Consider the following 144179-nt stretch of genomic DNA (forward strand, 5'->3'; position numbering starts at 1 on the left):
GTTCAAACTTCTACCCTCAGGCCGGACAAATAGAGGGGAAATGCCAGACTTCAAGACTAAACAACTGTTTCTTTCCCACTACCACCAGACTCCTGAACAGATGACAGGAGTTTATAATCATGCATAATTACACAGAGCATGCACGTCTCTACTGTCCTTCGCTGGTTTTTAAGTACATGTTTTATTATTTTGTATTATTTAGAATCTATTTTATATTCTGCATGCCTTCATGCAAGTAGGTGGAGTACAGGACAATTAACAGAGACTTTGCAAACCAGGTAATCCTGCATGTGGCCAAGACCAAGGAGCTGGTTGTTGACTTCAGGAGGAAGAGGACACCAGTGGACCATCACCACCATCCAGGGCCTGGAGGTGGAAGTAGTGGTCCATTACATTTACCTCAACAAAAGACTCATGTCTTTTAATGTATGCAGAAGACTTTCCACAAGTCTGTATTTTGCTGTGGTTAGTTGTCCACGAATTAATCCAGAAGGCTGGACACGTGATCGGCAGTGAGTTTGAGACATTTGTCTCAGTGACTGATCCAGCTACAGGACTTTATTCATACGAAACTCTATCTAGAAGTACAGCAACTCACCTTTCTGTGACACATTAATCCATGTTATTCATATTAATACACATTATAGGACCTTACAATCCTTCCTATGGATAGAATATATATTTACTTCTCTATTTCTTGTACATTTTTACCTAAATTAGACGTAGACTTCCATGATGGAAGTTGCTTTGTCACAGTAACTCTGTTATAGGTAAAAGTAAACACTCATAAAAAACACAAGAAAGATAAAATAAAATGAGATTAAAATAGCACAAAAATAAGTATTATCTAGTAAAATACAATAAACAGTGTAATCAAAAAAATTACAGAATTAGCATTATGAACAAATATACAAAAAGTAGTTGGTGAAACAGTGTCCAAGGTGATGTGGTTGTTTGGCCGGTTGCGTAGCAACAGTGACATGGATCGTGTCGCTGAGGGACGGATGTATTTGTCACAACGTGGTGAAGTTTTGTCTTATCCTCATTCTCGTCTTGTGACTTCCTGTTTGATTTAGAAATGCAGCTCTCCTCTCGTTTCAGGGCCCTTCCCTCGTGTGTCACCGCTCAGTTTTGCCTGATTTCCACTTGTTTCCACCTGTTCTCCATTGCCAGTGTGTGTGTGTTTATAGTCGGCGTGTCCCCTTGTCCTCTGCCAGCTCTCCTTCATTGTCCTCATAACTGCCACAGCTGAGTTTTCATTGGTTCTTAGCCTGTTTGTGCTTTTACACCTTGTAGTGAGGGGTTTACCCTCCGTTGCAGTGGTTTTGATTTGGGTCGTTTGTCAGGCTCCTTTGTTTGTTTTTTTCTTTGTTGGGCAGACAGCGAAGTAAGAACTTGTAAAGAGGAAACATGTGTCCTCACTGTGCATAATGTCAACAAACCGTCTTATCTCAGTTTTACCTGGAAAGATCGTCACGGCCTCCCACGTCCACAGTTTGCAGTGGGAGTGCAAATTTGAGAGAGAGTGAGGGTGTAAAGTTGGCTCATCCACAGATTAGTGCCAACACTTTTACACTTTTACACAACTTGGTTCATTTAGTCAAGGTCTTCTGAAGCCATCTGACTTTGTAACTCTGACGTTGGTTTCCACTTAAATTGTATTATTAATTGTATTTCCGTGCCAGTATGATTGAAGGCTTTTTATAAAGAAAAGCCGTAAACCAGGTGACACTATAAACAGTCATTATTTTATTTAGAGCTGTGGTTTTTATTGTAGCTTTTAATTTGCCAATTTGTTTGTGACCTGATCTTTTTTTTCAGTCTTCTTCTTCTTCTAAAGGGTGACACCAGGTGACACCGACTTCCCTCTGTGGCTTCTCTTGTTTTGGTTTATCAAACATACCCATTAGCTTTTGGTTCACTGTTTTGGTTTCCTTGAGTTTCTGTTTGTGTTGGATCCTCTCTGTTAAGAACCAGCTGAAAGCATTTTTATTTCCACGTTAATACTTGTTGAAGCAGTCTTACACATATGTTACTAGTCTTCTTTTTCCTTTTGCACTGTTGATTTCCTTGGTGTTTTACGTTGATGTCTGTGAATGTTTGTGTACAAGCTACTGGACAATCGAATTTCCCACAGGGGATGAATAAAGTATTTTTCTGTCCTATTTTATCACAGTCTTTGTTTCCCACCTTCTCTACCCCAGAAGTACAGCTACCCGTCACGACAAGCAGAGGAAAACCTTTCTGGCACCAACTTCTAAAGTGAAGAAATCACCTCTAAACACCTTTTTAAAGTGACACAATGATCATATTATCTCTAGACTGTGATGTTTTGGCTCCAGGTCCCTCAGACGCACTGCAGACAGTATGAGCCTGAACATTAAACAAAGAAAAGCAATAAAACAATCAAAGGGAACAGGGATTATGAAATATTGTAAAAGGTTCCTGGTTACCTGGAACATTACAGCACCACCCAGCAGAGCTCTTGTTTAAACTCATGTTCCCTTGGATGCCTGCCAGAGATTATGGGTTTTCATGATCGGTAAACCATAATTATCAAAATTACAAGAATAATAATGAAATATTTCACTTCGTGTGTAATGAATCTAGATAATATATGAGTTTTACTTTCTGAAGTGATGATTATGAAGCAGATTGTTACAGGAAATCATTCCTCCCTTCTGCAATTAAGTTATGCAAGTCGTCCCTCTTTTGTGGACATGTGTGATGTTTCTCTTGTCACGTTCAGTTAGAATTCAGGGATATTACTTGTTGATGCCCTGGTTGTGCTCTGGTTTTGGCTTTTTAACAATGTGAGCAACAATCTGATGATGCTCTTTCTTATCGTTTTCTTAATTATGTCTGGTGTTTCTTGCAACAGGACTGACCACATTGCTCCTTTCCACGCTTCAATTGCTGCGTTTCTGTTGTTCCTAGGAATCCGCAAAAACCTAAATATTCCAAGAAAAGCCTGGTAATGGAAATGGAAAAATTTCTAAGAGCCTCTCAAATATCCTGTTTGATTTAGAAATGCAGCTCTCCTCTCGTTTCAGGGCCCTTCCCTCGTGTGTCACCGCTCAGTTTTGCCTGATTTCCACTTGTTTCCACCTGTTCTCCATTGCCAGTGTGTGTGTGTTTATAGTCGGCGTGTCCCCTTGTCCTCTGCCAGCTCTCCTTCACTGTCCTCATAACTGCCACAGCTGAGTTTTCATTGCGTCTTAGCCTGTTCCTCCTTTTGCACCTCGTAGTGATTTGGGTCGTTGGTCAGGCTCCTTTGTTGGGTTGACAGCAAAGTAAGAACTTGCGGAAACATGTGTCCTCGCTTTGCATAATGTCGATAAATCGTCTTATCTCAGTTTTACCTGTAAAAGTCGTCACTGCCTCCCACATCCACAGTTTGCAGTGAGAGTGTAAAGTTGGCTAATCCATGGATTAGTACCAACACTTTTACAAGTCACAACTTGGTTTATTTAGTCAAGGTCTTTGAGTGCAATGATCTAAACCATATTTCGGCTTTTTAACGTCTGATTTTTAACCCTCTGATTTTGTAACTCTGACGTAGGTCTCTAAGTTTAAGTTGTGGCATCAAACCGACTAACGGAAGAGGGAAGTTTCTTGGATTTGTTTTTCTTTTAAAAATGTCTGTGCCAGTATGATTGAAGGCTGGTGACAGTATAAACAGGGCACATATTTCATAGGTTAGTCTGCAGGGTGTTTCGCTGCAGGGCTCTATTAAAAGCCTTCCAGCTTAATGGATGAACACGTTGGATGTCATGTGATAGCAGTTTGAGGCTGTTTCTTTAAGTCCTGCAACATGAGCTGAACCACAGGCAGTGAAGGTCTCAAACTGGACAGGAAGGTCAGCGCCATCGTTTCACTGGTTGAAATCATGGTCAAATAATGGACTTTTCCTTTTGCACATTTGAAAAAATGTACGTCTCTGTCGCTGTATTTTCATCTTGTTAATTGGACTGAAATGTTTTTATTCATGTGTGCCACGTTTGCTACATCAGAGGTTAGATTCTACAGTGTAACCCTATGGGGCGGATGTGCTATGTGGAAATAAATGTCCTATTTTCACCATTAACAGGTCTATAAATGTTATCACCAACGTCTGTCATATGTAAAAGGCCCTCACTTAAATATCCCAGCGTCTACTTCCTTTAAATATTGTAAATGAGGCTGTAAAATGCTTCGTAGCCTAATCACCTCATCAGTCATGGAGCTGTGTTTACCTTCTCCTCAGTCTCTGTGTTCATCCATCACCGTTAAAAGGTTGAAATTACTCAGAAAAATTAGAAATACACAGAAATAGTGAAAGTTTGAGATCAAGGTTCAAGGATCAAGTTTGAGATCTATATAAAATCTTAACAAACGTCAAAGAGAGACATTGACATTTACCTCATCACATAATAGAGAGAAACCAGCTGACATCCAGTTCTTCCTTTTAATCTTCTGCTCCATAACTTTCTCTGTTTTTGTTCACTGGGGAAACGGTGGAGTTTCCTCCGTGTTTTCCTTGTCACACCGTGGTGAGGGCGTCTTGTCTTGGGTTTGTTTTGTCCTGTCATTTCCTGTTTTATTTTGAAAAGTAATTCTCCTCTTGTTTCAGGTCACTTGCCCTTCCTCATGTGTCTCAGTCTGATTGTCCTAAGTGTTTCCACCTGTCCCCTATTTCCCTCCATGTGTTTAAGTAGTCTGTGTTCCCCTTGTCTTGTGCCAGAGTGTCATCGTCCTTGTCCTGCACCAGAGCCTTGTTCCATGTCCACAGCCATAGTAATTGCCTAAGTAAGCCGTTTATACCTCTCGAAGAGTGATTTTTTTGTTTGTTAATTCTTTCCATAGTTTAGATTCTTAGTCCTTCGGTTTTCCTCCATTCGGAGCGTTTTATGTTTCTCGATTTGTTTCTTTTGATTAGAGTTTTTTCCTCCTTCAACAGAGTGAAACAGGCTTCGGAGTCTCCGTATCAAACGTCCCATCTCTAGTGTCTAGGTTTTTATAGCCATTTGTTTGTCACTCTGTCTGAGATCTCCGGTGAATTCAATAAAAACCTTTTTGTTATTCAATATCTCTGCATCTGAGTCCTGCTTCGAGTCTCGGCCTGACATTCCTGATCCTGTGCTGGAGCCGTAGGCTGAGCACTGTGGCATATTTTAACTTTTAATCCAACTTTATTCTCTGTTATTGCCACTTCTCTATGGGTGAATATTTGTTAGATGGATCCAACATGGCGCCCATGAAACAGGTGACCAGCTCAGAACCAATCAGCATAGAGGGACAGATCAGACGGTCCATTCTCTAGTTGGACAGACTCTCTCTAATAAACGGCTCCGGTGTCTGTGGGACAACACTGCCACCATGAGGACATTTTGGGAACATTGCCCTCTGCCAAGCAGCATTCTGTTTTTAGAAACCTTCTGGATGAAGGAAAATAAAAGCATGTATTATCTAAAGCAAATTAGATAACTTAAGAGTGTATCTAAAGTAAAAAAAAATAAATTAAATATGAGCGAGGTCTTTTCTCTTACATGTGCGTCTTGTGTCTTGTGTATGTTTTGGCTGAGGCGTGATGTCTGGGTTCTTGTGTTTTCTTTCTTCGGGGTTAATCTGAGCGTCAGATGCCTCAGTCTCCGCTGACTCACATACCAGCTCTGAGTTCAGCCGGGTCGAGAGGAGGGATCTCGGTACAGCAGGTCAGAGGGGTCAGATCCGCAGACGAGATATGAGCAGGAATCCAGCTCCAGATCCAAGAGAATAACAACTGTAATTTTATGTCTGTGAATCTCTGTGCTGATCAGAATGAAGAGGCCTCACAGCTTAAAAGAAGAATCTTAAAATTTCAGTTGACGGTCATGTAAATTTATTTGGTCCATGTTCATGATCTCAGTTTCCAATGCACATACACCGATCAGCCACAACATTATGACCACCTCCCTGATAATCTGTAGGTCACCTTTGTGGCGACTCATCAGAGGATGGACATGAATGTTGTTAGTGGAGTTTATGTCCCTGCAGAACGTTGAGTTGTTGTTTACTTCCTGTCCGTGGTCATAATGTTATGACTGATCAGGGTATTTGTGCATCTCAGTAAGTGTTCAGCGTCTCTTTATAACTGTTTTCTGTGCAGCAGGACTGTGTGTGTGTGTGTGTAATTGTGTTAAGATAAAGCACTTAGCACGTGTGTTTGTCGCTGATGTGTTTTTTGCAGGTTTGACATTGAAGATATTTCAGCGTCTCCTCCTCAGCTCAGGTTGAAGCAGACTGGCTGTTATGTAACAGAGGAGAAAACAGCATCTGGATGCAGGGAAATAAGCTGCAGTCACAGCGCTGAGGTCTGTGAGGACGTGTAAAGTTCAGCCTGTCCGTCACTAATCTAACTCACAGGCGTCAAACATAAGGTCCGCGGGCCGAGAGCGGCCCGGCAGAGGGATGCATCAATTTGCAAAGTGCAAAAATGACATAGAAGACGCTAATTTGTCAATGAAAATAACTTCTGTTCAAGCTTGGAGAGTAATGGGTTACATAACAAAAAAAAAAAAAAAAAGGGAACTGTAATCTTTTACAGTACATGGGGAAGAATGTAATCAGATTACCAGTATATGTTCTACAAATGGGGGTTACTGATCAGAATTACATTCCATGTAACAGCAGTGCAGAATTAGGCAAGAATATACACAAAAAAACAATATCAAATTCAAAAGAATATACAAAATATAGAAACAAATAACCGCGCTGTGACATCCTGTATGTACAGTGTGGACTGGGAATTAAAAAATACTAAAAACTGGACATAAAAAACACTGTCTTCATGAAGAGACTTGACTTTTTGATCATTTGGAATCAGTGGATTCACTGCTTGAATTTGCTTTCTGGTTTTAAAATTCTTTTTCCCCGCACTTTTGTATTGAAAAATTTAACTAATTTGTCAAAAATTAATACAGGTTCTTCCAGTGTCAGCTAAAATAGCGTCTCCTGCAGAGTAAAATCAGATTTTCTAAGTTTCTCTAATAAATACACTGAGCTGGGCATCGATCTTCTGCACGTTCATCTTTATTTGCATGTTTGGGATCGAGGTGACTAAATGTAACCAGGTACATTACTTACGTTACTGATTACATTTTTTAGCAGGTAACTTGTACATTTTTAAGCAATGAACCCACATTGGATTTAATTTTCTTGAGAAATTTCATTTTTAGATTAGTGCGGAAGCCCTTAGCGGCCGCGCGTATATTAGTATTTTCCATTTTCCTTTGATAACAAGTTAATTTCCTCTGTTTTGTTGAGATCTCAATATATTTAATTTGAGAAAGTCCCGTCGTGCTGAATGATGGATGCTCTTAACACTGTAATCCAGTAACATAATGTAATAGATCTACTCTAAGGTGAGCCGTTTGTTTTGTGCTTTAATATTTGATAGATAATAATTAAGTTTCTGGAGACCTTGAGAAAACAAAGCTTTGTTATGCAGAGATAACTGGAGGAAATAATATGTATTAATGTGTGGCCGCTTAGGGCTTCCATAGATTAGACTATTTGAGATTAGATCATATTTACTTTCATACATACTTTTGTCACTGGTTTTGTCCCCCTAATGAAGCCTGGAGGACAGTGTCTCCGTCGTCCTCCTGTAAATGAATCTGAGCTGGTGACGTCTCTGTGATGAAACTGAAGCGTCTCAGAATAACAGCGTGTGAGTGAGTCATCGTCGGACTAAGAGCTCAGTTCAATTATTCAGAGCTCCTCTGTACGTATGAATTATTGAGTCTGGAGACAGTGTCCTGAGCTGTGAATGTTTTCTTGTCTCATCGGGGGCCGGTTTGCTCCAGTGTTTGGTTTTTAAACTGAACTTCAGTCGGTTGTGAATTATAAAAAACACAGCGGGAGGAGACGGACTCACTGAGCTGAACACGGAGCGAGGATCAGATAAAGAAAAAACACACAATTTATTTTATTTTATTCATGGGAGCCGTCAAGTCCTGTACATGCTAACGCCAGCGTGCTAACATGCTCACAGCGGCCATGCTAACATGCTCACTGTGCTAACATTAGCTTAGCAACAGAGACGAAGTTTGTTGAGTTATTGGTGGAATTTTTGATGTTGTTAAAGATGGTTACTGTGGTTTTTGTGAGTTTAGTTTCTTTGTGTTAATTTCTGTTTTTTTTGTTTTTTTTTGGTTAGACATCTGTTTGCACTTGTATTGTGTCTTTTTTTGTTGTTTTGTCCCTTTTTGTTGAGTTATTTGTGGTTGTTTTGACCATTTGCTGATCTGATTGGTGTGTCATTGTAGTTGCTTTGTGTTTGCTTTGTGGTTCTGTGGTAGTTTTATGTTACTTCTTGGTTGTTTGTCAGTTTATTTTCTTTACTTTTAGTTGTTTTGTGTTCATTTGTGATTTATTTTTGTCTTTTTGGGTTTGTTCAGCATCTTTTTGTAATTGTTATGTGTCTTTTTGTTGTTGTTTTGTCTCACTTATGCCATAATGCTGCGCAACTCAGTGACTGTTTTGTAATTTTTTTGAGCTACTTCTGTCTCTGCGCTTGTGGTAGTTTTGAATTTATTTGTAGCCATTTTGTGTCTCTTTGTAATTGTGTTTGATTCTTTTTGCTGCTGTTTTGTGCCTCTATTTATTATGTGTCTCATTATGTTATTTCTCTCAGTAGTTTTGTGTCTTTTTGCAGCATTTTTCTGCCTCTTTGTGGTCGTTTCATGTTTATGCGCAGTAGCTCAACAGTCAAATGTTTTTTTTTATCATTTTATTTAAATTTCATTTAGTTGAACTTAATCTAACTATATTTTTTGTTATAGAGACAAAAGTGTTTTTACTGTTTTTAATCAGCTGTAATGTTTAAGTTTTTGAAGCCGTTCCATTTAACCGGACTGATTAAGACACTGCATCCTGTGAATCTGACTCCGGTGTTTGAAACATGATCAATAAATCCTGCTGGAACTTAAAGGTAATTGTTGGTCTCTTTTTGTCGTATTGTTGAGTTACAGCGGGACAGCGCTGCTCTTAGAATCCGATAAAACGTTCCTGTAATAAAATGTGCTTCCAGATTTCCTCTCATCTTCACATGAATCACTAATAAAGTGTCACGATCGTTTCATCACACGGAGCCGTGATGAAACCGACTACAAAGGAGAAGCTTTTAAATTATAATGACGCTTTACAGCTGAATAGTTTCTTTCTTTTTAATAAGATGCATAAATTAACTTTCTGTAAAACTGTAGCGGCTCTGTTGGTTCTGAGAAGACGCTGAGGACGGAGGAGTCCTTCACTCTCATGTCTCATGTGTCCACTGTGTTCTTACATGTTGATACATACAGAAAATACTCACAAAGCTCCAGAGTTGATGTCGTTAACAACTGCTCAGTAACTGTAAACATGTAGGTGTTGTTTCATCTTTTTTGTGGTTGTTTTAACACCCATGTGTCTGTTTTGTGTTACTTTGCCATTGTTTGTGTCTCTGTGGCAGGTTTGTAAATTGTGGTTGTTTTTGTTTATAGTTATTTTGTGTCTTTGTGTTGTTGCATCTCTAATTTTGGTTGTTTCGTGTTTATACTTTATGTGGTGTTTGTTTTGTCTCTCTGTAGTTGTCTTTTTGTGGTTGTTTTTTGTCTTTTTGTGGTTGTTTTGCAGCTTTGTGTCTGTTTTGTGGTACTTTGTAGTTGTTTTGTGTCTCTGTGGCAGGTTTGTGTCATATTGTAGATGTTTCCTGTTAATTTGTGGTTGTTTTGTGTCTTTTTATGACTATTTTGTCTTTGTTTCTGGTTGTTTTTTGTCTTTGTATGATTGTTTTAGCAGCTATGTGTGTGTTTTGTAGTAGGTTTGTGTCACTTTATAGATATTTTATGTTAAGTTGTGGTTGTTTTGACTTTATGTCTGGAGGTTTATGTTTATGATTGTTTTGTGTCTCCATGTCATGTTGTGTGTGTATTTGCGGTTGTTCTTGTGGTTGGTTTGTGTTAATCTGTTTCTTTTTTGCAGCCTTGTTGTTGTTTTGTGTCCCTTTGTGACAGTGTTTTATTTTTTTGGCTGTTTGTGGCTGTTTTGTGTCTTTTTGTGGCTATTTTGTATTTGTCGTATTGTGGTTGTTTTTGTTTATGGTTGTCTGGTGTCTCTGTGTTGTTTTTACGTCTGCACTTGTGGTTGTTTAGTATTTATTGTGCATGTGGCAGGTTTGTGTCTTTCTGTGGCTGCTTTGCAGCTTTGTGTTTCTGTGGCAGGTTTGTAAATTGTGGTTGTTTTTGTTTACGTTTGTTTTGTGTTCCTATGTCGTTGTTATGTCTTGCATTTTGGGGGCTGTTTTGTGTCTTTTAGTGGATGTTTTAGCAGTTCGGTGCCTGTTTTGTGGTACTTTGTGATTGTTTTGTGCAGTATTTATACTGTATGCAGCAGTTTTTTGTGTCTTTCTGTGGCTGTTGTGCAGTTTTGTGATTGTTTTGTGTCCCTTTGTGACTTTCTTGCCTTTATTTGCTATGGTTTCTTGTCTTGCTGTAGTTGTTTAGTGTTAATTTGTGGTCGTTTCGTGTTTGTGTTGTGTCTCTGTGGCAAGTTGTATGCTGCAGAAACCTTTTTCAGAAACCTTACACATGTCGGTTTGGGGTTGTCTTGTGTGTCTTCTTTCTTCTTCTTTTCACGTTAATGATCGTATGAACTGTGATGGTTCTTCAAGCAGCCACGTGACAGGACGGCATTCATCACAACACTGTGTGTTGCTCTGTAAAGTTGTCGTCCTTTGCTTCGTTGTGACTCCTGAGGTCGTTCACAACAAGGACGAGTCGTCCGCTTCTGCCTCAAATCGCTGTCGAGATAAATCACGGCTGCTCTCTGGCCAACGGATTGATTGATGAGGTGACGGCCGAGGCGTCATGTAGCTCCACCTTCACTCAGACACACCTCGACAAAAGAGACGCACAACAACCAGTGTCACTGAGTCCACACTGAAACCAAACCTTGTTCATTCAGCTGCTCCACCTGTTGGTCAATGCTCACAATTCATCTTTCACTCTGGATTTTTACCTTTCATCTGATATTTATATTACATCTGTACATTCTAATCTGATATATATATAGTTTCCAAAATGCACTAATTTGATTAATAAACTGCTTAAAACAAATAATTTAACACTAAACTAACTATTTAATTAATGAAATTTGTGCTTGCTTTGTGTCTTTTGTGGGTTCTTTTGATAGTTCTGTTTTTGTGTGTTTAGCTGTGGCTGTTTGTATGTCTTTGTGGTATTTTTCCATGTTTTTGGGGATTGTTTTGTGTGTGTGTGTGTGTTTTACTAGTTTTGAGTGTTTTTTTTTTAGATGGTTTGTTTATTTTTGTGATTAAGTGTGTTTAGCTGTTGTTTTGTGTGTATTTGTGGTAGTTTTGCATCTTATTGTGTGTTTATTTGTAGTTGCGTTGCAGTTTTGTGTTTTATTTGTGTCTTTTTATGCTTGTTTTTAACAGGTATGTCTAACTTTTAAATAAATGTAATAAAATACACGACTGACTCGACAAATATTGCACAACTGTACAGTTTTTAATGTAGTTCATAATATTTGCACCACAGGAATCTGTGAGAATATGAACTCTTTGTTGTTGAGCAAAAATAATGCTCACTCTACAAATATGTTAATAAACATGTTCACTCTGGTTGAATCTACACAGTTGTATCTATCAGTAGCTGAGTACTTTCACTGGCTCGTTAAAAGTTTAGATCCATGTTTTAATGAAGATATTATGCAAATATTTAGTTTATTTTGTGGAGTTTTAAGGTATGGACAGAACAAGCCAACTTCAAAGGACTACTCACAATGAAGGTAGACTGTAACTCCTGTGACTGGACAAACATGTTGCACTTGAACGCACTTCAAACGCTACAGCCAATGAATAGCTGGAATTTATTGGAATAAGTGTTTGTACCAGCAGGTGGCAGTAGTCTGCATTCATCATTCATATGGAGAAACAGGAAGAAGTACACTGGGAGATGGGAGGCTAGGAAGAGCGACGTTTAGCCGGGAGACTAGAAAGCTAGGAAGAACTACTATTACCTGGGAGGCTAGGAGGAGCTAGGATGTTTAACTAGCAGACTAAAATGCTAGGAAGAGCTACGTTTAGCTGGGACATCAAAAAGCTAGGAAGAGCTACGTTTATCTGAGAGGATAGGAAGCTAGGAAGAGCTACTATTAGCTGGGAGACTAGAAATCTAGAAAGAACTACTATTAGCTGGGAGGCTAGGAAGCTAAGAAGGGCTACTATTAGCTGGGAGGATAAGAAGCTAAGAAGAGCTACTATTCGCTGGGAGGATGGTAAGCCAGGAAGAGCTACTATTAGCTGGGAGGATGGTAAGCTAGGAAGGACTACATTTAGCTGCTAGGAAGAGCGGCTAGGAAGAGCTACAGACCGCCGTACGGAGCTGGTCTCTCCTGAATCATTCTAGATGATCATGTTGTTGAAATATTTGAGGATTTGAATGCTCAGAAGAGATGAAGACGAAAAAGGAGAAGAGCTCAGTGTGACTTTTCACCTTCATCACTTCCTGTTTCTCTTCTCGTGCGCTAGTTCTTTGTGCCCATTCAACATGCTAAACCATCACGCTATTTGTCATTTTATGTGGCCACGACTGAAAGTGTGCAGCTGCTACCTGAATGTTTTCAGCTTTAAATTTGCATCAGCAGGTTGTAGGAGCCCAAAGATAAATCCTTTGTTGCCTTAAAGTGTTGAATCTCGTATTAAAGTCCACTGTTTTTGTCGACCCATTCATCCACCCTGACCTCAGGTCCATGTTGACGCTGCAGCTTTTACACGACTTGATTTCGAGGCTGCTGTAAAAACCTGATCTGATGAAACATGAAAGCTGCTGAACATCCCGGGCCGTCCACAAAATACGGGCTTTAACGGCCGCTGCAGCTCACGACACCTTCGAGATCCGAGTGCTCGACAATGTCATGTCTAAGGTTTAAAAGAGCGAGAGGGAGACGGGCGAAACGTGGGAGCGCTCCCGAGGCTTTTCACTGCAGGCTAAAGGAGACCGCCAGTCCTCTAAATAATCGTAATATTCAGCTCTTTTTATTTCATCCCGACTAATTAAAATGATGAAATCTGGAGCAATATCCTCCTTTTAAACACGGTCCAGGCATTATGAGGGGAATCAGTGATGGAAGGAGCTGATGATGATGTTGATGATGATGATGATGATGATGATGAAAAGGTAGACAGGGAGGCGGTAAGATAGCTGGCAGCGTTCACAGGCTGCAGGAGAGTCCACAATCATACGGCATGAAGCTACTATTACTGTACGACAATAATGTAAATAAAAATACAACCTTTCAGTTAGTAAAGATAGATTCAGCAATGAATAAATGAATGAATAAATGTTTCATTTTGGACAAAAAACAGTACAAAGATGTTCAAAAAGGACTAGGAAGAAGCTTTAGGTTTATTTAATCCTACCCCTTCTCCATTTAACATTTACTTCCTGTTTGTGTTTTTTTTTTCTTTTCCCTTTTTCAAAGGCTCATATACACGTATATTTAGACATATTCAGAGCCCCTACTTTACTTCCCTATGCCTGGTTTTTGTACGACTGCTTGAATTTGCTCATGTTTGGACACTGCTTTAGTTCCCCCGTCAATCTGTTCCATAATTTCCCTCTTAGATCTGAAAAACATTTCATGTGAAGGAAGTTTTTATGATGAAAAAGTCATCTTTGTGTCTCTCTGTTGAGCTGCAGTTGAAGGACAGCAACACACGTTCACCTCAAGTGTTCCAAAATAGTCATTTTGGTCATGTTTTATGCAGATTCGTTTTCTGTCCTTTAAGTTTTACTAATCAGAAACAATGGGTAAAGTGCAAACGCTGCACCTAAACATGTGTTTGAGGGACTTTTTTTGCACAGATGCATCAGCAAAATAGAATCAGACATTAGTCAGAAGAGTGCTTTTAATTGTCAAATTAAATTTGAACCTTCTCAAATGTTTCTATATCATCATCATTTGATAGAAATGTGGTCGACTGGCCACGGATCAGAACGGAAATCTCCAAACTATGATAATTAGTTGAGAAGAAGTTGGTTTTAAAAAGTGTAATTTATGCTTCACAAACTGTCAGTTGCAGGACAGAAGTTGCACGGTTGACGGAAACATGAGTAGGGTGTGAAATTCAGAACTTGTGTTTTCCTGCAGTGGTTCCTTCTATGTTGTTTCTCTGCATTTAACTTCTTCCAGCTGAGCTCCACAAACACCTAATGACAGGACTAATAAACTTTCACTATGTGCACATGACAGTGAGCAGGAGCCATGAGGTGTCTCCCAGGTTGCTTTGCAGTTCCAGGTGTTGTGCAGCAGCAGCAGCAGCAGCAGCAGAGGAAGTAGACTCTGCAGGAGAAATACCGCAGAACTTCTGACTCGCTTCAGATCTCACTTCCAGACTCGTGTGGATCCTGTCCGGGTCTGAGCCTCCAGGGAGGGCAGCCGAGCTCTCCACAGCGCCGCCCTTCCTCCTCTCTCCGCCCGGGCTCCCTCTCCTCCAAACGGCGTTCAGCGCAGCGACCTGACGGCCGCTCAGCAGCCACGTTTCTCCCGCTGCAGAAGAACCCCCTCAACGCTGCCTTCCTTGAGTTTTTGCAAAGAAAAGCTGAGGATTTTTGTTCGTTTTTGGGAGTTTTTCCTTTCCGGTTCATGGATGGAGTCGTCCCCGCAGGATTCTGCGAGCGAGCCGAGCAGGAGCGGCTCTGATCCCGCTACACCAGCCGAGGAGACGCCGGTGCCGAGCCTGGAGACTCCGCAGCGCACAGCGGCCAGAGCGCACAGTTCCTCCGGCTCCGGTAAAGGTAGGATTTTTAAAAAAAAAAATAATTTTGATCAGGTCTGTTTGTGCTGCCAGTCTGCAGCATTAACTTCAAACGATCCGAGTTGGAGCGCAGAAATTCACTGATTTTCTGCACCTCCACACACACACACACACACACACACACACACACACACACACAGACACACACACACACACGGCACCGAGTGACACCTGAATCAGCCTGCGAAGCCGCGGGCAGCCACTCAAAGCCGGCTGCAGAGAGAGCTGAGAGCCGCCTGATGTTCAGCTGGAGGCGGAGGGACAAAATGTGAAAAGCGCCTCATTTAACTTTATTAACCAGGTGAAAGGAACCATTGACTCAGAGAAAGAAGCTGCTTGAATCTGACAGTTAAAGCCTTTTTTTCTTAGTGGCCCTTTAGTTCCAGTGAAAGTGAATCCTCTCTGTGATGCTTCACCCTGCAGACCTGTGTTATTTTAACTTTGACAGTTTGTGTTTGCTGCAAAAACCAGTTTTTCCAGGTTAGCGTGGGAAAGAACCGCAGGAGAAATTATGGGTGCATACTGAGAATTTAGAAATTTGTGTGTTTTCACCATGAAACACTTTGGATGAATCTGCTCATGACTCTGAGTCTCATGAGTCTGTGCAAGGTGTAAAGACGACTAAGAGACAGAAAATATGGCACAAAACGACCATAGATACACAAAGGTGTGTTAGAGAGACCTGAAATCACTACAGATCACACAGATGTGTTGTTTGTGATTGTCCACACGCTCGCAGCCATGTATCAGCTGGTGCTGGTTTCCTTTCCTGGCAGTCTGATGCAGGGTGTATGTTTCTTGGTTTTGAAGCTCAGTGCAGCGTCTCAGTCGGTTTAAAGAAATCAAGTTTACTGATTCATATCAACCTTGATTTGAAAGACTGGATATCGATTCATAAAACCCTGGAATCATTTTACTAATTTCACGCCATTTCCTGCAGCCTCTTGTTAGAAATCGGTCTGCAGGCTCCCCAGACTGGACAGATCTTATCGGACTGGGCAACACAACCAGACTAAAGCATGACAGAAGCTCCGACTGTGAGAGCACTGACAGTCCTGAAAGATGATTCGATTTAAATAGTATGAGCTGCACAAAAGGAAAGACACGCGAAAAATGAGAAACTAGGGGGAGAATATTGCGAAGCCAACCACAAATCTCTGGAACCAATCTGACAAATCTCCTTTAAAACTAAGTAAAATTGTTTGAAAACTGGCGTATTGCTAAATTTATTGATATTTAATCGCATGGACCTTAGGAATTGGAACCGTTTCAGGAAGTAACGATACGTAGCCCTGGCTAATTCCCAGCTAACACAAAATTGAATCAAGGAGTTTGAGCATGGTTGACTAAAGACAACAAGTAAACCTGTGAGGACACACACCTGTCAATCAAAGATGCCACGTCCATTAATTCTGCAGAAAGCCTCTAGCCTCTAGTGGACATTAGAGGAACTGCAGTTTGTTTGTGTTTTGTGCTAGTTTCACAGCTCAGATTTTACTGCTTGTAAAAAAAAAAAAGAGTGATTTCAGGAGGTGTTTTGAAACTCTTTGTGGTGCTAAAATCAAACACTGTGGTTATTTGTACGTTGATTCAAATACATCCACAGAGATGTTGAATGTTTGAGGGGAAACGGACACAGAAACCCTCTCGCTCGTGAGTAAAAGCAGTGAATGAAGTCATGCTGCACGTCCCCAGTGGGCAGCTCTCGGGCCTGACGGCAGATTTTCCTGCTGCTCATTATTGGTATGCAGACTGGAGGGAGAGAGAGAGTGGGGGGGGGGTCAGATGGAGATTCATTGAGTTTCCCAGAGCAGAGTCAGTTATGTAACAGCTGTTCAAGGAGAAGCAAGAAAGAAAAAAATAACAGTGAGCGAGTGGAAATGGAGCTGAGCAGATAGTTTGGGACCAAAGTAAATAATTAAAGATTAAAAAAAATAAAAAGAACGACCAGGGGGAGATCAGCGGGTCAGGTGTTGCGTTCAAGAACACATAGTAAACCTGAAAAGGCTGTGAGCGCTTCGTTTTTTTTCCCAAAAGTTAAAGAGTGAAACGGATGCACAATAGATGCAATAAAGAGCTCAAAGCTTCATTCTCATTATTTGGTTTAATTATTTCACTGCCCACGCTTCATTAGATCCAATCAAACTTTATTTATATAGAACTTTTCATACAAAATGCACTGCAAAGTGCTTCACACAAAATAAAAACATTAACATAAAACATTACAACAAATAATAGAAACCAACCCCACATATAGACCCACGCACTCACACACACACAGAATGTGCACACACACATATTCACAGCATGTTAGTCCAGTAACATGCACTGAGGGCCCAGGGGAGGAAAAACCACCTATGTGCAGAACTTGAGGGAGGGATCTCCAAGATGACGTCTTTGCAGAAAGACCAGACCAGACACACCCCCCAGTGCAAAGGGCCCCCGTGAGGAAACACTGGAGCTAAAAACTAAAAGATTAAAAGACAGTAGGAAAGGATAAAAACAAGCAATAAATACAGTAATGATAAAATATATAAAAGAAATGTAAAAGTTTAAGATTTAAAGATAATAAATGTTAAAATGCACATGGACTTAAAATAAATTAATAATTGAATAAATGAACAAGTATAAGTAAAAACTCGAACATTTCTCACAAGCAGGTTTTTGACCTTTGACCCCAGACCTCAGGCTAAACTGTTGAACTGCCTGGGAGCCAACATGGCCGCCGTCATGGTCGCCGCCGTCATGGCCGCCTTGAGCTCCTCCTCTAGTTTATTTCAAACATGTAAAAAGCAAAAAACAAGATAAGCACACAGAAAAAAATAAATAAAAGTACAGTAAACTTAAACTGAATACTCCATATTCTACATCCCTTCTTCTTCTTCTTCTTCTTCTTCTTCTTCTTCTTCTTTTCCTTCTCTTTTCCCCCTCCTCATTCTTTTGTCCTCCTCCTCTTCTGTCTTCTTTTTCTCTACCCTCTACTTCCTCCCCCTCTTCTCAGCTGCCAGTTGTTATTTCTCTGACTGCACTTGAAGGCATCATTCCTGTTATGTAAGAGGTGACTGTTGAGAATCCTTTAAAAACTGAACCTGTGAAAACTAACCTGCTGACCCACATTCCTCCCTGAGACCAGAAGTTCCAGACCTGTACGTCTGAGATAACAAACACTCAGACCCTCCAGGTTTTTGGTTTGAGGACCAGCTTGAGTTCCTTTAACTTTCCTCTTTGTCCTCTTAACTAAACTCACTTTTCTGACACGTCACTGCATTTATATTAAATAAAAATCCGCCGTATCCAGTTTGTAAAAGCAGCTTTCATATTTTGGAACAAGCTGTGAAGTCTTTCCCAGTGAAATAGTCACTGCTGAGAAAGAAACCTCTCTGATAATAAAGGGGAATGAAGGGAAAGCATAACTTACTGTAACTCCACACTGTTTCTTATATATCCTTATATATCTTATATAATATGATCTCATCAATAATTCAAAACAACTTAGCTTATTTATAACTTATAACGTTAATTATCTTCACCTACCAATTTATTTATTTTTTCACCTCATCGTTCTTGAGGGATGATGAAAAATAAATAAACAACTGACCACTGGCTGATACCACAGACTGTATATAAATATGGACAACACATCCTCACTCATTTGCATTGGCCAAACTGATGCTGTTTTCCTTGGAATACGTGCGCCGCCATCTTGCAACTTTTGAGCCGGAGTCTGATCAGTTTGGTCTGAGGGCGGAGCCACAATATCGATGCCCCGCCCACACTTCCTCCAGACTCACTCTTCCTTTCATTTAAATCATACTTTGCTCTGCTCTGACAACTTGTAGTGATCATGACGTCACATCCTGTTTCTGTAGCGTCAAATAAACAAAACAAAAATTCTAAAAAACTATTGACACTTGAACGTGCATCAACAGTATATTAACTACCTTAAATGATGCTGCTGCTCAGTTTTAGACAACACATGAAATATACATGTGTGTGTGTGTGTGTGTGTGTGTGTGTGTGTGTGTGTTTGTATTGTTCATTGTGTGTTTTAGTCTGGTTGTTGTTTCCAGTGGTTTCATATGTGGTTGAATTAAACTCTTGTGACAAGCGCCACTAACAGGATTTAAAGATCTGTTTCTGGATGAGACCAGACTGAGATTTTTCTCTTATTTCTACAAAGACAATCCAGGGATTTTCTATTCTCTGAAGACTCGTCGGCTCCGGGAGGCATTTATAGTGTCCAGGATGCAGGATTGATGCATTAAAGAACAGGTACAACTAAACTGTTTCCATGGACGCCAAATAAAAGGATCTGATCAGATATCTGTGTGTGTTTAAATCAAAACGTCAATCAACTTTATTGACAACGTGTACATGCTGCTGAGGAGCATCTAATCTGCTAGAAATAGAACAGACGAAGAAGAAGTAGAAGAAGATGAAGAAGCACGAGAGAGGAGGAGGAGCAGGAGAAGAAAAAAGAAGAAAGAATGAGAAGTGGAAGAAGGGAGGGGAGGAAGGAAACTGGGAGGAGGAGGAAAAGTTTTTTCCCCAACTCTATCTCCATTCCTGAACGTTTAGAGGAGAAGAAGAAACAGTTAAGACAAACAAGAAGGAGGAGAAGTGGAGGAAGGAATGGGAGGAGGTCCATCTTTCTCTCCTGTCCTGAATGTCTAGAGTCTTAGAAGATGAACCAAGACATCTCCACGTCTCCATCGTCTCTGTCCACGTGGATTCTATCTTGGTTCATCTTGTTTCTCTACCTCCACATGGAGCAAACGTGCTCAGAGAGAACAGATTTATTCCAACAACCAGAGAGAAACATCAGGACTTTACATGGTTACATGGAGATAAAGTTTGTGATGGTTGTATAGGTTTATAAGAGAGAGAAGGAACCAGCAGATCAAGTGTATAATATGTTTGAAGGGATTTACCTTCTCATCTTCCATCAACATTATGAACTGAGAGTGAGGAACAACGTCTTTATCAGTTTTTGATCCTACAAGGGCGACAGGGATCATTAACCTGAAGCTGTGTGACCATCGTTCACGGCGTCAGATAACGTCAAACTTTTAACGATAAAATAATGAGGATGATCCGTCTGAGTGACGACGCCTGATAAACTCTGCACTTCAGAAACACTTCAGACACACTTCAAACCCCGACTGCTGCACGTATTCGTTAGAGTCCACTTCAAATGGTAAGTGAATTAATTAAAACGTCAGACTGGCTAATAAATGTGTCAGATTGGTTTGGAGTCTACTTTTAATGTCACAGAATATTTCAGGAGCTTTCTCCTCAAAGCAGACATCAATATCTCCACAATCTCATTAATGACATTTTTTATATAATTATTTGTAGAAGCCATAAAAAGGTTAAGAGAGATTTTTTTTTCTACTCTCATATGTTGCAACTTTTGGCTCCTTTTATCTTTTCTGCAGCCAAATATTTCCCACCAGAGTCTAATCACAATGAAAGGTGAGGTAGAGAAAGAAAACACAGTTTATGTGTCTTCTAGGAAGATTTGAATTATTTTGAGTCTTCATCAGCTGAAATAAAAGTTCCTCAGGGATCAAATCTGGATCCTCGTTTCTTTTTTCTTTTACTGTTTGTGCGAGTTATTCTTCCGACCGGGATTTCTTTAGTTACGTAAGTTAAAGTCAAAGTGATGTTACAATTCTTTGTGACAAGTTGGAGCAGTTAATATAATAATAATAATAGAAATTAATATTTGCCATTTGACATTAATTACGTATCATATAGATGGTTCTCACGCTGCCGTCAAGTTCCCATGTTTGTATATTTCAGTGCTGCCTTCAGGTTCCCCTGTTTCTCTGTATATTTCGGTGCCGCTTTCAGGTACCTGTGCTTCATTGTGTATTTAGGTACTGCCTTCAGGTTCTTGTGTTTCTCTGTATATTTGGGTGCTGCCTTCATGTTTTCATGATTCTCTGTATATTTTGGCGCTGCCTTCAGGTTCCCATATTTCTCTGTATATCATAGCACTGCCCTCAGGTTTCTCTGTATGTTTTGGCGCTGCGTTCAGGTTCCTGTGCTTCATTTTATGGTTCGGTGCTGCCTCCAAGTTCCCGTGTTTCTCTGTATATTATAGCACTGCTCTCAGATTCCTCTGTATATCCTTGTGCTGCCTTCATGTTCTCTGCATATTTTCCCACCAAACATCAGCATGTTAGCCTCTCGATGTTAGCATGTAGCTCCAGGTGCTAACTCTTGTTTCTTTGGAGGCCTCTGCCTCTGCAGCTGTGGCGTTAACATTCCTCTTGTGTGTCGATGTTCAGGTGAAGTTTCCCTGCAGGATTAGAGCGAACCATCGTTTAACTGATCAGCCTTTTTTATGCACACCGGAGGCATGTCAGCCGCTGCCTTTGAAGTCGGCGCGTTATTTCCAGCGTCGGTGGAGGTGGAGGTGGGGGTGGAGTGGGTCGATTTGCATACAAAGCTATTCTCGCCTCCTCTTTGTTCTTGCATGGAGCGTGCAGGGAGTAATTGTCTTCATCAGTCAGAAGTGTTTATCTCGGCGGTTCGGTGCAGATTTGGCGTGACGTCGGGCGTCGGCAGAGGAATGCAGAATGGAAATAATACTCGTGCGGGATTAGCACCGAAGACGGTCGTATTGTTCTGTCAGATCAGTGGCGAATGCCTCAGTGACGGGAAGGAGATAGTGGACTCTGAATGGAGAGAAATCAGTTCCAGTCTCTTTACCAAACTGTGAAAATATTCATGCATCTCCACGCAATGTTCTTTTAGGCAAGCATAACAGGAACTACCGCTCATTCGACAACAGATGAATCTTTCACAGCGCAGCAGTTATAATTGAACCTCTGCAGCGTTGAGTTGGACCAGAGCTGTAGTTCTGTGTCCTATGTCCCGCTGTCAGATCTCAGTTGTGCATATTTGTGTGTGTATGTGTGTTTGGATGTGTTGCTGAGACCCTGAAGACTCAAAAACTAAAAATGAAAGAGCTGTTCATCTGTGTCTCTATGTAAGAATCCACCAGGGAACCACGTATGATGCAAAGATGTTTGTTCTTCCAGTTCAGAAAAATGTGTATGAGTGTGTGGGTGAACGCTTCACATTGTAGTAATAGTGGTTAGGGTTCAGGTCGTACTCTATTGTGATGTTGTCCGTGTGTGGCCATATTTATTTGCTTGGTTCTTCCTATGTTATGAACCTAACTTTAACAAACTTTAACTCTTGATGTACTGGTTTCTCTTTGGTTATTGGAGTAAATCCATTTTCTCTGAGCTGTTTGAGGAGTTTCAACATGGAGGTAGAAAAACAAGATTAACCTAAGTGGGAATCCATCCATCCATCCATCCATCCATCCATCCATCCATCCATCCATCCATCCAACATTGGAGACATCTTGGTCCATCTTTCTCCAACTCTCAACTGATTTGTTGTACTGAATCAGTTGAGAGTTGGAGATTATTCCTACACCTCTTTCTCCTTTTCATTTACCCAAAGATTCAAGATTCTGCTCTGTAACAATGCAGCATCATTACCAGATCTTAAAGTCTTCGTACATGTAGCCCACTTGTATGGAAGCCCTAAGCAGCCATGCGTTCACATTTTTTTTTTTCATTTTCTCGGTCTTGGTAATAGGTCCACTGTAAGGTGAGCCATTTGTTTTGTGCTTTATTGTTTGTTCGATAACAATTAAGTTTCTGGAGATCTCGAGATAAATAACTCGAGATCTTTAGAAAACAGAGGAAATTAACTTGTTATCTTGGGAAAACAGAGGAAGTGATATGTATGATTTCATGGTCACTTAGGGCTAATTTATTAGCAATTAAAATAAGATAAATATAGAGAATAGAATGAAGCAGTTGGTTAACCATTTCATAGCCTAAATAGTTTCCTTAATCAAAGACTCTTTGGGTCTTGGTCTGTTCCGATACTGTCGGTCTGTGTCTGGTTCTGTAATTGTCTGTTGTATGATTGTTGCTTTAAAGTCTTCTCTGTCTGTGTTGTGTAGCTTGGGACTACACCTGAAAATCAGCATTTATGCTGATGACTAACACATCAATGTTGATTAATGTGCATTGTCCCAATTCAATAAACTAATAACAATAATTTAAAAAAAAATGTATAACTGTGTATAAAAAGATGTATGACGCTAGAATCTATGCAGACGAAAACGATGGAGCCGTGGAGACATTTAGATCATCTTCTTCTTGTACTACTGGTCGTATTACTGCTCTGACTGAAGCATAAAAGTATGACTGATGTTAAACATCTGTCAAGCATCTTAGTAAAAACAAGCCAAAAAAAAAAAAAAAAACGTAACTCACCAATGGACAAAATTCAAAGTGTGGCTGAGCACCATTACGGTAATGATGGTGCTGCAGGTTGGGGAGTGAAGCAAGACGGGTGAGCCCCAGAAGGAGATAGTTGTTTGGAGGACTTTGTTGGTAAAAACGAGTAGTTATACCCTTGAAATCTCACAAAGTTCTTCCAGACAAAAGCACAACTTCCCAGTGTTGAGCCACACTTTGAATTTGTCAATGGCGCAAACTACTGTGAGTTACGCTAATTCAAAAACCGCAAGCTTTGACTTCATCGCGATGATATGTTTGGTTCTGAAGGGTTAAAGAATTTCCTTTCAACGTTTGGTTAAGGGTTTCTTTTAGTAAACATCACGACACATCGTCGTATTCTATGCAAATTGAACCTTTGTTGACGAGTCGCTGCAGCCCAAGTCACTTCCTTCACACTTTATTTTACATTTACATGAAAGAACTTTTCAGCTCCTGAATCTCCCATGAATTCTATCACCTCCTCCTCAGTTGAAACATTACTTGACAGATGTGCGCTGAAAGGTTCGCATTTTGTTCCTTCTGACGTTCCGATTTCCTCAGAAACCCCACAGAGAAGGGGGAGGTGGAAGTGGGTGGGTGGAGTCCTTCAGTCTAAAGCTGCAATAGGAGAACTGACAGATGTGAATCTGTGCAGAGGTTACTCTTTGCCTTGTTTTTTCCCAGAGTGTTGGTACTCCCGCTGTGAGCCTGATGTGGGGAACATTACTCAATCTAACTCTCAGTGTGATCTCTTGCCTGCTCTTGGAGCTTCGGGCCAAAACAGCACTGATCACTTTGATCTGGGTCCACTGTTAGTCGGCCAATCAGGAGTCTGACTGCCACTGACTTCAGCCAATCATCGTCTCCTGCTGGGAGACAGTGGACTGAGAGAGGGTTTAGGTAAAAGAGTAGATATTGCTATAAGCAGATGGGCGCCGCTGTGCACTCTGAGCTGACTCTGGCCATTTTTCAAACTGCTGGTGAAAAGTTAAAGAACTTCTCAAGTAGGTTGTTTAGCATCTCTGACAACTTGACTATAGACTCTTTCTATGTCCTACGTCATGGAGGTTAGCTTGGGGAAAATGCGAATCACTGCAGAGCAGAATAGGAGGCAGACGTTCACTTATAGTTATCAGAATATCCATGTGCTGTGTTGTCGGGCGCGAGAATCGGATAACAGCTCTGAACTGCAGTTTTATAGCATATCAGCTGCCACCCTGAATCAGAAAAATCAGAGGAAGTTGTGGATAAACGCAAAAGGCAAAAAGAAAAGAAGATTTGACCTATGCAGGTTACAGTCTTGCCGCTATCTAGGAACACAGAAATCCTCTGCAATCAGAGAGGATCAAGGAACCATTCAGTCTAATGTGGTCTGCTAGGTTTAGTACGTAAGGACAAGGAATCTTGTGGTAACTTCATCGACCTTGATTTTCTACATGAAAATTATACATTTTGAAAAATGTTGTTAAAGTAAAAAAGTATTTTTACTGTATGCCTTACACTGACAGTACTTCAATGAGTGCCCTATAAAGGGTTAAACCAGAAAAAGAGACACTTGTAGGGCTTTCACACCAGCAGGTTCCGGTTCCAGACCGAAAAAATAATAGGTTCAGAACCTGAAAAGTTGGCTCTCATGGGAACCAAGAAATACCTAGTTCTTCCCTGCGAACCGTGACATCATCAGTGGGCATGGGCACTCTAGGTTTAATAAAAATAAAGAAGAAGCAGTGACTGACAGCGAACATATGCACAGTGGTCTGCAGATTGCATGTTACGTTAAAAGTTGCATTAAATATCTGTTGTCATGCTGTGTTGTGTTAGCTCCAGTAGCCAATCTGCCTTGGCTATAGTTATGTCTGTAAGATGTATAGGACGCATCGGCCCTACATATACAGTACTTCTTACATACAATTCGCATTCTACGTCTTCTCGCCATCAACAGCTGATTCATGCTGGATGGAAACACATGTCTGTAGCAACAGGACGAAAGCCCCCAGATGCTCCATGTGACCTAGGCCCACGTTGTTTCCACTTTTACTTGGTGTGAACGTGGGCTGGTTCCCCAGAAAGCACCAAGGTTCTCAGACTCCAGAACAGAACTGGAGCCAGAACCGTGTCCGTCTGAAAGCACTAAAAGATTTATAATGCTTGAATGGTTGAACACCACCTTTCTTTTTGACCTCACCTGCTAATCATTTATGTCTGAATTCTGTTGGCAATTCATCTCGCATTAAGGAGGAAACCAGTTGTTGCTTGCTTTGCTTCTGCAAAGATTTCCAGAGTCAGAGATGGTTTTTTGGGACAGGGCTTCATGTGGTGATGGACCGAAGAGAAACAGTAGTCATTCACATCATCTGAGCACAAAGGAGTTGAATTCATTTCAAACTAAATGGCTCTGACTGGTTGGAGGACTTTCCAGAGGCTTTACTCGAGTCCTCTGCGGTGACTTTGCTCACCACTCGGCTCGGAGGATCTCCAGGAAGGAGGACGGCGTCTTATAAGTGGGACAACGTAGGAGCAGCTGGTGATCGATGAGGACGCATGTCCCATGTTTTCCAACAGCAGGTCTGAGCCGGTATTCTTAGACTGACCTGACACACACACACACACAGCTCTGTCTGTGGATAATAATTTTCCTGAAGGAGGTCGGTGTGTCTTTCTCGTGATGGATCAACCTTTTGATGCCTTATTTGTCTCCGGTAACTTTGAGCAAAGTTAACCGAAGTCTGAAGTGAAGGTAGTGATGTTTCACTTGGCTGGTTTTCATCTCTATGGTTCACCTTCAGGAGCTCTGCAGCTCCTCGTAATGATTCCGTTTCCCAGATGAGATTTCTTAGGGAGAAAAGCCGACGTTCAGCCTCAGGAATGATTGACAGCACAAAGTAGAAACAGGGCTGCTGTCTTTTTGTCTTTTTATTTTTTCTCAAAGGGCCAGTGAGAAGTGTTTGTCCTCAGGTGATGGAGCTTCGCAGGATCTTATGAGAGACAATATGAAACTTTAGTACTCAGTATTTTGTCATGTCAGTGTCTTAAATGATGCCTTTTATGTTAATTTCCTTTTATAAAGAGTCATAACTTTAATAGCGTTCTGCCTGTTTCTCTGTGTTCTGGTTGTCCCTCAGGATGAAGATGCTTTAATCTACATTTACTAAATGGAACCAAGTCTCCATCCTAAAATATAATCATAGACATTTAAAGATCTTTATTGTTGTAGAGGCCAAAACATTTATTAATACTCTTCTAATAATCACAATTTAAAAAACGCGTCAGAACTGACTGTTCAAGTGACATATCCACGAGGGACACAGTCCTTCATCTTCCAAACTCATCCCTAGACCTACTTCTTCTCCTTCTCCACACCCTCCTCCTCGTATGAATCTATTCAGTGTTGACAATAAAATTACAAAAACTTCTTCTTCTGTTCTGTTTCCAGTGGCTTCGATGCTCCACTGCAGCAGAAACATATTGTCACTAAAAGTTCTTCATTAGTTAATTAATGTCTTGATGTAAACACATCAGATGGATTGATCAGGCTAAATATTTATATTAGTGCTGTCGAATGATTAAAAATTTTAATCAGATTAATCACAGGGTTGCTGTGGATTAATTTCGATTAATCGCGATTAAATATCATTAATTTTTAATATTTATTAATCGTACTTCATTGTGCATGAGCAAACAGACTCAAGAAAGAATATATCTGAATTTCACATGTTTAGAAAACACCTTCAACAGTGTCAACAAAACAACTTGAAACAACTTTCTCTCTCTTTTTTTTTTCTAAGCCAACATTTGTGCACATATTTGCAGCCAGCATTGCCAGATTGTCTTTGTCTCATCTCCAGCTGTTAGCCGCGTTAGCCCAAGTGCTAGCAAAATCCCCGACTAACGTATGCTTGGCTTGGTTAATGTGCTATTTGAAGCGGGAAAGAAAATTCCTTCCTGCAGAGTGTGATAATACTTTATGTGGCTCCACTGGTCCCTCTTGTTTATTTTTTTTGTCCTCAAATGTCCCATGGAGAGGACCAACGGGCTGTTTAGCATCTTCCATCTTTATGGGTTGGTTCTGCTGCCTGTCACTACTGGATCAACTGGTGCTAACGCTAACGCTACTTGGACAAACTGAGAGACGTTCAGAGTCACTCTGCTGCAGATGCTTCACTGGGTTCAAATTATTAATCACATTAATCATGATGATGGATTAATCGGCACTAACGTGTTAATTTTGACATTTATATCATCCATGAACACATCCATGTGCTCATGAGTAAAACCTACAGGGTCCGGTTATCTCTGAGCCACATGTGATGCGTAGGAAGCCGGCGTTTCCAAATCCATTTAAATTCTAGTATCAGGCGTCACAGCTCATCATTCACACGGTGGTCTGTTCTCAACGCGCTGTTTATTCATGGCAACTGTAATTAGACCAAATAGTTTTCGTTCATGAACGAGTGTATGTGTGTGTGCTGTGACGAATGCACGGACAGTTAACAAAATAAAAGCTCCTTTCATGCTTCTTCTTCCTCCATTTTCTTCTCTTTTTTCTCATCTTCTTTCGTTCATCTTGTTCTTTTCCTCCATCTTCTTTTCTTCATGTTCCTTGTTTCCCTCTTTGTCTTCTTTTGCCTCTTCATTTTGCTCTTGTTCTTTTCCTTCTCCATCTTCTGCCTCTTCTTCCATTTCCTTCTCCTTGTTCTTCCTCCTGTTGTTCTTCTTTCACATTTCTGTGCTTGGAACAAACTTTATGTTTAGTTTAAAATCAGGTTGAGTTTAGGAAGTGAAACTTATTCTTGTCTTGACGTGCGATTGTTTGATCACTTCCTGTCTTCCTCCTTCTCTGTTCCCTGGTAAAAATGCTCTGCTACTTCCTTGCTTCCTAATTAAAACTCACATTTTCAGTACATCCCTCATTTGGAAACTCCTTTCTCAATGAACTTTTTATTGTTTCCTTGCTATGAAGCTTCCTGATATAGAAGTGCCTCGATACAGGAACGTCCTCTTTGATCCGTAACCAAGAGGCCTCCGTCTTCCTCCTCGTATCCTTCTTCTTTCTCTTCTTTGTCCCAAACAGAAGATCTTCCTCCCACCGCGTGTCCTCACTTATTTGAGTCCTCGGTACAAATTGGAAAACTTTCCTCCTCCCGCCCCTCAGAATAGAACAGATGTGACTTTATTTCTAGAGCAAATTACATGAACTTCTTCACAGTGGAAGATAAAAGGAAAGACAAAAATAAAAATAATGAGTTACAGGCCAAAAACAAGACTTTTTAATTTAAAATGGGAGAAAGTTGTGAAGTTAAACCTGCGTTAACGTCAGCATTAGTTTGTGGCCGGTTCCTGGACAACAGTGATCACATGAATACTGAACTGAGGTCTAACTTTCATCTCTGAGTGGCTAAAACTGATCTAATTAAAATGGATGAGGCTGTGTTTCCTTCCTGTTGCGTCAGATATGGGAGAATTATTAAACCAATGACATGCGAGTTAGTGGTCTCGTCTGCACGGGGAATGATTTCAATCAGGTTGAAGGAATATTCTGACTTGAATAAAATGTTCTGATCAGATTTATGAGTTTACATCAAAGCATCAGTCGCTGTAGAACTTTATGGACGGAGCGGTTCTGCTGCTGTGGAGAATCAGATCTGCTGGAAAGTAGTTTTAAAAAAAAAGTCTCTTAATTGGAAAAGTCTGATATCGATATACATCCTTTCCTGCATCTTCTCATTAGAAATCTTGCTGAGGCCTCAACTGGTTTCGCCTGATAAATCTCGCAAGGGAGATTCAAAAGATGACAGAAGCTCCATCTCTGAGAGCAGCGTCAGGACGGAAAGATGACTGGATTCAAAAAATATGACGAGAAAAGCAAAGACACATGAAAGATCAGAAAGTAGTAGTGGGAGAAGATGGAGCAGACATCACAAATCTCTCAAACCAATGTCAACACTAGTTTTGTTTCTTTAATTTCTTTGGTGTCAGATCTACTAAAGGTTTGCGTGTGTAAAAATGTGCAAACTCAAAAAAACAAAAAACAAACAAACTGATTTACTTTCAAAGGTGCAAAATGGCGTCTGCATCCAGTTAGCATGTTTGCCTTAATGACTATGCAATATGGGGACAATACAGAGAAAATGCAAATACATTAATTTAGCATACTGTTACGCACAGTCTAGGGGTTTAGGACGTAACACAACAAGGTGTGTCAGATGTTAACAAAGAGGGTTTATTTGCAAGGTAAAGAAATATATAAATCACAATTCAAATAAGAAGCACAACGATTCTGACTAAAAAACATAACTGAACTAACTCTTCCCGGATAATTATCCGACAGGAAGTAAAAGAAACACCAACCAATCCCGCGTCGGGTTCGCCGCACACTTATTTGCATATAAAGATAGGAAAACAAACAGGGAGCGCACACTCCAACCAAGAAAAAACCGTAGGTCTAATAAAGTTGTTCAGTCACAAGATTTTATGACATAATTTCAAATCTTTGATTTTTTTTTTAACCTGTTTTATGCCCTGTTTTACTTTCTTCTCGATTTTTAGGAATTTTTCTCATTTAATTTAAACACGTTTTCTCTTCAAGTCTCTCACAGATGAAACACACACTGAGTGTTGCTATTGAGCAACAGCAAACAGACTAAAAAAGACTAATTTATGTGGAAAACAAACGCACACCCATGCACCCAGGTGGTGCTTGCAGCTCGCGTTTCACTCTGAATTTAGAGCATGTTGCATCACAACCATCATGGTTATATCACACCTCCTCCTCTTTTAACCAGAGGATTAATTTTCTTCATTAGTCTGTGACATTTGCATTAAATTCACGTCCTTAAAGAGTTCAGAAATGCTTTACTTTTTGTTTTACGCTCTGCCTCCACCAGCTACAAGGAAATGTTGGATTATACACTAAACTTGTTGGATGAAATCTTTTTTTTTTTTACATCTCTCACGGCCTCATGGGATGCTCTATGGGGTGGTTGACATGACAACTGGCTGTCATCCCATTTCTATAAATAACAAACTAAAACAAAACTTAAAAAATTGACACTTGAACATTCATCAATGTTATATTAATTACCTAAAGTGACAGAAACTATCCTTAAAAAAAATGTATTTGACGTATATTTTAGTGTTTTAGTTCGGTTTGTAAGCCCCGCCTACTTACATGGAGGGGGTGGAGCTTATACTGCAGTCAGACACCACCAGGGGGCGCTCAGTTTTAAAATCCTCTAGAGCAAAGGCATACAACTTCATTTTTGTTTAATTTTATAGACAGTGGACAGTCCCGATGATCAAGTAGTAAAAACTGAATTTATCTACTCAATAAACAGGGAACTGGAAAATCGTCGGATAGATTCCTTTTATGTGGAGAAAAGAACCGTGATTGTAGTAACCACAAGAAATAACCAGAATCTTTAAAATGCATCAATACCTAGTGGTGAAATTGGAGAAAAGATGCAAATAATTTTTTATCACGCGTGCAGAACGTGATTTCCTCTCGTGTTCATGGAAACCTCACATCCCCAAAAACGTGTGCCGCCTCACGTTTGATTCGTCATCCTGGCGCTCGTCTCCTGACAGCGAGGTGGGTGGATCGTCACCTCCTCACCTCCTCAGTCTGCTGGGAGCAGATGGAGGAGGAGACGCTCCGTCAGCCTCCTGCTGCTCCTACGAAACATGTTGATCCACCTGAAGCGTCGTTCCAGACGCCGAACACGAGCGTTGCTGTGATTTCTGTGATTCAGACACGCGCCAGGATCCTGTGATAGAAATATTTGTTGAAGGGGGAGAGTTGTCTTGTTGAAGTTGTAATTAATAACCAACATAAGACACGAAACGTTCTCTTTTCCCTCCAATGAAACGTATCATTATTAGCTGCTGGATTTTCTTCACATCTCATTGAAAATCAGACCATACATTAACATCCGATCACTAGAGTCCACTTTAAAGTCCAGGTGTGAACACAGATCTGGTCTCAGTCCAGATGTGGAGGTGGTCTGGAACACATGTGACCTCATTCTTTTGGTTAGTGTGAACACACACAGAGATAGTATGTTTACAAAAAAAAACGAATTATTGCCTTAATCCGACTTTACCTGGACAACATAATCGCATGTAAACGCATTAATAAAATCAGAGTTCTCCTTATCTGACTAAGACACCTAGATAATGTGACTGGAATGTATACGCCTTAATTGTGTAGCGAGCATCTTATCTGCACCAGAAGAAGCACAAACATTACGTACGAGATTAGACATCTGAACTATTGTCCATCTGGTTGTTGCTTAAATGCTGCTCTGACGCATGAACAGTTGTTTATTATGTGACATAACAGGTCAACGAGAAAAGGGACTGTATTAACCTGCTGAAAAGACACATATCACCACCTCGTGTGGAGGAGGAGGAGGACATGTTTCCGTCAGTGATCCCATTTTCTCCGTTGCATGTGAACTGGGACAAGGACCTCATTCAGAAAATTGAATTTTGAGCACAGCTACATTAAGCTTTGCATGTAAACGCACATAAGTGTGCAAAGATGGACTATTCTCTCCAAAAAGTTTAAAGCTCCTGGGCTGGAGGAGAGGAAAATATCCTCCTTCAACACAACACAACAAATTTATTCCACCACCTGAAGAACAACCACAAGCTGGAATACGACAAGAGCCAGAAAATGAGTCAGGAGAAAGAAAGCAGCTACATCCTCCGGTAAATTACAAGGACCAGACATCCCCGATTTCTGGGGACAGTCCCTGTTCTGGATGACCTGTCCCCCAATATGTCCCCGATTTCAGCGTTATATGAATAAGACAAAAAATGTTGCTCGCAAACTACAGGTTATTACCATAGCCGTAACATAACAGTTTAAATATGAAAAAATTATGTAAAACTTTCTTCACTTCATCTTGATAACATTTTTTTTTTATCTTCTGCTGTACATGTCTCCTTAGAAAAAAACAAAAAGATGAAAATTGACAACGTGTTCAGTCAGTCCATTACATATAATAAGCAAAGCAAGGGATGGAAAGATAGAACCACAACATAATTTCTCCACAAATTCCTCCTTAAACCTGTAGTTAGTTACAGACTGAGTGAAAAACGTGGGTTGGAATCAGATCATTTTTATCGTGATTTTTATTCATTATCGTGATAAATATTTTAGCCTGTCCCTAGACAACTGGTCCCGAGCTGTTCGTGCATCAGTCTCTGCAACAGAAGAGAGAGAAGACATCAGAGCAGAGGAATCTGTGGGACATGTCGTTGTGTAGTCACGTTTGTGTGGAGGTAGATGTTGTGCTACAGTGAAGATCTGAAGCTCAGTTGTTCTAACAAAGCGACATCTTCTCTCCAGCCTCTTGTTAGAGGGCACACAGAGAGACGGTTTCATATCACATCAATAATTTCATGTGATCAGAATCCTGATCAGAAAATAAAAATAACTCTCTTGTTGCAGCTCTTTAGTTTCTCCTCATTGGTTCTGGATCTCCAGCCTTTGATGCCGTCTTCTCGGCTCAGACACGGACAGATTCTGATTCCTCTAATGGGATTCGTCTTGATTCGTCTGACTGGGCCTTTTTTATTTATCTATTTATTTGTTGCTTAATGTTTGGGCCGTTTGATTTCTCCCTGACAGTCGGAGGCAGCGCTGTGTTCGGGCTCCTGAAGGAGCTTTGTACTGATGGTGTGTGATGTCAGGCTGATGAAACCTTGATGTAACAGGAACCCTCAGAGCTGTTTGTAAAGTACACAACGCACAGTATGAGAACATGCAGCGTGGTCCATCACGCTTCTTTCTTCTTTTGAGTCCGGTACAAAAGTTTGAATTCTAAATGATAATATCAGTTTAACGGAGAGAGAAGCTGAATAATGTCCAGGACTGTCAGATTATCTGTGTTTCATTATGAAGGTGTTAGCTCAGAGCTGCTTGATGTCTTTTTCGTTTTGGTCTTTAAGTCTCCGTCAGGGATCAGCTGACTGATCGGTCTTCTCTGGCCTCCAGGCTCTTCTTCTGTGAGGTGCATTTGGGCTCATTATCTCCACAGAGATGAGACCTGATCACGTCTCTAAGGAGGGAGGTGGAGACGTTCAGACCTTGTATTAACATGTGTCTGATTTTCATTCACAATGAAATAAAACACCACTATGTGATATACGCAGATCAGGCATAACATTATGACCACCTAATAGGGATGCAACGATACAGGACAGTTAATAAATGTGTGACAATTTAAACTGGCTGAGATGGAAAATGAACCACGATGCCCTTTTTAAACAACAGAGGGTGTGATCTAGGTTTGAGTTCACGTGTTTGACGTCATACGTCACTGTTAAGTTTTCAGACGGGATGAGATCTTCTGATGTATTATACATATATATGCATATGGATGGTGTGATGGATTGATGGATGGATGGATGGATGGATGGATGGATGGATGGATGGATAAAGCTTTATGCCCCAGATGGTGGAGGAACCTCCTCCTCTAACATAATAATATCCCTCTGATTCTCTAATATTAACTTTCTCTCTTTTTTGTTTTTGACTATAGAAAGAAACATTTCATTATTCATTTGTTTTTATTTGTGGATTTAATGAAATCAAATATTTAATGTAAAATAATCAGAGCAAGTATTTGATATTTTAAAACAGATGTTTTTATTTTTTTATTTTTTCCAGTTTCTAGTTTAAAAGTTAACTTGAAATACCAAAAGAAATTCACTTTGATGGTTCCAGATTTCTTACTCACTTTGTCTGTGGCCTCCTGAGAGTTGCGTAACCTCAATGGTTGATGTCCTCACATGCCGTGGGACTTTATACAGACTGTACACAGATGTGTGACCAAAGAGACCTTCCAGGTTTCTTAGTTTTGTTGCATTTATCATCACTAGTTATCAAGTGTAGACCGATGATAAAAAATAGACTTTTATTTATTTTTAAATCAGATCTACAACAAAGAGACAAAAAAGCAAAGAGGTGGACAAAAATATCTAATATTAAAACTGACGGCTTAAAAAACTGAATTCAGCTGAAAAACAAGAAGGAAAGAGGAGGAATACATTAACACAGAGACAGATTCTGTTAATGAACACTGACTCTCATTAATGCAGGGGGGAGATTTCAAGCCATGTGTTGGAATTAATTTGGTTTGTTCTCATGTTCAGCCTCATCGTGTGGTCTAGACTCCGGTTACACCTTCGTAGAAAAACACGAGGCGTCGTCGCCCGTGGTTCTCAGAGACGCTGAGGCTAATGAACGTCCCGGTGTTCGTCTTCTCCTGCACAGAAACTGTACGTTTGCAGCTTCTGGCCTCGTTTCTTGTTGTGTAGCTGTGATCTCGTCTCCAGCTCTTCCTCCTTCTGCGTTGTGTTTAGTTTGTGCATTACACAACAAAACTCCTGGACTGACTGACTGAGCGACTCCTCCTTCATTAGCCGACTGTCGCTCCGCTCCCCTTCGTCCTGAGCTTCGTCTTGAGCCGAGGATGAGCAGCGGAGCTGGAAACGTCACCTGACTCAGCAGCAGGAACTCACATGTTTAACAATCCAGGAATGTGAACTGTCACATAAACAGAAGCTGAAAGCAGAGAAAAAAAATACAACGTCTGACACATTTCTAACTATCAAGAAGCACCCGAACATCCACCTGCTGGGTCGGATTAAGTTTCAGTTCAACAAGATCATGTTTTCTGTAAAGACTTAATATTCTTAAAGAGAGAAATATGCTTCTTTGCTTCCATATGGAAGATATTATGCACATTACTGCAGTTAATGTCTGTTTGTGTAGCTCTTAAATCTATTTTCTTTGATTCTTCATGTAGATTATTTTAAATTATAATTATTTTTTATTATTTAAGTAATTTACTGACTTACAAATCCCAGTGAGAGATAGAGTTATGATGTGTGAGGACAGACAAGAGTTCTAGAAGCAAACTGATGAACTGACAGAGGGAAAAGCAGGACTATATATATATATATATATATATATATATATATATATATATATATATATATATACACCATTAGGACCACCTTCCTAATGTTGTGGTCATAATGTTGTGGCTGATTAGTTCTAAGAATTCAGAGGATTGAATAAACTGATCTTTGTGTAAATAAGCTGCACGTTTAAGGATTGAAATGTGGTTTCACAACCCGTCACATACGTTAACAAGGACGTCGCTGCAGTAATACAACCTTAGATGAGACCTGTGTGAAAAGGCAACAAAGATGGAACACGCCGCTGTGTGTGTGTGTGTGTGTGTGTGATGGATGCAGTGTGGAGCCTCAGGTAATAATAGCCATGATGGATTCTCACCTGGCCCGCAGAGCTGCGGCTCGGTCAAGGAAGATAAAGATGTGTTGGAGCCCCGGAGCTCCTGCTGCTGCACCGCTCCAGGTTCGGCTCGAGCCGGGGGAGATATTAATGATAACCCCAAACACCCCGGCTCCCTCCCACCACCCCTCCCCACATCCCTCCTGACCACCGGTCATTGGCTAACAATACTTTTGTCGGGGCAAGAGCATCAATCTTGTGTCGACTGTGCATCAGATCAACAGGAAACACCTGCAGAGATGTGTTTGTGAGTAATTAATGTGAAATGTTGGCTCCGGCAGCTTCAAGCTCCTTAAATGAAACGTCTTTCTCTGTGTTGTGGGTGGAGATTTTTGATTCTGATCTTTTATAGAATAATTTATAGAGTGTAAAGGGGCAGTGATGTAGAACGTTGACTACTGGCCCTGGATTGTCTTTTCCTATTGGTCTTTGGTTTTACAAATAAACTCAGAACATTGTTGGATGAATGGAAGTTTAAATTAAAAATGTCTGCTGGAAAATAACAGTAGTCCTGCCCAGTGTCTATTCTATGTCATTTGCCTGATAAGTGAACAGCTTAGGTTGGATGCAATGGAAACAAGCAGATGGAGCAAGGCTTTGAGCAAATTTTAACTTATCTTGGGCAGACGACTGATTCCGAAAAGCCAAAGCCTGTGGCATCAAAATCTGTAGTTCCTCTAATGTCCACCAGAGGCTGGAGTCAACCTGTGTGTTAAAATGTTGAAGACTCTTGAGTTTGCCAGAAGCTTGGTTGAGTCACACATTGAGCTTGAAAACAGTTCTTCAGGAAACATATAGTGATGATGTCATGGAGGACTTGAAGAATCAGCTCTTTACATCGTGGGGTTGGATCGCAAGAGTCCGGCTTAATCCTGGTATTTTAGACTTTAACTTGTTTTGGAACATTTACACATTGTCCCCGTGAACAGACAGACACAGTATTATAGTTTGTAAACATACGCCTACTGTTGTGAGCTTCAATATTTATTTACTGACGAAACGATAAAGCTCTGGTTCCACTGGGGATTGAACCCAGGACCTTCTGCGTGTAAAGCAGACGTGATGACCACTACACTATGGAACCTCTTGTGCTTGATGACGATTGTATTTCACAACCGAGACAGGACTTTGATGACAGTTGTTCAGTTGAATTCGATTTTCCCAGGACAGATGTTGATGAAGTGTCCACCTTAAAATACTGGTGTGAACACATTAAGGTTAAGTTTGATTAATCCAAACCCATGGAGGTTTGCTTTGGTCGAATGTTAAATCCCGGTTGGTTATGTATGTGTTCTAGACTTCATATAATAATATGTTACTATGGTTCCACTGGGGATTGAACCCAGGACCTTCTGCGTGTAAAGCAGATGTGATGACCACTACACTATGGAACCTCATGTTTGTCTTGATTGACCAAAGCTTGACGTAGACGCATTTAATGTGAACACGGGAACTAAAAGCTGTCCACTTGTGTTTGATTTGATGTGAGGTCTTCTTCATCTTGGATGTAGTGTGAGCATCCTTCCAGGCGAGCTCTATCTTAAGGGTCCATCTTAAAGTAAAAAGAACCCTTAAAAGATTGTGAGACATGAACATTTAGAAGATAACACCATAAATGTGGTTCTACTGGGGATTGAACCCAGGACCTTCTGTGTGTAAAGCAGACGTGATGACCACTACACTATGGAACCCCTTAGAGGAGCTTTGGGCTAACAACACAGACAGGACTTAGCTGTGATGAGATGACACACATGTTTCTTATTCTGATATAATTTAACGATCCATTAGAGGCAGCTGGTGTAATAATGTTCTGCTGCATCAGATACGTCTGTGTTTGTTTGATGACACAAAGCGAAACTGAGATCAGATCTCAAGCGCTGGATTGTAGTTTCCTGTTGGCCTTTGGTTTTTGGTCTTTCATACAGCGACACATTTTAACACAGGAACTAAAAGCTGCCCACTTGCATTGGATTTTCATGAGCGTCCTTCCAGGGGAGATCGATTGTAAGTATCCATCTTAAATTACTGAACGCATTAAGGCCGAGTTTGACTAATCCAACCTCACATTTTAGACTTTAACTGGTCTTGGAATATTTACATACTCATGGTTAAATGTGTATAAAGCAGATGTGATGACCACGGCTCTATAGAACCTCTTGGATCGACTAGGAATCATGTATATTAAATCATAGCTGCCCACTTGCATTCGATTTGCCACAGATGGATGTTGATTTGAGGTTTGAAAAGTGCCAGATAAAACCTGACACCTCTAAGAGAAACCTCAGTGGGTCGGAGCTGTTTTGATAATAGTTAATAAGGCGGTGGAGGTCCTAATATTTTGGCTTAGTGTAAAGCTAAAAGGAGTTTTGCTGTGGGATCTAGCTCTGAGTCATTTGTTGGAAGCAGCAGTGAAAACTTTGGATCCATTTTTCTCGGTGTAGCTGGGAGCTCTGCAGCCCGCGGCCTTTGCGGGGCAGCGGAGATAATTCAGACGTTGCAGGACTCTCCTCGGGGACGAGGGAGACGGCCTCGCTCTATCTCCGCTGTCCTGTTTTTAGCTGCTGAATGTCTGGAGACGCCGCTGTGATTTATTCAGCCTCTCCGCTGCTGCCGCCGCTGCTCAGGTGAGAGTCGACTGAACCAACAGGATGAATGAGCGGCTGTCACACTCACTCCTCCAGGCTTATTTTAGTCTGCAGGCAGAACAGACAGGGCCGTCTGTTTTTATTTACTGGGTGAAGCCAGAGACGACTGAGGGCTGTGTGCTGCTTTACATCCATTTAAAAACCGAAAGGAATTGATGTGTCAGCTGTAAAACTGAAGGATGCTTTCACTGGTATCATTGGACGTTAAAGCAGTCATGAGCACATGACATTAACACAGCTTATGAACTTCAACAACATGTTGAAGCTGAAGCCCTAAAAGCAACTGAAGTGTCAGTTTAACCTGTACAGAGCTATACGGCTCTTATTTTGTGGGTTAAAAAGTAAATAAAGTTGAAGCGTAAATGTTGGTTTGGTCTGTGAAATCTGAATGAGCTGTAATTCAAATACCCTGAAGCTGAGATGAGGAAGATGCTGAGAGAAAATGTGATTTAAAGTAGAAAAAGTCAAAGAAGTTGAAGCGTGAGCACTGAAAGCAGCTGATGTTTCCTAAGATCTAAAAAATCCGAACGTGTCACTGAAACATGAAGGATGATGTCAAATCCTCCACAGAAGCAAAGGAAACGAAGATGCCAAATTTTAAGTATATAAAGTAAAAGTAGTTGAAGTGTGAACACCGAAAGGATCCCGCATGAAGCTAAAAAACATGCTGAAAGAAAACGAAGCGTCAACTTGACTAACAAGTACAATAAATTGACATGTAAGCACTGAAAGTAGCCGAAGTGTCAGTTTAAACTGAATTACTAAAAGAGCTGTGTGACTGAAATGTGAAACAATTGAGACTGAGGCTACAAAATAATTTTAATTTTAAGTTTAAAGAGTAAAAGACGTTGAAGTGTAAGAACTGAAAGCAGTGGAGGGGTAAACTGTAAATCTAAAAAGAGCTGAAACTGTCAGTGAAAGGTACACGATTTAAAAAAAAATGTAGTCTCAGATAAACTAATCACTTTAGTTAAAGAAACTGAAGTGTCATTTGAAATACAAATAGTAAAAGTAGTTGAAGTGTAAGCAATGAACACAGCTGGATAGGGGTTCAGATGGTTAAACTGTAAAATTAAAAAAATCTTAAATGTAATCACTTAAATGTTGAGGCATCAAATCACAAGATGAAAGGAAATGAAGTCTCAGTTAAGATGTAAATATATGAAAGATAATAATATGTTCTATACGTATTAACCGGAATTGTCTGTAATTCTTGTTCTCATGTGGGTTGAACCGGGCTGAGGAGAAACCGAGTTTCAGAGTCGTAAACATCTGACACTTTAACACAATTTATTTTATTCGATAAAAGCTTGTACCCAGTGTTCACTTTCTCAGACTGAATTCAACCCCCACCCTCAGCTGCTCGGCCCTTTAATCCACACCAGGGAGTTCAGTTCCAAGAACCGAGGAAGTCACGGAGAAGTCGCCCGAATTAAACTCACATTTATTCACTTTTTCCCCTCAAAGTCAAATAAAAACACACTTCACATCTCTTGCATCTTTATTAATTCCCTCTGATTTCCCTCCTTCTGTGCTGTGTCTTCCTCCTCGCCTCCTCTCGCAGTCACGTCTCTGTCACCGTCTTCTTTCACCAGATTCCTCTCAGCTCCCATTTCAGCGTTTATTTCGGTCGCCCTGCGGCAAGGATTCGGATAAAAGGATTAACTTATCGTCTACCAGTTTAGAGCTCCTAAACTCAGCCTGACGGCCCCCCTGAAAATTGAAAAGATGGATGCCAGAGAGGCTCCATTCAATACATGTTAAATTCATTTCCCCTGTTTATTACACAGAGGGATGTTGATGTTTAAAGCCTGAAGAGATGCTGGGAAAAAAAACAAAAAAAACAAAACAAGAGGGACCGCTCATATGCTGTAGTAAGAGTAGGAAAGGAAAAGCTCCACCATTCAAATATTCATTAAAAATGAATAATGGATCTAATTGTGAGAAGAGTATTTATGTGGATCAGTTTTTGATGACTGGTGGAGACCAAACCTGAGCCTAAAATCACTTGAATATAGTCAAGTAGGCAGTTAGTTATCAGACCATACTTTTTCATTGTTGTTTGTCTCTTTGGGGAGTTTGTCTTCTCCCTAGTGCCTAAAATTTAAACAACACCCCTTTAAATATCTAATGTTCCGATCAAGAAGCCTAAAATCAATGCCCCCTGGTGATTTTTGACATTTTAAATTGACATGACATGACATTTTTGACATGTGTTGGTCCTTGTATTGTGAGCTACATCTGAAATAATGACTTTTCTACAGTTAAATATGAAAAAGTTGCTCAAATCAAAGATTTAAGAAGTTTATTTTTCGGCATTTCCCCCTGGCTTGACTATCACCATTTTGAAGTGGTTGGATATGTCAGAGGGTTGTTTGGATCCTTCTCAACACTGTAGGAAATGGATGAGGATGAATTGGAAAGGGATCTTGAGCCCGGTATAAATCTTGTTGGATATGCTTTAGAACCGATACGGTGTGGAAACCGAGCAGTGGAACCACTGAGAGTGGAAAACCAGTAGTTTGTAGAGAAGAGTGTGTTGGCAACACCACTTGGTGTCAGTGTGACTATTGTACAACAGACATTAGCCACACCAGGAGGACCAGGGCACATAGGGCTGCACGATTAATCAAATTTTAATAGCAATCACGATTTTGCCTAAATTTCTGGAAACTTTCCATGGAAACTTTAGTCAGGGAATTTTGCAAAATTGTCTGGCCTAATGGAATTTATGGACATTAACGTGAATTAACTGGAGATCTGGAACAATTTAAAGAAACATGTATGAGTCATATACCAGCATAAATATAAACATTTTATGTATAGTATATTTTTGTACCAGCCATATTTATGTCCCTAACCTTCAGCTTTGACAATTCCCAGTTTATTCCCATTCATTTCCATAAATTACCATGGAAAATTCCAAACTTTGAAAAGTCGCAGAATTTAAATGAATGAGATCGTCGGGGATATTTACATTTAAAATGCAGGTTCTGCTGTAGTCAGCCAACCACCAGGGGGCAAACGCATGGTTCAGGCCTCATTAAACTGCCTAAATAACAAGTGAGTGCACCTTGGAGCAGCAGCCTCAAGTTACCCGGTGTACTAACGAGAGCAAGTCGTCATGGACTTGTTTTGGATTTAAGGCGAGTGACGTGAAACAAGAACAAGTTATATGCAAAGAATGCAGCAGAGTTGTGTCGCCCCACAGGGAAACACAACTAATCTGTTCAGTCATCTAAAAGAAACATCACACTACAAAGTACGAAGAATGCATGTAGACCAATTTAATTTAAAGTTTCATTTGGACTGAAAACTATAGTAGTGCAATAAAAGTACAGATGTTTTCCCTGACATGATAAATAATCGTGATCATCATTTTGGCCATAATTGTGCAGCTGTACTTCCACTGAGAGACGTCTGAGAGGAAACACTGCAACGCCCCGTTAGTAGCAAGTTTAGCTAAGCTAAATGGAACCACACGTTAAAATGCATCAGACTACAATGATCCATCTTCCGCTGTTTATCTTTAACTGTCTACCGCTATGAGAAGCACCAACCCCATAATGTCTCAGGCCACAGTATGGAAAGATTGCGGCGGCCATTCTAAAAAACATATAATGGCCGCCATATTGTCTCTTTATATGCTAACATTTGTCAATATATGGCGGAGCAGAAATCTCTCTATAAAATGAGGTTTACTTGATTGAGTGCTTCATTAAAGATTGACCCTGTAGACACTGGTTAGATGTTCGTTGACCAACCAAATCAAATTAACTTCAACAAATAATCTACAAATTTCTAAGTTGTAATACAGCTGTGGCCTCATGTCTTGTATCATGAATGAATTCTTTGTGTTGTGTTTTGTGCCTTTGCATCATGACGTGTGTTCTTTGTTCCTGCTGGCTGTGATGTCATTTTGTTAAAAGCTGTTTGAAGAAGAAATAGATCCGTCTGTTTTTATGATATTCTGGAGTTACGCTGTGGACTCAAGCTGCTAAAATCGCGTGGACACGAGTCTCTTTTTCTGCTCCTAGTGGCTGATGTAGATACAGTGCAAACAACCCGACAACCAAACAGCCAGGCACGTTTAAACAGACAAACACACACATGGAAGCAGCAGCAGCAGCAGCAGCAGTGAAGCTGCAGCCCGTCACCAACACCCACTCTGTTCCCAGCAGATGTCAGTGTTACATAATGGCTCTCTGATGTAACACACTCACACTCGCAGCATGTGTTCGCCGGCACAAACAGATGAGGAAACACTGAACAAATGCAGCCACAACACCTGGAAACATCTGGCAGTCCATACACAGTCTGCACAGCTTTTAACTCTCTGGGACAAACTGTAGTGTATTAATAAGAGGTTTTACCTAAAATATATCAGTGTTTCAGGGCAGCGTCGTAGTTGAAATCATACAACAGCACATTTATTCTGATATTGTTGATATATGCTGATATATATCATGAGTAGGTAATGCTACAATAATTTTTTTCTACAAAATTCTCGGTCAAACAAACCTTTACAGAAATATCTGCATGAATAAATATTTTAACATGAAATATGTGGATGAAGAAAACATTTCAAACTTTTCCCCAATGAAGCCAAAAACCAAAAGGTCAGATTTATTTGGTGTAATTTGGAAACGTGTTTTCAATCATTTGCACGTCCAGTGTTGAGGATGATTTAACGTCATTTGCTTGTGACAATAGTAATTGGAAAAGCAGCTGTATTTATCAGCTGAAGGTTGCTCCTACTCGCTTAGAGCGTAACGTTAATGGAAATCTTCCTCGTTTAAAGGTTGATATGTGCAGAAACAAACTGCCGTTTGCACCTGCTCTTGTGAGTCTTTGTTGGGTTCTTTTCCGAAACACAACAGATTAGGAAACAATGATGACTCCCAGGCTCTGACCACCGACCAACTAAACTCATTGGAATAGTCCAAACGCTGACACTGCTTTCTCGTTGCTTTGAGCTTGGACACTTGGTGCATCCTCATCCATATAGAGACTGTGCTACCTTGGTGGGCCGTTTCATTTTTGCAAGGTGTTCAAAATCCCTGAGTGACTAATGTGTTTCCACATTTTCAACATTCATGTTTAAGCTTTTTTGGCCTTTTTCGGTCAAGCCAGATTCCCTTTCAACACATATGGTTACTTGGGATATCCTAATATCAGCCCGGTTGGTTCTATTATTACTAAAACCTTTGTACAGTTTGTGAGCTTTGTGGTATTTCAATAAAGTAAAGTTCTTAGGGTTAGGGTCAAGGGTTTGCTGAATGAGCTCAGTAGCATCTCGTTGCCATCAGGGTGTTTTTTTTTTTTTACTATCTAATCTAGAAGAGTTCAAGAAAGATAGAAAGGATGGAGGTAGAATAACAACCAGTTGTTCAAACAAATGTATGAAAAGATGAACAAAGCTAGAATCCATGTAGACAGCAGTCTTCATCATATTCCTGTTCTTCCTCCTACACTTAAAAATGAAGGTGCTTCTACACAGGTGCAACTTTTGGCATAGTTTAGCAATTAGCATCCATCCAATTTGGGGATGGGTACCAATACTGGGTACCATAGTGGCTCTTGTGCTGACTCTAACGGTAGTAACCAGACTGATTTGGATGCTTCATTTGGTGCCAGTGAGTTTTTAATTAACTCAGCCCCCTTGGCTCTATTGCTGTGCTGATGCTACATGTGACGTCACGTGAGTTTTTCACCTGCACGGATGGAAGTGAACCTTCAAAATGTCTAAGACCAAAGGTTTGTCAAAAGTTTGTTTGGACTTTACCTCAAAAGATGCAGACTGGTCAACCTGCAACAAGGGAGGTAACACCTAGAATTAGATTCAACATCTGACCACACATAGCATTTTATTGAAAGACCAGATATGTAACATCTTTGATGGACCCCTTGCACTGGTTTTATTAGGATGGTGGCCCAGTGTTCTTCATTCTTTGGGTCTCCCAGCCAGGCCCCATTGAAGAAAATCTGGCCACCAGACACTCACTGATGATGATTTCTACTCCCTCTACTGGAGTTTTGACCCTACCAGGGGCCTTTTCTCAAACACTTCCACCACGTTAATGTGGCAACTCATCTTCTTGAACCCCCCGTCCAATGAGTAAAGCTGCTGCTTCATTTGCATTGACAGGGGCCAGGTGAGGTGGTTTGGGCATCTGGTGAGGATGTCTCCTGGCTGTTGCTGTTGGTGGTTAACCGGGAGGTGGGTAGAGTAGATCCAGGACTTGCTGAAGGGATTATGTATCTATAACACCAAGGAATACCCCAACAAGAACTGGATTGGCATCTGGAATTCCCTGTTTGGCCTGTTGTCACTCCGACCTAAACTCAGATAAATGTGAATATGGAGCAGATTCAGTTCATTCAGTTTTTTTTTTATTATAAATATCTAATTGATTTCAGAGAGGGTTCATTGCTGGGACATGGATGGCAGTTTCCAGTAGAAAAAAAATTTGAAATGCCTCCATGCACACGCTGAGCAGCAAAGACAAACAGAGATGAGTTGAATGCAAATTTTGAGCAAGTGAATCTACAGGGAAACAAAGACAGAGACTGAATAACACACTCATGTACACAGCTGCACTTCTTCATCTATACTACACACTGTCACAGCGCTGTTTACCCCCGAGGCCTCCACACACACACTCACGCTCACATAGCTACAGTACCTCCAACATGTCACTTATCAGGCAAATTTATTTCCACCACAGTGTTTTCTGGAGTTCATCTTAAGTCATATCTGATTTTAAAGACACGTTGTGTTTTTGCCTTGTGTCCAGTCAAATTTGTTGCAAACCTTGACATATAACCATACATTTTCAAAGACACAATGACTCTAGAAAAACTCTATGTTATGGTTCGTTAAGGTCAGCTTTGTTCACTGGACTTGAAAGTTGGGTTTAATTTGCAAAAATAGCTATGACACCTCCGCTCTGATTGAATCCAGAATCAGTCTCGTGATCTTGGGTCATTTAATCATCATATCCGACTACCCAGACAGGATCCCAGTTCCTGTTCCTTTGGTAGGTTTTTGGCATGATTCGGGATATTTTGCTATGGTTGGTTTTAGGATTTAGGTTATTGGTTGGTTGGACTGGAAGTGGAACATGAATGTATCTGGCTGACCCAAGTCACCTCCCTGTCCTTTATAAAGCAAAAACTCATCCATCACAGTGTATTTGCTGACAATATGACAATGAACTGGTTCCACTGGGGATTGAACCCAGAACCTTCTGCGTGTAAAGCAGATGTGATAACTACTACACCATGGAACCACTATGTCAGCCTCCAAGTCTGTAAACGGAGATGCTTCAACTTAAGTGCACTACTCTCTGAGTTGCTTTTAATAGCACAGTCAGGACAAGTTTATTGGCATCATTATATTTTCGTTATGGTCGATTCAGGTCAAAGTTTTAGGTACATTCAGTTTGTAAATCATTGTGGTAGTTTCATGTAGCTGAGCTTATTTGTTTTGAATACGGTAGAAAACACCCTGATGACATCATGCACAGAGATGCCACTGAACCCTTTCAGGAATCCCCTGAGAAGAACTGTACCAAGAGTATTGAAATATCTCAAAGCACATGTCACATGTCACCTTCTGTAGACAGTTGTATTGTACCAGGTTCCCTTGTGTGGGAGGGGTGAAGTGGGAATGTCTTAACCGTGTAAACAAAGCTAGATGTAATATTGAATCCATCGACTCTTAGGTGGGTTTGAAGAATAATATTCATGCTGTTGCTTCTTTTTCTAACCATGTTGATTGGCAATGTTCTTATTTATTGAAAAATGAAGGTTCCACTGGGGATTGAACCCAGGACCTTCTGCGTGTAAAGCAGATGTGATAACTACTACACCATGGAACCCTGTGGAGAAATGTAAAGCCATTCGTAAAGCGACTGATAGATGAGCTAATTTTCACATCTTCACTGGGAAGAAACTTAACAAAAGCAAAAGACTGAATCATTTTTCTATTTGGGGTTTCACCCAGTCTTCTTCCAGAAAGAGCCCGTGAGTTCACGGATCTTTGCATGTCTTTCCATCCAATTGGAGTTTGGCCCCTTCATGGTCGACATCACTGTGACATCATGACGTTAACTGGAGGCAAAACTGAGGGAAACTTAAGGCGAAAACACTGTCACTTTCAACTATGGAAATGTCGTCTTGCTGTATTTCCGGTGCCAAAACCCAAAAATCAAAAACAGTAACTTGGAGTTTTATCCAGCCACCTCCAGTCGTAGACAACTTTGGTTGAACGTGATTAAAAGAAAAGGATTGTGAGTGAGACAATCGACAACGGTAATGAATCATGATTTTCAGCCTGGGTAACGTTATGGGTTCGGATGAATTGTGACTGAAATAACGTCAAATTAATCATTATTTAGGGGATTCTTGTTACACGTTAATGCTAATGCTAACCATTAACTAACACATCGTTAGTTGCGTGTTTCAGTGGTGTCCAAGCAGAAGTTGCATTTACTACGTTCCCCTCCACAGTGGTTCCACTTACTTCTTGTAATATCTTTGTTGGAGAGGCTTCATTTGATAAAGACAGACCAGACTTCGTCCCCTCTGTGTCCTTTGGTCAAATCGTCCATCCAGTGAGTGAGAGTGTAGGGGTTGATGAATATAGTCCCATCAGACAGAGTCAACTTTTTAAGATAACACTCACAGTCTCAGTGAGTGTATTAGTATATTCTACAAAATATATACGTTTTTCTCATCTATTCTTGACAAAACACTGAAATATGCTAACTGGCGTTTACAGTCCATAGTGTTTGAGATGTTTCGCCTCCAGCTAAGCCCCGCCCCTCAAAATACATCACACTGTTTACAAGCTGTGGAGAAGTCTGTAGACAATAGATCATTTTTGCTGTACTTTTTGTGATTTTAATTGCCTCCTTTTACAATTCTACCCTTTAAATAATCAGTAATAATTGTGTAATTCAAAGCATTCACTTCATGCCTGATTTAAGTGGCTGGAGTTGGACTGATTGTGAGAAATGTAAGCGGAGCAGCACCGTGATTTTTTAACAGCATATGTTATCTCCACCTGTTTGTTTATTTAGAGGCTGCGAGCTGGAGGCGTCGTTCATCCGTCGCCGTCGGACAAATGTACTCAAACAGAATAAATGCATATAAATATAAATATAAATGAGTCATTTTTCATCATAGATCAGAGGAGATTTAAATTCAGTCTTATATAAGATGACACAACCAACTTTATTGTTTCTCTGTGCTGCGCTGGTTGACATGTGCGTTGCTTTCTGCTGATATCTATCTGAACAGCTTTCAAATGGCTCATCCATCGGGTCCATATGGGGGGCCCCCCCAGAGGCGGGAAGGGGCAATGAGTGTACATGTGTGTGGTTGTGGTGGGGGCACAGAAGGCTGAACGGCATGTTTCTCTCCCTGTATAGAGACCAAGGGAAGCGCTGAGAGGCTAAATACATCTTAAAGATATATTTAAAGTGAGTGAGAAGAGGCTGTTCTGGTCCAGTGTTAACGAGGTTGGGTTCAGTCCTGGGTTGTGTCATTCATTGTTCATTTTTTATTTAGTCTTCACAATGTTATAGAAATACTACATAATCTGGAGAGGTTTTAGTACAAATATTCCAACACCACACACTGTGTAAATTGTTATGGAACAAATAGATTTCCCAAATATATTTAAGAAAGCTTCAAAAATATGAGAATAATAATTGAGTCTAATATAAAGACCAAACAAATCTAGAAAAAATAATGAGATCAACTAAGCAAAAAGGAAACTAAGGCTTCAACATAATGAGACACACAAGGGTTATATAGACTTAGGACTAGTCCAAAAGAAAAACAAAATAATAATAAAAACATGGGAGGGGAGGAAACTCGATTAACTATTAACATTAAACAACTGTCTACAAAAAAAAAAAAATTATTTTAACCCAACAAAAACCTAAAAGGTCTTCTCAGCCTGATTAGCTGAAACAAAGAAAAAGGGAAGTAACTTAACGACCATGAACAGAAAAAGACAAATCAGTTAACAAACAAACAAAGACGTAGTGTGGGGTTAGTACCTGTAGATGTGTACAAGTGTAAAACTGACAATGACAACTGCTGGTTTTACCTCTTGAGTGGGAGTTTGACTATAGATTACTACTGATTTCCACTAGAGGAGGCAATGTGCACACAGTCACACTTTTTATTTATTTATCCTGTACGTCTTCAAATTCTACAGTTGTGCACATTATAAAATCCATAAAGACATTGATATTTTCTCCATATCGCTGGTGTGCACACACAACTAAGGACATTAGATATCAGTGCAAAGCTTTAGTGTCTGTGTTAGTGTGAAGGAAAGATACAGAAGGTCTTTCCTTCCTGCTGCTGTTTGGCTCCAAAGTGAACACTCGTAACATGCGTGCAATATTATTACACCTCGAGTTTCAATACGTTTACCATTTAATATGTGCAACGTCCAACAATCATTATCTGTGCAATTCAATATATATATATATATTGTATTTTTTCTTCTATTTTGTCTTACTTTACTGGTGTTAGTTTTCTGCCCCATGTGTGCTGTTGCAGTGTTTTCTAATTCTATTATTATTATTATTAGTTTATTGGGACGTTACACATTAATCAACATTAATGCGTCATCAGCGTAAATGCACCAGACTTGGCACAAATACTAATTTTCAGCCGTAGTCCCAAGACAGGTACACAACACAGACACAGAAGATTTTAAGACAAAAATCATCGACAGACAATATCAAACCAGACAATATTATGACAAAAAATATTATTAAAAAAAAAAAAAAACATTAATGGACAAAGAACTGACTATGCATCAGATTAAGAAAACTATTTAGGCTATGGGAGCACATGTCTGGTTTATTTTTAATCACAGCTTCTGATGTGTGGCGGTAACTTGTTCCAGGAATGTGTTCGTCTTAGGGAGAATTTAGTCCTACGCCTCGGTACATTACAGTCGCCTCTAGTTAGAGCTCTCCTTCTTTGTCCTTCTTTGTCATTCAGAGGTGGTGGGGGGGCAAGAGCATTTAAAAGTTTAAAAGTGAGACAGACATTCATAAAAAATTGATAGCTGTCTAGATCAAGGATATTATACTTTTTTAGGACAAAATAATGAAAGTGAAGAGGTTTCCTTAAAGAGACTTTATCCGTGTGTGTCCAGGCTGTAATTTATGTGCAGAAATATCATGACATTCATAGACTTTTTGGAGGTAAGAAATGGTCGTATATGATAGAAGTTTGATAAATTGAATTTAATGGTGGATGTGGTTTTTTTTAACACGTGCTTTAAATGACAGGTTTGTGCTCCAGATGATACTGGCACCAGGTTCCTCCATGTTTCTGCCTCCTCACTCTGATGTTTCACCCACGTGGAGCAAACGTGACTTTAAACTGGCCTCACATGAATGAAAAGCCCCACATCTCTGCAGGTTTTTAACTCCTGCTTGCACACATTAAGTAGAACACCTAATCTGGATTAATGCTCTGAAAGTAGTCCAGCGTTTCCTCCTGTCATGATGAAACATCCAGCCTCTGTGTCTGCAGCCTGACAGAGTTAGTGTAGATGTTATGAGACAGAAATCAGACGTGGACAGGCCCGTTTAACCTGCACGCCCCCCCCCCCCCCCCCCCCCCCCCCCCTCCTCCCGGCTCGTTGTACCTGCAGAGCTGGAGCGGCTTCAGTTGCAGCAGCAGAGTGTCGGTTGTGTTTGGCTGCTGGTGATAAGCTGCTGCTCTTTCATGTGTCGCCTGTCTGAGGTGGTAGCAGACGTTACTGCGGTTTTAACAGGAAACAACTACCAGGAGTGTGTGTGTGTGTGTGTGTGTGTGTGAGTGTGCGTGTGCATGTACCCCCACAGTGTGGATGCATGTATTTCAGCTCCAGTTTGATCAGAAAGGGTGAATTTTGAATTACCAACTGAATGAGTTAAAAGTTTCTTTCTGAGAGTTTAGATGAGAAGATGGACATCACTGTCTTGGCTTTACACTCAGCTAAATATCAGTCTACAGGTGGAAAATGTTTAGCTTTTCCAAAGGTGCAAACGTCCACCTTCAGATCCAAAAAAAAAAAAGTAAAAGAACAAAAGACATTTGGACATCTAGGATGTTTGATAAGATGTTTCACCGCTCATCCAAGTAGCTTCTTCAGTCCTATGGTCTGAGTTGAGGTTTAAATTGTAATTTTGGACATTTGTGTGTATTTACTGACAATAAGACAAAGAACTGGTTCCACTGGGGATTGAACCCAGGACCTTCTGCGTGTAAAGCAGATGTGATAACTACTACACCATGGAACCTCTGTGTTAGACTGTAAATCATATTTAACCAGACAAACAGCTGGATCTCAACTTATTTTTTTCTTTCCTGGCAGCAGTGAACATTGCAAAGTGTTGGCAACTTCAGTGTAAAGTATTTATTAATTCACTGACAACTGTGAGACTAATGAACAACACAAAAAGTGAAGATGCTTCCACACAAGAGTTGAGGTTTAATGAACCACTGACGTTAAAAAAATAAAAATAAAAATCATGGCACTATATATTCTAAACTTTGGACTCATCTCAGTAACCATCGTTGTCTGATTTAACATGTGAACACACTTGTGGAAATCAAATATACATTGATTGTGTGTCTCTTGTAGGGAGCTTTGCTTTCACTCTTCTGTCCAGTTCATCATGAACCAGCTCCATGGGGTTAAAGTCCAGAGACTGGGTCATGGTCCACTCCATGTTTTCAAGCTTTCCATCTAGTTTTTATCCTGAGGTAGTTCTGGTAGAGCTTGGACTAATGTTTTGGGTCATTATCTTGCTGTAGGATGAAGCTCTGACCAACTATACCAGAGGAAACTGAAGCTGGTCTGAAACTTTTCACCAGTAGCATATAAACTTATTTTAGCCATTCAGTGTTTTCCTTCCATCAACATGTTTATTTTATTCATCTTCCCTGCGTTTCATTTCTGCAGCAGCTGTGTTCCTCACTTCCTCCCGTCATTTTTAAACAAGTCACAGAAAGTTCACGTCTCTCCGTCTAATCCTTAAATCTGATACTATCGCCACCATCTTAAATCCTCGCTTCACTTGATGCTGCGGACAGCTCCAGGCAGCGAGAGGAGGGGAGGCTGCTTTCCTCCCTGTTTTTGTTGTGAGCTCCCTGATGAGCGCCGGTGAAATGACTTTGGCGTCCGCTGCTAATGCGCTATAATTGGTACGAGGAGCCGCTCGCTCCAAACAATTATGAGACGCAGGAGCAGCGACGTCTGCTGAGAGACGGAGGCAGACTTCCTTCATCTTTGTTGTGTCAGCCTGTCGTGTTCTACGTCTTCCAGAGCTTTAAAACAGAAATCAGACACGGTGAAGCAGCGCTGACTGCAGCTTTGACTTCATAAGTTACACCTGCTGCAGTCTGGAGGGCTAAACCTGACTTTTCTTTAACTCCTGTCAGACAGCCTGTCAGCCGGCAGCCTCCGCTCCGGTTCACAGACTACCTGTAGGTTTCTGAGAAGCTCTTAAAGTGTCTCAAATTAAATCTGATGAAGTTCGGGCCTTAAAGATGCCCTGTGGAGTCGCCTTGTTATTTTTAGATTTATTATTATTTCTCATAAAAACAGGTTGTGTGTCAGGATGATTTCTTTTCATCATCTTCCTCACCTCCTCATGCTCTGTGGCGCCCCTAGTGGGCATAAATGCCAAAAGGCACCTATAACGTCTGGAGACCTGAGCTGTTGTTTGCTATTTATTTTTAATTTCCCAACTTCTCTTTATTTGGGACCACTAGGACCTAAGAACTGTAAAAACTAAGCATCGTCCTTGAACAGGAAGTTGTTGTTGGAAAGAAATGATGTCCTCATGTGTGGACACAGGGATTATTTCACTCGATATTATAATAAAGTCACCAAAACTGTTCTTTTTCATGTCTGAACATGGCTGTGCAAAAGCAGAATTGCAAATAACAAATTCCCAATTTCCATAATGGAGTAATTGTTAATTCATGAAGTTGTAGCTCGTTATTATTCACAGAATTTGCCTCTAATATTAAACTAGATCATAAATAAATTGGTTTAATCTGTAAAATTTGATAAAGTTTTGTACCTTGTCCACTTTTGTTACGTGATCGGCTGCAGAATGAATCCACTGAAATGATGCTATCATGTTTTTACACCAACTAGTGTCTAGTTAAGAAGATAAAAATTTAAATGAAGCAGAATAAGCTGCTACAAATCTAAAATTTAATGTCCCCATATGAGGACGCAGGGTCTCAGGAGGTTAAATGTTGTTTCTCAGGTTAAATTTGCGTTTTTGATGCCTTTAAATTAAGCAAAGGAATCATTTTCATTTACAAATATATAATTTAACATGTTTTCATTTCTTCAGTAGCACCGCTAATGTTTTAATGTGCAGAAATCTGATTACAAGACCTGTTCAGAATTATTTCAAAACTATCTGCAACTCAGTTTAGTTTAAGTGCAGCTGAGGCTGATAGGAATCTTAATAGCAGGTCGTCACAAAGCAAAGTGATGGTTTGCCTCAGACTTCACATCAAGACTCAGATCAGGATCAGTTTGAGGGAAGTGAAGATCACTGAAGTCGAGGTACTCGAGGGAGAAACACCTGAATCATTTGAAATAACGCAGAACAAAAATAACAGGAGTTGAAAATAGATGAAGCAGCACTTTCACGTTATAATAAATCTGCAGTTTCCTCCAGAAATCCACCCGACGTCTCTGGCTTTGACGGAGGATGAGGCCTTGATGAGGGTCAGGTCTCAATGTCCTGAATCCATTCAAGTTTGATTCAGTTTGATTCAGTATCAACTCATTTAGAGATATTTCAGAAACTCATGCTGTCATTGGTTCTAGAGATTTGTTGCATCTCCTCCGTCTTTCATGCGTCTTTGCTCTTGTGCAGCTCGTCTCTGTCATCAGACTTTTTAAATCCGATCGTCTTTCAGTCCTGACGCTGCTTCTCAGAGTTTGTTTCATATTTTGGATCTAACTCACACGTCGACTGATCTCGCCTTGTGAAACCAGCCTCGTTAGATATCTAACGAGAGGAGGCAGGATGGGCTGCATGCGTCATATATTGGTCAGAGGACTTTAATAAAGCGGGATTTAAATTGGAAAACTTTTTTTTTAGCCATAACTCTGGACATTGAATCCTACTGTAAAAAACAGATTGAGAGTATGAGGTTGGTTTTAGTCTTACGGAGTCTCCTTTAAAATATTTGCTAGAATATAGTTTCAATGAGTTAAATCACACAAACCCCAGATATAAATATAGTGTTTTTCTTTTAAATGAATCAGCTGGTGAGTTTGGTGCATTAATAGATGGTTCGCTCTTCACCGTCCTTGAGCCTCAGCTCTTTGTGAGCAAATGCTTCCCTGCTCCATCCATCAGAGCCCTGAGGGATGTGCTCACTCCGTCGTCTGCTTTTCTTCTTAAAGACTCCTCTCTGCAGCGGGGCGTCCAGCTGGAAGCAGCTCCGCCAGTTTCCTCCACGTCTCGGCTCTTTGGATGAATTATGGAGGAGAGCAGGATGACAGAGACGTGTTTGATTGGATATATTCTTAAACCCCCACCGCTGTGGATTACACGCCGTTAAAACACAAGGGAAAAACCATCAGTATGAAAACACATGCATGGTTGCGAATCCTCCCATTTTGATTCAAGATGTTCCAAGAAGGAGGAATGAGTCCTCAGACTTTAACTCACCGGATTAAATAATCTTTAATCAGCATTTGATCCATAGTTCATTAATTCTAGGAGCCAATCCTTAGTTCAGGAATCTAAAGGTTCCTTCACACATTATCTAAAGCCCTGAAAAGATTTAACCCATTAGTCCAACCCATACTGTGATGCCCACATTAAACTGTAACAGAAACTTTGTGTTCAGTTTTTCAATCACATACTCTACAAAAACCCGAAATGCAAACTAAGCCTAGTATTACCTTCTGTAGGTCTGATGATTAGGCCAGATATTTTGGGGGTTGATGCTTCCTGCACGGATCCAGATGCTGCACATAAAGACCTCACGCCTCCGTCCTCTCTCTGCAGACAGGCAGCCAGACTCGACTCCTCTGGAAAGCTCTGAATATTTCAGCAGTGAGCTGCAGGTTTTGGGTCAGTGTGTCAGTGTGTGATCGGCTGTGACAGAAAGAAACAGGAGGAGGAGGAGGAGGAGACGGTCTGAGCTGAGTGAGGAGGAGGGAGTTCATGAGGAGAACACTAACTGGCTACGTTTACATGGACACTGGTGTTAAACTGATAAATTAAAAATGAAACAGCCTCATGTAGCCTCCTCAGTCAGAACAGACGGATCAGATCAGATGTAGAGGAGGTTCTGGTGTAGACCTTTAAGAACCATGTGAGCTCTTAATGTTTCTAGTAATAAATCCGTTCTCTCTGAGCATGTTTCCTCCACGTGGGGTAAAAACATCAGATGAGGAGTTTCCAGGAGGATCAGAAACACGGAGCTGGAAAAACGATCAGCTGCTGAAACAATAAGTGTTTGAAAAGATGGAGACATGGAGACATCTTGGTCGTCTTCTATGACTACAGGTCTTCAACAAATTTAAATTTCTTTAAACGCACAGTCCTTGTCCCTGAGAGGAATATGTTGTTTCTATATAATGGAAAGTATCAGTCTGTAAACACAAATCTACTAGTTTTTAATCTAAAACACTAGTTTGAGGCTGGACAGATTTACTTGATTAAAGAAATCGTGTCTGAAATGTTCTTGTCGTATTGTTAGATACATTTATTCATTTTAACCATTTTTTTCCCCAAGTTTAGAGTTTTTTGTTGTGTAGTTTTATAATAAAACTGTGTGAATACTTCGTCCACCGCTGAGAGAAGGTTCCTTCAGTCCATCAAGGTTTTTTTTATATTAAGCTGTCAAGGTTGTTTCCGAGGTCTAATTTAAACTATTCCCTGGACGGTATGAGGACAAACTGCTGTCAGTCACATTCAGGAAACATGCTTATTGTCCACTTTCATAAAAAATAAATAAATAAAAATGTGATCATTTTGTCCTTCAGGAGGCGGCCGGAGGTAAAATGGTCATTTAAAAGTGATATGAACCAGCTGAACCTGAAGTCGTATCAGTCATTATCAGATGGTTATTTCGTTGGTGTCTCAAAGTCTTTAAAAAGTTTCACGGTTATTTACACTCAGCTTAAAAAGTAAATAAAATGAGCCATATATTACTTGAAATAGTCACCAGCTATGGAACAGATACATTTGACTTGCCAGCAAGTAAGTGTTTCCATATTTCTCCAAGTAGGTTTGTGTTGATGCAAGAGAAACATAAACAGAACAGTTCACTACATAGTAGATGTGTCATTTTAACTAACTTATTTAAGAACCAGTAAAAACTCTTAAAGTGAGTCAGACATAAAACCCTATTTTAAAACACTGATTGATGTATTTGATTTAGTTAATTCCAGTTTTTTCAGTGTGTAAAATGAAGATCTGAAATGTCCTTTAAAATTAAGGATTAATCTTTAAATACGTCTTAAAGTTGCTGGAGACTTTCAAAATAAGAGTTAAACGTGGCTTTAAAAATGCATGTAAAGAACAGAGGTTCAGGCTGTTACCTACAGAAGCCCTAAGCAGCCATGAATTCATTCATATTATTTTCCACTGTTCTCCTGTTATAAAATCCCTTTTTTTATCTTGTTATCTCAGGAAAACGAGCTCTGTTTTCTCAGCATAGCAGGTTTATCTCTGCGGTTAACATGGGAAAACAAAGCTTTTTTTTCTCAAGATCTCCAGAAACTTAATCGTTATCTAGTGAACATAAAAGCACAAACGTCTCACCTTACAACAGACCCATTACATTAGGTTACTGTATAGAGTTAAGGGCATCCATCAGTCAGCATGAAGGAAATTACCTCGTTATCACAGAAAAAAAACAAAAACAAAAAGTAAACCACCATTTCTAAAGTATCAGAATCAGGTTCTGGCCCAAAGAATGTAAATCAGTTTTAAAACGACTTGTCTTAAAACGTCTCATGGCTGATGGAGACTTAAATATTACTTTATGAGATCTCATAAAAAGTTGGGTCGACCTCGGCGTCTGGAAGGACTGAACAAGGAGACTCGGACTCTGCAGGCTGTGCTCGACAGTGATTGACCGTCCTGTTGTGTCATGGGCTTGTGTGACCAGATGGCTGATGGGAAGACTTGACAGGAGAGGTGAACCGTACCAGGGGATAGGGGGGGGTGGGGGGAGTTGGGGAGACGGACGGACTGAATGGATAAACGTACATGAAGATCACCAGAGAAGTTTTAAAAAGCTTTTAAAATGTTTAACTGAAAAGAAAAACAGTTTGGAATCTATGATGTGATTACACTGGAAACCTGGTTACCACGGCAACATCCTCCACCTCCACCTCCATGCCCGTCCCCCCAACCTACCCACCCCCATCAGTATCAGTATCGATATGCAGGAGGAGGAGGAGGTGGTGGACGGACGTGACAACGCGCTCACACTCCAGTGACCTCGTCCAGATGGACTGAGCGAGATGATGCAGAGTGACCAGAGGGACGAGTCACAGATTTTGGCCCCGAGACCAAAGTCTCAATCACGCCCCGGTCGTCCAGACGACCACGAGATGCTGCGGCTACCGTAGCAACAGCATTTACACAAAATAACAAGGGAAGGACCTCAAGTGTAGAAAACGTGCAGACTGATGAGAGCAGCTTCATATTATTGTTTGACCTGCACCTTTATTTCTTACACGCAAAGTTTATATACACCGATCAGCCACAACATTATGACCACAGACAGGAGACGTGAATATTAATTAAATTTAACCATGTTGTGATAATTCTGTGTTCTACTGGGAAACTTTTGGACCTGACGTTCATTCATGTTGATGTTACTTTGACATGTGCACCCACCTAGACCCCCCACCAACCCACCCACCCCCAGCCCAGTGTTGACCTGGCCTCCAAATTGACTAGATCCCAAACTAATCACGTATCTGTAGGAAGATCCACAGAGGCCCCTCCCCTCAAAGACCCCAGACTAAAAACATTCAGCACCTTCTGGTGAGTCCTAGACAATATTAGAAAGGTGGTCGTAATGTTATGCCTGATCGGTGAGTTCTGGGCTTTACGTTGAAAAACATCAGTAATCACAGAAACTCATCTCATCTGTGTTCTGTCTTTCAGGAATCTCAGCCGTCGTGAAGAAGACGCACTCATGTGAGTTTAGTTTTTTTTTTTCGTCATCTTCAGACGTTGTTTTGTTGTCGCTGGGGGAAAATGTGCAGAATGTGCCCCTGGTAGTCTGTGTTTAAAGGCTGGACCATCCGACCACACACCTGCGCTGACACGATGTCTGCTGAGATTTCAGGGTTCGTCGTCTCAGCTGATTTGCTCCATGTGTTTCTGATCCCTGGTGTACTTCAAGTTTATTTTCTCCACATTCAAACCACAAATCTTTTCTTTCTTTCTTTTTCTTTTTCTTTTTCTTTTCTTTTTTTTTATACGGTAAAACATCTGAGGAGTGTGTGAGATACATGAGGGCAAACTGCTTCCAGAGTGGAGTCTCTCTCATTAGAGCTGATAAGGGTGGATAATGAATCGGGGGGAGGGACGGTGATCCTCCAGGCGGCGCGGAGGCTTTTTTCAAACAGCTCGTTGTGAATCTATTGACTGGGTCTGATGAGGGAGGCGGAGAGCTCCGGCGCCAGAGGACCAGCCTTTCCAAGCGTAAATCATCTCCCTGTTCTGCCAATTTGGAGGAAGAATGAAGCTCCCGCTGCTTCTCAGTTTGGTTTCTCAGCTGGCAGGAGTTGTTCTCGCCCGCAGCACTCTGATATTTACTCAGCACGGCTGATTTCAGGGAAGCTTAATCGTTTTTCACTGATGCTCCGCGTCTCAGACGGGATTTGTTGTACGAGCCAGGGTTCCCTCTTAGCTCGAGCTCCAGTCCTTTAACTCACCGTTGGAATATGTCTAATTTAACCTTAGTTTCTCCACTTCACAAAAAAAAAAACGTATTATATACAAATAGACTCCTTCATAGTCTGTAAACAATGTGATGTATTTTGAGGGGCGGGGCTTAACTGGAGGCAAAACATCTCAAACACTGTAGCATAACGGTGGTTAGCATATTGCAACAGACTGTTGTGGCGAGTGGAACCACTGTGGACGGCAACGTAGCAAATGTAGCTTCTGCATGGACACCCCTGAAACACACAACTAATGTTGTGTTACCTAGCGGTTAGCATTAGCATTAGCATTATCTGTTACAGTCCCTTCTAGAGAAATGAGGCCACAGTTTGCACCGTTTCAGTCTCTCTGCCATCGCGTCTTCCTTGTCGTCACGTGATGTAAATGACGACAAAAAGATTCTTCTTCTTCTTTCATTTTATGGCAGTTGGCAAACAACTTTTAGGTGCATTATCACCACCATCTGGCCTGGGATGTAAAAAAATATGGCATGAAAAGAATTAACAAGGGGAATCGATAAGCATGAGGGCTAACGATATCAATGACTTAAACCAGTTTTTCTAAAAGAACCGGTTCTTGTTGCCCATTCCTACCCACAATGCTACTAAAACAAATTATTGCCTTAATCCGACTTTAACTGGACAACTTGCATGTAAACACGTTACTCCAACTAAAACAGAGTTCTCCTTATCCAATTAAGACACCCAGATAACGAGATTGGAAATTGATTTTCTCCGTCATGTACATGTTTAATTGGACTTTCACTAGACAACACACGTGCTCATGCTCCACAACCGCTGCTCTGGTGAAGAAGAAGAAGGTAAATAGAGCTGGTAGAAGAACCACCTGAGGGATAGCGCCATCTTATCTGCACCATAAGTAGCGCACACATTACATACAAGATTAAAAAAGCTGAACTATCCGTCTGTTTGTTGTTTAAATGTCGGTCTGACACATGAACGACTCTTGTCTATTAAATGATGTAATAGGTGAACCTGAAAGGAGGTCGTATTAACCTGCTGAAAAGACACATATCGCCCCCTAGTGTGGAGGAGGAGGACATGTTCCCGTCAGTTATTCGCTTTTCTCTGCTGCATGTAAACTGGGACAAGGACCTCATTCAGAAAGTTTAATTTAGAGCACAGCTCCATTACGATGTGCATGGAAACATTTAATTTACAAAAAAACATCTATACAAAAAAGTAAATATGTTATGGAACAAATAATATTTACATATAGCATCGGGTTTAAGTAACTAACCAACAGTTGGGACAAACACCAGGAAGTAGAGTGTGTAGTTTGGAAGCTGGACTCTTTGTGATATTACAGTTAAAAGTTCTGTGACGACGTCGACCAGCAGCCGAGCTGATGGAGATGACGAACACCAGTGGGTTAAAGAATGTGTAACACATTTTGTTTAGTTAAAACTAAGCCAGAGTTTAGTGTGTGTCTGTGGACGGGAGCTGTTGCTTGTTGGATGAAACCGTTTGACAGGTTTCTGCTGAAGACGAGTCTCTTGTGGTTTCTCGCTGTGTCGTCCTCTTTGGTATTTTGTTGTTGTTGTTGTTGTTGTTGTTGTTTTTCTTCTACATTTGTTCTCTTCCTTCCTTTTCATGTGTGTCTGTGTCTGTGAACCACAGTGAAGGAGGGAAGCAACACAAACACCTTTTTATTTTTTCATTTGACCTCAACAGGAAAACGGGTTTTTTTCAATAAACACAAAAGCATGAACACAACCGTCGCCTTTTATTCCCTGCTACTGTGCTACTGTTGTGTCTCTTTTGTTGTTTACTGCTTCTTTTTATGTCATTTTGTCTTTTTTTTGTGTCTCATTTGTTTCTCTTTTGTGTCATTTTGTCCTTGGAGGAGTTGTGTCTTCTGTCTTTTGTCATTGTTTAGTTTCTTTTGTGTTACTTTAAATCTTCGATGTCGTCATGTGTCCCACTTGGTTCAATGTGTGTCCTTTTTTTTTTATTGTTGTGTTATTGCCTTGTGGCCACTTTGCGTCATTGTGTTGTTTCTTCTCTTTATGTCTTTATTTTCTTTCTTTGCTGCCACTTTGTGTTTCCTTCTGTTTTACTTTTTGTATCTTTGTGACATTTTGAATGTTTTTTTGTTCGTCATTTGTTTGAATTTTTGTGCCTTTGTCATTTAATACTTAGTTTGTGAGTATTTGTGGTCACCTAGTGTCTCATTTGTTAAAATTGTTAAAACTCTAGTTGTTTGGTGCATCTTTTTGTGTCACTATAAGTGTGTTTTGTCACTGGAGTTGTTTCTTTTCATCGTCATTGTTTTGTCGCCTTTGGTCATTTTGTTCACTGCTTCTTTTTGCGTCTCGGATGCTGTTGTATTGTGTCAGTTTGTGTCTCTTTTGTCATGATTTCGGATCCTTGTGGTCATTTTGCAGTTGTTTTTATGCAATTCAGCCTCTTTGTCGTCATTTTTTTGTCAGATGTTCTGCTTTTTGTGTTGTTTTGAGTGTCCTTTGTCATGTAGTGTCTCATTCATCTCAGTTCATGTCTCTCTCTCTTTTTGTGTAATTTTAAGTCTCCTTTTTGTGTCTTTTTTGGACGATTTCCTCTTTTGTCATTGTTTTGTTGCCTAATTGTTTGTTTTGCCATGATTTCCTGCCACTTTTTGTGCTATTTTATGTCTCGTTTATCATGAATTTGAATCTTTGAATCTTTTGTGTAATTCCGTCTCTTTGTTGTCAGTTCATTTTGTCATTAGTTTGTTTCTTTTCTCTTTTGTCACGTATTTTATGTCTCTTTAGTCGTTCCATAGTCGCCTTTGTTTCATTTGACGTCTTTTTGTTGTGTCTTTATTTTGCCTCTGAAGTCGTTTCTATTTTGTCTCTTTTGGTCATTGCATGTTTCTTTCGGTGCTTTTTATGTCTTTGTGGCCAGTTAGTGCCTCGTTTGTTTCAATTTGTGTCTCTTTTTCCACTTTGACATGACACATCTTGTTTCCTTGTGGTTGTTTTTTGTTGAGTTGTGGTTTGACTTTTGTATTTTTTTTTTTTTTAATTTATTAAGAGTAAAGGTGAAACAAAAAATAAATAAATAAGCTACACCTGCTCTGTCTTCTGATTGGCTGACAGCCCTGCCAGTCAGAGTGGTAGGTTGGTTAGAGGGCGTGGTCGTGGCGATGACGTCACAGTCACATGGATCCTCATGCCGTGCAGAAAGCAGGCAGAGGATGACAGAGCTGAGAGAGAGCTGCTGCTGGACACTCAGACTCTGAGTCTCTCCCTCCTCCTGCCTGGATTATAAATATGTATTTTGTCATTTCTGCCATGAAAGGTGAGTTAACAGCTGTGTGTTTGTGTGTCTTTGTGTGTGTGTGTGATTCAGTCAGTGTGCTGCACATGGGTTCAGTCAGAGATGCTGAGTTGTCCTGGGGGGATGCTCCACTCTGTGTCTGTTTTAGCCATTTAGTCCCAAGTTGTTGTGCACAAACAGACTTGATGTTGTGTTTGTGTTGTGTTTGTGTTGAGTAGCTCCACGCGCTCTCAGCTGGTGTGTTACTGTACGTCAGTCTGATTGTTGACCGTCCAAAGTCCAGAAACGCGACACCTTCACTGACTGTGTAAATGCTATTCTGGGAATTGTGACTCAAATTAACAGCCCTTTAAAGAGTATATGCGTTTGTGTGTGTGTGTGTGTGTGTGTGTTTGTTTGTGCGTGCGTGTGTGTGTGTGTGTGTGTGTGTGTGTGTAGTGGACGCGACGAGGATGTGAGGCTTGAAAGCTGAGGATGTGGTTTTCACATTGAGCTTTTTGTCGAGACATTCGGGTAAAATCAGAGCTGTTGTTGAACTTGTGTCCGTGTTTCACAGAGGAAACTTTTCGTGACTGTTTCATGTCACCCTCTGTTGTGTTCCTCTGTTGTGTTCCTCAGGTTAAAATAACTTTGCTGCTGGGTGAGGTGTTGTCACATTATAGCATTTGCAGGGGCGAACCTAGAAACTCTGGGCTCCTGGGCACAGACCAGTAAAAGGCCCCTCACGTCTCCGTGCTGTTTGACTGGCCTGTTCTCATTTTCTTTGCATATATATATATATATATATATACATATATATATATATATATATTCTCTATATTGTTATTTTCATTCTTATTTTTTTTTTGGTGTAATGTTGTAAGTTTTGTGTTACTCTTGCATTTCCTTGTGGCCATTTTGCATCATTTTGCTGTAACGTCGTCTCCTTTTCTTTGCTTCTTTTTTTGAGGTATTTTTGTGTCATTTTGCATCTTGTTGTTTTGTCTCTTTGGTGTTATTTTTAATTTTTGTGGACTTTTTTGTGCACTGTGTGTCTGTGGTGTTATTTTGCATTGGTGTTGTGTAATGCTGTGTCTTTTGGGGTAATTTTGCATCTGTTTGTAGTCATCACTAGCGTCATTCAGAGGTCACATTGTGTCTGTGGTGTTATTCTGTTGGTCATTTTGTGATAATTTAGCATTTTTAAAGGTTGTTTAGTAACTTGTTGTGATATTTTTGTGTTACTTTAAATTCTTTTGGACTGTTTGTGTCTTTTTGTGACCGTATCCCTTTAAGGTGACTTTGTGCGTCTCTCAGGCGTCATCAGGATCAAATGTTTTTGGTGAATTTGTTTCCCTTTCTGCGTCCTGTTGGTGTCAGTGTGTCTCTTTGGTGTCATTTGTTGTTTCAGTGTGTCTTTTGTGTTATTTTGCATCATCTTGGAGTCATGTTACGTGTCCTATTGGAGTTTTCCAGTCTCCTTGTTGTTGTTTATCGACATTTTGCATCTTTTTGTTGCTGTTTTGCAGCGTTTTTGTGGCCACTTGGTTTTTCTTTGCATCTTGTTGGTGTCATTTTAGTTTAGTTTCATTTTATTTCATTTCATTCATTGAAAACAATTCAATAAAATCACAAACGTCCCTAAATCTGAGTGAACGGGATCAGAAAGAAGAATAATCTTCTATAATCTGAGCCTTTACCCCAAGAATCAATTTACAGAGAACTTAAATTAAAAAACAACAACACAATAAGCAGCAAAATAATGAGAATAATAAAATAAAATGAAATGAAATAGATATCATGTAACACTGACTGTCACATTTCAGAATAAAATAATGTTTGTTTAACTTTCACGGTGGGTAGGACAATCAAACTAACATGTTTCATTATATTTCCTGAACATTCTGGATTTAATTGTTCTTTTAATGTGAATTTTGATTTAGTTTCTTTGTTCACATTGTTCCATAAATTGATTCCTTTCACACAAACACAGCGTTTAGTCCTGAATCTTGTATCTTTAAAGATCTCTGTTAGTTCTCTTTTTTAAAATCTGAATGTTGAATAAGCTTTAAACAGAATTTTCAGAATATTATAATCTACTGATTCTCATCTGAAGGAATAACGAATGTGTTGGATCCCTGTTTCTTATCTGTTTGTGGCACTTTTGCATCTGTTGGTATCTTCCTTTGGTGTTGAGTTTGCAGAGGTTAAACACACAGTTCAGTACTAAGGTTACTTTTCATCTTTGTGTGTATCTTTCATATTTCAGTCCTTAGTGAAAATGAAATTACCAGAAAAAGACGAACAGCACGTTTGCATTAGTCAGTTTTAAGTGGGCGAGTCCTGGTGGATGGTTTCCTGTTTTTCTTTTGTCGACTAAGTTAAACAACAGCGTCTTCTCGAGTCTTTTTTAAAGTGTGAACCTCCCGAGTTCATGTGGAGTTCATGAAGCTCAGATGCAGATGTCGCTGCAACACGTTTGGAGACGTGTCTGTTACTTAGAAGCCGGTGATCGACTCTGAGTTCTTATCATTTATTCACCTCACTGGAATACCAGTCATTCAAGCTGTTCACATGTCGTGTGTGTGTGTGTGTGTGTGTGTGTGTGTGTGTGTGTGTGTGTGTGTGTGTGTGTGTGTGTGTGTGTCTTACAGCAGTGTGGTCCTGATTCAAACCTGCAGGAGGCGTTTGGCCAGCCTGTTATGTCACAGGATTACAACAGCCAGGAGATTATTTAACTGTTCGGCTGTGGGTGGGGTGTGTGTGTGTGTGTGTGTGTGTGTGTGTGTGTGTGTGTGTGTGTGTGTGGTTGGCGGGTGAGTGACATCACTTCAGCAACGTAAACACATAAAGAATTGTGTGAACATCTGTCCACCGTCCCTCTGTTGTTTTCCCAGATTTATTTTTTGTATGAATTGTTTTCACAGATTAATAATAATAAAAAAAAAAACAGTCTCTTTATATCTGACATCGTACGATAACGTTCAAAATAAAATTCAAATTTGAGTCAATGAGGAAACGCAGAAGAAAACAGGGAGTTACATTGTTTTCAGGAATTAGATGGTGCCTTTACTGGAACAGAAGAAACTAAACAGCCATCCAGGAAGTATCCAGTACCGTTCACTAAAGACATAAGATAACATTTATTTATCCAACGTATGGGAGATTACCCTGTCACAGTAGCTCACAATTACATGAGAAATATATACAAATATATACAAAGAAACAATAATATATAATATAATTGCTAAGATAGCAGACATGGACAGTGAGGTAGTTAATACAAAACAAAGACAGGCATTGCAAAAAGAAGCAGATTATTGTTCAAAAGAATCTGTAAAAAGGACAAAACAGGTCTCAAATAAAGATGCAGTCCTTCATGAACCGTTGACTTGTACCTGCAGTTATGCTCTGTAGGAAAGAAAAGGCTGCAGGTGAGCAGGAATTATCCACGTCCCTCCTTCATAGTAAATCCAAGCAAGAGCAGCAGTTTATTCAGGAGTTAACGGCTCCTGCTGCATATCATCCAGAATATATCCACTACCCACTCACCCAGGTGTTATCTGCTGCCCAGAACCAACAAGCGCAAACTGAGTCTTTCAGGAATTATCCACTGCCTTGTTTAGCATTAGCATTCACCCTGGAAGTATCCTGTACCCTGTATCAAAGCACACGACTCATATTCATCCAGAAATGATCCCTTGCCGTTAATTTTTATTACTTCTTGTCCAGGATTTATCCGCTTCCACATGTAAGCAAAGAGTAGTTACTGTCATCCTTGAATTATCCAGCGCCCGTCAGAGATAAGCTCAGTGTCCTCAACTAAACCTCCAGATCTGCTTGTTTCTTAAACCACTTAATTAATTAATCTCGTTTCCTTGTGGTGCATTCGAGTGCAACTTGGATTGTTTCCCTTTTTCCGAGCTCTCTTGATCAACACGTTCAAGCTTTGAACTCTTGTTCTGAGACCAGGTTTTATCAGCAGGCAGCGATAAAACCCGAACACACCAGTAATAAAAAAAAATAAAAAATAAAATCAGACTCTTGAATTTGAGCTGCAACAGAAGAAAAAGCAGGAGGTGTTTTTTCCTCATTCGCCAGAAAACCTTGACACATTTGAGAGTCTGAGCGGCCTTCCTCTCTCCTCCTCTCTCCTCCTCTCTCCTCCTCTCTCCTCCTCCTTTCATCTGGTCTCTGAGAAACATGATTATTTCTTCAGTGCTTTCTCATAATTTATCCATGTGGGACTTGTTTTGCCCGAGCTTTAGCGTTTTTGGAGTAAACATCGGTGGCTCTCATGAAATTCTTGCAGCTCATTAGCTTTCACTTAGCGTCGTGCTAATTACACACATGCAGTCGTGTCTGTGCAGGCGGCGACTGCGACGTCTTCAGGGAAAACTCTGGAAAGTTTGAGCGCGGCCCTGAATATAATTACTGTGGCTGCAGAATGAGACACCTGCCTCTACGAGAAACTCCTGTGAGATCTGAAACAAAGAGAGACACGACCTTCCGGCGGATGCTTAAACAGTTTAACCAAACGTGTGCAACACAATAAAGGGAGGTGAACAAAGAGCAGGGCAGGAGAGCAGCTGTGTGGGGGAATAAACCTGAGTGAGGGTCGCTGTGCAGATTAATCTGGTCCTACACTGTGGTTTTCCTCCAGCTGGTCTCGTGCTTAAGCAACTTTTTTTTTTTTTTTTTGCCATATTGCGCTTGACACTTAATTAGCAGTGATGCAACGCAGCGATTTTTTCAGTAAATCACGTTCCACACACGCATTTGGCATCGGAGGAGGTTATATTTGTGTTTGCAGACAGTTTGTTTTCATCCATACGGTGAAAACCACAGGGAGGAGTTGAGTGAGTTTATCTTTTTTTAAAAAAAACAAAAAGTGCAATAAGACAAAATATAGATAACAGACAGTTACAAACAAACAACTGTTGTGTGTGTGATTCTGTGTGTGTTGTATGGGCGTGTAAATGATAATGACAAAATGATCAGTGACAATTATAGTGATATTAGTAATATAACAGGAACAGAGTTCAGTATATACTACTACTAATAATAGTAATAATAATTGTAATAATAAGAATAACTACATAATGAGTTATAATAATACAGTCAATCACAGTGATAACAGTTTAGAGCTTGATAACCTAAAAATGTTGAGAAGGAATTAGAGTTTTTCCTTTTTTTTTAAATATTTTCATTAGTGGAATTTTATTTCATTTTATTTTTTGAACAAATACATTTAAAATGTATTTAATATATATTTTTTTTTAAAAAGAAATCTATTTTTTTCATGATTTATTTAATAATTTTGCAAACTTTTTTTTGCTTTTCTCTTATTCTCATAAGCTTTTTAACTGTATTTTATTTTTATTTTTGGAACATGCTATTTATTTGTTTTCCCACACAGGAACTCTTACAGTGAGTCACTGAAAAGCTGACAGGTGTTTACAGGTGTCACTAACGTCCACCTGACTCTTCATACTCAGGAATTTTAATCAGTAATTTGTCTGCTATCCATTCAGATTAAATCACGATATAAACTAATGCACCCCCAAAATAATCCCTGTTCGGACTAAAGCGTCTTGGAACGGTGTAAATCAGCATCTGGTTACCACGGGAGACGACTGGAGAGGTGACGAATGGAGCCACCAACTGTGGCTGTTGAACAAGCTGCTGCTTCGTCTGCCGACGGGCTGAAGGGATGTGGTGCTGCTCCATGTGCGCCGCCATATGTCGGCCGTCATTACACCTCCTCTAAGAATATCTGGAAGCTGGACGAGGAGATTAAAGGAAGGAGCCTGTTAGCAGCGAACGCATCATGTTGCTTCTTCAAGCGACTTGGATGAACTGAACTAAAGTTCTCAAAGACAGATGCAGATAAATTGAATTTAAAGTGGCCAAGTGGCGTGTATCACTTAAATATGATCATAGATTTGTCCGTTTCCCTTCACTTCATAGTGTCAGATGGAGCGAGCGCCTTCAGTGTCACATCCTGTGCATCTCCTGAAAACCTAGTGACGCCCCAGTCACACACCAGCGTTGGTGAGGTGCTTTACAACCGGAGCAAAGTGGCAAAGAAAGAAGAGTCGCGCTCTCATAGCTACAAAAACAGAATGAAAAAGTTGCAGTAACAAGGGTTTAAATAGGTGCAGGTGGGTTAGTGATAAAGTGTCTGAGTTCACGGATCTAATGAAAAACTCCATGAGGAGAAAATGTTAATGTGGAGCCCCAATGATCTAAAACACTAATAAACAGAATGTTTCTATACATATTTAATATATTAAATAAACAACGTTCAACTCATGACATTTGAGATGATGAAAGACTGAGAATCTAAATTGTCTGGTTGATGTTTCAGCCTGAACAATCCAAGTCTTGATGTTCAGACCTTTTTAACGTCCACCCTGAGGAATCCAGTCACAAGTTTAAGACTCATTTAAGGCGCATGGGACAAAGACGCTGCCGCCTACGTTGGTCTGAGCCATTTCTACTTGTGTGCCCATCATTTCATCTTATGAAACTTTCCCTGAAATTTCTCCAAATTTCTCCATTCATTCAGGAATGAACACGTTGAATTGTTTAACATTAGTGCACTGTGTCTGATTCCACCATTAATAAATGGGATTGAGGGTAATTAATGCAGTGAACATGTTTAAGGAGGCAGCTGTTATTTACTCTTTATTAACAGAGATTTTTCTTTAATGAAATTACTGTACGTTTGGAAGCTTCCAGGCTTCAGTTACTGAGCTGAATAAATAACAGCTTCCATGTGAGACTTTACAGATTATTTCACAATATGTGTATCACCTCCCCAAGTCGTGACACACACACCAGAAACAACTGTTCTTGGTTCTGAATCAGCGGTGGGTGGAGATCATTAGAGATGGCAGCTGTTACTCTACTGCACCACAGATGATGTTTCTGTGTTCATTTGCACACAGAGAGAAACTGAGGTGAGATGTGAAGTGTTGGCTGGGAGAACATGTCGAGAGGCAGGTTCTTAAACAGATACGCCACCGCTATGTGAAAGTTAGTCACTGTAATCCCCCGAGTTGGATAAGTGAGAAAAAACGTTTTTAAATCGGTCCAGGCATTGTCCTAATGGTGTTAGCTTTAGCTTAGCATAGGCGCTGTAATGTAGCGTTGCCGATTAGCCAGTCGTTTGCAAAAGTGATAAATAAACTCAAGAACTCCAAGACACCACGCAGCACCTGAAAACCAGTCACCCCGGTGTGTTGATGGATGTTGGGGGTTTTCAGGTTATTTGCTTTTTTCTGCTTTGCCAAAATATAGCCCCAAGTCTTTATCTGCCCTAATCTCTTATGTTAATTGCATTGACATTTGTACTTGATATAAATGTACAGGTCACAAGAAGTAATTAGGAAAATACTTGAGTTTATTCATCACTTTTGCAAACGACTGGCAACTCTACATTACAGCGCCTATGCTAAGCTAAAGCTAACAGCTGTGCTACCAGATTAGGACGACGCCTGGACTGATTTAAAAATGTTTGTTCTCATTTCTCCAACTCTGGGGAATACGGTGAGTGACTTAACTTCACATAGTGGTGGCATGTCCCTTTAAAACTCACTAGTAATGGAAGGATTACTCAGGTCAGATGGTAACACAAGGTCTGAGGGAGGACTCACACTCGTCATGCACTTTGGGGTTTGACTGAAACACACTGATGGAGACAAACATAAAAGAATGAAAGGAGGAGGAGGAGATGAAGGCTGCAGACGGACGAGCTCTCTGAGGGAGCTTCACTCTCCGGTCCAACGCTGTTCAGACTAATTCACAAACACAGCGGCGTCCCTGCCTCTGTGTTTGTGAATTTTTTGTGAAGCCGCTTGACATGAAAAGCTGTGTGAGGGGTTTGACGGCCGCCGTCCTGACAGCTGATGAGTCATTAAAACAATTTCCTCTCAGGTTCACGGATGTAAAGAGGCGCTGAGCAAGAGGAGGACGCCGCGTTGTCACATCCGACTCCGTCAAAACCAAAGGTCAATCCGAGCTGCAGGACAGAATCAATATCACCGTAATCAGGGCCGCACTTTCTTCATACTTTAGTGGAATTCCACACGGCGCAGCGTTAGAGAACAGTTTCTTCTTGTTTATTCAGTGGGTTGAATATCCACCAGCCTCAGTTTGAGCCTTTGAATTATTTAGTTAAACATCAAGTGTAAAATATCTGAACATCAGTTTGACAGAACCCAAACTGATACTTTTATTGCTTGTTGTGTTCAACTAACAACCCCAAATCAAACATGGTCAGTACACATAGACATAAAACTGTGAAAATTAGAAAGTCCTCACACTGGAAAAAGCTGCAACCACCAGAATAATTAGTATTTAAGGCTGTTTTTTTTAAGGTGTTCATTCAAAGTGAAGCAGATGTTTACATGCACACGAATATTAACCTTCTACTGTCATTCAACATGTGAAAATCTTCCAGATTTCACATTTCAAAAGATTTGAAAACTGCATATTGACTTCGGATATTCCAAATTAGGCTTTCTCCTAGTTAGATATGTGAGATATCCCATTGTTGTCTTGTTTTTAGGGGTGTCCTTTGGACATGTATGCAGCATGTTCAGAATATGGTTTAATTTGTGGTTTCTACTGCAGTTTGTGTCACATGGGTACGGTTACCTTGGTGCTTGAATACCCACATCCCCCACCCCCCATCCCCTTCTTTACGTTGAAACCACATACTTTTCCTACCATTGTGCTGATTTTTTTTTTTTTTTTTTTTTTTTTTATGATTTAAACCTTAAAAAATCAGTTCTTGTTTTTACAGGGGCTCGAGTTCTTCTTAAAATGAGCTCGATGCGCCTGTGTCTTGATGCACTGCTCATAAACCAACCAGTCCAGAAGAAAAGGCCAAAAATTTTGGATCAGAAGGACACGCCTGCTTTTAAATGTCAAGAAAAACAACATGTTTTTGTGCTTTTTCTGTGCAAATACCACAGCGGTGACCTCTTCCAACAGTTGGTTGAAGGAATGAAAGTGTTTCCACGGTCGAACGAATCCGGCCATGGTGGAGATGTTGGAGAAATATTCATTTTCGTTGTGTCGTGTAAGCAGCTCAGAATAGTAAATTGTCTTGTCCATTACAACCACATGGCCTAAAACTGATGTGAAACAAGAAAGCTGGACACCCAAGTCCATATCTGGAGTAATTTGTGATGGTACAAGTGTGATTGTTGCAGTTTCTGCATTGATCTGTCTGCAGAAACATCTGTGTTTCTTTTACATTTTGATACCTGAACATTTTTAAAGAAAGAGGAGAAACCAGGAACACACTTCTACACTGACTTCCTGAGGCTCGTGGACATAAAAAAAAAAAAAAATCAGATATTTGCTTTTGCGGCAGGCTGTATAAACATCTACCACTCCCACATCAGCTCTGATTTCAGGCGGTGTCTTTGTCGAACGTCCTCCTCTTTGAAGCTGAAGTGCGGAATTCAGACGGGATTAACGCTCAGAGAGCTAATTACTGCAGAGAGGGGAGTGCAGCACCGAGGCCTCAGTGTGTGTGGCTTCGGTTTCATTAGCCTGGTTCCATCATTTGTTGTTTTTTGAAAATTTTTGCATGTTTGTAGAGTTTATCTCTGTTTCTACACACAGCACTGAATAAATGTTGTAGTCACTTCAAATACAAACTTAAATCAAAAGAATATTTGGTATGAGCTCCTTTGCACTTCGCATCGATGCACCTTTGCACCAGGTACGTGGGCAGATGGTTTATTTAGCATCTTGAAGAACTCAGCCTCCTGTCTTTTCATAAAATACAGATTAAAAATTGCAGACCTGGTTTAGAACAGTTTTTAGATTCATTCTAAGCTTTGTTTTTGAAACTGGTTAAACTGGTTCTGGGTTCATTATCGTTGAAGGTTCTCATTCATGCTTGTCTTGATATGTATCCTAAAATCAAAGCTGAACCAAGGCCAACTGGGCCTGTGGAGTTTATTGTCAAGTAGCTTTTCCGTTCCTAATGACTGGTGGGAGACTTTTAATAGGAGCATCTATGGGTGGTTGGTGCCTGAAACTCATCTGTCGTATAGATTCCTCCAATTACAGGTGAGTTTCTCGGTTGTTACAGACTCCAGTCATGTGAGTTTCTTAGAACTGAAGAAGCTACTTGGATGAAAGAACTCACACAAGTCCGGTTGCCTTTGTTTCAGCTCTTTTTGGACGACATTCATCTACATTCTGGTTTGACTTCTTGTGGATTCAGTCCATTCTGTGTCTTCTGAGTCCTCATGTAATTGAAACAGACTCGTGATATTGAGACCAGGGGTTTACACCATCTGGTGCAGAACTCCGTGTTCTTCTTGTGGTTGATGCCCTGCTCCACAATGAAGGGATTACACAAATTATAAGGAGCAGTTCTTCTCACTAATTGTGACCCAGTTCTCAAAAAGAACCTCCAGAGAGTCTGATAAACGTCTGGCAGCAGAAACTCAAACCAACCAACCAGTATAGCGCCATTATATTTTGACCTTTTGATTTTTGTGCACAGGTGTGTGTGAGAAACGATCTTCCGTGTGTGAATCTTCCATAAAACGACTTCAGAGTAGACTTGCCTGAGTTCTGCATGAGTCCCATTGGTTTTTACCAGTGTTAAACTAACTGCTGCACATCCTTTCATTTCTGAGGAAATCTGCTTCATTCTTTCACTTCTTTTGGCTGAATATTGTTCTTTATGACTCTGACTGGATGTTTGTTCATGTTGTGCCGACTCTACAAGAACTTGCTCTTTCTTTTCATTGACTTTTTCTGTTAGTGCTGCAAGTGTGAAAGCTGATGGTTTGCATTGTGGTAACGAGCTCCTCTCCACTCACCCCAGCTGTGTGGAAATAGAAACTTCTGGGTTAATAGTCTTATCATTGTCTCACAGAAAAATGTGGATATTTTAGTGAAGAATGGAAACGTTATCCATGGACTAACTTAAGGATTGTGTGTTGATTTGCCTTTTTAGGCACTTCCACAGAGAATAACCAGGTGAAGCTCTAATGTCCAACTTGTATTTAAGGCTGGGATCTTGTATATAAATGGTGACTGATGTCATTGCCTGGTTTACAGTTTTAAGTAACCAGATAAAAATGATTTATTACGTGATAATAGTAACTTGGATTTTCAAATCTAGCTCTGTTTAACAAAAGAGAAATCAGTTTATGACCATTTTTTTTCGTCTCCCACAAACGATGAACAGATCGCAGTGTTCTGTGGTCACAGACTAACATCTAGTTTCCACTGCGCTAATGCGTGTGAACACACCAGCCACCTCTTCGTGACACGCTGACATAACCACACAGCACACCGCCTGGTTTGTGGGGAACTTGTTCGTTGCCTATTGTCTCATTTGTAGAGATCCGTGTGGTCGGTGCAGCTGACACATAAATACGTAACATGTATACATTAATGTCACGAAAAAGAATCTTAGAAAGAGCTTTAGGTTTGGTGAGTTTGATCTGATGAGAGTAACGACTGGTTGGTGGCGTCATACACACATCCTGTGTGTACGCCTCAATCAAACCAAGCGATTCCAGTTTCATTACTGCAGCACCAGGGTTATGACCCCATTAAAGAGGGTATATACAGCTCCCGTGATCTCTGTGATTTTTGTGACTCCTTGTCCGCCAACTCCATCCTGTGTTGTAATATGCTGTAGTGGATGCAGTGAAAGTAGTACAGGGGGTACAAGTTTGCCTGTATTTCTTGTCTCTTGACTCAAAAACTGAGTGGAAACGGGGGACTTGTCTTAGTCTGATCTTCACAACACATGTTTGTGTTGAAGTGTGTGATGGCAACGGACAAAGGAGCTTTGTGAGGAGCTCAGAAAAAGAGTTGTTGTTTCTCACCAGGCTGGAAAAGGTTCCACAACCATCTCTAAAGAGTCTGGAAGCCACAAATAATCCACAGAGAGTCAGACAGATTGAAGACGACTGTTCTCCTCCACAGGAGTGGTCCACCAACAAACATCACTCCATCATAGTGGGAGAGGAACCAGAGGAACCCAGGGGAACTTCTAAGCAGCTAAAGGCCTCTCTCACATTGGCTGATGTTCATGTTGATGAATCCACTCAACAACCAAAGACACTGCTCTCTGTCCACAAAGAACATGTGGGACAATGTTTAGTGGACAGATGAGACCAGAGTAGAATAGTTTGGTTTAAATGTTTGGAGATGAACCAACTCTGCATTCCAGCATCAGAACCTCATCCCTCCATGAAACATGGGGGCGCTAATGTCCTGGTTTGGGCCTGTTCTGCTGCATCTGCTCATCATTGATGGACCAATGAACTGTGAATTCTACCAGTGAACTCTAAAGAAAATGTCAGGGCATGAGTCCATGAGCTGAATGTGAAGAGAAACTGGGTCATGGAGGAAGACAAGGAGCCTTAGAACACCAGTGCTTCTCCAGAAGAACCAGAAGAACGTTTAGGAACAAGTCAAAGTCCTGACCTTCATCCAGTAGAAATGTAGGAAACCACCAACATCTCAGGACTGAACTTATTCTGTTCTGAGGAATGGGTTCAGATTCCTCTAAGCTGCTGATCAGTCCAGCCTCCAGGTCACATTTCATCATGAAAAATAAACAATTATTTCAGTATGAATTCATTTTCTGACAGTTTACTGTTTTGTAATTGATAAGTTGTAGCTTTAAATCTAAATTAAGTCAAAAGCTCGTGTCTTCAGAGGGAAGTCTGCAGGGATTTAATGAACTCAATTACTTACGTGTACTTATTTATAGATCAGTGCAGAGTGACTTAACAATATGCCCACTCCTTTTTTTCATTTTTTGTTCTCAAGGTTTTAATTAACTCTACAAGACATTGACTCACAATATGACACACAAAAAGCACAAAGGAATGACTCACACAGGCAAAACATAATCCTCACACACAGGGACAAATAAACAGAGTTTACTCCTGGTCATAAAATACTGGTTAACCAAAGCACAGAGGGCTGGAAGAGGTTGCTGGGGAGGTTCTGAGGAAACACTCATGCTGCTGGATTTAATCTCATTCCCTCTGTGGTTTAAATCAGGATCAAGCAGATCTTCATTCACTCGGTCAAATGTCCACTGCTCTTGTAAAGGAGCTCTGGAGTGGGACCAGCAGTGAGTGGATTAACTAATCTGATGATTGATTAATTGTCTTTTTCTTAACATCTGGTGGTTCCTGCCTCTCAGGTGTGAGGGTCCATGATAAACATTTAAACAAACTGCAAGACGTGTTTCCTCCATTTTTGACAATTTATAGACAAAATGATTCATCAAGACAACAACTGTCTTCTTTCTGTTCACTGACCTCAAACAGAAAATGTCAGTGTTATGAGACAATTCAGGACACAACTGGATTGGAAAAGTAGGACTTTCATAGATACCAGGAAGTCAGAGACTATTATAATAAAAAAAATGCAGATCAAAGAGGAAAAAGGATTTGATATTTATATTTATTTATTTATATATGATGCATATTAAAAAAAAGTAAAAAAAAAAGTTGTCCACAAGAATATATGAAAGTATACATCAAACAAAAATGGGAGAATGAGTCAGAAACACAAATATCAGAGGAGACCTGGAGGGAAATGTGTGAGACACAAGCCACCACTGCAAACTCAAGATGACTGAGAGAACCTGGCTTATAACGCTCAGAATAACAGCCACAGACACAGAACTGGGGATTCTAGTGGAGACAATGTGGAACCATTTCCATGTCTTTTGGGATGTTGGTTCTAAAATCCAGCCAAAATGTTGGGGGCGGAGCTACATTTGTCTTTATATCTTGGTAAAATACCTGAAACAGTCCTACACATGGATCGATACTAACTGAAGATATTTTTGGCAAGTAGTAGAAAAGCTATAATCTGAAAATGGTTGCAAATGGACCTCCCAAAATTGAACCAGCGGCGTGGGGCTGTAAACGAAATCTACTGTAAAGTATGGAAAGACGTATCTTAGTTTTAAGTATCTTCAGTGAAATTAACTGATGACGCCGCCTTTGCGTCAACGTTTTTATACAAAAATTGATTTGGTTGTGTCTCTCTTTCTTCAGAGGAGTTTTTGTGCCGCTCCCTGTTTGTGTGGATGTGGTGCGATGATGGCGGTGTGCGTTTGTTGTGTTAATTTGGCTGCACACTTACATAACTTCCCTCCCTTGCTAAATATAGCCGCTCAGAGTCGAGCTGTCACTCCGTTACAAACTGCTGGGAGTATAAATACACGCTCGGTGTGTTTTCGGGCTTCGTTCTGAGTAACCGTCTGAAAGATGAGACGATGCCCCCCCCCCCCCTCGCTGCAGTAACCATTCCTCCAGATGTTCCTTCTCTTTAAAGCTCATGTAAACATGGTTCGTGTCTCATACATCGCTAGCAGCCCTGTTGTTTAAGCCATACTGTAAATTAAAATCATAAAGCTGGGAGTGCAGTTTGTCTTAGTGCTCCTGTGTTGTGTGGATGGACGGATGAGGAGCAGCTGAGATGAGGGCTTCTCAACATGTGTTTATAGCTGCAGACTTGAGGCAGCTGGAGGAACGTGTTTGTCAGCTCCGTCTCTTGCACCAAATGTTTCAGTGTCATTATTTTCTTCCTCTCCGCAGCTCAGATTGAAATCATCCCCTGCAAGATCTGTGGAGATAAGTCATCAGGGATCCACTACGGGGTGATCACCTGTGAGGGCTGCAAGGTAAGCCCCACCCAAACTCTGCACGAATCTCGCTTCCTGTTGTGGTTTATCTTTATCTGCTAAGATGAGGTGAGATAAACCGTTATTCACGCCACAGTGGTGAAAGCCATGCAACCAACAACATTAAGAGTAGAAAATTAAACACAATAGAAAAGATGAAGTTATTGCGCAGATGTTGCAGATGTTACAGTGTGTGTGGTCCAGCAGGCGTAGTCGTACAGCCTCACATGCTACCACAGACTCACAGTAGTCCCCCAGTAAACCCCCCTCCTCCCATACCGAACAGTGGTTCCCAACCTGTTATTTTCATCAAAGTCACTGTTGTTGGAAAGATGGAGAGTAAATTTATGGAACTGGGAGAATGTGTCAGAACTACAAAGGATTTAAATAGTCCTAAAAATAAATGGTAGAGAACCACTGGTCTAGAGTAGGGGGTCCAGACGTCCTCTTTTTGAGACATAAAACTGTGTCCAACTCTACTTCTAAACTATTTGTCTGGGATTTTGAGCCTCAAATTTGTATTTCTCTGTGTGTCCCCTGCTGAAGGCTCCTCTTTTTCCACAAACTCAAATCTGGTCAATCTGGTCTAGAGACCAAGAACACAAGCCCCTGACCTTCTCCTTGAACCTGGTAAAAGCGATCCTGTCTCAATCCTGTTTCATGGCAGAATTTATGTCTAAGCTGCCTTTAAATGACAGAATTAAATAAACCATGTGTCCAGTTTACATTAATGTGGTACATTAAGTGGCTTCACTGTTTAAACAAACATCACTCAGTAATTTCCCTGTTATCCTGCAGACCTCGTCTCCAGCCTCATTAGGAGGGTGGAAGGAAACGTTTGACGTCGGGTCTTAAACATCAGTCATGACGCTTCAGCTCTTTAGCTGCTGGTGTGTTCGACTGCAGCAGCTGCTGATGTGACAGCTGGAGGCTTATTTCACAGCCAGCGAGCAGCTGATGGAGATTCATCATCGTAGCTCCGAACAAGCCCCACAATAGGCAGACTTTAATTATCTTCTTTTATGACTATTATGGAAATATGACATGTTAGTGTTTTTTTTTTGTTTGTTTTTTTAATGGCGATACCAAAAGTTTTCCAGTTCTTGGCACAGAGTGGCCTTTAGAGTTTTGACCTTTAGTCACAGATTCATGTTGTTGTTTAACAAGAAGTTTCACTGACAGTTTCAATAAGAACAGTCATTATAGTTTTATCGATAAAGTGATTCTGCTGCAGAGCAGCATCAAATCTGCAGGAAATAGAGCAGAAGAAGAAGATGAAGTTTCCCCTCCAACGATCTCCGACTCTATTGAGAATTATGAGCACATGGACAGGACAAGAATGAGGTGTAGAAGAAAGAAGACACTGTGGTGAATGAAAAGAAAAAGGAGGAGAAAGAGAAACGATGAAGAAGTAGAAGGAGGAAGATCAAGAACAAGGTTTTTTCCTAAACTTTATCTCCCGCGCTGAATTGATTCAGTAGAAGAAGAAGAACCAAGGTGTCTCCATCGTCTTATGTCCACATTGATTCCAGCTTTGGTTCATCTTCGTTTCTCTACCTCCATGTTTCTGTTCCTCAATCTGATGTTTTTACTCCACGTGGAGCAAACATGCTCAGAGAGAACAGATTTATTCCAACAACCAGAGAGAAACCAGAAACATCAGGAGTTTATTAGGAGATCAGATGTTCCTGTTCAGTGGGATAAAGAAATGTCACAAAAGAGTCGAATACTACATTCAAATTTAAATGAACAGAAAGATCATGTAATATGTCTATGAAGGTTCTCAGTCATCCAGCTCATGGTATCAATCCAAAAGGTTTTTAAAGAAATAAAACTGGACTTGTAGACGTTTCATCTGAGTAGTTCCTTCAGTTCTGAGAGACTGGAGGGAAGTTGAGGGTTAAACAAAAAGCCGTGTGCTTGTTTCACTTGTTTTTGTAAAAAACAGACTTATTTCCATTAATGGATTTAATATACACATTCTTTAACCATCATGCATTAAGGGACAAGTGTCCTCTTCAAAAACGCCCTAAAAAGCAGCATATGACTTTTAACCGTTTATATGTCAGTGCTTGTGATGACATTGAAATTTTTTCTAAACTGAAAGTGCGTTTTTCTTGGGGGATATTATAGCCTTGGACTTGTTAATTATTAGCAGCAAAAACTTTGATGGGTTTTTATTTTTTTGTAATGACCGATTCACAAAAATTGTTACGTGAATTGTCCTCTTCAAAAACGCCCTAAATATATCATATGTTAATATTTCTTTGTTCTTTTTTTTTTCATAAATCTTTTACTTCGCTTCAGTACTAATCACAAATACCAAAAGTTTGATTAAATTCTGACTTTTAACACTTTATATGTCAGTGCTTCTGGTGGCGTCGAGTTTTTTTTTTTTTTTTTTTACAAAAAAACAAAACAAAATACAAAAATTTTAATATTTTCAACAATCTAAATGCAAAGTGGATTTTTCTTGGGGGGTTATAACTCTAAGATACTTACTACTACTATGAATATTGCTCTAATGAAGCCATTGTCAGTGGGAGCCTCCATCTCAAGATGTGACTGGTGCTGGAACTTCTTGGGGACAGAAGTTAAGACTGGATTGTAAATTGATGTGGTTCTTGTGACTCCGGTCTCTCAGAACTGAAGAAGCTCCTCAGATGAAACGTCCTCAAAGAAACTCTACATGTCCAGTTCTTTAAACTGTAAACACATTTGCATAAAGTGAACAGCCGTCCTCCTTCCCTTTCTCAGGGTTTCTTCAGGAGGAGTCAGCAGAGCAACGCCTCCTACTCGTGTCCCCGTCAGAAAAACTGTCCGATCGACCGGACGAGCCGAAACCGCTGCCAGCACTGCCGCCTGCAGAAATGTCTGGCCGTGGGAATGTCCCGAGACGGTGAGACACTCCAGAGAATTCACATGACACACTCACACGAACCTGCAGGAGGCCTCACACCTGCAGAAAACATCTGGCAGTCAGCAGTTTACAGGACGTTGGTCTGCAGACACAGCGAAGAACAGCATGGTGTCTTATTCAAGAAGCATCTTTAAAGCATAGACTGGATAAAGACTGATATGATTGTCCTCTCCGTCCTCTCCATCCTCTCCACAGCCGTAAAGTTTGGTCGCATGTCTAAAAAGCAGCGTGACAGTCTGTACGCTGAGGTCCAGAAGCATCGCCTCCAGCAGCAGCAGCAGCAGCAACAGCAGCAGCAGCAGCCTCCTCCCCCCCTCCTCTCTCGTCCCAGCCTCGGCAGCCCGAGCCGGGGAGACACCGAGTCTCTGTCCCCCCACTACACCCTGTCCTCCACGGGCCTCACAGAGCTCCCTGACGAGGTGGGACGCTACATGGACGAGAACTCGCCTGGAGGAGCGTCTCTGTCGTCCAAGGTTTCTGTTTAGTTTTCGTTTCGGTTTCTGTGTGAAGTTTGAATGAATTACTTGAATTGACTTATTTTGCACAAACAGGCAGATTCTGGAGTGGGAGGAGGAGGAGGAGGAGGAGGAGGAGGATTCTACCTGGATATCCAGCCGTCTCCAGACCAGTCTGGGCTTGATATTAACGGCATCAAGCCGGAGCCGCTGTGCGACTACGGCTCCAGTAACGGCTTCTTCCCGTACTGCTCCTTCAGCAACGGAGACACATCACCCAGCGTGTCCATGGCCGAACTCGGTAAGACTCAGAGACGTGTCAAGAATGAGACATAACTGCTGAGGATCGGAGCAAGTCCTCCCCTGTAGGTCGCGTGTTCTCCACCTACAGACAAGCACACAAAACAAATCCACCCTCTACCATTTTTATAACTTTTTTCCTGGTGTTAATGTTTCAGTCCTCTAACATTACATTGGTTCCTCTTGTATTCTCAAATATATATTCTTAAATACTGACGTCCAGTGGATTCAGTGATAAATACGTATAAACAGCATCACTCAGAAATACCCATGTTAAAGAGTCTGACTGCTGAAGTGACTAACGTCGTCCAAATCATGCACCATTTCCTGCATCTGTACGATAATATCACTACAATCAATAATTCCAAAAATCCCATATTCTGTCATAATTTGACCCTTCGATAGATGGATATTATCAAACACACACAGCGCTGTTAGTTCATGGTAAAACTGCATTTGAAGCTTTACTTTGTGGCCTGTGGTAATGTCTGAGGAAGTACGATCATTTTACTTAAAATATGATAAATTTAAGCTTCTGGTACGATAATTTATCATCTCCCATCTGCCAGCAACATGAAGGAAGCAGCGTCAGATGACTGGATTCAAGAGGTTATGAGGGTTATATGAGAAGAGATGGAAAAAAAAAAGTGAATACATGTAAAACATGAGAAACTAGAGGATAAATAATGTGGAAAACATGATTGGAATGTCTCTAAAAGAATTAATATCCAATCAAATTGGTGAAATCAGGAGCGATATCCAGCGTTTATTTTAGCTTTTGACTTCTAACTATTAAATAGCTTCAGGATAAAGCTGCTCATTTTAAATCTTTTTTTTTTTAATTCCCATTCCTGGCCTTTTAAGAATCAATAAAGTAAATTAGCATCTGAGTCTTGGCTGAACGGGCGACGCTCTGAAAAATAAAAGATGCTCCATCTGGCAGAACGTTGCAGGGAGCTGCAGGGAGAGAAGAAAAAAAAATATGAAGATGAGGAAATATCTTGAAAGAGGAGGAGCAGGAGGAAAAGATGGAGGAGGAAGAAGCCGCTAAGGAGAGTCAGGGAGACAAAGGAGGAGAGAGAAAGGTGGTTTAAAATAGCAGGAGGTTGAAAACTCATCTTCAGAGCTCATTAAAAACTCTGTGTGGTAATTAGCTGTCTGTTAATTAGGGCCAACCGGGACGTGGCGGGGCGTTCGTTGGGGGAAATCATATTTTATTGTCCCTGGAGATTTTCTTTTTTTTTCATTTTTTATTGTAATAACGCACCACACTAACAAGTCAGAGCAAACTAAAAGAAAATTTTATTATGTGGCTGTAATTTTTATAATTTTTTTGCTTTATTTTGGTCTGTGTTGTTGTGTTGTCTGAACAATTAGCTGCAGCACAAAGAACAGAGCAACATCTTCAGTGTATTTATTTTTGGTTTGTTTCTCATCTGAGCTGAACATCATATTGAGACATCGATTCACTGCGGAAAAGGTCGGAAATACATTGGGAAGGAAGTGAGGGTGTTATATCAGGTTGTTACTGCTACGAGGTTTGGATGTCTAAATATGGAATCAAATAAAATCAAATGAAACTTTATTTATATAGCACGTTTCAAACAAAACGCAATAAAACATTACAACAAATAATAAAAATCAAACCACCTCAGGCAGGAAAGAAAAGGTTTACAAGTCTTGTGCACCGTTCTGTTATGAAATGATTAGTGTCCGAGTCCGAGTGTTTTTAGTCGTCACATCCCGATAATAAAACACAAGAAACCAGTGAGAACATAAGAAACACATGCAGATACTTGGACTCACTTTAGACGTTACACTGACGTCCGTCCTGTGCAGTCGTAGTGGAAATAAGCAGCTTAAAGTTCAGGTGTGAACTTATCGGTCTCAGACTGACATGTGAATATTCACTCATAGAGCAAAAGACATAAATGGCAGATTTTGTTTCTGCAAGTTTGCACCACTTCCTGTTGAAGTCTGCAGGTTTCACAGAGACCAGTTTATTTACCACCAAAATGTTTCCGAGTGGAACAAGCAGGACGTCCTTTTGAAGTTCATTAACACTGGATGGTCACCACACACACGGCTGCTGGTTCCTTCAGTGAAGATATCTGAGCTGTGCATTTTAAAATATAAATGTTCATGATCACAAAAAGACTGCTTAGAGTATTTATTTATTTGCACCATAATACAGAAACAATAACATAGACACAGAAAAACAAAAACAAGATAAAGTATCAGAGAGGTAAAAAAAAAAGAAAAATACTGACTGGGCTGATTCAAGGTACCTCCCCCACCAAAATAATAAAACATGAATACATATAAAAGGAGGTTATTGTGAGTCTTGGTGTATTAAAAAGGAATTCAGTCTGGACTTTGTGAGGTACAGAAAAAAGGAGGATGAACGGCATGACTTGTGTTGAAAGAGAGTTGCTCTGTCCATGACAACCTTCACTAATTAATTAGTCAAAATGAAATTTGTATCAATAGCAAATAGTATGAGTTGTAGTTTGTCTTGTGAGCCAGCAGAGGGCGCTGCTATCCGTAAACTAAGCTAACTCATATAAATGCACTAGCAAGAATCTTGGCTTCATGCAGCTAGAAAAGAAAGGCTTCATGGTTACAACTTTACAGTTTTCATCATCTTTAGGTTTAGATTTTAATGCAACATCACTATTCTTGATACAAATATGTTACAAATAAAGCTCGTCTGTGTCGTTCCAGATCACCTGGCCCAGATCATCTCTAAATCTCACCTGGAGACGTGTCAGTACCTGAGGGAGGAGCTGCAGCAGATGAGCTGGCAGAGCTTCCTGCAGGACGAGGTGGAGAGCTACCAGAGCAAGGTGGCTTCATTTTGTTCATCCTCGCGTTAGTTTCCTGTTTCCCGTCCCGAGTCAGCGACGTTCACTTTACTGAAGAGATGAGTCATTGGTGCGTGTGCTGTTCTTTGACCTCCTCCTGCTCTGTCCTGTTCAGCCCCGGGAGGTGATGTGGCAGCTCTGTGCTGTGAAGATCACCGAGGCCATTCAGTACGTGGTGGAGTTCGCCAAACGTATCGACGGCTTCATGGATCTCTGCCAGAACGACCAGATTGTCCTGCTCAAAGCCGGTAAGAGCAGCTAATGATACGATTCATTTCTTCTTATCAACAAATACCATGTCTGTATCAAAGCCTGATCTGAGCTGCAAACACTGTTAAAAATATTACAATAACAATGCTGTGCCACTTAAAAGCATTTGCAACCTTCAGGGTGTTCTACATTTCTGCATAAAAACTATTCAAAACATCAACTCAGTCAAATAAATGAAACTGAAATATTGTAGACTTCTTCGTGGCTTACGTCACTGTAACATTCACCGTGTTAGCTGGAGGCAAAACAGACGACAGTTCATGTACCAGCCGCTGCCAACTTTGCTTTGGCTTTGGTGATTAAAAGAAAGGATTGGAGTGAGACAATCATGAACAACGGCACACACTTCTTATCAGATCAGATTAATATGTGATGCATCATCTGTTTCAGCCTGGATAACGTTATGGGTTAGAATAAATCATGACTGAAATTACGTTAACTACGTTACATTAATCATTACTTGGGGGATTCTTGTTATATGTTAATGCTAATGCTAACTGCGAGCTAACGCAACGTTAGTTGTGTGTTTCAGGGGTATCCAAGAAGAAGTTGCATTTACTACATTAACCTCCACAGTGGTTCCACTTAGTTATTGCAATATCTTTGTTGGAGGCTTCACTTGATAAAGACAGCCCTTGTGTGATCGTATGGACTAAAGTCATTATTCAAATTCTTCTACTGCAAATCTTGCACATGTCCACTGAAGACATTGTTGTAGGTGTCTAACTATTTGTATGCCTTCAGCCTTTCTTTCGTGTAAATGCTGGGTTTCTCAATTAGGTGTAAATGTCTGGTCATTGCATGCATCCATCCAGGGAGAGATGGACAATTTGACAAATTATATTAAGTTAATTATTTTTTGGGGATTCTTGATACATGTTAATGCTAATGCTAACCGCTAGTTAACGCAACATTAGTTGTATGTTTCAGGTGTGTCCAAGCAGAATTGAATTTACCACGTTACCTCCACAGTGGTTCCACTTACTTATTGTAATATCTTTGATGGAGAGGCTTCACTTGATAAAGACAGACCAGACTTTGTCCCCTCTGTGTCCTTTGGTCAAATCGTCCATCCAGTGAGTGAGAGTGTAGGGGTCAGTGAATATCAGTCAGAGTCAACTTTTTAAAATAACACTCAAGTTCTCGGGGATTGAGTGTGTTAGTATATTTTCTAAAATATGTGTTTTCCTCGTCCATTCGTGCCAAAACAGTCCATTGAAATATGCTAACCGTTGTTTACAGGCTATAGTGTTTAGGATGTTTTGCCTCCAGTTAAGCCCCGCCCCTCAAAATACATCACAGTGTTTACAAATTTGTCTCAGTCTGATCTTCACAACACATGTTTGTGTTGAAGTGTGGACAAAGGAGCTTTGTGAGCAGCTCAGAAAAAGAGTTGTTGTTGCTCATCAGGCTGGAAATGGTTCCAAAACCATCTGTAAAGAGTTTGGAAGCCACAAATAATCCACAGTCAGACAGATTGAAGACGACTGTTCCCTTCCACAGAAGTGGCTCACCAATTAACACCTGACCCTAATCCAATAGAAATGTTGTGAAGCAAGAGTTCATGTAAGGAAAACCAACCAACACCTCAGAACTGAAGTGGTTCTGTACTGAGAAATGGACTAAAATTCCCACTGGTCTATTTTCAGGACTTGTGTGCAAATCTGTTGATGTTTTTGAGTCATTTTTATGAAGAAATGTAAGAAATTCTGAAGGGCAAAAACTTCTAAGCAGCACTGTATAACATCCTGATACTTCAGATATTCCAGAAAATAAAGAAAATAATCCACAACAAATGCTTTTTACATATATTTGAAGTATTTTTACAGATTTCAGTCACATTTACATTTTCACTTAGAATAAAATAAAACTTTCTGATAAAACGAAACCTGATTCATCGTCATTAGTCTCTGATTGATCATCATCTGAATGGATTAACATTCCTCCTCTGCCAGGTTCTCTTGAGGTTGTCTTTGTGCGAATGTGTCGAGTGTTTGACTCTCAGAACAACACCGTCTACTTCGATGGGAAGTTTGCAACTCCTGATGTCTTTGAAGCGTTAGGTGAGTGGAGGAACTCTTTTTCATACGTATATATAGAAATACATATTACTCCTGTCTTGTTACCGGCACAAAGTTGTACATGATATAGTAGCATTTTTGGACATTTTTCTTTTCTGTTCTTTGTTGTGGCTGCAAAATGGAGTCTGCTACGTCCTGTGAACTAATTAGTGAACTATTTATTGCTTATCAACAGGCAGCTAACTGCTCCAGGTCAGTAGAGGAGGCCCCTGGAGGGCTGTCAAACTGAGAAGCATTCAAGTACATTTACATGCACATGAAAAAAACAAATTACTGCCGTAATCTGACTTTAACTGGACAACTTAAGTGCATGTAAACACGTTACTCTGACTAACATCAGAGTTCTCCTTATCCAATTAAGATGCCTAGATAATGCGATTGTTAACTAATTGTCTCTGCCATGCATACACCTTAATCTGATTTTAACCGGACAACGCGTATGCACATGCTCCACAACCACTGCATGGTCGCAGAAGAAGAAGGTAAACAGAGCCGGTAGAAGAACCACCTGAAGGATAGCGCCATCTATCTTATCTGACTCAACTTTGTAGACGTAATCCCTTTTACACACCGTGTGCATGAGACATACGACACAAGCACTTCCTCAAGGAAACCCACTTTGGTTCCTACCATCAAATCCACCGTGATGATAGCGGGCTTGGAGCGTGTTAGCTTGATACAACATTAACCTCCTGAGACCTGGGCCTTTGTTTGGTATGCATATTCGATTTCTCCCAACGTATTTGGAATCAGTAGGACCTAAGACGTACAAAGACTATGCATCATCTTTTTAACAAGAACAAGCAGTTTTTGTAAAACATAAATGTCCTCATATGTGGACACAGGGATTATTTGTATATTACAGTAAAGTCACCAAAAACAGGATTGCAAACAATGAAATCCCAACGTACTGAAACAAGTACCTGCTAATTAGTGAGGTTGTAGCTTGATACTATTGATAGGATTTGTTAAATTTGCAGGTTGGTGAGGTTTTGTACCTTGTCCATTTTTGTTACGTGAACTGAAAAGCCCACCATCATGTTTTTACACCGATTAACAGGCCATAGAGAGGATATGACCTACCACCTCTGGTGCTCATCTTGGACTGACTATAAGGTCTTATACGGGGCACATTTCTCTAAGTCTAGACTAGCTGAACTGTATCCGTAAGTAGAAGACACCTTAGCCACATGTTTTTTCTTCCTCATGATCTGGACGGTTTCTGGGTGGGTTATTTTTGTGTTATGTCCTCTATTCTTGGACTAAATCCCCGTCCTTGCCCTTTGACTGCTATGTTTGGGATTTCGTGACATCCTTACTAGCAACACGTTCCTTATCGTTACATTGGAAATCTGCTAAATATCTTTCTCACATTAAGAGGATGTACAGTCAAATTTTTCAACCCTTTATCTTCCATTTCACAGATTTTGAGGATCTAACCAACTAAATGTGCGCCTGTTATTGGTGTACCTTTTATGTTGGATAATATAATATGCGTGTCGGTCATGCTGAACTGAGCTTTTATTATCAGGTTGTGACGACTTGATCACGTCTGTGTTCGACTTCGCTAAGACCATGTGTTCACTGCACCTGTCGGAGGACGAGCTCGCCCTCTTCTCGGCCTTCATTCTGCTCTCTGCAGGTACGTCTTCTCTCTGGAAAATGGACGCCATGACGGCTCCTGTAAAAGTGAAGCATGTGGAGCTCCCTCTAGAGGCTGGCTGCGCTATAGCTCGTAAGCTCCACCTCCTCCATGTTAGTGGGTGGGACTAGTCGTCCATATTTTTCTACAGTTTGTGGTAAGATTAGGGTTAGGGTTAGGGTTATGGGCGGTGCTATCTAAAACAAAACTTTTCCAAACAATTGAAGAGGTGGAGCTATACTGTAGTCAACCACCAGGGGGAGCTCTACTTGCTTCAGCATCACTTTTGAGGAGCAGTTTCATCGTTTATTCAGTCTTTATCGGGTCCATGGTCCCGACTACCATGCAGCCTCTTGTCAAGCTGAACCAGCGTGTGTCTGTTCAGACCGGTCGTGGCTGCAGGAGAAGCTGCAGGTGGAGAAGCTGCAGCAGAAGACTCAGCTGGCTCTGCAACACGTCCTGCAGAAGAACCAGAGAGAGGACGGCCTCCTGAACAAGGTACGTGTTCAGACCTGGAGTCATTCATAAACCAGACGAGTCTAAACATAAACATACTGGCCAGAAATGAGACGACGTGCACCTGGATGAAACCTCAGAGTCATGTGTTTGAAACATTATTAAATGCAGAAACGAGGCCACGCTGCCCTCCTGTGGAGACACTCTGATCTGCACATAAAAACTGATCATGTTTGTCCACTGCTCCTCGTCTCCTGCTTTATTTTACTCCTGTTCCTCATCTCTCTCTTTTCCTCCCATTCCTTTTCCTGCTTCCTCCTTTTAATTTTCTCTCCCTCCGCCCCCTTCTTTCTCACCTCTTGTTTCACTCCTCCTCTCTCTTCTTCTTGTTTTTACATTTGTCTCCCATTTTTCCTGTTCTCTTCTTTCTCCTTGCCACTCTTATTTTTCCTCTCCCCTCTCCTGTCTCCTCCTCTTTCTTCGTACCACACCATACCCTCTTTACTTTTCCTGTCTTCTCCCTCTTCCTCCTCCTCCTCCTCCTCCTCTTCCTCTTCCTCCTCTCTTCTCCTCCTCAGCTCAGGTGTAAGGTGTCTACGTTGCGTTCGCTGTGCAGTCGTCACACGGAGCAGTTGTTGGCGTTCAGAGCCGTTTACCCCGACGTCGTCCGGACTCACTTCCCTCCTCTTTACAAGGAGCTGTTCGGAGCCGACCTCGAGCTGACACTGCAGACCAGCGACTGAACCGGGACTGGACCAGACCAGACTGGACCAGAGCTGACTGATCCAAACCATGAACACACAAGACAGGACGGTGACTCACGGCAGCCAAAGAGCATCACAGTACATCAGCTGCTTTCCTCCTGAGCACAGCAGAGACACCTGAACTCATCTCCTCCTCCTCCTCCTCTTCCTCCTCTTCTGGAGTCTGGTGCACTCTCTCCACGTACACTAACACACATCTGGTTTCCAGGATCCTGAACCTGGACATTAAAAGGCACTTTCACTCCTCACACTGAGACCTGGTTCCTGTTTCAACACATTGTCAAGACATCACTTCTTCTTCTTCTTCTTCTTCTTCTGTTACTGTACTTTTAAAAGTTCAGGCGCCGGAAACCTTCACAGCAGTAGCGTTTTACCAGCTGATCAATGACGAGCAGAGAAAGTTTGACGTCTCGTAGTCCACTGATGGATGGAGCTTCTCGACTCTTTAGAAAGAGGCACATTTCAAGTGCGCTCCCACATGCACAAACACTTTGATTTCATTTCAAATCAGCTTTAAAAAGCAATTTGACAAACAGCCAAACTGATCCAAAGCCAGCCCGACCGTCGTTCCACTGCCCGAATCTAATTTTAAATGCAAAATACTTTAATTTCAAACCTGTGTATGAAAACTGTCCTATCTGGCAGCACTGTCTGCAGCACCAGTCCTGCAAGTCCAGCTGCCCTTATTTACAGCTTGTGTCTTTTCTATACCTGATTATTTATAATAAAAACACTCGAAAAGGTTGTAAATACTCCCCTTTTTAATGTGTAAATGATCAACAAATCTAACAAAACAAGAAAAAAAATACAGCATACAGTGAGAAATAACAACTTTTTTACTGAATCCTTTTAAAATGGTTTTAAACTAACTTGAGGGTCAGGTAATAGGTTTGTGCCACGTTCATTTTTTGTGCATTCTCTGCATATGTACCAGAAACAACCACTCCACCAGACCAGGCTTTTGTCAAGCGTGCACTCACCCCCCAATGATGTCAGCTCAATAAATTACTGATATTTGCACTTTGTTCCTCTTGAGTTATCAGAAATTTGCCCTTCGTTGACGCCTGTAGCGTCACATGAGGGAACGGTTTCGATCCCTCTGCAGAGAAATTTACAAATCCAGTAATTTAGCAACCTGGAGTGAAAGCAGAACCCAGCCATGTAACTGAATACTAATTTTATTTAGCCCCTCGTCCTCCCAGCAGCCTCCTCTTTCCTCACCTGTGTGTCACAAGAGAGTCTGCAGCACCACCATGTGGCTCTGATGCCAAAATGCAGGTCCTTTTTAAGTTTTTCTCTTCCATATGCATACACAAGCTTCACCACTTTGGAAGCTGATTAATTAATTATTCAGCTAATTTACATAGAGCTGTACTGAGCCCTGTTCGGGTGTATATGCAGCAGCTCTCTACTCAGGTCAACACATCCAGAATAAATGCAGGAAACTAGAAAGAAATTTAAAAAAAAATTCCCAAAAGTCCAAAGATGTTTTAGTTTAAATTCATGCTTCAAAATCAAACCAATAGATAATGAATCACTTATCAGAAATTTGAAAAGCAATATTAAGAAAAGCAATACATGGAAAAACAAGCTATGCAGAATGTGGTGACGATATTGAGACATTGCACTATAGTGAGTCTATCTGCTGCCAAATCTGTGTGTCTGTTGTGTGTGTTTGTGTGTCTGTGGACTACAGACTGCTGGGAGGAGCCACATTTGACCATTAATCACTCTCAATCAATTCTTTTAAATGTGCAAACATCAAACGAGCTGTTAATTCTTTTACCAGCCTGGATGGTTCCAACACCTTCCATAATTCAACTACCATTTGTTTGTAAGATTTCCACGACTTTCAAACTAAGCTCTAATCTGGAGCCTCTTCCAGTCATTTAACTTCCCAAAACTAATACAGGGGTTACGTTTCCTCCAGAACATTGTAAATTGTTTCCATAGATAGAAAGCTAATCTGCTAACATGTCAAAAGAGCACCAACAACACTTTCATTTAATCGTTGGTCCACCTGTTAAATGTAAAATCTCTCAACCAATGTTTCCAGCTGAGAGTTATTAAGAATTCTGGGTGAATAACAATCATGCAGAAGGGTTTAATTAATCAGGAACCTTAAGATAACTTGTCTCTGAGCAATCAGAATACGAGTCTGACTCAGGACAGGAGCCCACAGACAACCTACGGTATCACACAAAAACAAGTTCTCACATTTCTGTAAATATTTTATTATATCTTTTCACAAGAAAACACTGAAGATGTGACACTCTGATGCAGTGTAAAGTGTACAAGTCTAATCAACAGTGTAAAATTCAGTCAGCTAAAAATAACTCAACACACAGACATTAAAGTTTAACCTCCCGAGACCTGATACTTCATTAAGAACTATAAAACCTAAGCATCATCTTTGAACCGGAAGTGGTTTTGGGGGAAAAATTATGTCCTCATGTGTAGACACGGGAATTATTTCATTGAGTATTATCATAAAGTCAACAATATGGAACAAAATACAAAAATTAGGTTAATCTTCATGTCTGTGCAAAAGCAAAAATGCAAATAAGAAGTCCCAACGTCCTCAGTCGAGTATTACCAAAGTTATAGCTTCTTACTATTGGTACAAACTGCACGTCATATTAAACTTTATTAAACAAATTAAAAGTTTAATATGAGATACAATTTGTACCAATAGTAAGAAGCTATAACTTTGGTAATTATCACGTCATATTAAACTAGAAAAGTTTAATATGACAGTACCATGTCCACTTATAGAATAGAATAGAAAAGAACTCCTTTATTGTATACAAGTATTGGTATATATACAAAAAGTAATAAATTGCAACAAAAAGTATTGCTTGACAAGCCTAAATCATTGACTTGCAACAAAAAGCATTGAATTGCAAACTGATATATAGAAGATATTGCACAGGATTAAGTAGTGAAATGATGAGAGTATTTTTGTTACGTGATCGGTTGCAGAATGAATCAGCTGAAATGCCCTCCATCATGTTTTTTCACCAACTAGTATCTACTTATGAAGATAAAAGTTTAAATGAAGCAGAATAAGAAGCTGCCACAAACTTAAAACTCAACGTCCCCATATGAGGACACAGGGTCTCAGGAGGTTAAACCGCTGACAAAACAATTGAGTACGCCCCTAAGTGAAAACTGTGCCCAGTTACTTACCCATTTCCTCTCCCCGGTGTCACGTGACTCATTAGTGTTACAAGGTCTCAGGTGTGAATGGGGGGCAGGTGTGTTAAGTTTGGAGATACCATAACTGGACTGGTGTCAATCAGCTGCTTCATCTCAGCCTTGATCAGTGTTTCTGGCAAATAACGAACCAAACTTTAGCCATAACTGAATGTCAAGCAATAATGTAAATTTTTGTTTATTGTGTATATTTTTTTTTGTTTGTTTGTTTTTTGTTATGTTAAATGATGGCATGTCTGTGCAGGTTCTCATTTCTGAGTTAAATCGAGGGAGGTGTCGTCTTTGAATCTTCGTGTGTTTCCAACTTACCATTTTCACGTGATCCCATATGCTGACGACATGCCGCTCTCCCTCCATGCCAGTTCATCGTTTTTAGCTGTCGTTCTGTAACTAATTATTGATTATTCTGTACAGGCCACAGGAAAAATACTGCTCTAGATGCCTAGCTACTGGGCATCAAAGTTTTTATCTGTTGATTTATATGCATCATAACGTACGATATCTGGTTTGGTATGCACAGCTCTCTTTTAGATTTAGGTCAGTAACAGAGAGCTTTTTGTGTTTTTAATATGCGTGTGGTACTAGGTTATCTTTTGTTAGTGATGTCTTGATTTTCGACAATGCCACATTGTATGTTTCTTCACAGGGTAAAAAAACAACATTTTTTAAAAAGAATCTTGCAGTGAGCTAGTATTTAACAGAGAAATTGTCGCAGATTTTTGGGGCGATTTTCAGGGGACATTAAAACTTGGACATTTGCACCTCACTATTGTATAAAAATATGAACTTTCCTTTTAATTTATCAAACATTATTATGATTATGTTATATCATAGTACAAGTTTGTTATTGCCCGACCTACACCTGTATCAGCGTGTTAGACTCGGGAGTGTTGATTTCTTTGTTTAAACTGCTCAAACATGACTTCTTTTGATACAAAACAGAGCTGCTGTATCTGAAATGTGAAAAACAAAATGATTAAAACAGAGAAGGACATAAAAACATGTGTCTGTGTTGGCTTCTTCTAAAGACCCCGTATCTATACTTTAAATACAGACACATAATAAATATTTATTATGTTCTTTATTAATATTTATTTACACACTGTAGTTATTTGGTGTATTTTATAGTTAAAATTAAGTAAGTATATACTGTATATTGAATATCAATAATCTTACTTTTATCTTATTCTTGAAGTTATTTTCATTTTATATTTTTATAATCTTTTCACTTTTGACTTCCAGCATGTGTTAAATGTTAAGGAGGAAATACTGTCAGTCTTTAAATTCTAAGTTAAGGTAGCAGTCAGAGAGGAGCTAGATTGTCAGGATTGCTCGAGGTCCTTGGATCAGAAGCTGCACCAGAAGACGAGGCCTAGCCAGTTCCTGTTTATAGCTGTGGTCAAAGTCCACTCCCAAGGAAAAGACGTCTCTAATTCACAGAAGGCTATCCATCAACTTCAGAACTCAGGGTGTTTGGATCAGATGGGAGCTCTGGAGCCATTTCACATCTGCTTCATCCTCACGTCCCTGTTTACAACACCCTAACAACACCAACAAACCTGCACAGATGAGGAAGGAGAGAGTTGTGCGCATCTTATCAGGTTCTAAAACACCTTTGACTCGGGGGAGTTGCATCTCTGACAAGGAATTAACAACTCTCACCAACATCTTGAAGCTGCAAAGATTGAAGAAGCACCACCACTATCACCTTCCTAAAAGGAGAGACGACAAAAATGGTCAAAGGTGTCGCAAAATAAAACCTGCTGTACTCGGCCCATGGGTGGGAAATGAAGTCGGACCGTCAAGTTGTCCCAAGAGGTAACAAAAGCTAAGCTGAGCTAACGTCCTGTGGGTGGAGAACTGTGAAGGAGCAGCAGAAAGGGAGAGGAATAAGAAGTAAATGTGGTTCAGGGTGATAAAAGGTGGATTTCCTCGTGGAAGTGTTGATGAAGTCATTTAAGAATCCATTAAGAATGGGCTGTCGATTGTGGGTCACGTCGTGCTGTTCTTCCTCCCTTCCTGTAGGGGATGCTGCTTTCTCTTGCTCTTCTTTGTCTTTCAGCTTCCTGTGTCCTGGACAATGATTGGAGGAAAGCTGAGAATAAGTTCTTAATTTCTGTAAAATAGGCCCAACAGGAAATTCTGCACTGCAACTACCCAGAAACAGCTGAATATGTTATACTTATTTAAACCAAATACAATGTACAGAGAATTTATCTTTTTCAGTCATTGAAGAATTGTGAATTGAGCATTGTGACTTTTCATTATCTGACCTCTGGAGCATCAGGTAACGTCATCATACCGTCATATTGCTCCTCCAGTCCAGTTGGTGGCGTTAATGCACCTTTAAGCCGATTTGTAAACTGTCATTGAACACAAAAGAAGACTTTGTGTCACCATCTTGGTGTTTTTTGTGCAGCCATGTGGTTCACACTAGTGATGTTTGAGACCAGCGATTTCCTCTCATACAACAACAGAGAAACCAAACAAGACACAATCAAAGGTAAGTAAAATAATGAGACCATTACAATCAATTATTGTTTAACTATTAAGAACTGCTATAAAATGAAACCTTTCATCTTAATTGTGACCCTGTTCTCTCCTCTTTTGTCTCATCTCCTCATCATAAATGCCTCGTATTCTGTGTTGTGGTTCAACCTGAGTTTGTGTTTCACAAGGTTTGTTGTGTTTCCACAACTCAATAGTTTAGTTTCTTTCCACCGTGTTCCTACATCACCTCCAATGACTGAAATATCAAAAGTATTGATATTTAGATTTGAGAATTGATTTTAGAGCCTGGTAACGAGAGTATCGACATTTCAGTATCGATCTGCACATCACTAGTTCACACATAACTGTCAGTGACCTGAAGCTCTCCAGCCGAGCCAGCAAGAGTGAGAGGCCAGTTTTATTTTCATCATGTTTTCTCTTGTTTTTGGGGTTTAAGGAGCCTGAGGAATGTCTTCTGTGTTCTCTTTTCTTTTTGTTCTATTCATCATTTAGAAGCTGTCAGTTGCTCGGTCAGTTGTAACAGGGCTCAGAGGTCAGAGGAGGAAGGCTGCAGCCTGAAGGTTGGATGAGCTTCTTGGTGGCTCTGGGATCGAGACCCACCAGCTGGAGAGAGATGTGTTTAAGGGTCAAAACACCCAACAAAGAGCCACTTGGCACCTTCCGGGCTGAGGCTGCATCCATTCATAACGGATGTCAGCCACAACATTATGACCACTGACAGGAGAAGCGAATAGCATTTAAACCATCTTGTGACAATTCAGTGTTCTGCTGGGAAACTTTTAAACGTGGCATTCATTCATTTTGGTTGGAGATAATTATTAATTATTCAGACACAAGCACGCTGAAGGAGTAACTGCAATAATTAACCTCTAGTAGTAAATGTGATAATTGAGTCCTAAACGTTAAACTAAAATGGTAAACATGCTGTTTTTACATTAATGCATGAGTGACCTTATAATTTATACAATAGTAAATAGAATTAAATGTGCATTCTCTGCATTTGCCACTTTTAATTATGTAATCAGTGTTTATTTTTACATTCATGATTTTATTGTGGCATTTACCTGACACGTCTCTTCTGTCCAGTAGGTGGCAGTAGAACACAGGTGTGTCCGTTTCATCCTGCTTTAGAACAAGAGTCAAGAGTTTTTCAGCTGATTAGACCAATTTTCTCCCTCTGCAGAGCTTGCAGCTTGGATCACACACAGTTTGAATTACATTTCTTTTCATCTAATGATGCTTTTGTGTGTGTGTGTGAAGTGTGTGTGTGTGTGTGTGTGTGTGTGTGTGTGTGTGTGTGTGTGTGTGTGCAGCCTCACATCAGGATGCATCGTTCAGTGTTTGACGTGACAGGAATTTCACTTTTCAACAACTCCATCCAGCGTCTTCTGCTTTCAACGCGTCTCGTTTTTCATTCCCTGCCTCTCCTCACATATTCCGAGCATCTGTGATCTTCACTTTCTTGACAGTTTCGAACTCCTCAGTCAGACCTGCACGCGTCCTCCATATGTCGACGCAGTCTGGCTGTTAAAGCGTCGAGTTGTGATGTTCGACATTTTCCTGGAGCTGCTTCGTTTTGGAGTTCAGTGTAATTTCACGTCCAATCACAAGTAGAATTAAATTCACATGTCAGACAAAAGAAATACATACAAATCATTTAGAATTCTATTTCTCTCTATATGTACAAGACTTTGCAACACTGAACCCATCTGAAGAGAAACTTGAAAGCAGCTGAAGCTGAAAACAGTTTCTTCTACAAATTCATTGATTGCTCCCAGGGATGTAAATCAAACTCACCCATGTTGTGAAGCAGCAGCAGAGCGTGGACACAGCAAGAGCAAGATACCTCAGTATGCACAGATCAGCCACAACATTATGACCACCACTAACATTCAGCACCCTCTTAAGGCCCATGTCCATCCTCTGATGGGTCAGCACAAGGGAGACCTACACAATATTAGTATTAGTAAGGGGGTCATAATGTTGTGCTTGATCGGTGTACAGTAGTAAATTAAAAACCAATCAAATATCTACAACTTTGTTAAATTTATTTAAATTCTCCTTCTCACTAAACCTCAGCGTTCACCCTTTGAAAAGATGATGATGAAGGATAATCAGAGACACAGGCGTCAGAGTTCTATAATTTGTTGACTTCTCGTTCATCATAAAGTTCACCGTAGAATTTAAATGAGTGTAAAGATTCAGACGAAGATGAGAAAGTAGCCTGCAGGACTGGGCCCACACCAAGTCCATAAACACACGTCACACTTAAATCGATCCCGCATAATGAGATCTAATGAGAACACGTGGAACTAAATCAATATAATGAAAATAGGAGGCACATGTGCACAACATCTATGGAAACCAGGGGAACTTTTGCTCCGATTTATTTGATGCGGAAAGATGAAGAGGTTCCAGTAGAGGTAAGGATCCTCTTAAAACTGCTGATTTATTTCTGTTGGGTTTTAAATTCTGTTACATATAATTATTAAATAGTAAAGTAATCTACTGTATTTTTACTTTATGGACAAGTCGTCCATTGACAAAGGAAAACTAATCAGCACATACTTGCAATATGTCTTCTTTACTCAACGTGTTAAATTACATATAAGATATACTCTAGTTCAATAATTTAATAATTGTTTGGATAATAATAATTTGGATCTAACACAGAGTCAAAGAGTATAAAGGAAATAAAAAATATTTTTTTTGCTGTTTTACAGTTTAAACCTGGAAGAATCAGCTCAAAGCATTCATCACTATAACTTAAATTAAGCCACAACATGTATATGTTTTCAGAGGACACTATCTTCTCCTTCCTTGTCTTAACCTTTTTATTTTCATTTTTTAGCTACGTTAAAACCCCTTTCTCTTCCCTTCGCCATGTCATATCGGCTGGATGTTGGACAAGTCACTTTCTGAGTGGCTTTAGCCGCCGGCAGCTCAATTCCTCTTCTGAGTCATTTTCTTTTGAGCTCATCATTTTTGATGGCAGTAATTCTTGGATATTTGATTTTGAATTTTACATAAAGATTGACTTCAGTCCACCCAATACACAACTACTAGACAAAACTCTAAGAAATGACGCACACACAGCACAGACTTTATGTCTTGATGAGCGCATTTATTTGTCTGCTTTATTTCTCAGGTTACACCATGTGGAGCTCTCACATGCAGGGTTTTAAAGGTGTTTTACCACAGTTGGCCTAAAGTGCAAAGATACAGACAAACCAACTAACTAATAAAAACAAAGGCTGACTGTAATGTCGCCTCACGTCTCCTGTGTCTAAAACAAAAATTTGCCCTTGAACACAAAGTCTGCAGCTGGTAAATACATCCTGCGCCAACCTACCACCAGGTGGCAGTGTTCATTGTTTAAAAGGGGAAACAGGAAGAGCTACCAACAGATGGATGGCAAGGAGGCTAAGGAGTGCTGCTAATGAGTGCTACTATTAGCTGGGAGACTAGAAAGCTAAGAAATGTTAATATTAGCTTAGAGGCTAGGTAGCTAGGAAGAGGCACTATTAGTTGGGAGGCTAGGAAGCTAAGAAGGCTACAAAACCAAGAAGTGTTACTGCTAGCTTAGAGGCTAGTAAGCTAGTAGGAAGCTAAGAAGAGCTACTATTAGCTGGGAGGCTAGGAAGGGTCACTATTAGCTGGGAGGCTAGGAAGAGCCACTATTAGCTGGGAGGCTAGGAAGCTAAGCTACAGATTGCCCTCTGGTGAGTACACTTAATTCATTCTAGATGAAAAACGATATGTTGCTGCAACACTGAAAATCTTCCCAGTGCGGAGTAAGTTAAAGGCTTTTCTTATATTATTTTTCTTGTTAGACACTTAATTTTGACTAAATTGAAGGCTCTACTGCTCCGTGGGTGAAAGATATTTTAAATTAAAATCAAAAATGACAAGGTGTACAGCTCCCGAAGAAATGATTCATTTATTCGCTTTGTATCTTTTTTTAATCTTGTGTTGTTGCGGATTTTGGCAGCTTCAGTTGATGTAACTACTTTTTTTATTTTGAAAACTGATGCAGTTTGGTGCAGTTAAAGTTACGGACTAAAAAACACACAAAGGATGAGCTGAGTTTGGAATCATTTATTAAAACTGGACCGACTCCATGTTTCTCAATGTGCACTGTCTCTGTTCGTTTCTCAGCGGGATCCAGTTTGGAGCTGCTGGTTGTTTGGCGCCTGATCAACACTAAATGAATTCTGAAGCATGTGGACGGATGAGCACCTACGAGGTAATGAACGAGAGGTTAAATAAGTTCACGTCCAGACTGGAGGCAGGAGGAGCAGGAGGAGCAGGAGGGGAATGGGGATTCCTCCTCGTTAATGAACAAGTATCAGGAAATGTAAACAGGCTTTAATGAAACAGGACGTTTTAAACAGGTCATATCAATGGCAGCTCATTTACTCCTCATTACCACATGTTTAGTTTCATGTACATAACCAGGAGCATCAGCCAATACCATGCCCTCCTATGTTTAGTAATACCAGAGATGAATGAGTACACGCTCAAATACAAAATGATTTATAAGGTGAAGACTATTGTGTTAATTTTCACAATTTTTTTGGGATAAACTGGGACATTTGGTTTCGCTCTTTTGTTGGTTATATAATCACATTTAAGACTGGGAATGTCAGGTGTGCATATCTTCATCAAACTTGGATGGATGGATGGATGCTTTATTCATCCAAAACTGGAAAATTTAAGGAGTGCTACTATTAGATGGGAGGCTAGAAAGCTAAGAAGAGCTACTGTTAGCTGGAACAGCTCACTGTGCTGTTGTTTCTTGCTTCATTGCTGCCTGAAATATTTCTGCTGCCTACAAATGACACGTTGTTACGGCCGCTGCTATATGAAACCCCTGATCACTCCCTGACCTGCCAAGCTGCCTCCATGCTGCTGGATCCTGAAGCTCCGCCCTCTGACCTGATTGGTGCGGCCTACTCTGATCCAGCCAATCCAGACCTGACTCCACCCCTGTTCCTGATTGGTGCGTTAGGCCTGCTGCAGCCAATCCCGGCTGATCAATCAGGAGCCCCCGCCTATATAACACCTGTTGTTCCCTCAGTCATGGTGGGTGTCTGTTGGTGTCTTGCTCTGCTTTGTGTGAACCTCCTGTCTATTTGTAGGTTGCAGTGCCTGTGTTTTCTGCACTTTGTGTAGACGGTGACCGCTGCCCAAAGTTGTAGCTAACTATAGTGACTCTATTCTAGTTCTTTCTGTTTCTGAAGAGCGGCCAAGGTCTTAGGTTAGTTACTTAGGAAGTAAGTAGCAAGATTGTTAGCTCTTAGAGAGTCCATCTTTTGTATTCATCTGTTTTGCTTTTAACAGCATCCACCGGCCCTCTTCCCTGATTTGTTGCATTTTTTTAAGTTATGCTACAATAAACTACCTAAACCTTCACCACCCGATTATTTCATGTTGCTCCCCTTTTCCCCTGCGAGCCGGGGCGTAACACATATCCAGTGTCCCCTCATGTCCTCAGCCAGCACTTGAGATCTGATCTCAGTTTTGCTCTTTGTCTGTGAACAAATACCTGCATCATTTAGGAGCCCAGTAGCAGCTTGTACCAGCTGCTGTCTTGAATAGTTCGCTACCAATTGTTGTATCCATGAACAGCTGTTTCTCGTGTGTGTGTGTCTCTTGACTTGAGACATGATACATATAATGGACCAAACTCTGAAAATTACGCCTGTCTGTCGGTCTTTAATGCGACTCATTGTGTGTTCACACTAGTAAAGGAATGAGGTCGAATGTGTCCCAGACCACGGCCACATGGATCCTGGGTGTGTTACTTAAAGCCCAGACTGTGACATACATTCTGAAACTATTTACACATAATGGTACCACGCACACCTGGGTGGAAAATGGACAAATCTGTGCAAAGCGATCTGGCAGCTTTCACCTGCAGTTAGCTCCTCACTAGCTCGCTATGTAATTAGTCACCTCGCTGGCTAACTCGTACTTAACACTATTAATAACCTTGTGGATACCTTGGGATTCCATGTGTGCTTCAAGCGTTTGTCTGTTCTCTGGCTCAATGTGAACTATTAAACCCTGCGAGACGCGAGTATTAACACAACCAGGACGTAGCCAACTGTTCACCACCAGGCTGTCATGACCAAACACTCCCACTGCTTCCTGGATGAGACTTTGATTCCCGCAAACGGCTTACATGCGCCTCTCCTCTTCCTTTACCTCCGCACCCCTTCATCCCTCACATGGGAGGATGTCACCGATGCACTGAGGAGAGGATGCGAGGAGGAAGGGTGTTTGCTAATGAGATGGATCCAGCTTGGCAGGCAGCAGAGCCTGGCAGCAAACTGTAGACACAGGGAGAAGACGGACGTCCAAATCTGTGAGCTCTCCTCGCACTTAACCGAACAAATCTGGGGCAGCAGCAAAGACCTGGACTGTAAATAGCATCACAGTCGGTTTTAGAGCCTTGGGGATCGTGTGCGTTTTCATACCATCAGTTTGATGAAGCATATGTGAGGTGGGAGGGATTTCTTGGTTGATCATAGCTCAGAACAAACACAGGATTTTCAGGAAGGAAAATGGTGATATCTACCAGTGACATCAGTTCAAGCATCATCCAGGTCATGGTATATGCAAAAACCTGGACTTTCAAGAGGACAACTACATCCAGCTACCCTTGTTTCAGCTCGGTGCAGGTGTTTTCTGTAACAACAATGTGAGCTTTGGGAAGAAAACAGATAGTGACAACAGGAGGATGAGTGGCAGCAGAACACAGAGCCGCTGGACCGAAGCCGTCGCCTTAGATCGTTTAGATTTAGCAGCCTCTTCTCCTCCACAATCCATTTTCTCATCTCCTCCACACACTCTTCCCCCCCACACAGTGTCCACTGCTGTCCATCATATTATCGGTCTGGGCGAGGCTGCGTATCCCGTCTGCCCGAGCTCTTCGGAGGTTTATCACTTTATCGGCCCACTCAGGGCCGCGTGGATCCTCTGATGGAATCACATCGTGCTTTCTCTCCATTAGCTTCTCTTTATGGCTGTTTGCACTCGGGTCTGAACGCGCTCCAATCTTTGAAGATGTTCTGATACCTTTAATTCCTCCATGCAGGAATGCACTTTACATTTGTGGGGTTTCTTCAGTGTATGGAGAAGTTTAGATGGAAAGTAGGGCTAAGTATCAATTTAAATACCGATAGTATCGATGCCAAGGCTAGTATCGGCATCGGCTCGATACTAGTGTGATGAGATCGATACTTTTGTTCCAGTTTCTCTTCTATACGTCCAGTAAATGACTCCTCACAGAGTTCATGCAGCTTCTCTCCAAATCTGTGGAGCTTCTCCATCCTCACCTGTAGTCTCCATCCTGCGTGTCATTCCCCCCTCTCTGCCTCCTGATTTCCTGTCTCACTTTCAACAAAGGCTAAAAAGCCCCAAAAAATATACTTTAAATAATAATTTAAAAAAAGGTGGATATGGACAGAGGTTGATGCTGAAATCCTAGAGTCACAGCAGCATCACACAACTGGAACTTGATGCTGTTATTGAAATGGAGTCAGTACACGGAAGAGAAGATAATCACACTGGATACAGACTCACTTCTCTGGTGGAAAATTAATGAGCCAACAGTTTTTATATTTATTACATTGTTTAATTATTTTGCTCAACTGACTTTGTTACTAAACATGGTTGTTGTGGTGGTTACATCGTTACATCGTTTCTTTTAGTTATTTTGCATTAATGACATTTTTAAATATTTTAATGAATTAATATTTTTAAGTGGGAAAAATGATTCCAGTTTGTATATAGTAAATATCTGTATATAGTTGATGACTTCTTATGTTAGATTTGCACTATTTATTCTGTAGGAATACAAACCACTGGTGCAGCTCTCTGTGTAATTTGTGCAACTGACAAGATAAAATGACACTTATAAATAAATATACATGTTTTTAGGTTAAATATTTGTAGCTTATTTAAATTTTATGTTTACATTTTCAACAAATCAACTCATAGAGATGTTTGTGTTTTTTATTGTTATAAATAGTATTTTTTTTTCCAATTCCCATTAAATTTTTGTGTATGTTTGGGCCCAAAATGTTAAAGTAGGTTAAAAGTATCATATCATACAGAACTAAACTATAATACAGAGTTATTTATGTGTTCAAAAACAGAGAAAAAGAGGTTAAGATCCCCAGATAATCCCAGATAAGGGTTAAGTCATATTTTCTACCGTACCTTTTATCAGTAATTCAGACTCAGACAGGTTTCACTCTCTCATCTCTTCTCCTGTCATTCTACCTGCTAACCTCCCACTATCTGTCACCAACCCCCCCTCCTTCACCTGACACCATCCAGCATCCATCCATTTTCCTCCCCTCTCTATATCTCTCTGTGTTTCTGTGTAGATCACATCCACCCACGGGGAGTTATCACCTGAATCTGTGCCAGCAGCTCCGCTCTATGCCTCCCATTACCCGAATCCCACGTTCCTGCCATTTACCGCTTATTTCCCAGGTTCCACTTCTCCTCAGGTTGTGTTGTCGGCGTCTCCTGTTGCCTGCAGAGCTTCTCTTTACGTCTCGTTAGATTCAGAGGGAACTTTGTTTAAGTCTCGAGGTGAAGATCTGAGAGTAGAGTCGCTTCCCACCATGTTCCTCTTTCACCATCTTCCACTTTCCACCTCCCTCCTACTATCAACAAATGAAGCTTAGGTGAATATTCAAGTATTCCCTCATCTCTTCCGTTTTCCCAGACTGTCCCCAACTTCTCAATGAAACTCATGTCTTCATCAGTCTGCCAGGTTCTTCTTCTTCCATGCTTTAGGGAGTCCTGTCCTGATCTACCTTCCCCGTTTGAAAAGGAATGTATTTTAATACAGCAGTCCTGCACTAATTCTTAATGTTCACGAAGGTTATGGGACTTGATGGATCAGCAGGACGCACAAAAGTTGTGTTTAAGTCACATTTAGAGTAACTAGAGTAACATCTATTATAAGTATTTATACCAGTTGCTCAATCTAAAACTACAAATAGGTGCAGCCAAAACCAAAACTAACTAAAACTAACTGAAACTAACTGAGACTGAGACTAATCCACTTTTCCAGTTCGTGTGGATTACCGTCGAGTCCAGTTGTCCCTAATTTGATCTGACCATGGGTTCCTTAGCTCAACTTACTCCATAGATCTATAAAATAGAATAAGAATAGTTGTTGAGCTGGAAATTGAATCACTCTGGTTGTGAAAGTCGACAGTGAGTGTATGTACCGCCGCTGTCCTCCCTCACACATATAATCCATAGTGCATCATGGACTGACTCACACCACCGCGCTACCACATCGGTTATTTCTGTCTTCATACAGGCTGCTGTATGGAGGCCGTCCAGCAGTTTGGTGCTGTCTCTCATTACCGTTTCACACCTGAATGCTGACAGTTTTTTTTTTTTCCACTATAAAGCTGGTGACGAGTTTTCTCTTTACACCTGCCGTAGTTTTACTGTTGAAGTGTTGCAGCTGGTGTGGTAACAAAGGGAAAGAGCTGTTGATTCAACAGTGTTTTCATTTTGAAGGCTGTGGTTTGTAGCACGGATGTCCAGAGCATGCTCCGATGTGCACTGTGTCGTAGGATTCAGTCCAATAGATCTTTCTGTCTATGTTAATGTAGTGTGGAGAGGGGAGCTCATACCTCGTACCTGTTCTCTACTCAGAAATGTTCTGGTCCTCCAACGTTGCCATAAACTCTCTAACCCTCTCCAGGAAACTTTTCTCTACTTTTAAACATTGTAGCATTCAGTTTGTTGTTGTTTGGGTGCATTCTTTGACCTGAGTGGACTTCAGAGATTCTGTTTAGTGAATTTACTGGAGCTGTTGGTAGTATTGAATGACACTCATGTGATTTGGATTCCTTGTTCTTTTCTTCCTCAACACTAGCCAACCACGACTAATACAAAAGAGGAAGAAGTCATTTTGATGCTACAGGAAAGTGTTTTGTCATTGTGTTGAACCAGTGCATGTTCTTATTACAGACCCCTTCATGGCCTACGTCACTGTGACGAATAAACGAACACTGTCACTGTTAACCAGGAAAATGTCGTCTTGCTGTATTTTTGGTGCCAAAACCGAAAAAGCAAAAACACTAACTTCCAAGTTTTATCGCATAAAGCCAATGCCAGTTGTAGGCAACTTTGGTTGCCAGTTTTAGCCTGGATAATGTTATGGGTTAGACTAAATTATGACTGAAATAACACTAAGTTAATCATTACTTGGAGGATTCTTGTTACATGTTAATGCTAACTGCTAGCTAATGCAACATTAGTTGTATGTTTCAGGGGTGTCCAAGTGGAAGTTGTATTTACTACGTTACCCTCCACAGTGGTTCCACTTACTTATTGTAATATCTTTGTTGGAGAGGCTTCACTTGATAAAGACAGACCAGACTTCGTCCCCTCTGTGTCCTTTGGTCAAATCGTCCATCCAGTGAGTGAGAGTGTAGGGGTTGGTGAATATAGTCCCATCAGTCAGAGTCAACTTTTTAAAATAACACTCAGAGTCTCAGAGACTGAGTGTATTAGTATATTCTCCTTTTCCTCGTCCATTCTTGCTAAAACAGTCCATTAAAATGTGCTAGCCGGTGTTTACAAGCTGTTGTGTTTGAGATGTTTTGCCTCCAGTTAAGCCCCGCCCCTCAAATAACATCACAAATAACTGTGAATTGGTCTATGTTGGCTAGCCTGTTATCCGCAGTGTGCTAGGCTACATAACAGAAAGCATTTTTAAAGAAGGATTAACTGACGTCAGTACAGACGAGTAAAACCTACAGTTACTTTGCTTTTACACGGACTTTAGATTCTTCCCACCTTTTTAAACGTTATCGACTTATCGAACGTGTTTCTGCTGATGATTTTCTGCTGCTGCCTCATCAAGTTTCATGCCATGTTATTTTGTGCACGTGTGTCAGCTGGGCTTAGTATGCACACAGGTGTCTCCCGCCTGCAGCCCTGGACGAGTTGAATACAAATACTAATTAATTAAGGGCTAATTTCACGCTCCATTGATTCCAGCTCCCACGTAGCTCCGCTTCACCCCTCAGAGGATCAATGAGTGCACAAACAAACCCCCCAAAGTACACGTGCATGTGAATTTCTCCGCAGGCTTTCTCTCTCTTTCTTTCTTTCTTGAAGCAGAAGCGTCTTCGCCCTCATTTTCATGGATTTTCAGAGGTGAGCCAGTGAGGTGGGAGCTTCCACAGTCTCCTGACATCAGGGGGTAGAGAGGAAGATACTGCCTCAGGGGTTTTTTTTGTTCTTGTAGGTGGGGTGAAAAGACGAGAAGAAACTTTAAGTGCTAAGAGTATTGATTAGAGTTTGACATTTCCCTACTTGGATCTGCATCACGATCTTAAAGAGTTAGTGGAAATGAGTGTGTGTTGAATAGCTTCATATAATTATAAATAACAAACGTTTATAAATAACAAATGTGTAAAGATTCTCTGTTTCAGGTCAAGTTCCACTTGCTCTCGTGGCTTCTTTGTTCGATCTCTGTCCTCTCTTAGCTTGAATAGATTGATCTGATCCTTCATTACCCTACTCTAGATTTAAATGGTATTACAGTGGTGGTTAGAATGATCGGTTTGTAATATCTAAGCATCCACAGATCGCAGGCAGTCTAGTATGTCGAACACAGAAGTGAATTATTTGCAAACAGAAAATACCAACATGTCTGCCGTAAAAAGATTGTTTACTGCACTCCTCTTATTCCTTTGGTTGTTGTTGATCGAGTCTTTAAATGGCAGTTTCATTTATGATTTTAAGAAAGATGTTGCTAACTTTACCCGTATTTCAGATTCCGTCCTGAGACTACCCTCTCTAATGGGGCTCAGCTCATTTGTTCCAGAGAAGAGCACAAATGAACCGACCTGAGGGATAAACCCTCTGGACCTCAGTGTGAAAGCCCCCTCAAACAATTAGTGGACCCCAGTAGTCAACCGCGATCGATAGATCTCAAAATTCCTTCAGTAAATTAGATGATTTTGCAGCAAACATTATTCATCCCTCAGGTCTCAGCTTTGCAGCCTCTCCTCGGAAAAGTTAATTGCAGTGTGAACACATGTTAGCCATGATACGTCTACCTTATAATTATATACCAAGTAGTTTACCTGATGAGCCTTTCAAAGCAGCTGTGCTACTTGTGTTTATATTATACACATCAAGCTGGTTCTGAACATAGTCTGACTGCTTCATCAAACTGAATGTGTTGTTCATGTACGTAACTCTGGTACATGAAAAGCAACAAATGCCGACAGCACTCGGAAGCTGATGCTCCATTTTTTTAATGTGGACAAACTGAGGGCTCTGTGGTGGGGCAGAGCTGGAGTCCCTGACATCGGTGGCAGAGGCAAAGACCTTGAACATACTCCCATCCATCATGAACAATGTCCACCCCCCTGTACACGACACTCTGTCACTTAAAATAGGACAAACAAAGACAAACCAAGACAAAGACAAGCTGACAGTGCTGGCTTGCAAATATCAGGCCACTCCTGCAGCCACTGGGCCACAAGGTGTTTAATCAACACGTTAAGTGCAGATATATTTCCTTCTTTCTGGAGTCTGTTTGCTCAAGCAAAACGAAACGCGATTATTATAGATTAAAACTGAATGATATTTAATCGTGATTAATCTCCTGATTTCCTGAAAGGCTATTTTTCCTGAAAAATTACAAACAATAACCAAACTGTTTGCAACAACGTGCTGTTGTGAACATGCGCCAGACCAAAGTCTGGTCAAAGTCAATCATTTGCTGCGTTACCATTTCCCTTAGAAATGAACAGAACCTAAATATCACAGTAAAAAAATTTGTAATGAAAACACCTATATCTCTAAAAGCCTCTCAAATATCTGAAGCTAAAAACATTTTTACGCTCTCATGAGGTGGTTTTTCAGACGTATTGATATAAAATTTCATCGCAAAAGTGCAATCGAAACACTTTTTTCACATCGCTCTTAGAGGAAATACTGTGTTAACAGTTTAACTAATGTGACTAATTCAGCTGATCTGTGTGGGAAAACTCATATGAATCAGAGTAGCGGTGGTTGATTGTCAGCCTCATGTTCTCTTTGCTCTTACAGCCCTTTCATGGATGGTGTACGTTATATTATAGACACAAAAGGTTTTCACAGGTGTAGATGTCCAAATTAATCAGAGAATTAAGCAAAGATATCATTCACCAAGTTGACACCTTTGCAGCTTCCAACGTTCCAACATCATGATCAGAAACACCATTGTACTGACATCAATCTATTGTCAAAACCCAGAAAGATGTACCATAAAGTGTGATATTTCACTAAATATAAATACAACTTTCTGGGTTTTTGTCCCATTACTTCAGCCAGCATGAACTCAAAGAGGCCACTTTCAAAAAACATCTTTTCCACTTCAGCTCGGCCCAAAAAGGCCACCTCAGATTTAATTCATCACAGTGTGTTCTGCGCCAGAGGAGAGAGCAGTTCTTTAAAAGTTTAAAGGCTTTTCCTTCCCTGACTCATTACAGCTCCATCACTTAGCAACGGTCAATGCGTGGACGGTGGATGTGGGCATCAGTGGTAACTGGATGAAAGTCAGAGAGAAAGGATGGAGTCATTCCGCCGTGTTCAGAGGAGGACAAATAACTGAACTAAAATACCTTAAAATTAAAGTAAACCATTGTCACCTTCCTAAAATAATGGCCTAGAAAAATGATTTTCAATAATAAACATCATCAATTCAATATTTGGTTCTGTTTTTTTCTGTTTTCTGAAAAAAATGGCTTGGACCTTTATTTTAAGAGGGTGTTGATATTTTTTGCTTTGATAAAAGAAAGACATTAAATGTTCTGTGCGAAAACACATGAGTGAATAACCAATGTAATGACTTAGGGCTACATATTTCTGCACTTCGTTCTCTCTCTTGGAAGAAGTTCATGCTCACAGGAGAGTGGAAACAACCCAGAGCAACAAAGTCACTTTTATATTTTCACCGATTAAGTCCCGACTGGAATAAATAAAGAAATAAAGAAACCTGCAGCAACAACACTTCACCAGAACTCATCGTGCTGATACATCTGTGCTTTTCTGACATTGAAGTAGCTATGAGATGACAAATCCAGCTGGTCTAGTAAAAAGACGGTAACTTTTACCGACTTCACTGCCTTTGGGCTCCCGTAGTTTACACTGAGCTCAGCTTCAAGATAAACTTGAAGTTCAGCTTCAAAGCCCCACCAGATGGTTCTCTGACACGAATAAATTATTTTCTAACTAGGGAATTATCCGAGCAGCTGACATGTTGACAAGAGCAATCCAGACTTGGAAAAAAAAAAGGGTCGTCAATCATGCAATTAATGCCAATTGTCCAATTAATCACAATTAAATGTTTTAATCCATTAATTCAATTTTCAATTATGTTGTTATTAATAATGTGAATAAAATGTGTTGGTGTTTAACCAAAGGATTAATAGGCTACTCAGGAAATAATGCTTTAGTTAATAAATCAATCCACTGAAAAATAATCCTTTGGTGCATCCACACACATATCCTGTAGTTGGGGATATCGTCATCTGTGATAAAATAACATATAACCTGCGTATAAAGATGCTCCTCATGCTATGCTAAATTGCAACTACATATACTCTACAACTACATGTATTTAATAGAGGTTGTATAGACTAGTCGATTTTACTGCTGCTCCATCAGCAGACTAGCAGTGGTTCATCATCGTGTGTGGAAATGCTTCATTAAAGATGAAGCCCATTCTACCGTGATATGTCAGTCCTGAAATACATCTAAAGTCTTACTGCAGTGCATCTGAAAAGACATCTGGTAACGCTAACAGAGGAACGGTCCAAATCCTCTGGACATCAGTCAGTTAACAACTTGACTAAATGTCCTGTGGTCACAGAGAGAAGGAAGCTGCAACTATTTGTTGGTAAATTTCATTGTCTAAATCAGTGCACTGTATTCATAAGCTAATGTGTTACATTCAGCTCCCTTAGTTGAAACTGTTACTGTGGCTGTAGAGCGTGTTTTTTTTTGTCCTTAATGTCAGTGAATGCACCATGCAAGAGAAGGAAGTTATGGTAGAGCTGAGAATTTTATTCGCGTCTGACTGATGGTGTTGACTACGGCCGACAGTAGTTTGTGTTCAAGCTTCAGTAAACTTGCAGAAAAGCCTCCGGTGCTTCTTTTATGTGAGATGCTACAATATGTATTCACATCAAGAATATGGATTTAATTGTTGCAAAGCATTACTGTCTACTATGTTTTCATAGTTTGTTTGTATCTTTTCATGGGAAAATAGAAAATGGTTTTGGTCTCTAACCCACTCATAACTAGGGATGGGCACCGCTCCTCGGTACCATAATGGCACCAGTGATGTAAATGAAAATAACCAGACCGAGAAGCAGCATGGAGTTGGGTGCTTCATTTGGGTGCCATTGAATTTTTAATTACCGCCCCCCAGCTCTATTGCTGTGGGAGTCCCAGCCTTGCCAGTAACTTATTGTTAAATTAATGAGTGTATGATGCTGTCGTAATCTCACGCAGCAGTGTTTTTTGTTCATTAATCACAGTGACTCCTTTCCCTTCTTAGTTGTATTTATATTATTTAAGTTAATATTCTGTTCAACTTCTGCGTCACAAAATGTCTTCTAAATAAAAAGGCACCATTTTTAGACAAAGTTTGTCCATTGTTAAAGCACCAGTATCGGATAAAACCTTATCAAAACCCATCCCTTAGTCATTACGATAAAGATGTATCTGCACACATGTTTCTCAGTCGTCTATGATCAGAAACGTAGACATACCCCTGATTTCATTGGGTTTCAAAGTGTTTCCCGTCCAGCGAGGACAGACAGCGTGTCTGACGGAGATGAGAAGCCTGTTGAGGAATCAGAGCTGTCGTCACTTTTCTTTCATGTCTCTTATCTTATTTCCTGGCTGATCACAGTGAAACAGCATTATGCTCAGAGAAAACCCACAGAGCTTATCAACACTTTTACCATCGGCTAATGTGTTTATCCGGCTTCTTGGAGTTTAAAGTGTCACTCGCATTTATCTCAAAAGAAAGTTCCTTTCCTGTTGGACAAATAACACACACACAAATACACACACAAAAAAAGTTTAATTTTGCAGCTATCAATGTTATCTTCCTGTAAGCAAAATAGACTTTCTCCCACTTTGAATAAAGGAATCCATTCATACACAAAACTACAGTGAATTTATTCTTCTTCTATAGCCAGACAATTCTTGTCAGAGTCTGGTAACGCTGCACTTATATTTAATTATAGGCCATGTTTCAACCGACACACAGGGAAAAGAAAATAACTCTGGAAGCAACTGGACAGTCCTCCAACCAACGAAGTAGCATCAAATGATTGAGGATTTCTCGACAAATACTTACACAGTTGTTACTTATTTGCAATTTAAAGTTATTTGGCTCCTAATATCTTTTATTCTCGCTGAGGTGATATGACTTTGTTGCTGTCAATTTTTTTGTATTATGATAGGCCCAGCAGATTTTTTTGGAGCATAATCAGTTCCCTATTGTAGAATATACCTTCCTGGTACATTTAAAAATAATTAATATATATATATATATATTTCTTACAAATGTAATTTGATAATAAATATCCTACAAGGACTGAATTAGTTCATGAAAGTCATCGAGTGAAGGTTGGTTGGTGACTCTTCTCTGCAAATTTATAACTTTAAAATAATCCGACACAGTGAGCCCCCAATTAGACCAGCTCTGTGTATCCCGCTCACGTTTTTTTATTTTTTTATACTCACTTCTGACTGTAAATCAGGCATAACATTATGACCAACTTCCTAATATAGTGTAGGTTTCCCTTGTGGCTCCAAAACAGTTGTGACTTATCAGAGAATGAACATGGCCTTCTTCCTGTGTTGGAATGTTGTTAGTGGGAGGCCTATTAAATAATTAAATAATGTGTGTTTGCTTTTCATATAAAAGCTCTTATCCAATCACATCTCAGCATTCATTTGTTTTTAGGGTCAAAGAAATCCACCCGGAGGCCTTCAGAATCAGTTCTGCTGCCCTGCAGTATAACATAAATATTGATCAGAGTGTTGCTTTAACCAGTCAGATTTTGAGTTGAGGACACCAGGGCCTGCTAGCAGACGTTCAGTGACGTCATCATATTCACAGCCTTTCATTGGACAGTCAGAGAGTGAGCTAGCGAGAGCCAGCGAACTGCATCTGTGAGCTGGATAAACAAAAATCTGTTGATTTAAAAGTAATGGCTGAAGGAGGAGAAGAAATTTGGTTGAGAATTTACTCATCTCGTCTTCCACACCGTCTAATCCTCACTAGTGTCGTGGGGGGTCACACTCACACCTAGGGTCAATTTAGAGTCACCAATTAACCTAACGAGAACGTCTTTGGAGGTGGGAGGAAACCGGAGAAAACCCACACAGACACAAGGAGAACATGCAAACTCCACTTGAACCTGGAGGCATCAGTGCTAACCACCGAACCGCTGTGCTGCCCTGAGATTCTACTGTCAAAGCCATTTTCAGGACGAACTTTATAAGAAAAGCTGGAATTCGTTACGAAAGGTCGGAGAACTCAGAAGCCACAGAAAAGCATCTGTCAGCCACTTTCAGTCAACTAACTAGGAGCAGCTAGTTGTATGAAGCTGGAGGCCATTGAATACATGGGCAGCCACTGTTATGTCTGTGAGGACGTCTGTGTTACGAGAATTATGGTCGGTAATTTGCGGCAAAATTTTTACTGTATAAATCATGGACGATTTGCATGGGATTAGGCTCACAGATGATCTCTGAGATTATTAGAAACTACCAGAGGTCTCCAGGGAAAGCTAATCCCGTTGTAACAGGGCTAAAGAGGTGTGTTTGTGTGGCCCTTTGGGTTTGGGTTCTTTCTCAAAGTGCATAAGTGCAGCACTAACAACCTGTATCCTGCTTTCTTCCATCCTCCTGAACGGGCCTAAAGTGGAAAGTTGAGAGTGTGAATTAAATCTCCTGATGGGAGCGCCACGCTGCCGGGCGCCTTCAACTATTGCCTCCCAAGCTCCGGAGCTCCTTCCAAAGCCCCCACCATAGCTAAAACATGCTCTAATTATTACATCCACTGCACCGAATCGCCAGGCCACACTGCCTTGGACAAAGAGTCCATAAAGTTCTGCAGCTTTTTGCAAAAGACAACAAAAGAGAGCTGAGATGGAGCCAAACGTCCAAATGCTGCTGAGGGTTAGAGACAGAGAGCATTTGGTTTTTATTTAGCCGTTAATGGGCGAGGTGAGCGTTCAATGGAGCCAAATAATGAGTCGGATCAATGTCCATCGACCTGCAGCCCGGCCCGACACACTTCCCCATTACGCTGATGCCTCAGGGTAGTCTAATCCTCAGCCTGAGTGAGAGGGTAACTGGAAATAACACTCAAGAACGGAGGAGTTGGGAAGGAAGGCTATTGATTCGTGCCATAAATGATAAAAAAATATTGATTTGTTTTAAGGTTTCAGACTCGGAGAGACTACGCTGTACCTCAGGAGGTGTTTTATTTTTGGTGGGGTGAGTTAAGCTCTGCTCTTTTCCAGAAACACATGATATTTATACACATAGTGCGGAGGGAGTACAGTCACGCAACCGCAGAAAGACGCTGTTTAAATAAAGCACAAGTAGAAATCCTGTCGTTGATGTAAATCATAACTTCCACTTGGTCTACAGAAGTTCAAATTTAAATAAAAACAAAACTAAAATGAAGACTGAGCAGACACTAGGTAACCCCTCTCATGGTCTTGAGTTTTAGACTTTGTTTGACTTCCTTGGTTTCCTGCTTTATTTTGAAATGTGTCTTTCACTGAGTTGTGCTTCCTGTCCTTCCTGTTCGCTCATTAGTTCCCACGTGTATATATAGTCCGTCCTTGGCTTTGTCAGTCAGTCTGTGTTTCTGTCTCCTGCATTTGTTCTTTTTCTATTATTTAGCACAATTTAAAACAAGACAAAAAGGCTTGGAGCTCAGTGTGAATGGGATATTTCTTTCTGTCACAACTGATGACATTGAATAGGAAGATATATGGAGATATGCTTAATCCATTTTGGTTTGCAGTTGCACCAAAGCCACACAGCTAAATGTTACACACAGAATGTGTATATCCCCCTAACCAGAGAAATCCAACTTTACATGTTAAGACACAGAAATCTGAACTCATTGTCTTTGGTCATGTTAGAAACTCCACAGGTAGTGGTTCAATATATTACTAGAAACTAGAAATATACCATTCTTATTTATGCTGCAGGGTAGAACAAAGTGCTGATACTCGTTGCTGAGTGTTGTTTAATTTAATGCCGCTGGAATATGTACAGTTGTGCAATAGAATAGGATAACACGGATTAACAAATATTATTATCATATTATATGACCACATAAAACTAATAGTTGACTAAAAAGTATCAGAATAAAGTAAAAACCACATCTTAGCTGTTTATATACATGAGCATTGTCTCCTGAGCAGAAGAATTAAATCTAACAGTAAATATGAAAAAAACAACAACATTAATTTAAGGACACAAGGAGTTTTTAAGTAAAGTTTGTAACATTTTGAAGAGAAATGTTGTTCCTTAATTTGGTTCCCCAAAATCTTAGTTTAATTTGATGTCTGCCAAGTAAAACTTTGGAGGATGAAGACAGTTAAATAAATGTGAACCTGTGAAGTTTCTATAAAGAAAGGGTTGAATCGTTTGGGAATATTCCCTTCATTCAGATGTTTTTTTGTTTGTTTGTTTGTTTTTGTAAATAAAAACACGTATATGAGAGAAATATTGATAAAGAGTAAGAATCTGAAATGGAGACGCAGATTAAATGAGTGACTCTGGTCCGGTTCAGTCCTAACACGGTTCCTTGTCTGTGTTCCCTCGTTCTAAACGTTTTCTTTTTGGATTATTTGGATTATTTTGTGTTTCCCTAAATCGCCGTCAGGTGAACTTTATTCCATCCAGTCTTGCTTCCTTGTGTCTACTCATCCACAAACTGCAACAAGGTTCAGAAAGAGGTAAAACATTCAAGTCAACCTGGATTGAAGCCGTTCATGCCTCCTGTGTGAGAGTCTAATTTAATGACCAGCTTCGCTCCCTCAGTGAGTAGAATCTAAAAGCAGCTTAGGCTCGTGTTGGTGCTTTATCTGCTCTTCACATCACTTCCTGTTCCACTCTCCTCTTCTGAGGTGTAATTAACGCTGCCTTCTTTGTGTAGAGTCGCGTCCCCAGCGTCTGTGGTTTGCTGCAGTGTGAAACGTTTGTGGCGCTAACGAATTCAGACCCCGAGAGAGGATCCGTTGCAGGCGTTGCTTTCAGATCAGCTGTTTCTCATTTGGTCTTTAATTCTTCTGCTGATTAGGTGACGAGGTTTCTGGGTTTGACGCCCAGGAGGAAACAGAGAGAATTCAAAAGAGAATCCAAAGTAATTTAAACTACTCAGGCAAACAAACTCCAAATTAACCTGGAAGCTAAAGGAGCTAAATGTTTGCAGACGTACTAACGTTGGCAACATATATTACACAATAAACTGTGTCTTTAAAAGAATGCAGTATATATGATACAATGACACAGCTTATTTTTTGAAGATGTTGAAATTCAGAATCAGAAAACTTACTTGCTCACATTTAATGACAGTGTCAATGAGGCGAAACATATAGACCTCATCACAGTTTGCAAACAGTGATGTTTTTTGAGGGGCGGGGCTTAGCTGGAGGCAAAACACATCGAACTCTATAGCTTGTAAATGCCAGTTAGCATATTTCATATACATATTTTAGAGAATATACTAATACACCCTCAGAGACCGCAAGTATTATTTTAAAAAGTTGACTATATTCACCGACCCCTACACTCTCACTCACTGGATGGTCGATTTGACCAAAGGACACAGAGGGGACGAAGTCTGGTCTGTCTTTATCAAGCAAAGCTTCTCCAACAAAGATATTACAATAAGTAAATGGAACTACTGTGGAGGGGAATGTAGTAAATGCAACTTCTACTTGGACACCTCTGAAACACACAACTAACATTGCATTAACTAGCGGTTAGCATTAGCATTAGCATGTAACAGTATTGTCCAGATAATGCTTAACGTAATTTCAGTCACAATTTATTCTAAACCGTGACTCTATCCAGACTGAAACTGATGATGCGTTAGATGTTAATCTTATCTGATATCAACTGTGACGTCCATGTTTAAAATGTCAACAGAGTCAGTTCTGTTTTTTCATCAAAACTAAAAATGATTGGGGGAAAAATTCACTGTTGTTGAAGTGTTTGTGGGAATATTTGATGGTGCAGAAAGCTTCACAACCAGCACGTCTACATCCTTCCATCATTTATCTTAGAGGAATATTTACCTGGCACCTGGTTAATGTTTGTTTTCCTGAATGAATGAAGGACATAAAAGGACGATACAATAAATCATCTGGAGTAACGAGGATGTGACATCAAGCGAAGTCACATTTGATATAACGAGACAAGCCGCATCAATAATGTGTCGACATGACAACGTCGTCTCTGGAGAACAGGGACTAACACTGAGCCGACTCTTCCTGGGAGTCAGCTGGGTTCAGGTTTAGCAGCAGCCGACTCATTCACTTGTAAATTGGGGGAAATAACTGAACCAGATGTTCTTGTTATTTCTACTCGGCCCAGGAGCATAACTACCAGTCAGTGTTTTGGACAATTTTCAACAAGCAAAACCTCTCATTTTACAGCGAGCGCCGTCTCTGCTGCTGCTGACAGCCGGAGATGAGTGAAAAACAGGGAACATGTCCATGACCCTGCAGCTGTTTAGGTTTTAACTAGAAACTCCAGTATCCACAAACTCTATCGTGGATGGAGTTATAGCACTTTCCTCAAAGTCGCAGCTGTCCAATTTACAGCAAGTCTCACATTCATTTTAGGCATATTAAGAACTTAGTCGTCCTCAAAATAGAGTACTTAGGTGTTATAATCCACCTTTCAAAATGCTACAGATGGTGAATCAGATTATGATTTTCATGGGACGGGGAACGTGGCTGCAGACAAGATATCTAACTTCTTCTTCCCTAATGAGTTTATGGTCTCGGCCGTTGGTTTGGAGTTGGTGGTGATTCTGTAAATTGAACGGCTCCATAGAACAAAATAGTCGATAACACAGATTACGCCTTAAGGCTGATGGTCACGCCGTTGTTGAGCGTCTGTGGGGCCCAGTTTTTGGCAGCGTGTTTCGTATCATTACCACTAGTTGAACCGCCGCCCTCTCAGGTGCTTTTCAGTTTATTCAACATATTGAATCTGTGGCTGAACTGTGAATTAGAGACCGACGTTCAGCAGGAAGTCTAGGTCTTCCTAGGCTTATAGTAGCTCTTCCTGTTTCCCCTTCTGACAGATAGATGTAGACTTCTGCCACCTGCTTGTGTTGACAGTTATCTCCTATCAGACAGGTGTAGAAGGTGAAATCTTTGTGGTGCATTCGAATGCAGCTTCTTGGTGCAGACAAAAGAGACATGAGGCACACTGGCGTCATTAGTCCTTTGTTAGGGGGGCTGAAGCCAGGGCTTCCCTTTGTCACTGGTTCTGTTCAAAACTCTTTCTAGTTCGGTGATCGGAGGATCTCGTCTCTGCTTTTCGTGGACGATGTCGTCCTCGTAGCTTCATCGGACTACGACCTCCAGCTCTTACTGGGGCGGTTCGAAGCGGCTGGGATGAGGATCAGCACCTCCAGGTCTGAGGGCGTGATCTTCTATCGGAAAAGGGCGGATTGCTCCTTCAGGGTCGGAGAAGAGGTCCTGCCTCAAGTTAAAGAGTTCAAGTATCTGGGGATCTTGTACACGAGTGAGGGTTTGTAAAGGTACGTGATTAAACTGAGTTATATGCTGAATATCCTCATCCATCAAAGGAATACTTTAGATTCTGCTCCGCAGCTGCTCACTAATCAAGAGAACGTGCTCTCGTGTTTATGATTGGCTCTGAAAAAAAGGAACATTTCACATTGAAGATGAGTCAGTGTGGAATATATAGCTTTTAATAGCTCATCTTTCATTAATCCATTATTTTTTGTTATTGTATATGATCTTGCAACTTTGTCAGCTGATTATGTTATGTCACAAGAGACACTTTTTTTTAATGAGGAAAATGACGTCTGAGCTTTGATTTAAGCTGAGTATACACTCTCATCTCATCTTCTACTTCTACTTCTACTTCTACTACTGCTGGAGCCTATCCCAGCTGGGGATAGGCGGTGGATGGTCACCAGTCCATCGCAGGGCCAACACATAGACCGACAACCAGTCGCACTCACACTCACACCTAGGGTCAATTTAGAGTCACCAGTTAGTTTAACAAGCATGTCTTTGGAGGTGGGAGGAAACCGGAGAACCTGGAGAAAACCAACAAATCCACCCAGAAATAAACTTAAAGAAACTCCTTGTTTTCTTTTTTTCAGAACTTGCTTGAGAATCGGACCATTTTTCATGTTTTCTGCAGGATCACAGTATTTTGGTGATAGCTGCATGTACAGATGCAGTTAATATGCAAACAGGAACTGTCAGTAGATAATTCGGCATAATTTGCATTATATTAAATTCAAAAACAAGAAAAAGGCTCGTGAGTGTGTGTTTGTCAAGTTTGGGTTATTCTTCTTAATAAAAATTCATTGTCTTTGAACATGTTATGAATCAAGCTTAATTTTAATCACGTCTTCTTTCATATTCAGATTATTTTGTTGCGTTTTGACCTTCCTGGATTAAATTTGTTTCTCTCACCCAACAATTACAATTAATATAAACTTTAAAATTAGCACTGGATGCACTGATTTCTCTTGAGATATCTCATGATGTTTTTCCTGTAAAAATGTGTTTTGAATGTAAATTTCCGTGACATCTAAAAGCATCTGTCAGGGTGTGTTTACATGCCGTGCCGTCGTCTCCTGCAGCCTGGAGGGCTTTTAGTTTCCACAACAGTCGCTTCCTGAACGTCCCAGCTCTCGTATCTATTTGTAGAGTCAGGCTCGAGAAAACACTAATTAGGCCTTCATCTCCATACATGAGTGACAGCAGGGAGGCCCGAGGAGGTGAAAGGAATGGAGAACACGGTGGAGGCCGAGTGCCGGGGAGGAAAAACAAACCAGCCTGCTCTCAAACGTTCTCCAAGCCGCCGTCTACCCACTTACAAGAACACTCCAAGAAAGGTTGCGCTTGTCTAATTGAATTAGGGTCCGCGGCCTCGTTAATGTGTAGTATCAACAAGGGCTTAACGGGAGTCGGAGCTTTGATTGGAGCAAATAATTCCCTGGCAAACAACACTATCAGGAACACCAGTGACCAGGCTCGGATTAGTGCCCACAAAACTCTAATTGAATTTCCTGTACAGTTAATTGAATTGGACAACATGTGTGTTTGTTGTTGAGTCTTGAAATCCAGCTGTCAGAGTATCGACCTCTATTCCTCTGGTCTAACATTTTTCATTAAAATGAAAATATTTTAAATATATTTTTCCATTTCTTCTTCTTCTCTCCATCTCTTGAAGTCATGCAGTTTCTGGAACAAATTCATACGAAGCTTACGACACTGCGTCTGTGAGGACAGTATTATCCAACACACTTTATTTTATTTTCACTCTTTACTTGTTGACCTCATGAGACTCAAGCTTTTCTTTGCAATGCATCGTAATTTCTTTAAAATATAATTAAGATTAAGATCTTTAAGTATTTGGGATTAATAACCTAAGAAGTATAAAAAAATATTTCACTGTTTATTACAGTTGAAGTCCCCAATGTGAACCAAAATATAAAACTGTTTATTTTAAAAATTTTCATGTCATATCAAACTAGAAAAGACTAAATAAACACGTGTATTGACCCTTTGCTACCAGTACGTGTCAGACAAACGTGTCTCCTCATGAGGACAACAGGTCGAAATGAAGCTACAACAAACCTTAGACGTCCCCATATGAGGACGCGGGGTCTCAGGAGCTTAATGCATACTTTTTTGTGTACAGTTCCTCCTATTTATATTACTTTTGGTCACTTGTACCAACCACCAAAACAAATTAAGTCAATTCTGGTTCAGAATTCTTTTAGTGATTTTAAATTTGGTCTTTTAACGTTTATTTTTTTTTTTTTCTGCTATAAATAAATAATAATTGTCCTTGTTCAGTAATAGTTTAAAACTACATGCTATGCATCATTAGTACAATACTGCATCACTCCTACATTAGCAGGCAATAAATAAATATAAGTGCTTTATTCTAAATTCACAACCATTTCTATAACATGTTTAATAATTGTACTTTCATACTTTACTAATCAGTTTCTCATTTATAAATTAATATTTAATTATCAGTGGTTCATAAGATCATTTAGAAAGTGTCAATAAATGATTAATAAACTAGTTAAATGTGCATTTATACTTACTTACTATTTACACATGTACTAATGATTTCTGAGTGTTAATAGATGGTTTATACTGAGGTATTTTTACTGTACTTCATGATTAATTCAGATAAGTATAAAAAAGGAGATTTAAATCTTCTCAACAAAACATACAAAGAGAAATACTTGATATAAAATGAAGAAATACACATCTGCAACCTCATAAAATACTATTTTTTGTGGTATTTATGAAAATGAGTTGATTTATATCTGATGGTGGAGGTTTACTGCAGTTATGTTTTCTGATAAATTATGGAAAATGTTATTTTATTTATAAATGCATTTCTTAGCTACTTTCTAACGTCTGTTAATTCATCATTTATAAAGCACCGCTCCTTCATTAAGTATTTACTAACGCTTCACCGTGTGTGCAGTGATTATAAACCCGTCCTCCTGTGGAACTGCAGCCAGTTCATTTCTACATGTGAACAAATCAGTGGGATAATAAATAAATAAATAAATAAATAAAATTAGCAACAACATCTGATCCTAAAACCACTTGATCCTGTTTTTATATCTGACATTTCTTTAGTGTTTAAATCACCGAGCTCCACTGAGCCTTTAATGAGTCGTAATGTTTTCTGCAGTTTTATCTCAATGGTGTAAAAAAAAAAAAAAAAACACCAAATGAGACGAGTCATGCGCCAACGAGGCTGCAGTGCAGTGTGGGTAATTAGGCATCCTGGACTAATTAATCATCCCATCCCTCCTCCTCCTCCTTTAAAGAGAAGATTAGCAGCTGGCCGGTTACAGTGAACCAAACCTAAAAGCTCTCGTCACATTAAACACCTGTAGGATCACGCGCTGTGATTCCTTTGTTTCACGATGATTGATCACTCGGTGAGAAAAGAGACGAACACAACGCTGGGATAAAACACCGTTCACCCTCTCACACAAACCGGCTCATTACTGTAGAGTCGTTTAAGATGGAGGCGTACGAGAGAAAAGAGGAAACACCTGCGTTCGTTAAAAAAAACAAAACATTAAATGTCATATTAGATTAAAAGTACGCTGGAACACATCAGAGGAACTAATTCACCCTGGAGAGATGTGTTCAGGGTCTCTGCGCTTTTATTGGTAATTTAAGTTTAAAATTACAAATGAAAGCTGGAAAAAAACAACTAAAACATTTATTTTATTCTGTTTTAAAAACGAGAAAGATCAAATATTTTCTTTCTATGAATGTGATTTAAAACATGAAAATGAAATAAGTGAAAAATAAAAATAAAAAAGCTGTATTCTCCTTGAATGAAGCAGGAAATAGTCTCCTCCATGGTGAATTCTGGTCCTGGTCTCTCTGGTCCAGGAAGTAGTCTTCTCCATGGTGAACACTGGTCCAGGTCTCTCTGGTCCAGGACGTAGTGTCCTAGTAAATATAAGAGTATTTACGCCCCATGATGAAATCAACCAGACTCTTATTGTGAAAGGATGTAGTCTAGGTTTGTATGATATCACTTTAAAATGTGACTGTTTCTTTCTGTCTGTCTTTCTTTTTAACCACCAATGGTTACAAACATGGAGCTTGAGCGTAGACACTGGCTCCAAATATCCAAGAAGCATCAGCCAATCAGACGGATCTTTGACCATCTCAGAGTCGACACACTGTTCCATATCTGAATAACCAGGGGTCTGATTAGGGCAGGACACAGCATCTAAAGGACCCGACCAGACCTCAGTAAACCACGTTTAATTGATTTCATTAACATCTAACGTCAGAGCTCTGGATGCCTCAGGAGGGAACTGACCCACAAGTTAATTGTCCAAAATGAAGGACTTTAATTTTTCTTGTTTTTTTCTAAGATCTTCAGATACTTAGTTTCTAATAGTTTCTAATTTATTTCTCTGCGTTTCCCTTCAGGGACTCCCTTCGACCCGTTCAGGTCAGTTTCATTATTTCCCAGACATCCAGGATGAGACGAGCTGAAACGATGAATTTTTTTAACTGATTCGTTATCTGGGCCGTTTGAATCCAAACAAAAACAACCTATCATTATTTAATCTGAAGTCTTCCATGTTCAGGAATGAAGGAGGAGCAGGTGAAGACCTCCCTTCTACATGTCCTGTATCAGGAACAGGTTCCTAATCTGATGTAACATCCAGGTCCAGTGTTTATTTCTCCTGTCAGTGTTTGGAACCGCTTACACTCAATGCATTTATAATATGAGCTGTTAACACATCATGTTATAATCAACTCCAGTGCAACTGATCTGTTGATATAAGCATAACATCCTCATCAGATTCACTTTAACCTCCTGAGACCTGAGCTTTTATTTCCTCTGCATTTTTATATTCTCCAACGTATTTGGGTTCATTAGGACCCAAGAAATATAAAAACTAAGCATCATCTTTCAACAGGAAGTAGTAGTTTTTGAAAGGAAACAACAACAATATTTGATTATTTATATTATATAAAAGTCACTAACATGTGACAACAAATAAAACTGTTTATTTTAATACCTGATCATGGCTGAGAAAAATTAGAGTTGTGAACAATGAAGTCCCAACGAGTACTTGCTAATCAGTGACGTTGTAGCTCGTTGCTATTGATAAAATTTGTTAAATTTGAGGGTTGTATCAAAAAGTAGAAAGGTTTATAAGCGTAAATAAATGAGTTTAAAACCGTAGAATTTAATGAGGTTTTGTTCCTCCCTTTGTCCACTTTTGTCCTGTGATCGTCTGTAGAATGAATCCACATCATGTTTTAACCCATTAATGCATTGACCCTTTGCCACCACTAGATGGCAGACTGAAGTGTCCACTAACTCAAAACTTAATGTCCCCATATGAGGACGCAGGGTCTCAGGAGGTTAAACCCGGTTGTAGTTGTAGAACTAGTAGCAGGACATAAAAACAAGGACCTTGAACATTTATGTTTCCTTTGACCGTCTCTTTAAAATGAGGATTTGATATTCGATATTTAAATGAGCAGTAACTCTGGTGAAGTCTCGTCTGGTGATATCCCATAATTCTATTAAATTCTCATCACTTGAACTGGTCACATGACCCTCTGCATCATCTCCAGTTTTGGGAGAAATGGGGGAAAAAAATGTACGTCGATACATCTTAAAAACATGAGAGCGTAAAAGTGTTTTAGCTTTAGATATTTGAGAGGTTTTCAGAAAGTAGATGTTTCCATTACCAGTTTATTATTGTGATATTTGGGTTTTGCACATTTCTAGGAGGAATGGAAAAGCAGCAAATGGTTTAAAGTTGTCCTCTTAAAGTTTACGTCTTTATCATAATTTATCAACTAGATTCTGTATCTAAACAGTTCGACTCATCTGAATGAAAACAACCAACACAATGTTTCTCAAACTGAATAAATTAGTTATATATGTGGGTTTCAGGCTGTTGATCACTTTCCTCTGATTTCCTGAGGATTGAGTAAAGTCAGATTTAAATTTTTTTTCCTGCTGGAGCAGCCGATAACAGAACACGTAGGAGAAGCTTAATTTAATGTAGCGGCTGTTCTGTGTGGTGTAAAATCATTTCTGTGGGCTGACAGTCCACCAGCCTCCTGCCCTCCTCTGTACCGTGTGTTGTGTCCCCGTGCGACGCTCCGACCCGTCACAGATTTGTGTGTCGGCAGCTAGTTTGGGTCCTGATGAATAACGGAGGAGGAGGAGGAGGAGGGCCGAACCGCTGCATCAGGAGATAAGAAGCTGCATGATGAGGGAGACGACAGAGGTGCCAAATGTCAGCCTGTCACAGCTGCTGATGAGTCGTGGGGTGAAACTGCTCTGACATTTCCCCACAGAGGAGGTGTGAAAAGGGAGGGTGATAAAGACGGGTCTGCATGGGAGGGGGCAAAAAAATAAAATCCCTTCTTCACCTTCTGTAACCACGCTCACAAAAAAAAAAAAAAAAAGTGGCGATTAAAGCCTCATTTGGACTCATCAAATCAGGGGGCGTTAAATATGTGGACCACCAGAGGGTCCCGTCTGGACCGGAGGGATGATTTAGTAAATCTGACCCAACTTTATTTATAACACACGTTAAAACAACCACAGGGACCAAAGTTCTGTAGAGAGGAATAAATAAAGTGCGAAAATTACACAGACGACGTTAAAAGCAATCTTTCTATAGAGGGTGCGTGTGTGACATCACAGCCAGCGAAGTCTCCATGGTTACGGCCTCTGAATGTCAAAAAGTGACGGTTGATCATGGAGATTAGCAGCATTAGCTTGAATCACAGGCTTTAGGCTCTAGGATTGACTGAACCAACAGGTCTGAAAAGCAGTCAGAGATATATTTTATATTTTTACAGATATCTGCCAGAGAACAGAGAAGTAAATGTTTCGCTGCATTAGAAGAAACAACTGGAATCCTGATACTGGTTCACATTTAGTGTCAGCTAATATTAATTTATGCTGTATTTATTGATGAAGTCGAACCTTAAGTAACTTCTTAAGTTACGTTCTGAGAGGGCTGTCAGATAATCTGGACAAGTGACTGACTGAAACTGGGGCTAATCCACTTTTCTAAATCTATACTAGTTCTTATGGATCCTAGTTTCTATGGATTTGTGAGGGCGTGGCCTAAGTTGGACTGAATGTGTCGTCCTGAACTGAAATGAGTTTGATGCTGCTGCATTAAAACGACTCTAATGATGTGTTTGCTTTGATGAACATTTCAGTTCAGCTGTTATTTTGTTTTCTTACGTTTGTTCACGTCCCTGTAGCGTCTTATTCTGTTTTAGCCGCGGTTAGAACTGGGTTAAAGCTGCCAGAAGAAGAAGAAGCAGCAAAGTCCTGTGTCTGAACACGTCAGAACTGTCTGACTGTCTGTAATAACACCACCCAAACACTATTCGGTGCTGTGTCTTTTTTACCAGTTGATTTTTGTTGCTACTTTCTGCTTCACGTTCAACAATGGCGACTGAAAAGATACAAATGTTTGTATCTCAGATCTTCCTCAGTGTGTTCCATCTTTATTGAGCCAAAACTATCAAAAGTTGCAGAGATGGAGAAACAACTGAAAAAACTAAAGCAGACGTCTCCACATGTGTAGTTTCATTTCTGAAGAGGTGCACGTCAGTTACACAAGCACAGTGTGTGCAGTCACGCTGATGTTTTACCTGCATCGTCTTTACTAATGCAAACAGCCGAGTCTGAAGCTTTTGATTGTAGAAAAAAAACTCTTTTTGCAAAATGTCCAACTTCAGATCTCCAGAAACTTCATAAAGTCATTATCTAGCAAATATTACAACACAAAACAACCGTCTCACCTCACAGTAGATCTATTATTATTATTGTTATTGCTACATTATCAGTGTTATGGCAGGTCAGAGGTCACACATGATGGAACTCTCAAATTTCTCACATAATATGTGAACACGTATAATATGTGAACACATATTATTCAGTATCTGACTCATCTTTCACTCAGACTAAACATTATCTCAAAGCTCCTGTAGGTCAGAAGCTAAATGCTAACGCTGTGGATGCACACACTTTATGTCGGCTCCTAAAGAAGTGAGTGTGTCCTCGTCTGGTCAGGGGAGACGTGTTGAACTCCTCCATTAGAGAGAGAATCACACCCTCAGTGTGTCACATTGTGTTTTTCCGTGCAGCAGAATCTGATTCCTGTCTCCTTTTTGAAGGAAACTGACACACGAACTCAACACAAACACGTTGATGCTCAGGGCAGCGAGTTTCACAGCTGCTGCAGCTGAGAGAAGTTTCTCCTGATCTCAAAGACCCAAAGACCAAAGACTGACGGGAGCTGACATGACGGAGCTTCGACTGCACACGTTTGTCTCCGAGTTCTTCTTCTCCTCGTCCTCTCAGGACACGAGAGACGAGGGAGGGAGTAAAAAAAAAAAAATGTTGAGATTACAGAACATTTTCCAGGAAGTTAATAGGAATCTAAAGTTTAAATGGTGGGATGTGACATGAAATAAATAAAGCAGAGATAGTGTCTAAAGTAAAATTGGTTTCTATAATTAAAACACAGGCCGTGTGGTCCTGGATACACTGAATTAAACAGGCAGCGCTAAATCCTGTCACTGATCTCTCCGATTAGGACTCATTTCTGGGGATTTGTGTGGCGCTGTGCCCGGAGATAAGAACGACTTCAATAAGCAGACAGTGTTTGACGTGATGCTCGGCAAACACACTTACAGTAGCAGCCCCCCCCAACCCCCCCAAACCCCACCCCCCAACGGATCCGCTCATCTGAGAGTTTTTACCTCTGTGATGTGATTTGACGAGTCGCAAAATCAGTGTCTGAACTCGCCGAGCGCTTCACCAGGGAAAACCCAGTGCACCTGCTCATTAACAGAGTTATCAGATCAGCCAATCACTGCAGCAGAGCAGCACGAAGACCCTGTAGGTCAGAGGCTTCAGGAGCTTCAGGAGTCTGTGTTTCTGAAACCTCCTGGATCTGGGAAAAAAACTGAGAACACAGAGTGAACAGTTCAGAGTAAGGCTGTCACAGATAAATGTCACAGATAACGATATTATCATGATATGTAAATATCGTGCATAATTGAGAAAATGCATCTTTGTATCGATGTCTTGTATTATTTATGAAGCTATATTTGAAATGCACTACTTTACTTAAGGGTCACCAGACACATTAGGGTGAATTTACAAAAAGTATCGGTTCAGTATCGCCAATACCAGCCTGACTTTTACCCGGTATCGGAGCAGAAAGGAAGTCAGTGGTATCGAACATCACTACATGTGACCCATCATGTGATTTTAAATCTGCCTTGGACAGGTTCATTCCAGGAAGTTCATCAGAAGGCACTAACTTCATGTTGTGGAAAAGAGCAAAAGTAAAATACTTGGATGAGTCTCCTCATCTAAGCTCCTTCATATCCTTCCACATGATTTGTATCTTCTTGGCTTGTGGCAGCTTGACAGTTTTGGTCGACTGCTGTCAGCTGAGACCAGGCAGGCAAACACCTCTGATTCAACCCAGTGACAGGCGTCATTTTTAAAGACAGCGCGAGGAGATCCTGTTTTTTCAATGTCTCATATTCAGATAACATCGTATCCAGTAACGTTCTAGTCTCATCTCGTTATCTTTTCCTCAGAGTTTTTATCACCAGATGTTAGTTTTAGCTCGTCAGCGTCTCTTAGCACAGAAAAAAAGGTTCTTAGCAGATATTTTATTCGGTCACTGTCTTCTTTCAGTGAATGAATGATATGATATCTCTGAATATCTGCTCGTCCTGAATCTCAAACAACCCGTGACCTTCTCCGGAGTCGTGTCAAACACACGGCGGCTGACTGGGGTGTGCGTTGTGTGCTTGGTTTGGTTTGTGTGACGACTCCTCATCTCCTCACTCTCGCCCTCTCACTTAGCAACGACTTCTTTGTACTTTTATCATGTGAAAGACTTTTCTCAGCACAACACTTTCTGCTCAGCTTCTTTATTTTTCCCCAGCAAAGCGAAGCGAGCGTCCCGCTGAGTTTACCTGCTGGCTACAGGTTGTTTCTTCCTGTGAAAGGACTGTCTGAGTGGATAACATCGCTCTTGAGGTCTTAGACCCTTGGGAATGTCGTAACTTCAGCAGCAGCATTCCTCTTTTCTCCGTTAGTGATGTCTGAACCTTTGTACTTCCTGCCCCTGAGGACCCTACTGTACTGGAGACACCTGCTGCGTGAAGGCCTGCATTGATTTTCAAAGTCGGATTGATTCCACTGGCTGCTGATAATCAGCTGTCCCTGCAGAGCCTGGGAAAATTTACCCTTCAGGTACTTTTTCCATAAATACTCTGTTTCTCAGCGGAGAAAACAAGCTGCTCATAACTTTTACTCTCAACAACTTCTGCAAAGTTGCTTCTGGAGGTGGAATTTAATTGAAATTCAACACTATGATAAAAAGCAGATGTAAAAATGACCCCAAAAAACAAATAGAAAGACACATTTAGGACGAGGAGTTGAGGGAGCATCACTCATCTATGATGAGCAGGAAAAACCGTGGAGGTGAATAAAATCAATAGAATAGAACAAACCTTTATTTGTCCCTTACTGAGGAAATTGCAGTTTGTAACAGTAACATAGGAGCAGAAAAGTAACAGGAATAAAGAGTTGACTGTGTAAAAAGATAAATAATAAGATCTAAAAAACTAGAATAGACATATGGACAAAAAGCAGTGACATTTAATTGGATTGTGACACAAAGTATTGCATGACAAACCGAAAGTGTAGATTCACCTCCTGCTGAATATTGCACAGTGAGTAAGTAATGAATTGCAACAAAAAGTAATATGATTTTAACAAAAAGGACTAAATTGCAAATGGATATATAACAGATATTGCACAGGACTGTAGACAGTGCAGAGTGAGTAGTGAGATGATGAGTATTTAAACCTTGAGGGGTAATAATACTGCACGTGTTCGTGTTCATTGCAGCAGGAAGGAAAAACCTTTTGTATCGTTCGTAAGGAAATGGAAAAATATGAGGATATTAAGAAGGTCCAGGAACTTCCAGGTGTCAGTAATTTATTCAACTCCAGATGACGTCTATGAATACTGTTATTCTTCTGTCCATCTCTGCATAACGTCCTCATTCCAACAGAGAGACTCCAGACAAACGTCCTGTCACAAACACATGTTGGTTTGACTTCCAGTGTTCAACAAGAATAAATTCTCTACATTCTCTTCTATTTTGTCCTCAGTGTGTTTGGTTGTGCAGGGAGGTGCCATACAGTGAATGGCCTGCAGAGTTCTGGGTTTCTGTAAATATGAAATTCATCGGAGTAAAAACAAAAGAAAATGAGCCTGAAGAAGTAAAAAAGTGTCAGTGTTTGTATTTGTGGGAAGTCATCGAGGTCGTACTATAGCACGCAAACTGTAAAAAAGAATTAAAAAAAAAACAGACAGCTTTTCAAAAATGAAGCCAAGACATGAGGAGCTCCCCCTGGTGGCTGGCTACAGTATAGGTCGCACAAAAGTACACGTCAAATAATTAGTCTTTTAAAGATGGTCTCTGTCACGTTGTAGTCACATTGAGTCATTTTACGCTACAGAAACTGACTGTGACTAACAGTTGCAATGCAAGGAGCTCCAGGAGAGCTGCAAATAAATAAATGCATAGATAAGTACAGTGTGTAACCCAATATTTCTTTCTAACTGGGCCGGTAGAGCAGAGCTCAGTATCGTGTGGGCCCCGTATCCCTGGGATACCAGCATCAGTTTGACCAATAAGAGGCAGTGAAGACCAGCGTCCATTTTTTTTTCTTTGAATAAACCATATTTGTCTTAGTTTCAGTCCCTCATTCTGAGATAATTATGTAACAAACAAACGGATCCAAGAAATGAGCCGAGTGGGCGAAGTCGAAAACACCACCTGCTGCGACTCAAGACTCCACCAGCGACGAGTCGAGTGCGTTCCAGAGAAATAATCAGATTTACGAAGACATTCCTTCAAATTTGCAGCAACAGCAGCAGAAAATACGGGAACATATTATTCTATGGAAATGTGGATGTGAACGCTCTGATTTTTATTTTATTTTTTTTTTCAAAGGTGAGAAGCAGCGTGCTAAATATTCCTTAAGCACTTTTGGCTGCCTCTCCCTTTATATCTGCTTGTGTGTGTGTGTGTGTGTTTGTGTGACCTAACCAGCAGGTGGTGGCACTCATTACAGATGATAAATATTTAAATCCCACCCTCCACGTTTACTGTGGATGGGAACAGAAGCTGTTTGCATTCCGAGCCTGAGTGCATCGCTCACCGGGATTCAACAGACAGAGAGGCGGATACAGGAGGCAGGTTTGTGTGTGTGTGTGTGTGTGTGTGTGTGTGTGAGGAGACAGGGATGCAGTTAAAAAGACAGGCAGATTTAATTATTTAGACAAGATGCCACAGCCGCTGACTGAAACCTGCTTTTTTCGTGTTAACCGATCTCAAATTGATCTCTGAATTTGATTTCCAGGCGGGGAAGCCTCTCTCCGCATTGACCTTGAAAACACCTGCTTCTTCTTGTTTGTGCAAAAATGGAGACGGGAGTGGAGAGAGATTAACCTCTTATTATACCAGCCTTTTTGCAAAAAAAAAAATAAATAAAAATCCTATTTAGTACCTAACCAGAGTAAACTGAATGCTGTTCATGAATATTTTGGAGCTCATTCATGGTCTCGGTCTCTTTTTAAAGCCAAGACTCTGAAGTTTCTATCACGAAAATCAGAATCACTCTAAGTGGTGTCTTTTCTCGTGTCTCCCCCTAAAATCACATCACAAACTACAACTGGTCCAGAAAGCTGCAGCCTGCATCACATCTAGAATCCCACCACCAGTCACATCACACCAGTTTTACAGCAACTCCACTGGCTGCTCTTCTTCTAACTTTCAAAGACCTTCATCACCTTGTGAATGGAAACCTGAACTGTCTTGGTGCCATTTCACACATTTCTCGTTTTGCATTTTAAGCGCACCACCACGCTAACACTTTTTCCTTCTGTCTCATCTGATTTTCTGCATAATAATGGTGTTTCATTACGTGTTTCTATATGTGAAGCACCTTGAGCTGCAATTAATTTATATGGAAGGCGCTATACAAATAAAGTTTAATTTGATTTGATGAGCTTGGGCTATAAAACATACTGTCACCTCACATTTGGCGAGACGTACCCTCGGGCCTTTGCTCTTTGTGTGCGTCTGAGCAGAATAATTGCAATAACCTGACAAATGTGATCAGCGAGTCTGAATCATTTCTAACTTCTCACTTGTTGAAGTTTTCCTATGGCGGTCGCAAGTAAGATGAGAGGGATAAAAACTCTCTTGGGGAGTCCCTCAAGGTTCTGTTCTTGGGCCACTCCCATTATCCCTATACCTGCAACCAGCATCTCATTGCATTGTTATGCTACTACTTTACCAACCAAGATTAATTGTGATCATCAGATTATTAAGATCCCAGATTACTGGGAGCACCATGTTCATGCATTAACACAGATATGTAATACTGGTTCATTTTAATAATAATAATAACTTGGTGAAAAGCTGGGTCTTCAGAGATGATTTGTAGGTGTCCAGGGCCGGGGCATTGGGGATGTTTATGTCTGACGAGAAAAGAGGAATGTGTATATCAGGGTTTCAGTAACAGCGTCTGAGAGTGAGTGAAGGGAGGAGATGGGAGATATTCCTGAGGTGTAGAAAGACTTTTTGATGGGACTGATCAGAGAGGGTGGAGTCCATGATTATGGAGGAGGAGGAGGATTGGCAGCCACGACCATGAGCTCTGTTTTTGTTACTGTTGGAGTTGGAGTAGGTTGCTTGTCATCCAGGGTTTTATGGCATGAATGCAGGAATTATTGTAAATAAAAAACAATATTTGTTTTTTATTTGTTTGATTGGCTGCTGTCAGGACTTGATTTTTTCAAAATATTTTTTATGAAAATTGCACAAGAGCTGCAGAAATGAAAGAGAAAAGCCACTCTGGTGTCAGTGGGTTTCAGAGTTGATTGTGTGCAGAGGATTCTGGGAAATAAAAGAAAAAATGTTAAATTATTATTATTATTTCTTCATCCCTGCATATTAAAGCTGAGAGTCTTAACATGAATGTGTTCTGCTAAATGGCTAAAATAAATAGAAAGATATTTTGGAGGATGTGAGGGTGGGTTGGTGGTCGAGAGTGAATGCTGTGTGTGACTGTGTCTGTTGTGCCGTGATTGCTTTGGTGTGTTGTGTTATGTTTCTGTGGTAGGGGCTATCCATGAATAAATTTGTTAAAGATAAAAAAGAATAAATAATAAAAAAAAAAAAATATGTGAAAATCCACTGATGTTTTCGAGACATTTTTATGCAGAATTGAAGAGCACAACATCTTTTAAGCAGCACCGTATATCAGAAATAAGAAATGTTTTTGTGCCCTGTTGCCTCTGTTTAAAGTGAATCAGCTTATTTATTTTATTTTTTCACTTTTATTCCACAAACGTCTGAAACAGGACGGATTTTCTGTGCCGCTGTCCGTGGTGCTGAAAAGGAGGTTCCTGTAGTTTGCTCTGTTTGTGTTTGTGTGTTTACGATCCTGGACTTCAGTGTCTTTTAATTCCTTCCGCCCACTCAGCAGCAGCAGCAAAACATCCACATAAACATAAATAAATAGAGAAACTCGTCTTTGCTGAGAACAATCTCACTCTGATGAGCGGTTCCACTCTGTGGCGTAACAGATGTCGAGGCTCTTACTCAGGAATAACTGCTTCTTAAACTAATGATGCATGCTGAGATAAATGGATGATGAGTTCAGAATGAGCGCCGAGATGATGAAGAATTGTCGCAGCTAGTTGAATAAAACTTCTTTTTTTTTTTTTTTTTTTGTGCGTGTGTGTGTTTGTGCCCGGCAGTCGACCATATGTTCGTTTCACACTTTATATGCAATACCAACTCTGCTGGAGTCTGGGGACCACGCTGTGACCCGGACGCTCGACAGGAAAGAGACTCGGTGATGTTTCATAATGAAAACGCGAGTCTGTAAAAGTGATTGATTCTCCCGACGGCTGCTCACGTCAGCTCACCTCTGTGTTTATATGAATGTTTGCAGCAGCGCCCCTTTCCTCCTGTTTGAAGCCGCAGCCAGTGGGAGACAGAATGATGCCTTCAGATGCTGCAGCGCATATCACAAATCAATGCATATTCCCTGAACGGCAAAACTAATGCACAGTTTATCTCGCATTCAGGAGGTAAATGGAGTTACGGTGGGCTCACACAACCAGACTGCAGCTCTTAATCAAATGTACTGAAGCGAAGGGAAGGTGGGGGAGGGTGCGGCAGTGAGTATGTTCTGTTCGTACCGAGCAGTAATCCCATAACCACAATTGAAATCCCTCTTTATTTGTCAAGCATTGGTTGAGCTCAGTGAGTTGATATTGATTCTGAAGGATATGAAACAGATGATCTCTGTTCAGGCTTCAAACCGCCGCGTGTTTCATGTCCTGCTTTACTTCATGTTTTCCTGCTTCTTCCTGATTATTTGGTTGGTTTCTCCTTGTGTGTTCCTCCCTCATTAGTTTCACCTGTGTCTTGTTAACCCCTATACTCTGTATATATAGTCCTGCCTTTTCCTTTTTCTCTAGTTAAGTCGTCTGTTGAGTTACCTGCTTGTTCGCGTTCCCTCGTGTTTCTGTTCAGCTCAGAGTTTCTGTCTTTTGTTTGTAATTTTTTTTTGTTTTTTGGATGAAGCTGCCTCTCACTGCAGGTTTTTCTGCCTGATTACTTTCATTCAAGTTTTGAGTCTTGAGCATATCAAGCTTTTTGGTTTGTACTGGTGCAGATTGAAACGCAGAGTTCGATCGGCACCTCCTTTTCAGTTTGGAACCAGAACAAACAAACAAACAAAAAAAACCCACTGTGGCATAAATTTATCAAAAGAGATAAGTTCTCTTATGTTCAATTTCAATTAATTTATTTAGGCAGGGACAGTGCACATCAATGAGCATTCATTTCAAGAAAAAAGAGAGACAAAATATAGATGTACCTGCAGCCGAGGACAGCGCCCTGTCAGAGGTTAATCAGCATAGTCCCTAAAACTAATAATACAGTACACATAAAACATACAAGTTACAATAGAAAATACATAAGACATAACCTTGTCATCATCTTATATAGTTGCCCCGTAACGTATAATAGTAACAAGTGAACGGTGGGAGGAGGCTGTATAAGATGTGTAGATGAAGTTGTGCAGCAACACAACACAAAGTCCAGTTCATAGTTCTTGTTGTTGTTATGATCAGATGTGGTTGTTACCAATAGCAGATATAAGAATAGTCGGGGGTCAAAGGGTTGAGGTTATGGAGACAGAGACAAAAAAGACAAGTAATAATAGATAAATTAATATAAGAAAGAAAAAGAATATATAGAATATTTCTCTGTTCAGGTAGCTTTAGCTGTACATTCCCAGTAAAAACCTGCAGTTCATGCTGCATTTTGACTCATTTTAACTTTTTTATAGCACATTCTGTGCTCATTGTTACCTTCGGTAACTTGTGCCAAGAATACTGGATTCCTTTAAACAATAAAATGCGTCAGTAACATTACTTAAGGAGACGTGATGATACTCTCAGTGGACTTCAACTAAACATCTATGAAGACGTCCAGCTCCATTGTTCCATGAAATAGTTTTTACTTTCCAGGCTGCTAGCTCGCTAACTCACACATTCACATCAGTTTGCTGAGAGACTCTCCTCTCAGAATAGTGAACACTGACCAAACTGCAAGAACTGTCAACAAGCTGGGACAGAAAACACCTCCACATTCATGGAGAGGAAGTTGAGTTTCTGGAAAAACCTGAAGTTTCTCTGACTAAATAAATAAATAAGAGACTTTCTCATTAGAAACTAGTTGTAAGCCTTGATACAAATACAGTTACTGAAATGAATAAAAATAAATAAAATGTTGCCAATTACTAAAATGAAAAAATAGAAACAGTAAAATTCTATTTATTCTGATTTTTCTTAAGTCTTATTTATTCTGATTTTACGTAGTTTTACCTTTTCATCTCTTCTGCCTCTTTTGTTGTTGAGTAGCTAAATACAACTGCATGTACTGAGTATAATGACAATTATATATAATTTCATAATTTATTCATCTTATGCTGCTAACCTGAATATATTCATATTCATGATCATTATTCAAAAAAAAATTGACTGAATGTGACTGAAGTTTTACAAAAATCTGAAAGAATTTTAATTTAATTCTTAAAATTTAAATTACTTAATATTATAGTATATATTATACATTATAGAACAATACAGTGAATTTGTGACTGTTGAGTAGTACTACAGTAGTGTTAGATATAATGTGTTTTACGGTAGATTCCTGTTAGTTAAAGGCCAGTTAGTTACTGTAAATATGCAAATACTTTGCAGTGTAAATAATTAGTGAACTCTGTATATCAACACCATCCTGCTGGAAACACATGTGCTATTGTTAGCTACTGAGCTAACGGATGATGGTGCACAAAACGTTAAACTGAAAGGGATAATCAGCGACTGCTTCCTCTGAGGGACTTGGTAGAGTAACTCCTGAGCCACAAACACAGTAGTCTGTTTATTTCATCAAAAAGTCTGAGACGGGACGAGTTCAGGCGCCGGGGAGAGCGGCTGTCAATCACAGCCGTCAATCAACATCCACGCTGCAGACAACAGAGCCTCTACCAGCCTTCACATCTTAATAACGGAGCAATCATTTCAGAAATGTGCCCCTGCACGCTTGTCTTTGAGGGAACTTCAACTCCAATCACTGGGAGTTAAAATAGTTCCACAGTGTCCACTGTTTGTTCACAAAAAAACAACAAAACAAAATGAAATGAATTAACTGACCTGGCAGCAGAGACATAACATTTATTTTTTATTCCAAACAAGCTCTGAATCAATCAAGGATGGACAAATGCAGTTCCTCTAATGTCCACTAGAGACACTACTCAACTAATGATGATCGATACAATTTCCTTTCCGAGCTGATACTGAGTGAAATTCAGGCTAGTATTAGTGATACTTTGTGGTTTAACCCGAGGTGTTTCACAAGGTTTGTTGTGTTGCCACAACTTAATAGTTTAGTTACTTTCCCCTGTGAAGTTTTTAGAGTCAATTTTAGAGCAAATTAGTTTATGTCATCCGCTAATGCTAACAGACGAATGATCCAAATCCCCTGGACAACAGTCAACTTCACCAAACAAAGGAGGCTGCACATCAACTATCTGATAAAATTATTAAACCTTTAGCTTCACAGAGATACCTGTTACACTATCCCATCTAACAACACACCGTGGAGGACTATTAAAGGTCATTGGTGTTGCTGAGTAGCAGACTGTTTTTATACAGGCTATACATATCTGCAGCTCACAGTATGAAGCACATGAGCTGTCTGTATTCAGGTCAAAAAATAGATTTCATTGGTGCAAATCATTAATTTCTACTGTGTTTTTATTAGGGATGTCATCAGAGATATTTGGTCTCGCCTTGATTTTCATCAGATAACAGTTGACTTTAAAAAATCTGAAGTTATCTAACCTCTACTAGAGACGTCTCCTAGTTCTCATTTTCCCAAGAGTCTGTTGTATTTAAAAATTATGACACAATTTCCTGAGTTCTTCAATTAGCTGTTCAGAGTCACAAATAAAAAAGTGGAAGAGTGGAAAAGGTTCAGTTAATCTGTTCTGTGCTGATGAACTGCAGCTCGGATTCTTTGCAGCTTCCCGTCTGTGTTTCTGTCGGAGCAGCACTCAGCAGCTCAGATGTGGATCTAAAGCATCCCCATGGAAATAAATGTTCTTTCTACCCTGATGTCCATTTCCTGTAAGCACTCAGAGCCTCTCCACCTTTCGGTTTTATTTTTCTCCCGAGTGTCTCTGGCACAGCGTGAGGACCTATCAGTCTCTCCGGGCCGCCCGCTGTGCAGCAGCACTGATGTAGAGTATGTAAATGGCCTAAGTGCACTTCCTCACATAGCGCATTGATGATAAGTGAATAGAGCTGCGGCATCTGTTGAGAGCGTGAGCTTGTTATCAGCATGCAACCGGAACGTCAGGGGCTGTACATCAGCGCCATCAGAAGAGAGGAACACTGCATATGTACAGAAACACCATGCTCTGAGTTAACAATTAGAAACAAATATCAAGTATTCAGCAGATTATCTAATGCATTTATTTCACTAATTTATGTTTCCCTCAATGTTGTTTGTCTCTCATAATGTCCTGGTGTCCAAATGAGACACAGCAGAATGATGAGTTTACCCTCACAATGATCTTGAACTTCTACTGCTGCTATGAGTAAATACTGAAGAAAGGAAGTCTATGTCTATAAGCTTATTAACACAGAACATGCTGCAGCACCTGAGACATTACGTACTGAACAGCATTTTGATATAATATTAATGGTGCTCATTGGAATTGAACCTAGATGTGAATGGTTGTTTGTCTCTCTGTCAGTGCGTTTACATGCAAGTGAAAAAAACTAATTTTTTCCAGACTCTAACTGGACAAATTAAGTGCATGTAAAAGCATTAATCCGACTAAAATTGGAGTTATCGGATTAAGAGACCCAGATAATCGGATTATAACAGGATAACGCATGTGCACATACTCCACAACTGCTGCGCTGGCGTATGACCGTGAACAAAAAAATCCAAGAAAACCAGTCACAGAAGAAGAAGAAGAAGAAGAAGAAGATAAACAGAGCCGGTAGAAGAACCACCTGAGGGATTATCTGCACCAGAAGTAGCGCACACATAAGTGAACTATTATCCGTCTGGTTGCTGTTTAAATGCCGGTCTGCCACATGAACGACTCTTGTTAATTACATGATGTAATAGGTCAACCGGAAAATTCGGCTGTATTAACGTGGTGTTAACCCACTGAAAAGTCACATGTCGCCAACTAGTGTGGAGGAGGAGGACATGTTCCCGTCAGTTACTCGATTTTCTCTGCTGCATGTAAACTGGGACAAGGACCTCATTCAGAAAGTTGAATTTTGAGCAAAGCTCCATTAATCTGTGTATGTAAACGTGTTAGCCCTGCGATAGACTGGCCCCCACCTCCTGCACAATGACAGCTGGGATAGACTCCAACCCCCTCGCTATCCTTCAAAGGACAAGTACAGAAAAGACTTTTAGCTGCTATATACGAAAAAGGCTTCTGAGATATATACCATTTTTTTTATTTATTTTTACACTGTCCCATCTTACAACATGCTGTGGACTACTATTAAACAGCACAGAATTATACAGAATACACATATCTGCAGTCAACAGTATTGGTAAACTCATGTGTTTACTTTCAGTTCTATTAGTTGACATTGTTGCTGTGGTTGTAGAACGGGTTTTTTTTTTTTTTTTGTCCTAGATGTCTGTGAATGCACCATGCAAAATGTGGAAATTATGGTAAAGCTGAGAGTTTGCTGAACAAGAGCCGTGTATTGGATGTGTCAGTGTTCAAGATTCAGTAAATTTGCAGAAAAGCCTAGCCTAGCATCATTTGTGTGAAATGCTACAATATGTATTTGGGTCAAGACTCCTAGATTCCATTGTTGCAAAGCATTACTTTGTACTATGAGTGACATCAAAAGTCCCATATTATGCAAAATTCACTTTTTACAGGTTTTCTAACAGTAATATGTGTCCCCATAGGCTGTATATGAAGTCCATGAAGTCCCTGAAGTGAAAAAATTCTGTCACTTCCCTCACTTACTTGCTCTACATTTTAGCAAATGTGTGCTCAAACAAGCGGATCTGGGATTCGTCCCTTCTTGATGTCATGCAGGGAAATAGCCACTCCCTCCAGTGAATATTCCAAAAAAATATATGGCTTATTGAATTTAAAAACTAAGAAAGTGTAGTTCGTTCTTGGCGGTTAACAAGAGGCAGTTAGCGGAAGCTAGAATTAGCTACATGCCAGTAACTGTTAACAACACATATGAACAAACTCATAAACACAAACGTCCTGCTGCAGCCACAGAGTCTGAACTTCTTCAGGAACCTTCTGGGTCAGATTCTGGCTCAAAATGTTGAATGACAGCGTCTCTACCAGCCATAGTCATAAACCCACCGTAAACATTAGCGCAGCACGGTAATGCCAGCGAAAGCCGCATTCTCTCCCTTAGAGAGGCGTGGAGTGGGTGTGGCCAAACACAGCTCATTATCATTTAAAGGTACAGACACAGAAGCAGCATGTTGTCAGTAAAACTCACTAGAGCCCCTTTTTAACTGGTCGAAATTCAGGACCAAGGCTGAATTTGGGTAATACACTTTAAAAACAATGATGATGGACCTCTGACACATATATGGAAATTGTTGACAAAATGTATAATATGGGACCTTTAATGTTGACACGACTTTCCCCACATCAAAACTGGAAATCGTTCAACCCCCTACCATCATATATATATCATTTTTAAGATCTTCGAGGTGTTTGCAAATTACAAAGTGGTGAATGCACTAGAAGAGAAGGTTAATGAAGTCTAAAGAGCCGCAGCAATGGGGAGGATATGAAAACTTTCGGAGATGTGAAGTGGGAAAACTTGAACTAATCTATCCCAGAAAGGTGACGACCAGTGAGGAAACTCACACCTGAAGGAGACTCCGTCCATGACTTCGGTTCCTACCACAAAGTCCAACATACTGACAGTGAGCTTCAAGCAGCGAGCACAGAGGAAGAGCTAGCTCAGTCCATGCATTATCAAATTTTTATTGTTGTGCATAGGCAGCTGGAGCCTGGAAAAACCACTAAAGACAATGTCCACTCCTTTGCTGAATTGATATTTTTCTAATATGATATAACACATGAAAAGAAAACTTGAGAATGTCTAAAAACCTACATCTTAAAACCTATAGCCCAAACTCCTCCTACTATTTCATCCAGTTTGTATAAAACAATCATTTATCTGCAGTGACCCTTTACTCATCCCACACTGACTCTTAATTAAAAGCTGTTCTGCTGCCTCGGCTTTATCTTCCATATAGAGCCGGTCCCGGTGGAAATAAAGCGGAGGAACAAAACATTACATAAATAGTGCAGCATTACTCAGCAGTGGCCTTCTGGAGGTATTATACTCTATATGTCTATATGCTGGCTGTCAGCTGTTCTCAGAGCCTTCCTGCGTTCCCTTTGTGGATTTCAACAGAACATTTTTTCTTTTTTTTCTGTTCTAACTCTTTTACTTTTGTTGATGTGAGAATCAAAGGAGCAGAAGCAGATGCAGCAGCGGTAGTATCGCGTCTCCTGCAGACAGGAGCGCTGCAGGAGGCTATTAGCATCTATAAAGGAACATTGATTCTGTAGCCAGTGCATTACTGTCTTTGTGGACGTTCTGTCTCCACACAGACTCAACAAATCAACACCGTTAATGCAGCTCTCTGAGGCGGCTTCCTGCTGAGACGAGTCCTCGTCAGAGATGCATTTTAAGGGTTGTTTTGTTTTTTGGGTCTTTTTTGTGCTGCTGGAGGACGGAGTCGTCTCTGTTCTGCTTCCACCTTCATCGTCTGCTTCTGCTTCATCTATAATTACTTCTGACGACCTCTAAAGTGGATTTTAATGAGCTGTTTTCTGTTGTGTAATTGGTAAAAAAAAAAAATAAATAAATAAAAAAATTAAGTTTTTTGCAGCTTTTTGAAAATGCAAGTTGATAAAAAAGGACTTTTCTGGAAATTGTGGTTCATCGTAAACTTTCATTAAAAAGTTGATCACTTTTAATGGAAAAAAATTTAAAAAATTAAAATGATTTCAAAACTTGAAATTAATTGACTGAATAAATTGATTTATAATGTCATGCATTTTATCATTTATGACATTAGTCAGTTTTCAGTTACTCATAATATATCAGAATCTACCTGAGTAATTAAAGTACAGTAGGTGGCACAGTCGTACACAATAATATCCAGCAATTTAAATAAAGAGTGAACTCCCAGTTACCTTGGACCACAGCAACATCACCTGCTTCCTGCACTTTCTAAAAAGCCTTTTAATGACCTCTAAAGCATATTTTGCAGTTTTTTTTTTTTACAAATGTTAGACACAAAGATTTGACCCACGCAGAAATTTCTTTTCATTGTGTGTATCAGCGACTGGCAGCTGGGTTGTTGATTGGCCGGATGATCGTGCTGCACAAATGAACACAATCTAATTAATTGCACTTAGAACTATTCAAATCCCAGTTGACTTTTTCTGCAATCATAAAACATTAACTTAAGCTATTTTAATACATTGTATTGCTCTCGTCTTTAAGCGTCAATGATTTGACAGCTCATTATATCCGATAATTAAATGGACCACGATAAACGAATGCTTTTAGTGCTGGAGACAGATGTGTAATTATCAGTGAGAAACATGTGAACGCTGCCTTGAAATAAAACTGAATGGAACCGCTGCACTCACTTTTTAAAGTGAGACTTCTTTTTGTTGTAGGAAACTTTTGGAAGGTGTAGTTAGAGTTTCTCCAGGAGGATTTAGAAAGGGCATCATCAGGTCAAGTGGAAGAATTCTGTATTTTAATTGAAAGTTGAGGCATTTTAGAAATCCTTAAAGTTTGACTTTGTGCTGAAGTGACTGAGTGGGTGGAGCTGAGACTCGTGCTGAGTAAAGTACTCACACTGAGGGCAACATAGTTGATACTGCTGCATCCTTCTTCTTCTCCAACAAAAGCCTTGGCAGTACAAAGAGTTCAGTGCCACTTAAAAGCATTAGCAACCTTCAGATTTTTCTACATTTCTGCATAGAAATGATTCAAAACTTCAACAGATTTTCATACAAGTCCTGGAAATAGAAAAGGAGATTATTTATACAGGAAAGATAATCATTAGTTCATATCTGAGAGATGCAAAAGTCAGTGAACTCTTGTGTCCGGTATCTGTTGTGAGCTCCTTGTAACTAAATGTTCCTGGTAACAGCTGGTGAGTCCGAGGAATTTGATCCTCAGAACAGAACCAGTTCAGTTGTGAGATGTTTACTCTCATCCACTGATGCTACAACATTTCTACTGGACGAAGGTCAGGACTTTGACTTGTTCCTAAACATTCATCTGGTTCTTCTGGAGAACCACTGGTGTTCTTGGGCTCCTTGTCTTCCTCCATGACCCAGTTTCTCTTCACATTCAGCTCATGGACTCATGCCCTGACATTTTCTTTCAGAGTTCACTGGTAGAATTCACAGTTCATTGGTCCATCAATGATGAGCAGATGCAGCAGAACAGGCCCAAACCAGGACATTAGCGCCCCCATGTGTCATGGAGGGATGAGGTTCTGATGCTGGAATGCAGCGTTGGTTCATCTCCAAACATGACGATGCCCAAACATTTAAACCAAACTATTCTACTCTGGTCTCATCTGTCCACTAAACATTGTCCCACATGTCCTTTGTGGACAGAGAGCAGTGTCTTTGGTTGTTGAGTGGATTCATCAACATGAACATCAGCCAATGTGAGAGAGGCCTTTAGCTGCTTAGAAGTTCCCCTGGGTTCCTCTGGTTCCTCTCCCACTATGATGGAGTGATGTTTGTTGGTGGACCACTCCTGTGGAGGGGAACAGTCGTCTTCAATCTGTCTGACTCTCTGTGGATTATTTGTGGCTTCCAGACTCTTTAGAGATGGTTGTGGAACCTTTTCCAGCCTGATGAGCAACAACAACTCTTTTTCTGAGCTTCTCACAAAGCTCCTTTGACCAATCAGACTGAGACAAATCCCTGATTTATAGAAACTAAACCAGGAACTGAACGACACCTTAGTATTATCACATTGATGGAAAAACTCCTGAACAGTTGGACTTTGTAATCGTCGAGGGGCTCTTTACAGATATGTAATATTTAATCATTCTCCTCAATAAACAAACACAAAAGTATAATATTTAATTTGTTTGACTGGATTCTCTTTGTCTACTTTCACATAGTTTTGAATAACTTTTATGTTGAAAATTCAGAAGGCTGAAAAAACTTTTGAGAAGTTCTGTGTATTAACTTGTGTGTCATATATTTATGAACATATATTTTTGGACATGATATTATGATATAATGAAACCATCACAAGGAGAGAATGTAAGGCATTCATTATCTGTAAAAGATTCTGCCAAAATAGTAAAGTGGTTATTTTATTTCTGATTAGGTTTTACAAATTATATTTGAGCCGCTGAAACTATGGGGACGTAAAAAAAATTTTTTAAAAAAAACTTCTTAAAGGAAAAGGAATAAATATTAAAAATGATGTTGGAGAATAGTATCACCTGTTCTACAGAGGTTCAGTTTTAGATCACGTCTCACATATGCCATCGTATTAAATGCTTCCAGAATCATATCGAAACAAGTTTAATATGTTTTATAGCATCCGTTCAGTCAGTAGCCAGAGAGAAAACAGACGGATCCTCCGATAAATCTAAAAATCTGCTTAATCTTCTTAATCCTCTTAAGCTAAAATTTAAGAGTGGAAACACACATAACGTGTGCTGCAGGAACTTATATCCCCAGGAAAGTTCCTGCACATTAGAAAATAGAAGTTCTGATAAAGCACACGTTTGCACATTTGACCAAGTCCGAAAATCATTAGAGAGGAAGACAGTTGCTTGACTTGTTTCTGTTAACGACCAGAAACAAACTCAATTGGTTTCCATTAACCGTTAAAATACTTATTTGCCGTTTAACTGGGACGGTTTGTCCCTGTCCTCTTTCCCTATGAACGATCTCATCTCTCATTTTCAGTCAGAGGCTCCAGCCTCAAGGTGTGAATGGGGTTGAAACTTCTTGGGGACAGAAGTTAGGACTGTATTGTAAATTGATGGCAGATTATATCTCAGTCCGCTTCCTCTGTTCAGAGAAAGTTTTAACAGCAGAGATGGCTTCCATTACTCCAGTTTTTGATAGACCATGACCTGGATGACTGAGAACCTTCACACACACATTTGACCAAATCACTCAAATGGAACAAAAAGAACCAATGAGTCCAAAATGTATTGACTGATTGTATTTCTCATGTCACAAAATCCAAACTTTAAACCATGTTGTTGAAAGACATTTAATGTTTTCTCAGTTTCTTGTATAAAGTTTTCATGAGACTTTGACAAACTGTCGATTATTTTGTCTGTGAAGGTTCTCAGCTCATGATGGGGGAGGTTTGACTGAAGATAGAAAATGGAAAAACAGAACTCAGCAAAATGCCAGTCAGCCATCATGTCTTTAAACTATAACTGGGCACTGGTCCATGAGTTATTTTTCTGGTTTTCACCACATCTGTAGCAGCTAGCTAACACTAACATCAGCCTTTACTATTGCATCCTTTTATGCAACCAAAATGGCGCTGATGATACAAAATGCACTGCGGCTTTGTGAATGTGACGTCACCTGACGACGATTGATTCCAAGCAGCTTCTTCGGTCCTAAACGACTGGTGGAGGGCGTTGGCATTTAAATGGGAACATCTGTGGCTGTTGTCCACCTGAAACTCACATGACTGGGGTCTGTTTACACCCACATACTGACCTGTGGTTGTGTATGAATGCTGCTCTAACGAACCGCTAATGCACAGAGTCTCCACTCTCAAGCTGTAAACAGGGAACAGATGTTAAGGCTGTTTTTGTAAATCAACGGCAAATTATATCTCGGTCCAGACTGACACGCATGGCTTCCTCCTCTTTCAAGCCATCTGTCTTCTCTTTGCTGAAGACGTGGATGTCGCTGTCTTCTTAATCATTGCTGTGTTTTCTTTCTCTCTTTCAGGATGTCCCTCAGGCAGCGGCTAATGTCACTCGATAAGACCAGCAGTCAGGAGCTAATGGCAGCTATTTTTGTTCTCAAAGGCTCATTTAAAACCCTCAAAGAGCAGCAAATTGCGACAAATGACTAGTGTGGCAGCGGTGGACTCTCGTCTGCTTTTGTACTGATTGATAGTTATTGCTCCTGGGAGAGCTGAGGAATGCTCACAGTGGAGACCCAGCACCAGAGTTTTGGTTGCGTACAACCAGCAGGTTACTGGTTTGATTCCTTCCAGGAACATTTCTCTGCTCTTTCTCCTGCATTTTCCGCCTCTCTCTACTGTCAAAATAAAGGCAAAAGAGTTTTTTATTCTTATTTCAACCATATGTAGCAGGTGCAGAACGTAGTGAGATGAGAGGATGTTCCTCCAGGATCATGGAGCTACATGAAGACATAGGACACAAGAGGCTGAGCATAAAGTGTGTGTGTGTGTAAATGTATGCAGACGATACAAAAGAAGACAAACTGTGCAAAGACAGACAATACAACACAGACAGCACAAACACTTAGAAGACAATGCACTTGCACTTACTAGGACACTAAAAGAAAAAAAAACACAATCATAGCTTAAGTTGCTGGTTTTCAATCACTAAAAGGGTATAAATCAAGGTAAACAAATGTTTGTGTGGTTTAAATAAATGAAGAATTTAAAAGTTAAAATTTTTCCGTACTTGTAATTTTTGATGTTGGTTTTATTTATGTTCAACTAAGCTACTGTGACCAAGTAAATTCCCTCGTGGATCTAAAAGTTTGTTGTTGCAGACATAAATGCGCATTCTGTTCCAAAACCACCATCTATTCTTCATCCGTCCAGATCATCGAGCTCAAAGTACCAAGTACTCAAGTTCATGTTTGATTCCTTAGGTAAGACAAGGGGAATAGGTAAAAACTAGAAAAAATAATCAAACATCATGACTGAAAGTTAAAGAAGACAAAATTAACATTTTTGAGAAGTTTGCATACTTGGTTTTGCTAAACGGTCAA

General features: G+C 40.3%; 1 protein-coding gene and 6 non-coding genes across 7 annotated transcripts; 1 reads left to right on the top strand and 6 right to left on the bottom strand.

Annotated features, from left to right (window-relative positions):
* Nucleotides 1-36499: 36499 nt before the first annotated feature.
* Nucleotides 36500-36572, bottom strand: trnav-uac. Its single transcript has one exon. It is a non-coding gene; the product is annotated as a tRNA-Val (tRNA).
* A 237-nt stretch (nt 36573-36809) lies between these two features.
* trnav-uac lies at nt 36810-36882 on the bottom strand. Its single transcript has one exon. It is a non-coding gene; the product is annotated as a tRNA-Val (tRNA).
* A 224-nt stretch (nt 36883-37106) lies between these two features.
* Nucleotides 37107-37179, bottom strand: trnav-uac. The gene has a single exon. It is a non-coding gene; the product is annotated as a tRNA-Val (tRNA).
* Nucleotides 37180-45352: 8173 nt separating this feature from the next.
* trnav-uac lies at nt 45353-45425 on the bottom strand. The gene has a single exon. It is a non-coding gene; the product is annotated as a tRNA-Val (tRNA).
* Nucleotides 45426-45943: 518 nt separating this feature from the next.
* Nucleotides 45944-46016, bottom strand: trnav-uac. The gene has a single exon. It is a non-coding gene; the product is annotated as a tRNA-Val (tRNA).
* A 4370-nt stretch (nt 46017-50386) lies between these two features.
* On the bottom strand, nt 50387-50459 carry trnav-uac. Its single transcript has one exon. It is a non-coding gene; the product is annotated as a tRNA-Val (tRNA).
* Nucleotides 50460-61283: 10824 nt separating this feature from the next.
* Nucleotides 61284-92056, top strand: LOC125005869 (nuclear receptor ROR-alpha A-like). Its single transcript, XM_047581505.1, has 11 exons — nt 61284-61423; nt 76003-76088; nt 78846-78987; nt 79204-79481; nt 79560-79764; nt 82488-82609; nt 82743-82875; nt 84853-84960; nt 86510-86620; nt 87006-87118; nt 87655-92056. The coding sequence occupies exons 1-11, from the start codon at nt 61396-61398 to the stop codon at nt 87817-87819; spliced, it is 1491 nt and encodes a 496-aa protein (XP_047437461.1). The 5' UTR covers nt 61284-61395; the 3' UTR covers nt 87820-92056.
* The last annotated feature ends 52123 nt before the right edge of the window (nt 92057-144179 follow it).

Source organism: Mugil cephalus, chromosome 3 (genome assembly GCF_022458985.1).
Source record: "Mugil cephalus isolate CIBA_MC_2020 chromosome 3, CIBA_Mcephalus_1.1, whole genome shotgun sequence".
Lineage (NCBI taxonomy): Eukaryota > Metazoa > Chordata > Actinopteri > Mugiliformes > Mugilidae > Mugil > Mugil cephalus.

What these genes read in the sequence shown, in the direction of transcription:
- LOC125005869 (XM_047581505.1), top strand. Translation starts at nt 61,396, where the DNA reads ATGTATTTTGTCATTTCTGCCATGAAAG. An exon ending in CTTCATTCTGCTCTCTGCAG is followed by an intron (nt 86,621 to 87,005) that starts GTACGTCTTCTC and finishes GTGTCTGTTCAG; the next exon opens with ACCGGTCGTGGCTGCAGGAG. An exon ending in AGGACGGCCTCCTGAACAAG is followed by an intron (nt 87,119 to 87,654) that starts GTACGTGTTCAG and finishes TCTCCTCCTCAG; the next exon opens with CTCAGGTGTAAGGTGTCTAC.